This window comes from Neomonachus schauinslandi, chromosome 2, assembly GCF_002201575.2.
Source record: "Neomonachus schauinslandi chromosome 2, ASM220157v2, whole genome shotgun sequence".
Taxonomy (NCBI): Eukaryota; Metazoa; Chordata; class Mammalia; order Carnivora; family Phocidae; genus Neomonachus; species Neomonachus schauinslandi.
This window is the reverse complement of record NC_058404.1, coordinates 119,016,203-119,160,381: the sequence shown is the minus strand read 5'-3', so window position 1 is coordinate 119,160,381 and position 144,179 is coordinate 119,016,203. Positions and strand designations below refer to the sequence as shown.

At 38.0% G+C, this 144,179-nt stretch overlaps 2 protein-coding genes across 4 annotated transcripts; both read right to left on the bottom strand.

Moving 5' to 3' along the window:
* Positions 1-3,960: 3,960 nt before the first annotated feature.
* BDH2 (3-hydroxybutyrate dehydrogenase 2) lies at positions 3,961-25,311 on the bottom strand. 2 transcript variants are annotated; one of them, XM_044912657.1, is made up of 10 exons: positions 25,211-25,311; positions 22,333-22,424; positions 21,349-21,427; positions 19,065-19,161; positions 17,357-17,465; positions 12,237-12,297; positions 11,149-11,262; positions 7,774-7,832; positions 7,122-7,214; positions 3,961-4,862 (listed from the first exon to the last, which is right to left on the bottom strand). In XM_044912657.1, exons 2-10 carry the CDS (start codon positions 22,402-22,404, stop codon positions 4,809-4,811), a joined length of 738 nt encoding a protein of 245 aa, XP_044768592.1. In that variant the 5' UTR covers positions 22,405-22,424; positions 25,211-25,311; the 3' UTR covers positions 3,961-4,808. The 2 variants fall into 2 exon arrangements, with proteins under 2 accessions (XP_044768592.1, XP_021536045.1); XM_021680370.2 differs by having other exon boundaries at positions 22,333-22,461; positions 25,211-25,252.
* Positions 25,312-29,725: 4,414 nt separating this feature from the next.
* CENPE (centromere protein E) lies at positions 29,726-114,616 on the bottom strand. Of its 2 annotated transcripts, XM_044912655.1 has the most exons (49): positions 114,552-114,607; positions 113,010-113,101; positions 110,205-110,294; positions 109,971-110,089; positions 108,936-109,055; positions 108,436-108,517; positions 108,212-108,279; positions 107,861-107,926; positions 104,553-104,604; positions 102,306-102,393; positions 101,833-101,962; positions 100,683-100,802; positions 99,323-99,481; positions 96,249-96,393; positions 95,483-95,571; positions 94,010-94,177; positions 87,339-87,413; positions 86,990-87,109; positions 85,187-85,309; positions 84,938-85,103; positions 84,388-84,542; positions 82,518-82,832; positions 82,137-82,406; positions 81,821-81,979; positions 70,565-70,768; positions 68,770-68,928; positions 66,032-66,322; positions 65,748-65,906; positions 64,438-64,728; positions 62,943-63,173; positions 62,634-62,792; positions 61,754-62,041; positions 61,041-61,328; positions 60,337-60,495; positions 58,996-59,154; positions 57,868-58,137; positions 57,097-57,255; positions 56,626-56,916; positions 55,274-55,378; positions 52,792-53,010; positions 50,652-50,849; positions 49,737-49,940; positions 45,900-46,118; positions 43,500-43,685; positions 37,728-37,840; positions 35,888-35,985; positions 34,056-34,239; positions 32,967-33,253; positions 29,726-29,880 (listed from the first exon to the last, which is right to left on the bottom strand). In XM_044912655.1, exons 1-49 carry the CDS (start codon positions 114,605-114,607, stop codon positions 29,786-29,788), a joined length of 8,043 nt encoding a protein of 2,680 aa, XP_044768590.1. In that variant the 3' UTR covers positions 29,726-29,785. The 2 variants fall into 2 exon arrangements, with proteins under 2 accessions (XP_044768590.1, XP_044768591.1); XM_044912656.1 differs by lacking the exons at positions 56,626-56,916; positions 87,339-87,413 and having other exon boundaries at positions 114,552-114,616.
* Positions 114,617-144,179: the final 29,563 nt, after the last annotated feature.

Below are 144,179 nucleotides of genomic sequence, written 5' to 3'. Positions count from 1 at the left end.
TATTTTTGCTACAGGCTGAAAGCCCTCCAAGGACTATGGAGTTCAAGAACACCACTGTAGCTGTGACCCCGAGGAAGCTGGGATCTGGACGCTGCCTGGACAAGGAACAGAATATGTTCACCACTTCCCTCAACTGCTTCTTGACAGCCACAGAGCTGGTGATATGACATGACAATGCTGAGTCTGGCTGTCACCACGGCTGTTAAGTCCCTCCCCACACCCACAGTCTGAAGACTAGGCCTGGCATCTCCTGGACCTTCCCTGCCAACAGCAAACAGCCAAAAATAGCAGGGAGATGGCCTGTGCCTCACATCTGCTTTTGAAATTTCAGACAAGTTCATCTACTTGCCAGACTCTAATTTTACATCTAATTTACATCTAGAACTCTAGTTGGAATGGAGTCTAGGAAGTTTTTAGCTTCCCAGTTTGTTCTGTACATGAAGGCATACTAGAAGCGGGTAGGAATAGATGTGAATGCCAACCTTCTATATCCAGCACAGCAACTTTTGGAGTAGGCTCCAAGACAGACCTATATCACTGACTTTTTCCCACTTCTATAGAAATCCTTAAAAAAAAAAAAAAAGGAAAAATCTAGTCATTAGGGTTATAATTCTAAAGATCTTAATATTCTAGAAAATATGTGAATCAGCCACTTTGCTCACATCAATAGTATAGCATGAATCACACTACCTAATTACTTAAGAATATTCTGATTGGTGCTGAATGGCAGAAACTGTATTTAATTCATATTTGTATTTCTTGTCCCCGTGCCTGCTTGGCCCAGAGAAGACACACAGGTATTTGCTAAAGTGAAATGTTTCCGGGGCGCCTGGGTGGTCGGTTAAGCGTCTGCCTTAGGCTCAGGTCATGATCCCATAATCCTAGGATCAAGTCCCATATGGGGCTCCCTGCTCAGCAGGGAGTCTGCTTCTCCCTCTCCCTGCTTGTGCGCTCTTTCTATCAAATAAATAAATAAAATCTTAAAAAAATAAAGTGAAATGTTTCATTCTTAGTTTAGAGAGAAACAGTAAACCAGAATTTTAGGACAGCAGTTTGTAGCAGCAATGATGTCAAGTGGAGGCCCCCTTATAGAGTGGAGGAATGGGGTGTCAGTCTTTCAGTGAAAACAGAGGTTGACCAGGCTCAGTCAGGTATCTGCCTTCTCTCTGTCCGCTGGTGTCCGTTCCTTGACAGGAAGCTAAAGGAAATGGTGGCTTTCTGATATTAATCTTTTAGAGCAACAAACCACCAGAGTCTAGGATGAGATAACAAGCCGATGGCTGATAAGTAAAAAAAGCCACAGTGTGCCCTTTGAGCAGGCGCTTATATTCTCCAGTCAGGATCTGATGGTTTTCAGTACCTTCGCGTTGCTAGCGTAGCCCACAGTAGCAACACCCTCTGGTTGATTTGAGAACTAAAACACAAACAAGAAAAACACGCTCTGGGCCCTTCGTGTCCTCTGAGGGCTACTCACCTCGCCGTCTCCAGGGCAGGAAGGGTGGGGAACAGAGTAAAATGTCTGCGGGGGAGCCTGGTCCAGCCAGGCCCGCGGGCTCTCCAGGCAGCGCATCTCCGCAAGCGGAGCCGGAGGCTGTGAAATATGCAGATATCCGGGCGCTGGGCGTGCCGCGGGCTTCCGAGGCTCCGCCTTCCCCGCACGCGCCGGGAGGCCCCGCCGAGGGAGGTCTGGCCAGGCGGCGCCGGAGTGATTCCCCGCGCAAGCCCGGGCGGGTTCCGGCCCACCGCGGCCGCCCCGCGCGCCCTCCGCTGGGTCCCCGCTCTGGCGGCGCGCGGCCTTGCCGGGAGGGGGAGCCCGGCGGACCACGGGCCCACTTCCCGAGACCTCGGCGCGGCCACGTGGTGTGGCAGTGGTGTCGGGCGGCCGGCCCCGGGTGCCAGGACCAGCGCGTCCCCCAGGGAAACTCGCGGGGAGCGCGGACCCCGGCGACGACGAGACCCGGGTTAGGACGCGCAGCGCCGGCTCTTCTGGAGCCAGGAGTGCAGGCCAGACAGCCAGTTACAGGGTTTAACGTTCCCTAAACCAATTTCTACATTTTGGGTTTTAACTCCACCTTTCAGATGTGCTTTTTACAAGTGTCTTCTCAGATGCGGTGGGAAGACAGGATTCTTTGTCTGGGTGACCAATTCGGTGGGATAAAACACTCGTCCTCCCCCCACCCCACCTCTTTTATTGCTTCTTTAACACTGAGCCCTTCTTACCGCATCATTTTAGATTTTAACCTTCCCATCAGCAGTTTCTTTTTTCCTTTAAAACTCTCTTTCTTTCCTGTATATTTCCGCCCTCCAAGCGAGTGTGTGTATATGCGCGTGCCCCTTTCGGGGTAATTTTCATTTCCTTCAGGAATAAAAATTGTCTTACCTGTTTTTCACTCCTTGGGCCAGTTTTAATCATTTCAAGCAGAGGGACAACGTCAAGGAAGTGTCTCCACCAGATAGAAACCACTCATTCTTGTCTCTCAGGCCCTCCTTTGTGAGTAGTATGGATGAACCCCCATCCACCCAATAATCTTCAGAGCATCTAAAGTGATTACTGTATTTTCCTAAACTGCTCTTCCTCTCCTAAAGCTTGCAGAAATTTCTAGTGGTATCCAGCTTCCTCTTACCCCAGGAATGGAATATATTTTTCCTTTTCTTTTAGTCATATGATCTTCATTGACTCATCACCCCATCTGATTAACATGACTTTGGAGAACATTGAACTGTTTGGTGAGATTTTACCTCTGCTTTTATTGTTTATAATGTTTTATCGTTTATAGTTAGCTAAAAGAACTAACTCTGGGGAAGCCTTTGTTAATGTTAGAATTCATTTTGTAGAATTCATCCTGTGTTTATTTAGAATTCATTTGTCATAGCTATACATACACATGTATACTCGCTCACAGCATAAAGTACTTCATAACATACTTGTAAGCTTCAGTGTTCCATCACTTTACTTGATGAGAAGTTACAGCATTTTGATTATGAAACACCAAAAAAACCAAAAACAAAAAACCCCAAGTCATTTGGTCCAACTCCCTAATTTCACAAACCAGAAAACTAAAATCCAAGGTCAATTGGGTGACTTGGTCTAGGTCACAAAACAAGCTATCTGTGATGCAGTTGTGGACTACCTGGTCCAGAACCCCAAAGCTAATCTTATAATCAGGGACTCTTCAGGAATGCTAGTCAGTATATTCTTTGCTGTCAATTTTAACTCTTTTTCATCAACCACATAATATTCTTCCTCACATATGTTATCCTTTTATTGTCCATTTCAAAATTTTCCTTGTTAATATGAATTAATATTAATTATAAATTAAGGTTCTAAAAGGAAAGACTAAGATTAAGTGCTCATTTATTATCTATATGTACATCATACCATTTGATCTTTTGAAGTAGCAACAAATAAAAAACAAACATAAAACCCTAAAACTAAAAGAATAAGAAAAACTTCTTCCTAATCTCTTATAGAATTATCATCCACAATTTGCTTAAGCTTTTTTTTTTTTTTAAAGATTTTATTTATTTATTTGACAGAGAGAGAGAGAGAGAGCATAAGCAGGGGGAGCAGCAGAGGGGGAGGGAGAAGCAGACTCCTGGCTGAGCAGGCAGCCCAATGAGGGGCTTGATCACAGGACCCCAGGATCATGACCAGAGCTGAAGGCAGATGCCTAACTGACTGAGCCACCCAGGTGCCCCACTTAAGCTTTTTCATGAAAAAAAAAAAAACAAAACAAAACCCAACAACGTTGTAACCATTTTTTAATTGAATTATAATTAACATACAATGCTGTATTAAGTTCAGGTGTACAACATTGATTCAATAATTCTATACATTATTCAATGCTCACCATGATAAGTGTAGTCACCATACAGTGTTATTACAATACTATTAACTATATTCTCTATGCTGTACTTTTCATCTCTGTGACTTATTTATTTTATAACTGGAAGTTTGTATTCCTTAATTCTTTTTCTATTTCATCATTCCTTGAAAATTTTAGTTTCTTTAATTTTGTTTCCTATTATATGATTCACTTATATTTATTTACCCAGAGACTGTTTCTAAATTTCATGTCCTCTTACTATTAACCTGGAATTTGGTGAAAAAAAAAATCTACATTTAACCTAAAAAATATCACTCAAATTGCCAATACTGCTAGTTCATTATAAGTTTCTTAGGCCCATGCCAAATATCATTGCTTATTTTAAGAAAGATTTTTTACTTAAACTAAGAAGACAGTACTTAATTTTGAGTGATAACATCCGTTAAGTATAAACACTTGATTATTTTTCTTTTATATAATTGATCAACAGTATAGTTCCGAATCTAAAGTCCTTTTAATGTAAGTTACTGAAGCCAAATTTCCTTCCTACCTTGTTTTCATTTATAATGGTGTAAAATTTTAAAATTAGTATCCATGTACAGACCAATGCAGAATTGTACAAAATAGTTGAATAATTTGAAATAGAAGTAAAATACAAATTAATACCTTTTTCTTAAAAACCTTCCATTTTTCATATTCCCATTTTAATTTTATATGCTTGCAAATTGTGGTTTATTTTAAAACTATTCATTTGCAGTGAGTTCATTGTCTTTTATGTCATCTCCCTACAATGATTTCAGAAGAGGTTAGAAAGAGATTAATATATTTAAAGAATCTGATTCTTGTGAACAATGACATAATTAAAAAGGGCTTGTTTTCATTAATATGCCATTAATAGGAAAGACATGAGGGGTGAATTTTCTTCATAACCAGGTTCACTGTGGACAGGAGGGGCCTGCCTTCCCAGCAAAGAGATCAAAATCACAAGCTCCAGCCTCCATCAATGATGACAGGATTACCTGTTACATAGGCAGACTGCAATGATAAACACAAGGAGACAGAACAATTAACCAGGTTTAACACAGGTTGTGTTTCAATTTTCCCCTGACTGAGATAGCTAAACAATGTATTCATGGTAATAGGAATACTCACCTAACAAACATTTTAGGAAAATCTGAATTAAATTTTGGATGATTTGAAACAGCAGCATGTTCTTGTGATCTGGAGTTAACTGGCCTCTGGCTAGTGTTTTAGCACAAAAGTCACATTCTAAGCAGGTGTTTGGTGTCAGAATCAGAAAATTAAGTTTAGTGATATGCAGCCACTCCCTAAATTAGGATAAAGTATAGGCTAAAATACTACATTTTCATTTTGAAATTCAGAACTATTCTAAAGTAGCTGAGTTTTATGCCATTAATAAATTTTTGAACATCAAGTGTCTGTCATAAAGTGGTCATGTCAATTACCAAACAGAATTTTTTATATAAGATATTGTATATTTAGTTGATTGAAATACATAGGTATTTCCAGGAGATGAAGCACCCTAAATGTGTCTTTAAAATTTATATGAATGATAATTACTACATCTGTTAAGCTATGAAAAAATATTCTACACTAGTTTCAGATATCCAAATCTGTACAAAACTAAGGGAATTTAAAAAATTACTTTTTTTTTCCATGGAATTTTTCGTTTTCCAAAGAAATAAAGCTGAGATAATCCTTGTGGTAGGGGTTTAAAAATCTTTTAACTTAAGCGTGGATAGTAAATTTGTGTTCTTACTTTTACATTTATCTAAAGCCTGAGACAATGGAAGAGGCAGGAAGGAAAAACATAGTATGAGAACAGAAATTTTTTTTTTTTTTTTTTTTTTAAAAATTTTTTTTTTTTTTTTTTGAGACAGAGAGAATGAGAGAGACAGAGAGCACATGAGAGGGGGGAGGGCCAGAGGGAGAAGCAGGCTCCCTGCCGAGCAGGGAGCCCGATGCGGGACTCGATCCCGGGACTCCAGGATCATGACCTGAGCCGAAGGCAGTCGCTTAACCAACTGAGCCACCCAGGCGCCCGAGAACAGAAATTTTTAAACTTCAATCTATGAAAACTGATCAAATACAGTAGATAAACTAGGGGGTTATCAGACACTTTACCAAGAAATGACCCCAATTCCTCAAAGTTTTTTTTTTTTTTTTTTTTTTAAAGCAAGCTTTCTGTTACACATATAGGACTCCTCTGGGTTCCTCTAAAAGTCCAAAGGTCTTTTGATTGCACATTTCAAGGCAGAACATTTCCAAATATTTGGTAACCTAAGCTCTGGCTAAACAAGGGCAGTTTAGCTCCTCAGCAGCACCTCCAAATCAAATGAGCTCTTCTGTAGATACAGAGTCAGAGAGACCACAAATGCCAATAAACTTGTTCTATTAGTAATTTGTTTAGCAATTACTGCAGCGACTAACAACTGTCGTTAACAGTCCCGAGAAGTGGTAACTTCTATCACTAAAACATTTCAACCACTGTATTTGTCACATTCACCAACTGCCTGGTGTGTACCAAGTTACTGTAAAGAAGAGCTAATGCATCAGCAACACACCTCCTCACTTCTACCTGGGTCCCTTTCTTCCTCTCTCCTCATACACTGCAGTTCCCTGATCATGTAACATGCAAATACATAAAACAGAGAGGGATGTTCTTGTGCTCTATACCTTATAAATGTAGCTTCTGCTTTTGTAGTTGTGTGCCATTTAAGAATATATACAATAGCCATTAAGGAAGAAACTGGTTACTAAATAGTTGCAAAGTGGAAAGAGACAGAAATAGGAATTTCCATACGTGATGACAAACAAGAATTCATAGAAAAAAAGAGCCAGTAGGATTCTCTTAAACTAAAAATACCAGATGCCAATTCTGTGTCTTCTAGAGACAATTACATCTGTTTAACTCTCTCCCCATTTCACCTGAAGCTCTCATAATTTTGGAGGTTCATTTCTTGACTTACGTTTAGTCAGGCTTTCCCCAATTATAATATTTGAAAGCAACTGTCTCATAAAATTGAGCAATTTAATTTTTTCAATGCTCCATGTCATTTGCTACAAGATTTAGTGACATGTAGTGTTGAATGAGGAATAGTTGGCGGCTCGGATCACGTGGTCTGTCTTTGAGCAAATTAAATCACAACTTACCCCTATCTTGTAAATGCAACCTCTTAGCGTATATATGTTGCAACTCTCTAACATGACATTTTGATAAGCAAATCGTGGCCAAATGAGGATAATGAACTCCCTGGGAAGAATAGTGCTTACTTCATCAGAAGCTAAGTACACACACAGCAGGGCTATTTCTTCTGGGGTTGCAAATCTTCCAGTCTTCTGTCTCTTCAGGAAATAGTTCCGTGCCTGAGACAAGAAACCATACCAGGTATCAGTAATGTGAGGTGAAGTGTGAACTCCTCAGGAGGTCAAAGACGAGGAATCTATAGAGGTTCCAGTGGCGTGCTGCCTTGATTAATCATGTATGATACATGAGAATATCATTAATATCATTAATTGTGGACCAAGTAGGACTATGGTGACTTTCAAGATACTCAAACTATGTGTTATGTTAAACCTACACACACTGTATCAGATCAGTTAAAGAGGAGGGCTTTTTTTTTTTTTTAAATTTTTGAAACTGATAAAATACACATAATGTGTTATTTATCATCTTAATCATTTTTAAGTGTAGAGTTCAGTAGTGTTAAGTACATTCACATTATTGTGCAACAGATCCCTAGAACTCTTTTCATCTTGCAAAACGGATACTCTATACCCATTAACCAATAACTCCCTGTTCTCTCCTCCCCCAGCTCCTGGCAGCCACCCTTCTCTCTGTCTCTATGAATTTGTCTACTCTAGGAAAGGAAGAGGACACTTTTCAATCAGAAGATTTCAACACAATTTAAAATAGTAGATATACCTCTTCGGGATTTGGTCTGGCTTGTATTCTTTCTTGCAGAGATGGGCTATCAACCGTTCCTAAATCAAAGGGGGACATTCAGCTTGGTTAATTACTCAAACTGAAAAAGACATTGACAAACTTTAAACTTCTTTCAATATGACACAACCATCAGTGAAATCCTTCTCCATGACTTTGAATGATAATTTCACCTCCATTTTCTATGATTTTTAAAAATACAGATCTTAATTCCTTGTGACATGAGGCAAGGACTCTGGGTGAATTGCCCAGCATTCCTGAGACATATTTTAGTCACAGTACATTGACATGACACTTTATGGATTTTAAGCACTTTTACATGTATTATCCCAGTTACTCCTCAGAACAACCCTGAGATGTCCATACATTCATATAAGTACTTCACCAGTACAAGAACCCAGGATGCCTTAATGATCTCAAACCATTCTTTGCTGTCAGGTTCACTCTGGGGATCCTCAGAGATGGTGCCATGCTTGTCATGGTCCTCAGTATATTAGATGGTTCTACATTTTCCTCATTATCTTGCCTATTTTCATTGGTTTTGAATTCCTATTTTTAACCACAGCTTCATGTTTCTCATAAAAAATATAATTTGAAATTATTTCACTTTAAAAAAAAGAATGATGCTAAAATTTTTTAAAATCCCGCTTGGTTCAAGCTCCCACAGAGCAAGTTGCCCAGATTTTTTTATTAATTTATGTCATCTGTGAATTGTCTTTAGAAGGCCTTTTCTGTGGGGGGCTGACAGTTCTCTGGGCAACCACATGATACCTGTAAGGTCATAACAAATGATTTTACAGTCATACCCTCTGGTCCTGAGAGTGCCATCGGGTCGATGTTTACCAGGAAACCATTTCTCAATTTTAGCATCATTTGTCATTTCTCTGGAGAAGGTGGGAATCTTCAAAGTCAGAAAGTTCTGGCTCCTTTGTGTTTAACACCATTTCTTTAGGTCACCTGTCTCCTTTCACATTTCACCATAAGTGGGCAGCCCTTTCGACACTCAGGGTAGAAAACTGCCTTTACTAGATCACCCAGTTCATTAGGAACATTTTCTACCTTCCACATCACTGTGGGCAATAGTGTTGATAAACTTTCTGGAGCCACGTAACAAAGATTCCCTTGTACCCAGCTTCCAATAATATTTTCTTCACTTCTCTCACCCATAGCCTCCTAACAGCCCAGGATCCTACCAACAGTATGCTTAAGACACCTAAGCTTTCACTTAACAATATCCTCAAAATCCAGTTTTAAAATACAACTTTGATACCTTCCTACCACTCAGACAAGTGAGCATCATCTCTTTCATATGGCTGCTGTAAATGGCTATTATCTGAAACCACAGAGCAAGCCTATGCTTTCTACTTAGTTCCACTGTCCTGGCTCCACTGTGTCCGTGGCCCAGACCGACACGGCGTGCCCCCGTCTACACAAGCCTGGTGTGGAAGAGTTGTGACTACACCACCATCAGCACCATCCCAGACACACTCATCCCTTGTCAGGTTTTCTCTGTGACTGGCTCTTGAGTCATAGCTAGTTCCTTGTTCCAGACAGTTTGATAATATATTTTCCAATCTTCTGAAAAGTCCAGCTGCTAAAAACAACTACATTTTCCAAATCATTTTGCCATTTATTCCACTGGGTAAATGGTACCCCAAATAGCTAGAGTCAGGTGTCACCAGTGGGTATGTTAAAACCCAGTGAAACCATCTTGCCTGTATCCTCTTTTTTCTTGGTGTTACCTAGGTTTACCCTTCTAGTCCAAGAAAACTTAGAACACCTCCGTCATGGATATTCTGCAGCTTGAAGGGTATTCTGTATTCCTCTTTTAAACTGATAAGTCAGCAAGGGGAGACCATGGTGGAATATATAAAAATCTTGTGTGGAACTTTCCAAATGACACATGGTTTTCCCCATCAACTCTTTCCCCAGATTCTAGCATGCACTTTAGGTTTCGAAAAGTTCCATGGGTAACTGCGAAATGCTTCTTCTCTCCAACCCCCCAATACCAGTTGTGAACCCCTGAGGGCCGCCTTGATCCTGGAAATGTGATATTTAAATCCTTTTCAGAGAAGCAGCTAGTAATTCTTCTTAGGCTCCCTTTTGGGTCAGTGGAACCCAGTGGAAGGGCATATCTACTTCCTAGACATACCCACAGTTATTAAGAAAATAAGTTATTCCTATGAAATAAGTTACAGAATGCTTTTGTTTGGACAGATCGAATGTCCTGTCTACTAAGTTCTGCTTTTCTTCTTTCCTTTCTATGGGAGGTCAGCATACATTTTGGTAAAAAGCCAGATAGAGAAGGATAGCCTGGGTGGCTCAGTCGTTAAGCGTCTGCCTTCAGCTCAGGTCACGATCCCAGGACCCTGGGATCGAGCCCAGCATCGGGCTCCCTGCTCAGTGGGAAGCCTGCTTCTCCCTCTCCCGCTCCCCCTGCTTGTGTTCCCTCTCTCGCTGTCTCTCCCTCTGTCAAATAAATAAATAAACTCTTAAAAAAAGCCAGATAGAGACTATTTTTCACTTTGAGAACCATTTATTTGGTCAATTACAACTGCTTAACTCTGCTTTGTAGCAGGAGTGAGGTCATAGCCAATATGTATGCAAACTGGGTGTGGATGTGTTAGAATACGACTGTCTTTACTACACAGGTGGTGGGCCAGATTTCTCCTGCAGGCCACAGTCTGCTGGCCCTCTTTTGATAGCATCAAGGAGGGTGTTAACCCCTCCTTTTTATTTATGGGTCACCCCAGGTGATTGACAAGACTCAGTAGCTCCCTATGTTCTGGGAAGCTGCTCTTACTTTCTTCCTGTGGTCCTATGAGCATGGTCTACTTTCCATCTTTCCCCTGACAAGGGCATCTCTGGTCTGCTTCCTAAACACCAAGCTCTGGCCAGTTGTGTGTCTTGGCCATGAGATTTGGAATTGTTCCACACACATGAATACCATTTAAACCCTTTGCATCTGTGGTTCCTTCCTAATGACTAAGAATCTCGTTCCCAACCTACTGTTGGGCTGTTATCTTTTTTTTTTTAAGATTTTTATTTGAGAGAGAGTGAGAGAGAGAGAGAGAGAGAACAAGCATGAGAGGGGGAGGGGCAGAGGGAGAAGCGGGCTCCCTGCAGAGCAGGGAGCCCGACCTGGGGTTCGATCCCAGAACTCCAGGATCATGACCTGAGCCGAAGGCAGACACTTAACCAACTGAGCCACCCAGGCGCCCCTGTTGGACTGTTATCTTAGTAAGCCTAGACCCTTGTTCATTTAAGCTTTTCCCCAATGACAGGATCCAATATAACGTGGTAAACAAGCTTCCGTGGATGGGTTGCGCAGTGGCAGCCCTGTGGTGCCCGCCTCACCTGGACACACGCAGTTGCACCTGATCCCCTGCTGGATGAAGTCTGTGGCCACGGACTTCGTGAGGCCAATCACAGCCGCCTTGGTGGCGCTGTACACACATCTGTTCATAACTCCTGAGGTGAAAGGAAGACTCAACAATCGAAGGAACAAAACAACAGTCTCCTTGAGGAAGGGAACACAACTGACTGTCCCCAGGAACCACTGTCCTGTTTCCTGCCATCCCACCCTTTTTAAAATTTGGTGTCAGGTTTTCTCCCTGAAGAGGGCCGGTTTCTGACTGTGGGAAAATAATATCGTTCCTGGCACAACTCAGTCGAGACTGAGGCGGTGAGAACCTGCACTTAGGTGATGGCAGCGGTCTTAGGTTTTCATCATCGGTGGGCAGAACCCTTGGGCGGATTCCAAAAGAGAATCAGGGGAAAGAACAACAGAACAAACACCAGACCAAAAAATGAAGAGGCCTGTGGCCTCTCTTTGCCTTCCTGTTTTGGACAGGCTCACGGGTGTTCTTGAGTTGAGAAGGGACGCCACCTCTGCGGTAACTCTTTCATTTGAAGTGTGCAAGTCCGTCTGCCGGACTGTGATGTCATTTCCATTTGGCACTGCAGTCCCGGCTCTTGGACTTGACTTGTGTTTGGGGCCCAGATCAGCCGACCTGGGGAAGCACTCCCCCATATCAGTGGTGCCAGCGCTTTGCACAAACCCAGCTGGTAATACTGTCACACTGCAGAAGATGTGCACTTGCCTGACCCTCCCCCTTGTGGACCATGAGGGGCACATAGTGTTCGATACATCTTTCTTGGCTAATTAAATGGATAAATATTTCCTTCTTCCGGCTTGATTTTCATGTTCACATCCATTAGAAGGAATACAAGGAAGGGCAAATGACACAAATTTATTTTTTACGACTGGTTTACAACGAAGGCAAAAAAGACTGATAATAAGGAACTTAATACCAATTTTTTAAAAAGTGGTTTTGAAATTATGTGTGGGCTTTATAATCTCTGCTATGCTCATTGCAAAAACCCACAGCTCGTGAAGGTACGGGGGTCTGTGCATCGTGATTCCCAAAGGAAAACAGACCTACCTTTGACGCTGGATGCCACAGACGACATGTTGATAATGTTGCCAGATTTCTGTGCAAGCATCTGCCAAAACAAAACAAATACAAAAAAAAAAAAAAAAGCCACTCTGTAAGATAAGAATGCGACCTCTTTAGAAGATTTGCATTTACTTATGGTTTGCAGAAGCATCTTACTAGCTATTAACATGAAGCGCTGTTAGGCAGTCTTAACAGTCTCACCCAGTCATTACGCACTCACTGGCAGGAACATTTCCCAGGGGGATTACCGCCTTCCTTTGGCACAAAAGCATCAGCAAGACCAAGAAGGAACTCTGAGCTAAATGAAAAGTTAATGAACATTAATCGTTACTTTGTATTCCTGCTGTTGGAGAACTCTTACTTTGTTTGACACATGTTTGTTGAAGACGTACTATGATCAGATACAGTGGTAGGTCCAGGAGTTTGGAAGAGAAATGACACACTCCCTGCCTATAGAGAGCTGCCAGCTGACTGGAGGGTTGACATAACCAGCATCTGGCAACAGACAGCAGAGACCTCCAGAGAGGGGAATCGGGGTGGCGGGAAGGGACCAGTCCAGGTTGCGGGACACGCAGAGGAGGGTTCCTAAGGAGGAAAGAGGTGGGCTGATTTTTGAAAACCGAAGTATTAGCCAGAAAAATAGAAAGGTGTTTTAAGAAGCAAGAACCACGCGTATCGAGGCTGTATCGTGGAACTGGAAGGAAGGGATGGGTCTGGTTGGAATGCTAGGCGTGGGAGGAATGAGGCTGCAGAGGCCAACGGGAGCTAAGTTTAGGAATTTGGGCATCACCCCGAGGGCACTGTGGTGGTGACAGTGAGGGGTTTAATGCAGAGCAGCGGCATGTTTACATCTGGGGAATACTAAGGTTACTTCGGCACCATGTTGAGGAGACCCACTGGAAGCTGATAGAGTGATTTCGGAAAGGACTGATGAAAGCAGAGATGCAGAAATGTCTGTGGGCAACAGGGGTGGAGATGGCTTAGGTAGTAAGTGCAGGACGTGGTAAATGGTTATACGCAGTGAGGCCTGCCTCCCTCATCGAAGAAGTGTTTCCTAAGAACACTTCCCTCAGAATTCCCCCAAAGTGTGAAGGTCTGAAGACGAGGGTCTGTGGCTGTTTTGTCCTCCTACATGGTACACAGTAGGTGGACCATACACTGTGATGAATCAAAATCTCTTGAGGTGCTAGTTCTTTTTTAATTAATTAATTACTTTATTTAGAGAGAGCTTGAGTGGGGGTAGGGGCAGAGGGAGAAGGAGAGAGAGAATCTTAAGCGGACTCCCTGCTGAGCGCAGAGCCCTACAAGGGGCTTGATCTCACAACCCTGAGATCATGACCCGAGCTGAAATCAAGAGTCAGACGCTTAACCGACTGCGGCATGCAGGCACCCCGAGATGCTAGTTTAAAGTGCAGGTTGCTGGGCCCTGCCCCAGACCTAAACGAATAATATGATGAATAAAAAAGCTACTAGGAATTAAAAATGTTTTCAGATGAACGTATACTTAAGTATAACATGTATGTGTGTTTTCCAGGGCATGTAGGTAGGTCCGGAGGCATGGAGACCCATGAATGCTTTGGGGGCAGGAGCAACACCTGAAGAGCACTCCTGCCCGATGGGCACTACCTTCTCATTGAAATCAGGCTCGGAGGAGGACCATAAACAAGGCGGGGCTGGTGGACACGGAGAGTGGTCAAGACTTACAACAAACGCTAGGAGGAAATGGAAGACCACCACCAGAGAACAGAGGAAGGAAAAGCAGGACATGCTGTGCCATGACAGTCAAGTAAAAAGTTTCTAAGAAGGATGCGTCTCAATAGTCAGTGTAGAGGGAGAAGTCGCTTCTGCTTCGGTGAGTTGCTCTAGCCGCTTTCAGACCAAGAGGTGCAGGAATGGAGGTGAGTGACTGGTCCAGGGAAGAGGCTGCCAAGATGATAGGTCTCCCTATAGTATTCCCTTCCTTTCTGTTTTGATACTTAGTTACTATTTGCACCCAAGAGCAGAGAGTAAAACAACCTAAGGCATTGTGTTGGATGGATTAAAGAGTGCAAGGGGAGGCTGAGGCAACCCAACCAAGTCAAGGACAGCAGCAGGGGTGAAAGTATTGAACCCAACTTGTTTGTGCGATAAACAGGATCATATGAAATGGGGTCCTCAGAAAAAAAGACCAGGAAAATTAGTCATGGCTTGAAAACAAAGCCTTAACATTATTCTTTCTTACCCAACTTTGCAAATAACCCATTTTTACTTATTTTTAATTTTTTTCCAGTTTTATTGAGCTATCATTGTCATATGTAACCTGTTTTTAATACCTATAGAATACATATACCCCAACTGAATATATAAAGATGAGCTATGAAGTAAGTTCAGTCTCTCATCTTCAGAAATGCAGCAATTCCTCAGGCAAAACTTTAGAATATAGTCACTAGGAGACGCTAGTGCTGCCCCTGACACTTGTTCCACCCATTCGACAAGGTCTGTCTGCTGGTTCTAGAGCCCTGTCCTTGCCTCCTTCCATGAGGTCTTCTCCACACCAGCTCAGTGCCTGCTGGTAGAGTGTGTGTGCTCCTCCTGACTCCCCATGCGACAGCCCTCTCTGGCAAATACGACTTGGCAACTATAAAGTGAAGTGCCTAGTACGTGGTGATCCTCCATACGACTGACCTCCCAGAAGCTCAGGGAGGGGCTAAGAAAGAACTCTGAAAAACTCCCTCTAGCTGTAGATTTAGTCCTACCCTAACCCAGCTCTTCTGTCCCCACTGAGCTCAGCTCCTAAACCTGGCAGACCTTGGTTTCTTGGGTCTTTGGTGATTCCATGTTTGACCTCTACCTGGACTGACAACCTAGATTCATTTATGCATTCAACAAATACTTGCCAAAGCACCTCTATGTGCTAGAGAATCTTTTAAGATACAGCAAAGGGGAGAAACCTCCACATAGCCGAGACCTTCCTGACTTCGGATTTTGCACTGACCTCTTCTTACAATATTTTCAACTTGTTCTTTGCCTTTTGACTTAAATTCCAGTCTTGGAATGGTTTTCAGTATGTCTACCCATGAACAAAAATTTCCAAAAGTGTTTCTATGTTCTGACCACCTGACTTTTCAGGTCTGCCTGGACTCTAAATCCTGGCTTCCCCTGGAAAGTTCTAACCTGGAAATGTGCATCACAGCTAATGAACCCAGAGGATCCGACAGGGATCGTGTAATTTTTTCACCCTCGTTTTAAATAGAATAGAACACAAGTGCCATCTCCCACGGTGCACGGTGAAGGAGGGCCAGAGTTCAGGCTGTGAAGCCAGAGTCCGAAATCTGGGGTCAGGCTGGTTACTGTCACTTTCAGAAGTGGCATCGACTCCTTCTGATTGCCCATCCCAATCATTACTATCTCTTGGGATGTTTTACAAATGGGTGTTACTGGCTCATATGGATTATTGTTAAGATGTTTTAAATCATAGGTAAACTCACTAATTTGCAAGTTAGTGTTTGATATTTCAAAAGTTAACGCTTATTGAGAAGTTTAAATTTCAGCTCCACTGGACTATATCCCACCCTTGCTGCCTTCACTCACATTTGTAAAGCATTTCAGACATGAAGTAGGCTGGTTATGCACACGTGACAGCTTACCCCCTGTGACCTAAGCTTTCTCCTTTTACCAGAGCCTCTGCTTCTCTCCCATATTCTAGGATCAGTCTTCAAAAAAAAAATAATCCAAGTTCCAAATAACATAGATTCTCATGAACTCCAAATAAGCAGAAAAAATGAGATTTATATTAAAAAAATTTGCTAGTGCAACATCCCATGGACCCACTGAGAGATCCTTTCTAGGTGCTAAACAAGCAGATTAAAACAAATTCCTTTGTTTCCAAGTCAGGTTTTCCTAATTTTCCTTTTGATGTTCATCTTGACATTAGGTTGAATGTTTAGAGCAAAGCATCGGCCCTGCGTTGCCATTAGAAAGCTCTTTTCTGTGCTGGGTTGGCAGCATTCAGTATGTCCGTCATCTAATCTGGCTGGGATGGAAGAGAAGAATGCTCCCCTGCATTTCACTAGGGTTCAGTTGACAACCTTGGACTGAGCTAGTTCTGTGGTACTCAGTCAACCCCTTTCATTGTCTGAGCTTGTGCTGTCTGCTTACTCTTGGCTTGTCAGTTCATTTGAACTCAATGTTTTTCATATTTATACTCCCCTCTCCCCAGAACACCTAGTGCGCGCTTTATGTCAAAAGGCATTTAATGCTTGTTTGTAAAATAAAATGAAAAACATTGATGAGCTGTGTGAAGGCTGTGGAATTCAAGGGTAGCCGACTCAGGAGGCATGCTCTCTCTTTAGCATACACTGGCTCTCACCTCTCTGGTACCTCTGTGGCTCAGCTAAAAACAAGAAGAGTATCAGGGAACAGAAAAGCAATGGGGGTACGTCTATCCTGAGAGCATGTGCCTAGATACTGAAATTCAAGAAGGGGCCCAACTTCCAGGGTTCAGATCCTACTCTACCCACTTGATAGTTATGTGACCTTGGGCAAGTTATCTCACCTCCCAGTTTTATCCTCTGTACAGTGGATGTGATAAAGTAGTACCTACCTCATCACATTCTTCTGGTTCTGCATGCCTCCTTGCTGTCCCTCTCCCTGGGACCCTCTTCCGAATATACCTGAATGGCTAGCTCCCTCATTTCACTTAGACCTCTATGAAAATTCCAGCTTCTCAGTGAGGCCCTCCTGGACTTTACTGATATCCTAGCTTCTTTTTCTTCGTAGTACTTCTAATCACTCCCCAAGTTATATGTCTCATTACCCATTATCCTGTCTCCTCAAAAATGGGATCTCCCTTATAGAAGGGACTTTGTTTAGTTTTCTGATGTGTCTTCTGCATCTAGAATGAGGGAGACCTGCAAATAGAAAGTGCTTAATATTTCTTGACTATTTCTTAACTGGAAGGTTAAATGAGTTAATTTATATTAAATGCCTTGATATAAATGTTCAGTACAGGTTTGTCATTATATTAGCTACTGTCACTCTTTGGCACATGTGAGGACCCTTTCTCGGTGCCCAGTGCGGAGACCTACTTATCCAGTGGTGCTTATTCTAGTGGTGGCGGTCCTTACTTTAGGAAGAAATGCCTTGATCATCAAGTACATGCTGCGGACATTGAGATTCATCGAGAAGTCCCAGTCTTTCTCCTCGCAGTCCAGGATGGTTCCGTGATGGACAAAACTGGAAGAGGGATTGATCAGTGGGGAAAAATGATCATTTAAGAAGATTTGTATTCCATTTCCTTACCATTTTTTTATTGTCGTACAATGAGACCATTGACCCTTCCCTTATGAAGATTTTAACAATTCGGAGTATCACTTAGTACATTAGGTTAATGAGTGTCTAACAACTTAAGCTAAATACATTTATTTGAAAACAACATCCTTCTTCTAAAAGAGAAAGGCAAAAGTCTGAGGCCACCCAACATAAGAATCTGGGCAGCAGCTGCACAGGAAATATCAAAAACAAACGTGAGCCTAGGACGCCCGCCCTGACTCCTATTTCAAGAGCTATAGTGCCCTCTGGTGGCACAGATTTAGTGTTTTCAAAGAGAAAATCAAATTGCAAGGAAAACCACTGTCTGCACATTTCAGGGTAGCAAAGAAATATTGCTATCATACGGTTCGAACATACTGAGTAAACAGAGCAGAACAAAACAAAACTCTTTAAGCAGGCTTCACTCCTTGTCAAGTCACACTCGTAAATAACCTGCTCATTCTTCCTATGACAGCAAGAACCACATGCTCTACTTCTATATCCCTTATGTTGCTGAAAATTTAATGTGAAGATGTTCAAAAACTAATTTCCTAACTGATTTTTTTTTGGTCATGGCTCTCAGTATATTCTCATATAAGGGATGAGCAGTTTATAAAATAGATTGCCATATATTGTTGCTTTAATTTAATTTCCACGCAATGTCACATATGACAAACTATAGACGGACTTTTTTTTTTTTTTTTTTTTGCTCTGAAGCATGATTAGGAAGAACAAAAATATATTAGGAGGCTCTGGAATTTTTCTATCAATGCGGCAGTACAAATATAACACTCCATAAGAAAAGGGGAATGTCACTTAGTTCCTGTGTAAACGTCCATTGTGCTCACCTCTACTGAGCTGCTCCTGAGTAGGAAAACTGCTAGCGCTACCTGTCGTCTGTGTGGTGGGTCCAGTTCCAGTCTCCCCACATTCGCACCTGATTCAGCACATTGGGTACCACCCCAGTAAGTTCAATTAAGCCACTCTCTTTGTGCTCTCTACAGAAGTGTAACACATAGACTTCTTTTGCTGGGTGGGGCTCATTGTCCCGATAAGAAACCCTGGGCTTGGGAGGTGTGTGGAGGACTGGCTAGAATGTTGTGCCAAAAAAATGGGGAACACCTGCATTTCAATAGGCTGAGTACTTGGTTTCTGGTAAATATGCTTTGTTTTAAAGACATCTACTGGAAAACAGTTTTTCATTTTATTTTATGTCTTAGTGGAGCATCCACAACCAGTCCATTGGTGTGAGCTGTTACCAGCCTTAAGAAGAGCAACAGTTCTGGATTACTACCAGTGCTCTTGAGTTGACCATAATTTCCCTTAGGACTCAAGCCCGTGTCCACTTCTATGGCTTTCTCACCTGCTGAATCTCAGAATAAAAATTCTGTCTAAACTCTAGCTGTATTTCCTAAGAAATATATAATGGTTCGTGATGAATAATTTTGCCATATTGTCAAAAGTGATTAAATAAGTCATAGAAAACTTTCTGTAAGGACAGTGAAATTAAAAAGTATGAATTACCCAGCAACATTAAAGAGAACATCAAGTCTCTCAATTTCATTGGCAAACTGGTCAATTTGTTTCTTCTTTGTGACGTCAAGGGTCCGAATTTGAATACCTGAAAAATAAAACAAGGACACGATTTACCTTTACTCATAAAAATGTTTAGCCTTGAAGATTTAGCTGTTCTGAAATGTGAAGACTGTAATATTTGTCCAGTTAGGCTTCACAGGATTGTTGGCCATTAGTAGGGTCTTAGAAATCTCAAGAATCTTATTAGTAAAAATCTTCAAGTCCTCCCCATCTTGAGCTCTGTATCAGATGCCTCTCAGTAAGCCAGCAGTAAGACCTGCAAGTGGGTCCTCTCCAGCGTTTCCTTTCCCCAGAGGTTGAATCACTGCTACAGTGATGTTGAATTCTGTCTGAGGTGCGGCGAGCTAAGAGATTGTTTCTATTTGTGCCCTTTACCTTTATGTCAATTCTTTTATTTACTAGAAATGACTTTGTTGGTCATGGGTATCATCACTTACGTCTGGACTAAACTGCAAGAAGAAACGAGAGGCCAGAAGAAGAGATGAAAACACTGACCGTGAGAGATCTGGTGCGGGATCTGAGAGAGACACGCTGTACTAGCTACTAAAAAAAAAACAAAACAAAAAACCAAACCAAAACAAAACAAAAACCCTAAACCAACAAATAGGCTTTTTGGTCATTTTTATGATTTTAAAAATAATATGGTTTATTTTATTCTTCCCTTTTGGATATAGAAAAGAAAGATTATAAATGAAGAAGGGAAAGACTAAAATTGAGTTTCAGAAGAACTTCCTTTGCTTTGTGCTTTTCTAGGACAGCAGCTTCCCTTAGACTTGTTGAAATGGTAACTCCACACGGTCTAATTCAGTTAACTAATTCAGTGAACTCAGTTGTGTTTGATCACGTAGTCAGTTCTATTTTGCCAAAACAGTTAACTTTCAAATGAATTCTATGTCCTGATTTCTTTCTGAGTAATGCCAATTGAAGCCCTCTGATGTTGGAATTAAGGTTCGGTGTGGTGCAGTGAGGGACAATATGCACCCAAACAAGTTAATCTCTTACAGTTTCTGATCATGATGTGATTTTAAGGCTGAGCTGTCTCCAGTATGAGCATTTGAAATGCAGCTAGTCTGAACTGAAATGTGCTGGAAGTGTAAAGTACACGTGCATTTCAAAGATTTGGTATAAGAAATGTAAAATATTGCATTTTTTATACCGTGTATGTTAAATTTTTTTTACTGTGTAAATTTTTTTAATACTGTGTATGTTAAAATTATAATATTTTAGATGTATTGAATTAAGTATATTATTAAAATTAATGTCACCTGTGTCTTTTTACTTGTTAAATGTAGCCACTAGAAAATTTACAATTGCATATGTGGCTCACATCATGTTTCTGTTGGACAGTGTTTCCCTCACAGAGAGGCACTCAAGTGGAAAGTCATCATTAAAAGTTAACGATAAGGGGGGGGCGCCTGGGTGCCTCGGTCGTTAAGCGTCTGCCTTCGGCTCAGGTCATGATCCCAGGGTCCTGGGATCAAGCCCCACATCGGGCTCCCTGCTTGTCAGGAAGCCTGCTTCTCCCTCTCCCACTCCCCCTGCTTGTGTTCCCTCTCTTGCTGTGTCTCTCTCTGTCAAATAAATAAAATCTTTAAAAAAAAAAGAAGTTAACGATAAGGGATGCTGGGTGGCTCAGTTGGTTAAGCATATGCCTTTGGCTCAGGTCATGATCCCAGGGTCCTAGATATAGCCCCAAATCGGGCTCCCTGCTCAGTGGGGAGCCTGCTTCTCCCTCTGCCTCTCCCCCTGCTTGTGTGCTCTCTCTGAGAAATAATGAAATAAAAGCTTAAAAAAAAAAAAGTTAACAATAACAGGGGCACTTGCTTGACTGGCTCAGTCGGTAGAGCGTGCAACTCTTGACCTCTGGATCATGAGTTCAAGTTCCACCTTGGGCTAGAGCATACCTAAAAACAAAAAGTTAGCAACTCTTAAATTTAAACATGTAATTTTGTAACTGAGGACTGAATCCTTCAACATGTTGCATAAATAAAATATTTTAGGTATACATCTTAGAATGTTGTTTATACATTTAAATATATAGATTTTTGTCTGTAGGTTTGCACAATATAGATTTGATATCAGAGAATCAGGCTCTAAAGAGAAGGCCAGTGGAACTGAGTGGGTAAGGAATTTTCTTTCAGCATCTGAGCACTATTGCTTTATAATACTTTGCAGAGTCTGAATCCCAAGTTCACACTGCCAACTTGCTTACCGGGGTACTCTTCTAGTTCCTGAAGTTTGGACTCATTGATATCCGTAGCGATGACTTTGGCACCTTCTCTTGCAAAAGCCTGGGAGACACAATATACAAGTAAATCCTTTGTTTATTTGATTTGATTCCATTCTCATGAATGGAAAGTCAGTTAGGCTTTCCCCCCTTATCTTATTTTCATTGTTTTCCCTATAAAATAGATGGAATTTCAAGCTCTCTACTCTCACTTCACCCTTCCCGTTGTTATTATTTTTATCATTAATTAGGACAACATGACATACATTGTGCTTGTCATCTAACTTTGTCCCTTTAAGCATTATGAAATAAAATCGTGTTTTTAAAAACTAGTTAATCTCTTACTGTTACTGACACCTCTCAAAATACTATTCTGTGATGTAATAGCCTGTATTTCATTTCTGAGCAAGTTTTTATTATTTTCCACTTCTTCTTATATTCCAAATAATAAGAGAAAATGGGTTATTTCAACACTTTTTCTCCTCAGACTATACTACTGTTTTCATAAATGTCAAATACTTTCATTAAAGTCAATACTTCAAATGCATTAATTAGCTCAGGTGGGGGTTATAATGTGCAAGAAGTTGGTATAAATTGGAAGGTAAAGGTAACCTGATAGTCTTGTAACTCTAGAGTCCTCTACCTGAATCGATGTAATTTCAGAAACCTATGCATTCCCGTAGGGCCCCTGCAGTAAATATATCATAGTGCAGAGAAACTGAGGCAGAGGAAGACATCTCTCAGAGTCAGAGGTTATCAGTGATGTCACATAATAAACATGGGAGGTGTTCATGCCTTCATCTTTTCCCCGGGGGTCAGGGATAGCGACTTTTCTTTTTGTAACTTAAGACAACAGAAGCACAAGATAAACAAGAAAAAAAAAAGTAGAGCAGAATTAAATGACTATGGGATCTGTCCACATAGTTCAATACCTCAAAGTTAGTAGGCAAACCACAGATGACAACTTACTATGGCAGCTGCCCGGCCAATCCCCTGAGCGGCAGCTGTCAGCACGATGACCTTCCCATCAAGTCGACCCATAATGGAACCTGCGGCTTAAGCTACAATGGCTGAGCACCTGGTCCTGTGCAGCGATGTCTAGAATGAACAGTTCAGTGAACTCTTTAAGAACTTAATGACAGCATTTCTGTACAAATCGTCCCATCATCTGAATTCTCCAAGAATGCTGACTCCAGATACCTAGCTGGGTATTATCAAAAACATTTAGCACAACCCACTGAAGTGATACATTGGACTTTAATCCACCAATTGGTTTCTTGAGTACTTAGAGAAGACAGCATCTGATACTGATAGAGCAGGGGCGGGAGTCCTTCCCCTCACTACCACCACCATTGTCCCCACTGTCCCTATATACAAACTGTTACAGCATTGTATGTGTCCTTACTAGTGGGGGCTGCTTCTTGATTTCTCTGCTGTAAACTTTTGTTGGGGTTTGCACTACCAATTGTCTATGGCTTTTCCTTGTCACTGGAAAGATTTCATGGTTGGCCTCAGAGTCATTGAACAAAAGAGCTGGAAAATCAAATCACGTCCGGTACTCCTATTTTATAGATGAGAAAAGTGATCTGACTTGCTCAAGGTCACAGACCCAGTTAATGATAGAGCCAGAACTAAGCTCAGGCCTCCTGACTCCTTTGCTATGTGAAATTTCACCCCACAATGCTGCTGATCCTCTCTTGAAGTTTCAGAGTGCTACCAGCAGTAATTTTCAGAATGGAGGACTGAGGAATTCTGACCTAGGGAAAATAAGATATGCATAAGATATTTGGTTCTTGGACGGTAGATCGCAGGATGAGAGGGAATGGCTAATGATGAGGTTGGGGGTAGTTAAGAGTCAAATGATGATCAACTGAGGCCGTCTTCAAGGAACTGAGTACATTTTCTCACCTCACTCTCCTTAATGGGTGCCTCTGATCTCACAAGTCAGACAATGGTTGCTTTGTCCCAAGGCATCACATCCCCATTCCAGGCAAAAAAAAAAAAAAAAAAAAGAAAGAAAAAGAAAAAAAGAAAAAGGTGGTTGGGAGGTGGTGGTGGGAAATAAAAAGCCAAAAGGCTTCCAGAGTGTCCCCACTTTCTTCAAGAAGCAAGGCTTCCTCAGAAATTCCAGTCTTCATTTCACAGGCCAGCTCTAGTAGCAGGCGCTAGGAATTTGAGAGTTTTGTTTTCTAGCCTCTATAAAGAGAAAAGCTGGGGCAGGGAGGGTAGCGAGCCCACTTAAATGGTACATGTACAGTTAACCTACACAATCACCCTGCTCAATTACCTGCCTGATAAAGTACAGGTAGCTAGCTAGTCTTGCCTAGAGGACTCACATGATCTAGTCCATTCTGTTGGAACCTATCTCTGTTCTCCCCAGCCAACCTTGGCTTTTTGCTGTAACCAAGCCTCCGGGCTTTATCTAAGCTCGGAATGCTGAGGGGCCAGTTAATCCTGTGGGCAATGGGCACCAAAGGACTGATGGAAAGAGTGTGACACAAGCAGACACGTATTTCAGAAAGACCACTGTGGAGCAGTCCCGGCGGGGGTCGGGGGCTGGTTTCCTGGGGAGGGTGTGTTGTGGCCTGAGGGGCCACCGGTGAAATTGCAGGGAGGGAGGGGATGGAGACGGGAGCAGGACGAGCGCAGCGTTTCAGACAGGAGGCTGGGCCTGGACACCAGTGCACTACCTTCAAAGGGATCATGTGGTCTGCGCCGTGTCCCGAGGTGTGAACTCAAACCTAGGCCTCGGATTGCAGGTCCAAGAGAAGACCTCGTGGGTCGCGCTGTTCCTGCGGTCTCGGGCGGGCGCCCTCTAGGTCCGCACGCGGCCGCGCGGGCTGTGCGCTGAGGCCGTGCGCGAGTTCGCACCCACGCGAAGGCGGTCCCACTTTGCGGGACACAGAGACCTTGCGGACCCTCCCGCCACCGCACGGCCCTGCCGGCGGCCCTCGCTCCCAGCCCCGCGGTGGCTGGGGCCTCCCTCGGGGGGTCGGACGGCCGGTTCTCTCATTTCCTCTGGCACCAGCATTTTCTCTAGTACACGCTTGCACGGTTAACTCTGTGTTGGAGTTTTGCTTCTCAGAGGGCCCTACTAACAAGCGGCTCCAGGGACCTGCTTACAGCTTCACCAATGATGTTCTCGGAGCAAGTCTGCATTTGTTATGCGCCCCGGAGGCTGGGCTTTTACAGTGCCCGACCTCCACTGATGCCAGGGAGTTGCACGGTTTTGTTTTGCTTTTTTTTTTCTTTATTCTTACACGAGTGATACATTTTCACTTTAAACACGTAAAGAGTTGAGAGATATATATGCTTTAGAAAGTAAGAGACTCCAATAACCCCCCCCCCCATCTTGGGCATGGTGTATTAAAAAGCTATTATTTTGCCCCCCGTCGTTGAATGGCACGGAAGGCACGTACCAAAGGTTTCCCCAGGAATCGCTGACACCGGAGAGGCGCTTACTGAACAACTGCTCAAGCACAGAGCAGCCGCTTCGCTCACTCTGAAATCTCCTCCTCGCTGGCCTTGTCTTTCTGGGGCCAAATTTTGGGGCCAAAGCCTCACTGCTGCAATAAACTACACTATCAAACTCAAATGAATTTATTTGGGAAAATGAGGGCAAGCGTGACCTGAAATGGGAAAATGAGGCAACTCTCAATTAATGCAACGTGAAAACCACACTGAGAAACTTACATATATCAAACTTCAAACTTGTTAAAAACACACCCTTATCTTGATCTAACTGCTAAGATTAATCTTGAAATAGGTACCTTGCAGAACAAAGCAAATCTAAACCTCCCCCTTTCCCAGTCTGAAGTGTCATTTAAAAAATATTAGGAAAACTTACTTTAGAGCAGCAAGTGGATGTCGTCCTCCAGATCCCTGGGCGAGCAACAAACTTGAAACCTTTGTACAGAAGCAAGTCAGGCGCTTAATAATGCATGTCGGGATTTGTAGTTTCCTTCAGTTTTAAGAAAAGGAGGCGCACATTTATATACGATATGTGTGTATGTGCTGCCATCTAGTGGAGCTCAGGTAGAACGGCTAACTCCAAGGAGAAGGTGAAAAAGGGAAAAGCACCTTACAGCTTACTTAGGATAGGGAAATCATTTCCTTCACTTTAATCCAGGTCTTTCTTTGTTGTTTGTTCGTGCCTGCTATGTGCTGTTCTAAGATACTAAAAATTTAATGAGTCAGAAACATCACATAGAACAGAGCAGGGCAATAAAATAGAAGGATCTAGGTCATTTAAGGTAGTGGAAGCTTCCTTCCTGCCCCTTCACCAAGATTGTTTTGAGGGACAGAAATAAAAATTCCCTTGTGTTTAAGGTATAGTTATGGTTGTTTTGTCACACTCTGTCTCTTCTAACACTTGTCCATATTTAGTGGCAGAGTGCAGGCATCTCGGGGACACTGAGGGGCAGGGTCCGGGTAGCACTCTGAGCTTCATAGTGTGGAGGCTTGAAAGGGAACATGTTGGGTAAGAGCAACAAAACAAGTCTGGCCGAAGAGAACAGAGATAATAGACTAGGTCTAGGACTAGGTCATGTGTGCCAGGCTTAGTAAGTCATACTGTAGCAGGTGTATAATTGAACAGAGTGATTGTGTAGGTTATTTTGTGCATGTACTATTTATGTTGGTTCATTCAACATCCACCTACCTCACTTTCTCCTGCCTTTTATTTTATAAAGGCCAGAAAACAAAACTCTCATATTCCTAGCCTCCTTTGCTGCTAGAGCTGGCCAATGAAATGCAAGTTGAGGAGGATTTCCTTTTGGATAGAAAGGCAAGGCCACTCTGAAAAGCTTTCCCTTCTTTTTGCCTGGAATGTGGATCTGCCTTGGGACGTGGCAGTCACTGTGTGACTTGGCAGGAGGTCAGAGGCACCCGTCACGGACAGAGCAGGTAAGGGAAGGAACCTGAATTCCCTGAAGACAGACTTTATGCCACAGCACTAAACTAACTCCTCTGGGGTTCTTTTTTTTTTTTTTTTAAGACTTTATTTATTTGAGAGAGAGTGAGAGAGCACGAGCAGCGGGAGGGGGTGCAAAGGGGCAGAGGGAGAGGGAGAAGCAGACTCCCCACTGAGCAGGGAGGTGATGTGGGGCTTGATCCCAGAACTCCTGGATCATGACCTGAGCTGAAGGCAGATGGGTAATCCACTGAGCCACCCAGGCACCACGCCCACCCCCGCCCTGAGATTCTTAGCGGAGAAAAAGTAACTTCTTTGGATCACATTTTCCCCCAGGTTTTTGTCTTTGGAGCGAAGTATATTCACAATGGTCATGGTGGTTCAGAACAAAGACTGTGCAGTCAGAAAGATGAAGATAAGTCCCATGTCCTTCGCTAGCTGAGTAAATCATTTAACTCTCCAAGCCCCAGTTTTCTTATCTGTAAAGAAGGTAACCATAGCACCTGCCTCATGCATGTGAGGAGAAAGGACTAGGCATTCACAACTACCAGCACATTGATTACATTTAATAAATGTGAATGATTATTAAAATTCAATTACAGTAGATGGCAAAAATGGATGAAAAAAATCTGATCTAATTTCTGCATATATAAACACACACACATAAAGTCTTTGGTAAGACTGTCCCTCATTGCCCAGGGTAGCTTCTAAGGGAGTCTAATGATCTCTAATGACACCCAGCTGTGCTCCTTGCTTTAGTAACAATGTCTTTAACTTTTGAGGATTTTAGAATACATTTTTTATGGATATGAGGATTCTCTAATCAAGGCCAAGTCTAACACTACTTTCTTGGTGCAGCTTTCTTCAGCCTTCCTTTGTCCCGATTTCCAACAGTAATGCCGACTCTGACAGCCTAAGTAATGTGGTTTTGCAAAAATTTGCTTACCCATCTATATTTTCCATGGAGTAAATTTCTTCAAGGCTAGGGACTATATCTTTTTCACCCTTATATTGCAGTCAGCACATATTATATTTGTTTTTCAACCAAACATAAATTTCACAAAGGCAGTAACTTTTGGTGCCTAGATCAGTGATTGGCACACAGAAAACAGCCATTAAATATTTGCTGAGTATGAATGGTAGGCTCTCAATAGGTTCCCTGGATATAATTTTGCCAGGTTCTCCAGAAAATATTTCCTATGAACAATAATCTATTTGTCTACTTTGACTTTACTTTTCAGACCATTTCAGTGTTGTCTGACCATATTACTGCTTTTTACCATTTTTGCATGTTTCATTGTTGACTTTCATCATTGTCTCTTCACAGCCATTTATCATGATATTGAAACCCCAGATCATTAAGAGTGAAGCAACATTTCTGAGGGAGATGTCGACAACATGGGGGAGTAGAAAGTCCCACCTCTTTTCCTCCCAGAGACACCAATTTAAAACAATATACAGACTAAAATACCTTTATGAGAACTTAAGTCAGTTAAGAAGTCGCGGGACCCTAGGTAAGGGGAGAGCTGAGAACAGCTGCACTGAAGTGGGCAAGAAGAGTCATTTCCCTTTACCCGTGGCTCCACCCACTGCACCCCTTGCCCAAGTCAGCACAGCTCAGCCTCTGGCTCCTCGTTTCCCCAGGGGAGTAGGGAGGAAGAGAAGAGTGGAAAACTAACCCAAAGTTCTGACTTTTTCTATGGAAGCCCAAAGGACTGGGTTCTGTCTTGCCTGACTTGGAGTGCTGATGGAACCGGCATTAATTGACACTGGAGGGCCTGCAGTGCCCCAGACGGAGGCCGGAGTGGTTCAGCATAGTTGGGAGAGAGGGAGAAGAGTGGAGCATGTTCTTGGTATTCCAACTTTTTGGAGGGCTGTCCAAGACTGATATTTGTCTTGCCTATCTGGGGCGCTAATGGAGAGCTGATATACTTTGGATGCCTGGGGGCCAATGAGAACAAAGGACAGCGGGGTGGCTTCTTACTGCAAGAACATGCTGTAGTGAAGACAGACACCAGAGGGAGCAAGAGATCCAGCTCCTAGAAAAGAAATTGGTAAACTTCTCTAATTGGCAAATTATACCCACAGCCCAGAGGTCACATCCCCCTAAAAAAGATTTCAGAGATCCCCAGGATCTCTAACCAGGCTGACAGGTAAAAATCTTTCCCTGTATGAAGCAGTCTGTAGACCAGAAGAGGTGGCTGCTTTTTCAAATGGATAAAACTCAGCAAAAAATCAGAAGGTGCACACACACACAAAAGAAACATCACCCAGGGATGCCGGGGTGGCTCAGTCTGTTAAGCATCTGCCTTCGGCTCAGGTCATGATCCTAGGTTCCTGGGATCAAGTCCCGCACTGGGCTCCTTTTTTAGTGGGGAGCCAGCTTCTCCCTATGCCTGCTTCCCCCCGCCCCTGCTTGTGCTCTCTTGCTCTCTGACAAATAAATAAATAAAATCTTAAAAAAAAAAAAAGAAACATCACCCAAAGATCACTTTAAGAATATGATAAAAGTATGGATCCAAGTATCCTAGAAAAATGACAAAATTAACAAATTAACATAAAATTTCAGAGGTTTTACAGACTGCATGAAGCCCATCCATAGATGTCTTATGTATCTGTGGGGACTCTGGGTTTAGAAGACTTCTACTTTGATAGAAACTCTGGTGCTGTTTCCTCATGTCTGAAATAAAAGGATAGAATAAATGGTCCATGAAGTTCTTCCAGCTGGTAGTAAAATGTAGTTGAGTACAAAGTCTGATAACAAACCAACCAATTTAGAGTGCTTGTATGGGGGTTGGTGGGTAACAGAAAAGCGAGAGAGAATTTTTGTATTTATTATAGCAAAAGAAAGATTAGCCTAGAAAATGAAGAGGTCATAGCACTTTGCTAAACTTAGCAACTTAAATCCAGAAAGCATGTATACATTCTCATAGCAAAATTCTGTAAGTCAACAAACAAGTAGAGCCAAATATACGCTGAGTACCACCCACCAAGAAACCACTAATTACTGTCACATAGAATTGTGATTCAGAGCCACTAATTAAACATTTATCGAATGTTCAAGGTACTTAAAAAGGAGTTTATAATTTTGTTAATTAAATGATGCTTTAATGTATGCATAATGCCTTGGGAGTATCTAAGCCATAGGTGGATAACATTACATTAATAAAAATGAATACATTTTATGTATACATGGAAAGACTGGAAAATTCCTTCAATAATTTTATTCTTTACAAAATATATAAATAAATAAAACAATTCAACTTGTAAAGTATTACCACATTCAAGAAGACATTGCTATCACCATTCTAAATTACTGGAATGCATTAATCTATTCCTTCCTCTTCCAATTCTAGTGGCAAAATGAAAACTGAATTGAAATTAAGTTGGACTGTGACAACACTGCCAGGGATAGGCACATGAAGTAATAAACGCAGCACATGAAGTAATAAACGCAGTCATTTCCAAACAGGGAATGCTGGGCCCCCGGAAAAGTGACAGGAGCGGAGTCTACTGTGTCCTGCACTCGGGCGCATCTTTTCCTGAGGAGGCGTGCCAAGGAGCTGGCTGAGGCTTCACGCTCTCTGCTCCAGCAGTTTGTTCTTCTGAGGAAAAACAACAAGCAAAAAACCCCAAAAGTAATCTTATTAAAACACACACACACACACACACACACACACAATTTGAATACAGCTGGAAATGGAAACGATGTTAAGACAGTAGAGATATGAAGAATGAAAAATGACAATACGGTCATTAACCTCCCATGTTTGGTCATTAAAAAGGTGTATTTCATTTCATCAGAGGTGGAGAAGTTTATTCCCCATTTTCTCAAAAAATCAACTGTTAGAGAAGCCATTTTGTATATAAAACCAAGAAATAATAAAGTGTCACTTGAAATTCATCAGTTTGAGATTCAAAGTGAATCAAACACAGATTGAGTCTAATTTTCCTTTGCCCTAATTTTAGGGAAAAAAATGATGTGCTAAATAAATAGTATATATTTTGGAGACTATTTTGTCATTCTTAGAAAGCACTTCAACTGCATTTATGTTTATAAACAATATTCATTTTCAAATGATTATATTCATTAAAGTAAATCTCACATACCCGGTCTTTGCAATTATCTCAAGTTGTTGAGAAAATTTAAGTTATCGTTTATAATTCAAATTAAAAACTAACATTAAAATTCTTTTTGACTAGTACTTTATTAATTTTGGCTGGGTCTATTTCCTTTAATTCTGAATTGGTCAGTTTTTTTTTTTTTTTAAGATTTTATTTGACAGAGAGAGAAAGAGAGCGAGGAAGCGCACAAGAAGGGGAAGCAGGGTAAGCAGCAGAGGGAAAGGGAGAAGCAGGCTCCCCACTCAGCAGAGCCCGATAAGGGAGGGGGCTCGATGCCAGGACCCCGGGGTCATGACCTGAGCTGAAGGTGGATGCTCAACTGACTGAGCCACCCAGGCACCCCTGAATTTGTCAGTTTTTGATTCATATATTCTTCCAGCCTATTCTTTTATTTAAAAATAGTACCAGAGTGATCCATATATTGATAAAAACACTTAAGCATTTCTGTTTGTGGTTGAATTAATTTATATCATCCATGTGTCTCTGGCAGGATCAGATAAAATTGAAAGGTGATTAAAAGTTTCTCAGTTTTTTGGGGCACCTGGGTGGCTCAGTCAGTTAAGCATCTGTCTTTGGCTCAGGTCATGATCTCAGGGTCCTGGGATTGAGCCCTGCATTGGGCTCCCTGCTCTGCGGGAAGCCGGCTTCTCCGTCTCCCACTCCCCCTGCTTGTGTTCCCTCTCTCGCTGTGTCTCTCTGTCAATTAAGTAAATAAAATCTTTGGGGCCCCTGGGTGGCTAAGTCATAAAGCCTCTGCCTTCGGCTCAGGTCATGATCCCAGGGTCCTGGGATCGAGTCCCGCATCGGGCTCCCTGCTCAGCAGGGAGTTGCTTCTCCCTCTCCCTCTGCCCCTCCACCTGCTTGTGCGCATGCTCTCTCTCTCAAATAAACAAATAAAATCTTAAAAGAAGTTTCTCAGTTTTTCAAAAGACTCTTTTAAAATAGTGTGTATGTATATACAGCAAAAATTCCATGTAAGTGCTAGCTAATGAAAGGTCCTTAAATGTTTATTAAATACTATTCCATAAAGTGAACAGTTCAGAAATTTTTTCGAATTGTTTGGTGCCTTCCTGTATCCCTAAGAGCACTTCCAGACTGCTGGCTTGATCTAATTTTGATGTGCGGTTGATGAGAATGGACTGATTTCTTCTAATGTCACACATCTCGCTGGTCTGGTCCGTCCACTTCCACAAACCCTGGCTACCTTCGCTTGGGGCCAAAAATGATTTGGCAGCTGCCTCTCTTAGTATACAATTTTGTTGCTTTAGACTTCTACGACTAAGGGCATTTCTGACAGGCAAATGCGCTGTTACATGGACACGTGATCCGCGCTGTGTGGTGAGACCTACAAGAAGCGCCGTATTCCAGAGCCTCTCCGCCAATGCTCCACACCTCTGTGTCCGGCACCCGGGCCGAGCTGGGGGTGACCCTTGACACTGCCTCCCTCCGACCAGACAGGAGCCTTGCACTGCTGATTTTATTCCCACATCTCGCTGGTCTGGTCTGTCCACTTCTCTCCATCTCTTTACCTGCTCACATCCCCGCTACTATCACCCCTTGCTTGGACAATTGCCATCAACTCTTGCTCCTATTATTTGTTGGTTACCATATAGCTAAGGTGGTGTGTTCAAAATTTATAACTCATTATGATCTCACCCATCATGTGGTTTAAAATCTTTCAAAGCCTTCCTCTGTATGCTTTCAGGATAAAGTAAAAGTTCCTGTATACAATGTACAAATTCCCACACACCTGGCTCTTCTCTTTGGCCTCACTGCCTCCATCCGTAGCAGCTCGTGCTCACTGTGCTCTGACCAGCTTCCTTCCAGCCCTTCCCCTGCTGACGGTCCGTCCTCACTGTTCTATCTGCCTGAGATACTTCTCCTGCCCCTCTTTGTTAAGCTGACTCACATCAACCTCTTAGATCTCAGCTTCCTTCTTCAAGGAAGACTTCCTTAATATTCCTGAAACAAAAAACCTGTTATATGGCTCACAGCCTCTTACACTCTAGAATTTTACCTTTTTTGACTACTTGATTACTGTGTGTATCTCCTCATAGACTGTAAGCTTCTGTAGGGTAGGGACCATGTCTGGTTTTGGTTATCAATGTACCATCAGGGTCTCATCTCTGACACATAGTTAGAGACCAAAATTTTTTGCTGATTGAATGAATTAATAAGTAAATGAAACAAGTCTATGATCTGGCTTGTGTAAAATGAATATAATGCTATTGGAAATACTGGCCCAGTGCAATGATAAGAAAGGCTTCTCAGTGAAAGTTTTGTTTATAGGGTAGCGTCTTCATGTTTTTAAGAGGGTTGCTTATCGATCTTAAGGAAAAGTTGAAGGTTTAAGAGGCAGAATAAAGACTTAACTTGGGGTAAAAAATGATGGACTTTAGTGCTGTGCTTTGGAGAAAATTTCTCACAACAGAAATGCCAAATGAAGTCTGTGCACTGTAGCCTGCTCAACTATATCTTGTCTAACCTTGTCCTTTGGGGCCACAAATTAAAGATAAGTTCTGACAGTTATTCCCCCGACTTCCAAAGAACCAGTATATTTACGTACCGGGGCAAAGGCCTAAACCGGAGTTATCAAAATAGCGAACTGGATGAGGTGTTGGTAAAGACTTTGATCGGCTGTCAAAAAACCAAGACTTCGGTGATTCCCTTGGCACAGGATCTGGTAAATTCCGTTCCTTGCATTGAGAAGGCGTATGCGGCCTCTTTTTGGAAGCTGTTCTAGTCACTTTAGGAGACTGAGGAGAATTCTCACAACTAACTTCTCTGTGAGTCTCTCTTTTAAGGATTCTCTCCTTCCATGTTTTGACCTCGTTGGAAAGATGATGATTATTGCTTGAATATAGGAGGAAAAAAAAAAAGAGAGAGAGACTGTAAGTCTGCACAACTCCTGAATTTATTCACACGGTAGATTCATCCTCTATGCTCTGGCCACACTGTACGTCTTTCAGTTCCACCAACTGGTTATTCTTCCTGACCGAAAGCCTGTGTACACGTCACCCTCTGCCTAAAAGGCTTACCAGTCTCTCTTTTCATCTGGCCTAACCCTTGCCCTTTTCCACAGCTACTCTTATTTCAGTTTCTTCATCATCACTCCTCCCCACACCTAGATAAGGTCCTATTCGTGGTTTTTTTGTTATTGCTGTTTAATAGCACTTGTTGCAAAAAATTAGTTGTTTGTATAGTTATTTGTTTAATGCCTATTTTTCTTCTATTGTATCATTAAAGTGCTTGGCACAAGATTCTAATCTTTGATAGAAGCCAAATATTAAATTTGTTAGAACTGTTTATAAAGTAAAAGCAAATAGACTACAATAATGGACTTAAGGAATTCTCCTTTGACTTGGGTATGCAGACTTGTGGTCTGTTTAAACTACCCCTCAAAGATTTTTGTTCACTTCCTATTTCTTGGCTTCGTTAAAAATAGGTCAGTTGATAGATAGCAAACATCTGGAATGGCGGTACTACAGTCTTATCCTTTAAAAAAAAACATTTATTACATATATTCTAAAAATCACTTTCCCCGTATGCGTGAAGGGTTGCCAACTGCAAAAAACAGATATGGAGGTGTATACACCAAGCTCCCCACATGTAATAGCCAGAAGCATGATTTCGATATCACGTAAGCAGATCTTACCTTAAGAGTTCACTCTTTTGCCTTGTTAGCTGTTCATTTTGTTGCTTTAACTTGGAGATTTCTTTCTCTAGCCGTATATATTCACTTTTTAAAATAAGAGCTTTTGTGCTTTGTACGATGCCACTACCACCCCCACAAGTTAAGGGTTTATTTGAAGGCTGCGAGTCCGTACACTCTGATACAACTGGGAGGGAGGCAAAGACACAAACAGCTGATGATTTTCATTATCTCCAAAGTTCAAAATAAAGAAACATGACGAAGAGCCATAAGTCACTGCAAAAACCAGAACATCTCAATCACCATGTCCCTAGAAGCCATCCTTCCTTCCTCCTTCTACCTCCCCTCCCAAGCCTACTTGATCAACACTTCTAATCATCTCTAGGGTCCTCCCGCTTCTCTCCAGCCACCAATTCCACTAGCTCGGTGCTGCTGGCTGGACTCTCCCACTACGACGGCAGCCAGCCGCAACCCCCCCCGGTTAGTGTTGTCCTTCACTGCTCTCTCCTCTGCATCAGGGGACGCACGGGAGGGCTTCTTCCAGCACAGAATGTGTGTGTGGGGTCCACCATCAGTCATTCAGTGCGCTTTAAGTCCTCAACATGTACCTGGTAACTAAATAAAACTCAGAATGATACTAAAGCATATTTTATTAAGTATTCTACACTGTATGTGTGAAGCTAAGGTAAGGAACTGTTTTGTAAAATTGCATAAAGATGTGAGGCGTTTATAAAGTAGAATAATCCACTGAGTAACTGATACTTTACAAAAGGTATGCTGTGTGGGGGGAAGATACTCAGTGTCCATTTTCTTTTGAATTACTCTGAGTTCAGATACAGTATGTACCTGAAAGTCACACATTGAGAGTAATTGTCCTGACCTTTCTGTGACAACAAAGCATGCTCATTTCCAGTTTTATCCCTGGAAGTGTTTCAGGTAAGGATGCACTTCTGCAACAGACACTAGAGAAGTTCAGGCTAAACATGTATGAGACAACAACTTTAACACTATCTCATTTTTGTTTTTTAAATGAGTGGATAATAATACACACAAGTCTTATCTTATGTTGGTTTGACATTTAGAATTTTCAGTGTGCTTTCACACACAACTTTCAGTTTGATGCTTACAATACATATATATATAAGCTAGGAGGTCGGGTATTATTCCCATGATTTCATATAGCCATGAAGTGAGGGGGACCTGCCCTTAGTTCACTGCTTGTTTACTACACAAAGCTGTCCCAAGTACTGTTCAGCATCCTCTCTTTTCAAATGAAACAGAAGAGACAGTAATATGGAAAAAGGAACAGGTTGAGAAATGCATAAGCAGAAATTTGATCATTAGATTTGAAAACTGTAAGATAAATTTGAAAGAGTTTGCAAGTAAGCATCAACTCTATTTTCAGTACTAAGAACATGTAGGATATTATTTCCTTATTTCTACTGCGTGCTGATTGTATTTTTACTGCGCATATGGTTAAAATCTACTACAATGTGTTTGTATTTTTATTGGGAAGGGTACTTCTACCTTGATAGTTACAGCATTCTTTTATAGTACTGAAGATATCTTCTCTCATATGTAAAGATCTGATAATGCAAAGGTAAAATTCTTATTTTTTAAGAATCTATAATGGATAAATAGTTGAGATTACAGGAAACTAAGGAGATGTCACAGGATAAATATGATCTCAATAAATTCATTTCAAGAAGTTTTTTCTAAATTAGTGGTTAACAGGTTTATTCTTGACTACCACATATATCATAGTCTTCAAAATGTCTACATGTATTGAGAAATAAAATGGAAAGGATCTGGAAATATCAGCATTTTCTACTTACTTGAGGTATCTTGGGCTTGTTGATTTCTTCTAAGATTTTCTCTCAGTACCCTTATAACTTCTTTTTGATATTCTACAGTGGCTTTTGTAGAAGTAATTCTAATAAGAACAGCAATAGAAACATGTAAAAGCTTTGCAACTAATTATAATGGAAGAATAAACAGAACTGTTATCAAGAATTTTCTAGCAAGATAGATCACATTGACATAAAACCTGTAAGTGGCAGTAGATACCCCCCGGAATCAAATATTTTATAGCTATAACACCATCAAATTGGAAGTATTCTGTTTGGTTGCAGGAGTAATTTTTTAAATTCTTTTTAAATTTCTGGAAGCCCAGTAGCTATTAATCAGATACAATTACCAGAGCATAAAAGTAAAAAGAACTTCTATCCATTTCTACCTTGTTAGGGAAGCAAACCCTGGATGCAGCTCTAGTCTAATGTGATACAAAGGTCAAATTCTGCTCACTGTTCCCCAGCAGAAAGTGACATTTTAGGAATTGTTGGCTTAAGTGTTAATCAGCAGTGATAAATCATGAGACTTTCTGTCTTTAGAGACTCTGAAAGTATCTGCTGATTCTATTTGGTATGTAAAATTGCCTTTTTAAAAAAAGATTGATTTATTTATTTGAGAGAGAGACACACACAGACAGTGCAGGAGGCAGGGCCAGAGAGAGAGAGGGAGAGAGAAACTCAAACAGACTCTGTGCTGAGCCAAACACGGAACTTGGTCTCAGGACCCTGAGATCATGACCTGAGCCAAAACCAAGAGTTGGGACGCTTAACTGACTGTGTCACCCAGGTGCCCCTAAAACTGCTTTTTTATAATGAAGAACTTGATAGGTATAAGTTTCACTAAAACCAACAGTCTTATCAATGGAAGCCTGGTTAGAATGCATGAAGCTTCAGAGTGCTACTTTTTGGGCAAATTAGGCATCGTTAAATATTTATAGGAAGACCAAAAAGCATTAGGAGTCAGAAGGAATCTTAAGAAATCATCTAATACAAACTTATCCTTAGTGATTATGAATACAAAGACCACAGAGATTAAACAGCCTATATGTGAGGTGATATAAGTGTCAATATTATATTCCTAATTCGCTCTCTGTTTAATATTCTTTCATTATGCTATATCATAAAGAACTTTAGACATAGCATTATGTACAGTATATATAAATAAAAAGAAGTCATGCTTTTGGGTATTAGGTACTGTAATTTAAGAGGAAATACAATTTTACACAAAAACACAATAGGAAGAACAAATTAAATTAAGAGAACCAACAAAAATCTTAGTTGAAGTGCTAAACACAGACAGATGCACATATATACAGGTTCTTAACATTCATTTTCAAGCATAAAAAGGCCACTTTTAAGCTGTTTCTGTAAGACAGCAAGAAGCATCAAGACACAGTGTGTTAATAATTGACCATAACTATGCTGATTTTTAAAAACTTTGCAGATGTAATGATAATTTAGCAAGTTTAAAATCTGTGGATGTATTTATTTTAAAAAACAGTAACAATATTTCCATATATTTTAAAAAGTTAACCAATGCAAAAAATTTAGAAGGGAAAATTAAGCTATTTTTTTTTTTTTAAAGATTTTATTTATTTATTTGTCAGAGAGAAAGAATGAGAGAGAGAGCACAAGCAGGGGAAGCGGCAGGCAGAGGGAGAGGGAGAAGCAGGCTCCCCACTGAGCAAGGAGCCTGATGCGGGGCTCGATCCCAGGACGCCGAGATCATGACCTGAGCCGAAGGCAGCTGCTTAAATGACTGAGCCACCCAGGCACCCCGAAACGTAAACTGTTAAAGTCATGTTCAGTTAAGGCAAAGACATACTCTTTTTCAAACTCTTTGGCATTTTTCATCTTCTCTAGGTCTATTTTCACCAGCTTTGTTTTGAGATCTTCAATTTCTTCTTTATAGGGCTTAGCTCCTAAAGCAACTTTGTCCTAAATTTTTTAGAGAAAAGAAAAATAAAATAATATCAGAGCAGTTTTAAAGAGCTGTTAACTACCTTGATTTGGTAGGAACATTTTAAAACAGCAGACTGCAAATATATGAAAAGCAGAAAAGGAACGAAATTTAACCCTAAAATAAACAAGTAGATATTTGCTGTGAAGTATACATGAAACTACTGGAAGCTAATATGTAATTGAGAATACATGACCTTCATTTTTTTTTTTTCTTAATTTTATTTGAGAGAGAGAGCGAGAGAGAATGAGCAGGGTGAGAGGCAGAGGGAGAGAGAGAAGCACACTCCTCACTGAGCAGGGAGCCTGACGTGGGGCTCGATCCCGGGACCCCTGGGATCATGACCTGAGTTGAAGGCAGACGCTTAACCTATTGTGCCACCCAGGCGCCCCTTCATTTCCTAAAACAAATTTTTTCCCAATTAACAATGATATAAACAAAATGAAATAGAAAGGTTGAAAATAATGGGTAGACAAAGGTAAATCAGGAAAATGAAACAAAAAGATGTCAGAATGGGAATATAAATATCAAACTAGAACTGAATTCAAAGTATTATAAAGTGTTTCTGGGATATTTGTACTCAAAGATGGTCAATCCGGTGCTGAAAATATAACTACTTTCTACTCAGAGAAAAAAAAAAATCATATGTAAATACACACTTACATATATTTAAACCCTTTTTTATAAATAGACTTACTTTTTAGAGCAACTTTAGGTTTATAGAAAAACTGAGCAGAGAGTACAGAGTTCCTATATACCCTTGTCGTGCTCCATCTCCCTCCCCACCCTATTTCCACTATTGTTAACATCACATTTTAGTGTGGTATATTTGTTACAAATGATGGGCCAATATTGCTACATTTCAGACTTCATTAGGGTCTATTGTTTGTATTGTACATTCTAGGGGTTTTGACAAACGTACAATGACACAGTTCATAATTACAATATCATACAGAATAGATTCACTGTCTTAAAAATCCCGTTCCACCTATTCATCCTTCCCTCCCTTACCCCTTCTGGACCATTGACCATCATTGATCTTTTTACTGTCTCTCTGGTTTTGCCTTTTCCAGAATGCCATATAGTTGGAATCATTTTTCAGATGGGCTTCTTTTAATTAACAGTGTGCATTTAAGGTTCATCCATGTCTTTGCCGCTCGATAGCTCATTTCTTATTATTGTTGAATAAATCACTTGTTTCTTTGTATTGCTGTACCACAACCATACAATGGAGAATTAGATACTGAACAAAAAATAAAACCCGTCTGAATAGGAACCTAGAGAGCTCTCTTTAGTCCTCCAGGCTTTCCCAACCCAACTCCCACAGAAACGTTTACACGCACACCATGGCTAGCGAAGACTAAAAAGATGCAAAACCTCCCAAAATGATAGATGCTCAGCTTGAGGAGATGGATGACTGGGTAAGATAAGCCCATTCTTAGAGGAGCCCACTGTTTGCTTAGTCACAGCACCAGTTCAGTACCCTACCTTCTGAGTCAGATGCTGATGTTGGGGACTCCCTGAGCACGTGACTGGCTGGAGTGTTGGCAGTTTTGTAAGAAACTGCCAAACTCTCTTTCAAACTGGCTGTCCCATTTGCAGTCCTACCAGCAATGAACTCCTATTGCTCTACCTCTTCATCAGCATTTAGTGTGGTGATTGGGATTTTGGCCATTGTGGCGTTTTGAGATATCATAGGTGTGTAGTGGTATTTTGTACTTCTCTAATGACATATGATGCTGAGAATCTTTTCATATGCTTATTTGTCACACGTATATCTTCTTAGGTGGGGTGTCTGCTCTGAACCGTTGCCTATTTTTTAATTGGCTTTTTTTTTTTTTTTAAATCATTGAGCTTTAAGAGTTCTTTGTATATTTGGGACAACAGTTCTTTATCAGATATGTGTTTTGCAAAATTTTTTCCTCCAGTCTGTGACTTGTCTTTTTATTTTCTTAACTGTCTTTCACAGAGCAGATATTTTTAATTTAAACGGAGTCCAACTTACCAATTTTTTCTTTCATGGATCGTGCTTTTGGTATTGTATCTAGAAAGTCACCACCAAACCCATGGTCACCTAGATTTTCTATATCTTATCTTCTGAGGGTTTTCTAGTTTTATGTTTTACATTTAGATTTTTGATCAACTGAGTTAATTTTTGTGGAAGAGAGAAGGTCTGTGTCAAGATTTGTTTTCTGTTTGTGGAAGTCCACTTGTCTCAGCATCATTAGTTGATAAGACTATCCTTCTCCACTGAACTGCCTTTGCTCTTCTGTCAAGGATCAGTTGACTGCATTTGTGTGGGTCTATTTCTAAGTTCTCTATTCTCTTCCATTGATCTATTTGTCTATATATTATTTTAAAAGTTCAAAGAACTCTAAAAAAAAAAGGTATCCATTTATGACACTAAAAAGAAAATTTCAATATATTCTAGAAATGCAGAGATTATTTTTTGCCACAATATAATGAAATAAATTAGTCATATATAACATTGTTTAAAACATTCTTATGTAAAAGAAATCAAAATTGAAAATACTGAATTAGAAATGAAAGATAACAGAATTCCCTATTTCAAATATATGGTATGTGACCAAAGCTGCACTCAAGAAATGCTGACGGTCTTAGTTTTACTAATAAACTGAAAAGACTGCAAACATAAATTTCTTGGTTAACATCACCTACTTATCATCTGCATTCTTAGACAGATTCAGTTAAGAAACTTTAGTGGCTCTCTCTGAAAAAGAATTCCTTTGAAATTCTGATTTGAATTACATGACATTTAGGAATTAATTTGGGAAAAACTTAGGATTATATTTAGGTTCCAACCTAGGAAATGGTGTATTTCTTATAAACCACATGTTATCCTATATTTCTTTTTAAAGTTTTATTTTTCTTTTCATATATGTTGCCCTCATTTTTTGCTAAGGTTAGTCATTCAATCATCTTATTTTAGATTTTGTGGCCATTATAAATAAGATCCTTTTTTTTTCTCCTCATGCAGGATGTCCATAAAGTTCTACTGCAGTTTAAATTTTTGATCTATTCACTGCTACTTTATAGAAACAATTTGTAATGATATAACAGAGGAAATATATCAAGATTTAAACAAAATTGTTAATGATTCATTTGTTCAAATTACTTTCTTCTCTATTCAATTAACAAACCTGACGTTATTATATTGGACAGCTATATCCAAGATGTTTTCAAATAGTGGTGAATAGGTTAAAAGTTTTTTCTTATGCCAAGTCTTGAGTTAAATACATTGTTGCATTTTATAGAATGTTTATATAATACCGAAAAGCAAATGAAAAAAAAACTCAAGCGGTAAAAAGATTTTATGAATCTGTATTTTGCTTTCTTTCCCTATAGGTGTTATATAATGCCATAACCCAGAAAGTTATTTCTGGTATGCAGGAAAGATATTTATCTTTCCATAGATGCCTGGATCAATTTACACAGAATGTGGAGAAATTTGTTGCTTACTTCCTATCTTGAAACACTTTCTTCACTTTTGTGAAGAAATTGTAACCGCTGTCTGCACTCTATGTTGTACCTCCTTCCCGCCAACTTACTGGCTGCTCCATCTTGGTATCTTTTGGTTACTCCTTATCTCTTCCCCATTATGCTCATGTCTTGATCCAGTCTCATGACTTTTATATGCCGACAATTCCCCAAATTTATACCTTAAGTCTAGATCTCTCTTAGACTTACGTATACATACATACAACTGCTTCAGTCATATCTCAAGATGGGGGTCCCCAATAGCCATTTCAAATTCAACATGTCCAAAACTTAGTTTTGATTCAGCTCCCATAGTTTCAAAAATTTGCTCTTCTGAGAGTCTTTCCCATCTCCATAAATGGCAAGTCCATCCTTCTAGTTGTTCAAGCCCAAAACTCCGGAATCATCTCTGACTCCAAGAAATACGAGAGGAAGGGATGTGCGCCACTTCTGGGCCAGAGTCTTTAAGAGTAGAGATTTTAAGATGATTTTCGCTTTTCCATCTGTCCCTTTCCTGTGAACCTGGGCATGGACAGTTTATAACTTGGCTTTAACCATGCAGATGAAAACAGCACCCGAGGGGGTGGTGGAGAAACAGGATGGGAGGGAAGTGAGCCTCTGAACGCTCATGCAGAATAGAGCCACCTGCCAACCTGGAACTCACACTTTTATATGAGATACTCCCTCTTGTTTGAGTTGCTGCAGTTTGGGTCCCTTTGTTGTAGCAGTTGGTATGTCACATTAACAAACACACCCTCCTGGATTCTATTTTCAAAGAGTAGCCTTTAAAAAAATTAAATTGGACCATTTTATCCTTTTGCCAAAATCCTCTGATGACTTCACATCTCACTCAAAATAAAAACCACAGTTCTTATAATGGACTGTCAGACCCTTTATGAGTTGACTCTCTGCTACTTTTCACCTTATTTCCCAACTCTATCTCCTTGCTCACTCTGCTCAGGAGACAGTGGCTTTCTTGTTTCTTAAACATACCTACACTATTTGTGCTTTCCTTTGCCTGGAAGGCCCTTCCCCTACCACAAAGCTCACCCATTCCCCCAAGTCATCTTAGTGGTGTGGCTCTCCTCAGCTCCCCTTTATAAGATCATATCTGATTCCCTCATGCTCCCATTTTCACCAGGTACCCACACAACCCTTGTCTAGCTTAAATTTTTCCCACCATACTTTTTACCATCTGACACACATATATACTTGCTTATTTTCTCTCTTCCTGAACCAGAATGTAAGCTCCTTGGAGGAAAGGAGGGGCATTTATTTCTTTCCATGGCTGTACACATGACATCTAGAGCAATGACCATCACATACCAGATACTCAACAAATCTATCTCGATCAAATAAAAATGTGATTCGATATATAAAATAATTACTCTCAAAAATTCTAAAGCTTTACAATTGATTTTCTTGGTTTTTAGCTTTACATTTAACAAAATTGAGATTGTTTTTTATTGCCTCTCTGTTTCATGTCTTATTGAATGAACCAGAACTTTTAGAACAATGTTAAAATGATGAAAGGAGCAGACATTCTTGTTCCAAATTCTAACTGAGATGAAGAGATAGAAAACTTAAGTGACTATTAGGGTCAGACTCAAGCAAAAGAAGTGTGAGAAGGGCTGGAGCTAAGACAAAAAGGAGTGGTAAGGATGTGATGAATGAAGGTGTGATGTGTGTAATGGCATTCAGGTCAAAGACAAATTACTGTTCTTCCTAAAGTAAACAGGTCAGATTCAGCCCAGAGGCTACCAGGTGGGGCTCAACAATGGGATTAAATAAAAAAAAAGAATTTTAAAATGTACTTATCTAATACAGAGCAAATACTTACATAAGCTTTTTTCCTGAAAAATACACATTTTAAACTATACAGAATATTTATATATCTTTTAAAAAATAATTTTTCTAGGAATATAGAAAATAATCATTATTTTACATGAAAATACACTTGCATTTCATTTCTAAATTTCCACTTGCTTTATTAAGCTTGAGGACTGAACTTCAGACATTACATAAGTAACAGGAAGTTCAAGTAAAAGATCGGAGTTCCAACCAAATTATCTGCCAAATTCAACAGTAAAAGAAAAAAAAAAAAAACCCTTTTATTATAAAATGAGTTCTTTAAATTACCTGAAGTACTTGGATCATTTCTTTTGTTTTTTCAAGGTATTTATTTGATTCATTAACTTGTGCTTGAAGTTTTGCTATTATGTCATTAGTCATCTCAAGTTCTTTCTGCATCTTTATAATCTTGCTTTCCTTGTGCTTAGCGCTTTCTTGGGCTTCACGCAGTGAAGTTTCCAGCTCCTGAATTTTCTGTTAGAAAAAGCACACATATATGAGGTGTGCCATGCAGGCAGAATCACGGTATATACATGTAAGACAAAGATGATCATATATAGGTATTAATGTTTCAGATTGCATTAACAAAGGATAGAAGAGAAACCAAATGTACTTAATTTACATATGTTCTATTTTCTTTATTTAGAAGCTGATGATTTTTGGATTAAAAAAGACCCAAATTTTATATTATAAGGTTTAGTGTTATCTTATTTCCTGGTTAGTATGGTGCCAAGCATATTAAATGGCACTCACATTTTAAATTAACACCACTTAAAGGAAATACACTTGTTAACAGACTCTTTAAGTAATGCATATAACCTATCTTTCCCTTTACTTTTATTACCTAGTTTTTAAATATAGGTATGTGGAAAAATTCGAAGGCATATAATAAAGGGTAAGTTTCCCTGTCTCAGAACCCCAGCTGACCCTGTAGCAACTACTGAACTCTTTCAAGTGTATCCCTCCAGAAATTTTCTATGCCTATCTGAGCATTTGTGAATACAGTTATAAAAACAGTCAGTCATACATACAGTAGGAACATACTGAATATACAGTTTTTTTTTTTTTTTAACCTGGCAATATATTTTCCAGATCTTTCCATTATCAACACATACAGATCTCTCCACCTTTTTGTTTTCATGGATACATACATCCTGTTTCTTTTTTTTTTTTTTTTTTTAAAGATTTTATTTATTTATTTGAGAGAGCGAGAATGAGAGAGAGTACATGAGAGGGGGGAGGGTCAGAGGGAGAAGCAGGCTCCTCGCTGAGCAGGGAGCCCGATGCGGGACTCAATCCCGGGACTCCAGGATCATGACCTGAGCCGAAGGCAGTCGCTTAACCAACTGAGCCACCCAGGCGCCCCCATACATCCTGTTTCTTAGAGGTACTATAAATTAGTTAACCCATCAACCACTAATGAACATCTAGGTTATTTCTAGTTTTTTGCAAGTAAAAAAATACCTGAATTTAAATACCTGAATTTGTCCATATTTATAAGATTATTCACCCACACACACATATACAGGTTTTCCTAGAAAATGTCTGTTTCTTCTTGGCCCCATCCAGAATTTATTTTTGTTTAAGTGAGTGAGGTATAAACCCAGATTTATTTTTTCTCAGTGGCTAGCTGGTTGTCTGGAATCAAACATTAAGTAAATCATCTTTTCCCCACCAAGTAGGCAGTTACCATTACCAAATACTGATTTCTCCTCCTTGGGTGTACTGCTGAACTCTACTCTGGTCCACTGCTCTATTTGTCTATTTCTGTATCATTACCAAACTGTTCTATGCTACTCTAAATTGTCATAATTACCAGAGTAAGAGCATACAATAATTATCTGATAGGGTATTTCCTGGGATTACTAAAGATGGAATTTCCTTCTGCTTCTTTATTGCTTCGGTAGATGGGTTTAGTATTTCTGCTATTTTTGTCTCCACCAGCTATTGAGGTCTGTAGGGATTAGCAAATCAATAAACTGTACTAGTGATCTTCTAGTTTCCATTGGTAATTGATTATTAAACTAGTGGTTGATGTTTTAAGTATTTATTTTGGTAAAAATGATAAATTGTAATTTACTCTTGGGTTCTTCACTAAGTCATTTTGTGAGCTAACAAAATAAAATAGCATATTTGCTTCACAATTCCCAAGTAAGGCTAGTTAATAAAATAACTGAATCATTCAAATAACATATTGATTCTTGGATACAGGTTAATATGCATAAAGATATTTGTTATATTTTTAGCCTCTTCCATTTTAATTTTGATATAACATTAACCAATATTAAAGACTTTGATGATAATTAGAGAAAATCTGAATTGCCCTTTCCCTCTAAGCTAGTTCTATAAATAGACACAGATTATCGTTCAATAAAAAGTTACGATTGAAGAAATTTATAATGTACAGTAATAGCACTTTATACAGTATATGTATCTTAATCAAATTAAGCTATGAGTTACTTCTCTTTTATAATTTAAAGGGAAGATCTCATATAATATATATAGTTCTGTAGTTATTTGAGTGATAGCCACAGTAGAACTAAATTCAAAAAAGCCCATCACACACACAAACATGGTCCATGTTCTCTAATACATTTGATACTATAATTTTGCTCTAAATGTTATATAAAATGCATCTTTAACTGATCAATTTGCAAATTAAAAAACATCTTCTAAGAAATCACATACCTCTGTCGTTAGTTTTGTGGCTCTTGATGTAACATGAAGGTTCTTATTGTTTTCTGTAGCAGAATCAACAAGGATACCAGATGTCAGGGAGATCTTCAAAGTTTGGTAGTTTTTAAATAGTTGTTCATTTTTCTCTTTCACTGATTTCAGGTCATGTTCCCATTCTCTGGCTATGGTAGCATTTCTTTCCTCAAACTCTGTAGATTCATTCATTATAGCCTATTGAATAGTAAAACACCATTATAACTCTAAAATGAATTACATATGAAAACTACTATGAAAACTACTAGAATTCTAGGACAAGGCATATGCTGAAATTCATTATTTAGAACATCCTAGAACAGTAATTTAAAAGAATGTGAACATTCTTTGTGGTTGGCATCAGTTCCTGAAATTTCAGAAGATGCTGGATGTTGATGATGAGACTAAAAGAAGAATAAGGACTGGAGAGGATTTGTATTGATTTGCAAGATGATAAATCTCACTTTATTGGATCAGTGCTAACATACGAAGCGGAAATCTGCAGAACTGGGCAGGTTAAAGTCACTATGTATGTTATGACATTTATAATGTCATATACAAACATTAACTGACACGTAATGGCAGAGCAAATCCAGTAAACTTAACAGCAATCTATTTTCCTGTTTCATTTCAAACCTCAGTGTTTATAGGGAAAAGAATTCACTGATTTTTGGTAATTAATCTGAAAATCTTGTATTTCTGTGCAGGGAATAACACTCAATCACTACCCTCCTTTACACTGAAGGCTAACTCTGAAATTATTCATATTATCTTTTTACTTCCTAATTCTTAAGGATGTACTTTTTGCTTTCATCATTAATGCCTTATTGGTTTTACCTATATCTTTAAGGCACTTCTATCAGACTTGGACGCTAAATTAGTTGTGTTATTGCTGGCATTCTGGGCTCTCCTTGGTTCTGCACTACTGACCTCATACCGTATAAAGTTATCAATTCCTATTTTCAAGGTGCTGGAAGAAGCCATATATCTCTGCTCATCCACACAGTAGAAATCCCTACTTTCTACTCACAAGTAGGTCCTCAAAATTACAAGAAAAACACTGAATTTTATGGGGATTATCTTATTCAAATGTTGGTTTTATGATTTTCCTCTGTTGATTGTGGACTTTTTTTTTTTTTTGAAGCAAGCTCATTTACTATTTTGCTAGCTTGAGGTATTCAACAAATGGGAATATCCACAGGAAAATATATTTTAAAAAATATTATCTACATTTCAGTGTGATTTAAGTATAGTTTTCAGATGAAATTAAAGTGTCAAAAAGGATCTACCCAAACATATGAAATATGAAACCAATTTTAGAAGCTCTTTTTTTTTAATTAACATATAATGTATTATTTGTTTCAGGGGTACAGATCTGAGATTCAACAGTCTTACACAATTCACAGTGCTCCCCATAGTACATATCCTCCCCAATGTCCATCACCCAGCCACCCCATCCCTCCCACCCCACTCCACTCCAGCAACCCTCAGTTTGTTTCCTGAGATTAAGAGTCTCTCATGGTTTTTCTCCCTCTCTGGTTTCATCTTGTTTCATTTTTCCCTCCCTTCCCCTATGATCCTCTGTCTTGTTTCTCAAAATCCTCATATCAGTGAGATCATATGATACTTGTTTTTCTCTGATTGACTTATTTCACTTAGCATAATACCCTCTAGTTCCATCCATGTCGTTGCAAATGGCAAGATTTCATTTTTGATGGCTGCATAATATTCCTGTGTGTGTGTGTGTGTGTGTGTGTGTGTGTACCACATCTTCTTTATCCATTCATTTGTTGATGGACATCTAGGCTCTTTCCATAGTTTGGCTATTGTGGACATTGCTGCTATAAACATTGGGGTGCATGTGCCCCTTCGGATCACTACATTTGTATCTTTGGGGTAAATACCCAGTAGTGCAATTGCTGGGTCGTAGGGTAGCTCTATTTTCAACTTTTTGAGGAACCTCCATACTGTTTTCCAGAGTGGCTGCACCAGCTCGCATTTTCCAGAGTGGCTGCACCAGCTTGCATCACCAGTGTAGAAGCGTTCCCCTTTCTCTGCATCCCCACCAACATCTGTTGTTTCCTGACTTGTTAATTTTAGCCATTCTGACTGGTGTGAGGTGGTATCTCATTGAGGTTTTGATTTGGATTTCCCTGATTGGATACTGGCCCTTTATCTGATATGTCATTTGCAAATATCTTCTCCCATTCTGTCGGTTGTCTTTTGGTTTTGTTGACTGTTTCCTTTGCTTTGCAAAAGCTTTTCATCTTGATGAAGTCCCAATAGTTCATTTTTGCCCTTGCTTCCCTTGCCTTTGGCGATGTTTCTAGGAAGAAGTTGCTGTGGCTGAAGTCGAAGAGCTTGCTGCCTGTGTTCTCCTCAAGGATATTGATGGGTTCCTGTCTCACATTTAGGTCTTTCATCCATTTTGAGTCTACTTTGTGTGTGGTATAAGGAAATGGTTCAGTTTCATTCTGCATGTGGCTGTCCAAATTTCCCAACACCATTTGTTGAACAGACTGTCTTTTTTTCCACTGGATATTCTTTCCTGCTTTGTCGAAGATTAGTTGACCATAGAGTTGAGGGTCCATTTCTGGGCTCTCTATTCTGTTCCATTGATCTATGTGTCTGTTTTTGTGCCAGGACCATACTGTCTTGATGTTTACTAGAAGCTCTAATATTAAGCTAGCTCCCTTTGCTCCAGCTGCATATACAACAAGCAACTTTCTGACTACTGTATATTTTACTAGGTATATGAGACAGGGATTACTTCAGAGAGCAGAATGAATATTCTGATCAGTGGAAAGTAAAACAAATTAACAAGCTTGTCTTAAGCCATGTTGGTTCTTGTGAATCTGTACACTGGAGCCAGTCACTTTGGGAACAATGCTATACATCACATCTCTGAACCTCAGAGTTGAAGGATGGGTGCATAAGCAGTGATACCACCAAGAAGAAAAGCACATCTCAGTGAAGTCGCTGGACAGGCTTGTGTATGGCATGGCCACAGCTGCTGCCTGTAGCCCTGACAGGCTCGTCTCACTCTGTCTGAGGCTACTTGGGGGAAAGGCTCAAATCCTCCAGAAGCAGGGAGAAGTGAGAAAGGAAAGAGCATTCAAGATTCCCTAAGGGGAAATTGATTATTACACCCCAAGATTTTATCTTCTTTACAAGTGTAAGTGAATATTTTTAATTATCTTTTTTTATTTTTATTTTTTTTTTTTTTAAAGATTTTATTTATTTATTTGAGACAGAGAGAATGAGAGACAGAGAGCATGAGAGGGAGGAGCAGACTCCCTGCCGAGCAGGGAGCCCGATGCGGGACTCGATCCCGGGACTCCAGGATCATGACCTGAACTGAAGGCAGTTGCTTAACCAACTGAGCCACCCAGGCGCCCTAATTATCTTTTTTTAAAGATTTTATTCATTTATTTGAGAGAATGAGATAGAGAGAGCATGAGAGAGGGGAGGGTCAGAGGGAGAAGCAGACTCCCTGCTGAGCAGGGAGCCCGACGCGGGACTTGATCCCGGGACTCCAGGATCATGACCTGAGCCGAAGGCAGTCGCTTAACCAACTGAGCCACCCAGGTGCCCTATTTTTAATTATCTTAAGGAAGCACACATAACACGTTAGAGGAAGAACATGTTTTACCCAAATTTTTCCCCCAATTTTTTTCAAACAAAAAGATAAAGTATATACAAAGACGCATATCTAAGATTAAGTTGCTCTAAGTCTTTTTTTTAAGAAAAAGGTAGAAAAATTAGAGCAAACAACAAGAAGAATGAGGTAGCACACACACAAAAATCACTACTTACAATTATTTTGTTATTATAGAAGTTATTCACTTGACAAATCTTATCATTTTCTTTCTGGATGCCATTTTTAAGATTTTCTATATCAAAATGAGTATTCAACCATTCTTCCAAAAACTGGGTCATTTCTTTCCTATTACTTAGCACTTGCTGAAATTCAGTCTTTATGCAGTGGAAGTCATTTTCTGAAAGATCTTTGAGAATTTCCTGTTTGAAAAATAAGTATTCAATCGCCTGAACATTGAGTTTTTATCTAAATATCATACATAAGGGGGAAACACCTTACTAAACTCTCATTCTTAATATTTTGAGTATTTTGAAATAAACACAATTCTAATTTATTTTAGTTGTATTAGAAATATAATTCTAATTCAAAACTTTGTTCTAGTTATTTGAATAATAAAAACCTGGCAGTATAAGCTATGTAAGGAATGTCTACAAATTCTGCCTGTTAGAATTAAAAACCACCAAAACTATCTGTGACTACTAATCACACATACGCAGTGCTGCTGCATGTAGCTTTTCTGTGCACCCAGGCTTTACATGCACGTTGGGAACTGGATGCCAGCCTCACACTGCTGGGTGAGAGCAAGACACTCCATGAGGAGTTGTTGTAATAACATTGTTCCTGACTCCCAGCTGCAGATCTAGGACGTTTTAGAAAGCATTCGGAAACTTATTCTGGGGTTCTATGAATTCCCACTTATTGGGACTAAATCTATTTTTCTGTATCTGTGGAGTCCTGAAAAGCTGCTGGCTAGTCCATTACGTGGCACTCTTCACATCTGGCCAGCGGTCACCCTGCAACCTATTTTTAATTTCTGGAAAATGAAAATGGCTCTCAGCACATGTAAAAGTACCTACTCTATATAAGAAAAAGGCTTAAAATCTAATTAAACCATTTAAAATAAACTATACCTCAATATGTAGATCCATATTCTTGCTCAATTTGAGGTCTGTGAATTCTCTGGATGGTACATCATAATCTTGTTGAAGCTGCTGTATTTTAATTAGCAGTTCATTTTGCTTTTCCACTTCATCAATAAAAACTACTTCAAATTTATTGATGGATTCATGTTGTTCTTCCTTTATCTTTGTAACATGGCTTAACACATACTTGTAGAAAAACATTAAACAAATTGGGAAATGAACCTTTTATCACATTTAGAGGAAATTTTAAACCCTCAAGACAAAGAGGTGGGATGGCATATCTTGTTTATCTATATCCTCTGGTAAGTGAGGAAGAAGGAAAGAGCCTCTCTCTATCCCCAATTTTTTCCTCTCAGTATCTTGGGAGAATAACTTCCAGACTTCAAGTTCCTTATTTCGGATTCCCTACTGGCTACACCTCATGGATGTCCTACAATTACTTCTGATTCACTGTTAAAATGGAACATAATCTCTTTCCCTATAAACTCACCTTTCTCTTCTGCTCACTTTTTGGTTAACTGTGTCACCAATCATGCAGGTATCCCAGCTAGACGCCTGAGGTTCATTTTCAACATCCCTCTCCTGCCTACCTTTGTTGGGTAACCAGTGTGGGTATACCAGCCTCAAGATTTACTTCTCACATGTAGTTAGATGTTTGGCATCAAGGTGACAATAATTTGAATGCCATATGTTCCATGGACCTCCTGGATAAATTCTGGATATCTGATTGCCAGTCAGAATATCAGGGCCTGAGATGCAATCTACCTAGAAAAGACAGACACCAACTCCCTACTTCCTCAATCTCCCACCACTCCTTAACCTCTTATAATCTGGCTCTTCCCTAACCACTCAATTAAAACTGCTCTGACAAAGGTCAACAATAAGCTCTATTATCAACGAATTGAGGGCATCTCTTCAATTCATATTCTGGCTGTCTGAAGTATCTGCCACTCTTGACCATTTCGTCTTTGACATGCTGTCCTCCACTGACTTGAGCAATAGCACTTTTGCTTGATTTTCTCCTGTCTCTTTGCCATTTCCAAGCTCAAACCCATTTGTTGCTCTCTTTTCTGCTACGGCCTCTTGAAAATTTATCTTTTCCAGAGTTCTTATCTTATCCTAAGGCTCTTATTTTTCTATTATGCTTTCTGGGTGACCTTACTCACACATGTATTATCTAGCATGTATATGCTGATGAATTCCAAACCTTTATCTTTAGTCCTGACTTGTCTCCAGACAAACGCCAGACTCATATAAGTGCCTACTTGTTTTTCTTCTTGAATGCTCCATCATGGGTATTTCTACCTCAAAACATCTCAAACTAAACACCTGATCGCTTCTCCTGCCTTGCCTGCCTTGCTCCTCTTTCTTTTTTGTCAGTTAATGGTACCACTCTCCACAAACCTGGCTACGCCCAAATTCTGGCACTCAATCTAAGCATCTCCCTCCTTACCTCACTATCAATCATGTGAATCTACTATTTTAAGCTGCTGAATATTTAATTTCTTTTATCCTCCCTGTCCCTATGAATCCTTTTCTAGTAGTACGGTCACCTGTAATATCTAACCTGGACCACTATAACTGCCTCTTGTCTCCTCTCTCTGCCATAAACTCATCGCTTTTCTACGGTGAAGTAGCTAAAATGGTAATCTGATCATGCTACTGCTACCACTTAAAAATAACGGCCCCGTGGCTCCCCATCATCTGCAAAATGAACTCTGAGCATTATTGCTTCAGTCCAGCTTCTACTGTGATCCCATTTTCTGTAATTCTTTATCTGGTTTGTCATACAACCTGCACGTGCTTCTGTCACTACACTTACTAGCTGCTTATATGTTTGCCTCATGTGCTAGACTAGGAGATTTCTGAGATATTATTCCTATCTGTCTCTAAAGCACCATGATGGTATCTAGGCTCACAGGCAGAGCTCAAGTTTTGTTGAATGAACAGGTCCTAGAGGCACAGTGGATCCTGCACATACTATTCTGAGATGCACATAGTCTTTAATTCAGCAGTAAATATACTAAATAGCAAATATGCTAACTCCCAAAGTAGGACTTAAATGTACTGATGTTAAAACTAAAATTTATACCAATATTTACAAAGATATTACTAAAAAAGGTAGTACCTGAAGTTTCTTCATGACTCTGTGGAATTCCATTGAACATCTTTGGTTTGCAGTGAGAAGTTTTTGAATTTGTTTGATTTGTGGATATGGAAGTGAGAGGTTTGCTTTTACTCTAACTGAAAGGTCTTTTTGGGTTTCAACTTCTTTCTCCAAGTCAAGGGATAGTCTATTTAAGCACTCATAATGATTATACATCTCTGAGTATCTCTTCAGAAGCTCCTAAGGAAAATTAGAAATCATTCAGTTTAACAATTCATCCTGATTTAACAACAAATAGTCCTTGACCTAGAATTGTTTTTTTCTTTTAATTTTTAAATTTATTTTACTTTTAAATGTAAATTCAATTAATTAACATATAATGTATTATTTGTTTCAGGGGTACAGGTGATTCATCAGTCTTATATAATACCCAGTGCTCATTACAACACATACCTTCTCCATTGTCCATCATCCAGTTACCCCATCCTTCCACCCCCTCCCCTCCAGCAACCCTCAGTTTGTTCCCTATCATTAGGAGTCTCTTATGGTTTGTCTCCCTCTCTGGTTTCATCTTCTTTCATTTTTTCCTCTCTTCCCCTATGATCCTTGCCCTAAAATTGTAACCAAATTTATGCTTTAACATTTTCTGTATTACAGAAACAAATTAAGACCTTTATGTTTTTTAAAAAAGGAAACTCTTATTGTTGATTTTGGATTATAGAAATAATATTTAATTACTGTGAAAATTTTAAAAATTTAAACAAATGTAACAAAGAAAACCAGAAACAACCACGGTTATCATTTTGATACATTTTCTTTTACTTTTCTGAGCATTCATGAATTAAATGACCATCTACAAAGAGTGAGGATAAATATGAGGGAATTCAATCTAGTACGTGTTATAGTTCAAGACTGAATGCTGGCTCATGTTTACAGTAGGCAATGTGAGTTTGCAGGTCAAACAAGTGACGAAGAATCAAGCTAGCTATTTGCCAGCTTGGTGAAGCCTCTTTACACATTTCTATTTATCTGCCTAGAATCTGAGTTTTCTAACTTTTTATCAGAGTTAGAGTTCAGGTTCTATCTCTGCTACTTCCTGACTAGGAAATCATTGAGCCATTTTCCCAACTACACAATGATGATTGACACAAAGTTTTCTAGGGGAAAGTAAATATTATAGTGTATCTCTATCTATGTAATCTGTAAAATATATACAGACATTATGGCTTAAGGGAAATAAAATTATATTTGCAAAAAATGTTTCCATATACAAGTTTTAAACTTATACCCGATTTCAAATCCTGATTCTACCAGCCATGTGACCTTGGGCACCTATTAAACTTCCTCTTCAAGCCTCGTTTGTAAATGGGGCAATAAGCAAAGCATCCGGTATATTAGTGCATTTGGCAGACACTCAATAAGCCTGGCCTCTGAGCTCAAATGACTAGAGGCCACACAGGGGACACACCGGTCAAAGTACAGGTGGAGGAACACAGTAGTTCAAATTGCTAATCATATAAGAAATAACATGTTTAATTCAGGGTGCTAAATAATAGAACAAGGGGCTGCTGACAATAATGAGCTTCCTTTTTAATAACTTAAGGAAAAGCTAGCTATTCATTCATCTGGGATGTTGGAAAGGGGATTCTTGCCTTTGGTCTTAGTATGAATCACATTATGATATGGAACAGCACTGTGTAGTCACTCATTTGTACTTTTAAAACATATTCTGATAGGAATGTGCTAAGTGACATAAAAACACACACAAAAAGTCTTTAGGGATCTTGCATTTGGAGAGCAGTGACAATTAATCGTGCTGGCCTTTTCCCTCAGCATATATTCAGAATCCAAATATTTCCCACTGCTTCCACTGACACTTCTTTAGGCTGAGCCACCATCATCCTGGCCTGGATTATTGAACTTAGTCTCTCAAATGTTCTTCCTGCTTCCACTCTGTCCATTTTCAACACAACAATCAGAGTCATCCCTTTAAAATGTAAGTCAGATCACGTCTCTCTCATGGTCAAAACCCTCCAATAGATCTCCATTTCACTCAGACTAAAACCCAAAGATCTTTTAAGGCCCCACAGCTTGTGTCTTCCCTATGAGCTCTCTGACCTGATTTCTTATTAGCTTTCCCCCTTCTTGATGCTCCTGGAACCCACCAGGCAGTCTTCTGCCTCAGGAGCTTTGTACTCGCTATTTTTTCTTCTCATCCTGTTCTTCCCTCAGCCAGCTATATGGCTTAATCCTTTACCTCTTTCAGGTATTTACTCAAATCCCACCTTTCCAGTGGGGCCTTAAAATCACAACCCCCCCCCACTGTTTTGTGTGTTTATGTATGTACATATGGACACACAGGCACACCTATACTAGATTAATAAAATTTTAAAAAAACATTGAGCATTATCTATTTATTCATTCCACAGACGTTCCTTGGATTCCATTTAGGCCTTTGGAGGAGTACCAATATTCATTTGTAATTTTAACATAGGGCACTTACTTTTATCCTAGAGCACTTTTCTCTCAGGCTTTCTGTGAGGTGGTGTCTTTCATTACATTGTGACTGTTTTTCGTATTTTACTACCCCTTTATGGTTCTGTTGGTCCTATGTTGGTACAAAGAAATAAACAAGGCTTCAACTATAACTACGTTCACATATAATGTCCTTACGCTTTTCCAATTACATTTTTTCACATCATTTCAATAATGGAATTATAAGCTTGTAACTCAAAAACGAAGTTAAAAATGGCCAGAAAATGATTAACAGTACCATTAAGTATTGTAGTGAATGGCCTCAACTCATTGAGAAAAAATGTGGAAGAACCACATATTTTTTGAGATGGGATTTATTCCTGTAACTGTCAGAGTTGAAAACTAGATATTAGTTTACATCTGATTCTTACGATTCTAAGTTTCTGAGTCAGAATTAGTCTCTGAATTGCTGCCAAATAGTACACTAGCAAAACCACCTGAAATATCTCTATTCATACTCTTCCCAGCACCTTGGAACACAAAATGTGTATCCTGTTACATTTTGTACTTTTTGATTAGAAGTATAAAACAAAACGTTTTCTCCCATTTATTCACTACAGTACTTAGAAGAATGACTAATAAATATTTGTTGAATGAGTTAAATTTCTTTATGAATTTCATTAGGGTCCACATAAGGATGGTTCCCAAGTGTACATGTTTCTATTGATACTGCAAATGATTCAGTCTTCTACTCTTGTTGAATTATGAGAATAAAAAAAAGATTTTTCTAGATTTTATACAATTTCTTATTTGTCTGAATTTTATGTTATTTTCTAGAGGGTTCAACTGAGTTTTTTAAGACGTGATTCTGAACATGTAAAGACAGTCACACTGCCTGAAGTTCCTTCCCCTGTGTGTATGGCCGCTGAGAAGAGAGCAGGCCTAAAACTCCGTCATGGGGACGCAGAGAAATCTAGTCCTTCAAATGTTTTTCTATGAGGATAATGCCATTTCCTGGTTTAAAAAAGCCTTTTAAAAATTACATGAAAGAAAATGGTCTGCTTTATGTAACAAATCTTTTCTTAAAAATAAGTAATTAAAATGTTATTTTCTGAAAAATATTTTGGCTTCTTTTAAAACTGTATCTTCTATTTGTGTGAAAAATTATAGTAATACTTTTCCCATCATCCTTTACTGTTCGTAGAAATTTCCAAAAAGAGAAAAAAAAAAAAAAAACCCCACAAATCCCCTCCCTGCAAAACAAAAGAAACCAAGCAAACCCAAAAACCCCACAACAACAACAAAACCAAATTATTCCCCTTTCCAAAAAAGCTTGATTCTTATAGACAGTTACTAAATAAGGGAAGATTCTGAACTCACTCTAGCTATCATTTCTCTTAAGGTTTCCCTGAATTGGTCTCTTTCCATTTTGAGAGACTCTTTTATCTTTCTTAGCTCATCTCTTTCTTTAGCTAAAATTCTTATTTCTTCAAGGCTTTTATGAAGTTTCTTAGTCAAGTGTAAGTTATCCATTTCCACAGTTTGCATAGATAAATTTTGGGCCTCAAATTGCTGCTTCAATTGTTCCATTTTGTTTATATTTTTATGAGTTTTATTGACATCTTCTTTCATTTTAAGAAGTCGAAGCTCTTTTTTCTGAAGTTCTTGTATCTTGAGATAATTATAAAACAAGTTAGAATGCAAACAGAATTCCTTCAAGGAAGGAAAACAGTGTCTACTGGCTATATACATACATCTATATCTCTATCTTTATATATCTGTATCCATATTTTTTCTCATTCCACAAATGATTTTGGACAGTTACTCCCCAAAGAACAAAACAACACATACCTTTTTCTGTAATTCATCTTTAGATTTATTTAAATCCTTTTGAATATTTGAAATCTGAGCTGTCTTTTCTGAAACTCTCTCTCTGAATTTATCAATAGTTTCTTGGTGTTCTTTCAAATGCATGTGAGCAATTTTTAGTTCCTGTTGTGTCTCCAAATCCTTTATTAGAAGAAATTGAGAAATATCATGATATCAAGGCACATTACCTTTCCTTAATGATGAATCAGTTTAACAAAATCTTAAAAAACGCATGTTCATAGTTCAAAACAACCAGCACACTGCCCCCAGATTAGAACCGTACAGAAGGATATTAACTAAAGTCCCTGTCCCTAGCCTCCCCCATCCTTGTTGGGCTGCTTGGTGATCTCTGCCACTGCTTTCCTCCCTCTCATACCACTTGGGGATTATTCTAAATCAGTAACACATAAAAAGGGCCCATTCTCAAGTTTAGTAATCCATTATACAGATGTACCCTACTTAGCCAGTGCCTTATTGGTAGACACTTGGATTACTTCTAGATTTTTGTCAGCAGTAACAATGTTGCAGTGAATGCAGCTGTATTTCTGTCCAAATGTGTGAATGTATTGGTAGGATAAATTACTACAGGTGGAATCGCTGTAGCAGATATATATGCTGACAAATCTTTAATAAAGCAGTGTCAAACTGTCTCCCTAAAAGGTTGTGACATTTACATTTTCACCAACAGTATTATAAGAAGGAAGCTTCTGGTATTAACACATTTACTGGATAGGTAGAAAGAGCACAACTCACTCTAGCTTTGGTTTCCTGTAGGTTTGCCTGGAGCTGGTCTCTCTCCAATTTCAGATTATCTCTTTCTTTCATTACAGATTTCATTTCTTCAAGGTTTTCATGAAGCTTCTGAGCCAAATTTAAATTCTCCATTTCTATTTTATCCAGAGTTAAACTTTGGGCCTTGAATTGTTTCTTCAATCGCTCTATTTCAGACATTTTTTTCTGTGACTCACTGACATCTTCTTTTAACTTAAAAAGCTGATGTTCATTTGCCTTAAGTTGTTGAATCTTAAGATAATCATAAAATAACGTGTTAGGAATAAGACAGTTTTTTTTTTTTTTTAAAGATTTTATTTATTTATTTGAGAGAGAGAGAATGAGAGACAGAGAGCATGAGAGGGAGGAGGGTCAGAGGGAGAAGCAGACTCCCCGCCGAGCAGGGAGCCTGATGCGGGACTCGATCCCGGGACTCCAGGATCATGACCTGAGCCGAAGGCAGTCGCTTAACCAACTGAGCCACCCAGGCGCCCAGGAATAAGACAGTTTTTAAGGGAAGGATAGTTTCTAAATTGATTAAGACAACAGTCTTCCTATGTTGCTCATTAATATTCTGCAAAATTTCACACAAAATTTATTTTCTTTTGGGGTATAACATATATAAGTACATTAATCTTAAGTGTATAGCTTAATTATTCTTGATGTAGGTATACATCTATATAATTATAACCCAGACTAAAATTTAAAACATGTCTAGCACCCCCAATGTTCCTGTATGCCCCCCCTCCTAGAGCTAAACACTATTCTGAACTTTTTCATCCTAGATGAGTCTTGCCTGTTTTTGAACTTATAAATCACAATGTATTTATCCATTCTCCTATAGATAGACATTTTACTTGTTTTCCATTTTTTGCTGTTATGATTATAGAACTGTTATGAGCATTCTTGTACATAACTTTATGTGGAAGTATGCATTTTTTCCTCTTAGGTACATACTCAAGGAACAGAAATGCTGAGCCACAGGCAGGTGTATGTTCAGCACTAGTAAAACTGCCAAGATGTTTTCCAATGTGGCTAAACCATTTTACATCCCCAAAGGAGCTTACACACAAATAAATCAAATATCCAAACCAAGCATATTCTCCATACCTTTTCTTGTAATTCAGCGTTTGAATTTTCTAAATCCATCTGCATATTTGATATTTCATCTGTCTTCTCAGAAACAAGGCCTCTGAGTTTATCAATAGTTTCCTGGTGCTCTTTCACATGCATGTAAGCAATTCTTAGTTCCTCTTGTTTTTCCAGCTCCTTTATCATTAGAGAAATTTTAAGAATGGTGACACAGCTTAATATTAACTAGTATTTTTTTTTCTGAAAGTGATTTATTTCCTTAGGATAAATAATAAAACTATAACTTCTTATTCTACATCTTTGTTGTTAGGAAGTTATAAGCTTTCCCTGCCTCCCTTTCCCTGTCCTCACCTCTCCACAACCTACTCCTACCTTTGAGAGGCAAACACATGATCCATATACTATTCTACAGCTTGCTTTTTCTTCTAAGAGTGATTTGGGCTTCCAAATTAGGACATTCAAATCTATTTCTTCTTTTCTTTCTCTTTCTCTCTCTTTCTTTCTTTCTTTTTCTTTCTTTCCTTCCTTCCTCCCTCCCTCCCTCACTTCTTTCTTTCTTTCTTCTTTCTTTCTATGTGTTGTATAGTATTCTGATATATCGCTCATATTTACCCAGTTTCCTTCTCATGGACATTTAGATTGTTTCCCACTTTTTATTACAAATTGTTACAATGAACAACCTTGTGGTGTATGTGTGTTTGTGTACGTATATAAATATACATGTTGGATGAAGTCTACAAAAAAAATACTGGTTACAGAATTTGACATTTTTAGAACAATATCAAATTACCTGCCTGAAAGTCTGTATCAGTTCACTCACACCAACACTGCCACTTATGTCAAAGAATGGCTCACTGCTGTCAGGAAAACATCACGTTTACTCACTAGTATAGGAAGAGTGACTTACTTTAGCTTCTTTTTCTCTGAGGCTTTCCCTGAGCTGGTCTCTCTCCATTTTAAGGGTTCCCTCTGCACTTCTGAGGCCATCTCTTTCCTCAGTAACACATTTTATTTCTTCAAGGTTTTCATGAAGTTTCTGACTCAACTTTAACTTCTCAGTTTCTACACTTTCCAGGGTTGAATTCTGGGCCTCTAATTGCTTCTTCAATTGCTCTGTTTGATACATACTTTCTCTGAGATCATTTTTTACCTTCAGAAGTTGATGTTCTTTCTCCTGATGTTCTTGGATCTTGAGATAATCATACAACAAATTAAGATATAGATAAATATTGAAAAAAAATGCTAAATAATACTTTCAAAATTAAGTAGGCAAATCTTTGTCTTCAATTTCAGGCTAATTCATATCCTGTTTCATTACACAAAAGACCTAATTCAAACTCGCAAAAAAAAAAAAAATACCTGTGCTTTTAAGGTAGCATTTGAGTTTTCTAAATCCATTTGCATATTTGATATTTCATCTGTCTTCTCAGAAACAAGGCCCTTGAGTTTATCAATAGTTTCCTGGTGCTCTTTCACATGCACATAAGCAATTCTTAGTTCCTCTTGTTTTTCCAGCTCCTATTTATAATTAGAAAAAGGAAAATGATATATTCAGAGTGACAAAATTCAAACTGCGTGTAGAAAGGCAGAGGGTAAGAGGTAATTATGCCCCCGCCCCCGTTAGACCTCATCCTCTAAGTTTGTCTTAAATGTCAATACATGCTAGATATGTTACTCCACAACTTACCCCCTTTCCTAATAGGATACTTCCAAATCAGCACCATGGCACTACATCCTTCTTTACTGGTGGCCTAGTATTCTATGGTCTGAATGTGTAGCACTTAATTAACCAGTCCCCTGCTAATGGACATTTAGCATTTTCCCTATTTTTTTGTTTGCTTTGCACAATTGTGTTAATGTGTACAGGATGTATAGCTAAGACTGGACTTTTGGGCTCAATGAATAAACTTATTGAAATATTTGAAAGATAGTACCAAATATTCCCCCTCCAAACTTCCTCAAGGTTGGAGCAATTTTACACTCCCACCAATCCTATTGATAGCCCATGGTTCTTTTAGGACACAATGTCATGTTTACTGGATGGGGGAAAGAGGGTAATTCACTCTAATTACAGTTTCTTTCAGGTTTTCCTCGAGCTGGTCTCTCTGTACTTTGAGAGTCTCCTCTACACTCCTAAGATCATCTCTTTCTTTTGTAACAGATCTCATTTCTTCAGGGTTTTTGTGAAGTCTCTGAGTTAACCTCACATTCTCCATTTCTTTATTTTTCAAAGTTGACTTTTGGGCCTCAAACTGGTTCCTGAAGTATTCCATGTCACATATTTTCTCCTGAGTCTCACTGACAGCTTTCATCTTAAGAAGCTGATATTCTTCTTCCTGAAGTTCTTGAATCTGAGAAAAAATAAAACAAGTTAGGACAAAGGCAGAAATTTGTAGGAAAAAGAGGAATTGTTTCTAAATTAAGTCAGTCATCTTTACATTTTATCTAATGTATATACTATTTTCTTCCACAGGGAAATGAGCAACATAATAATCAGATGTCATTTTCCAACTTAACAAAATAAGACCTACCTTTTCTTGTGATTCAGCATCTGAGTTTTCTACATCTCTCTCAATATTTGCTTCTTGGTCTGTCTTCTTTGAAATATTCCTTGTACTAATGGTTTGTTGGTGCTCCTTCAAAAGAACATAAGTAGTTTTTAGTTCCTGTTTGATTTTCAGTCCCTTTCTGATTGGATAAAAATTAATAAAACAACAGTGAATTTAACTACCTTAACATTATTTTTGTAGCTAAAAAAAATTAGAAGGAAACTTACTTCAGCTACAGTTTCTTTAATGTTTTCTTTGAGTTGGTCTCTCTCCATTTGAAGAACTTTCTGCACCCTTTTCAGCTCATCTCTTTCCTTCATTATAATTTTTATTTTGTCTTGACTTTCCTGAAGTTTCTCGGTCAACTTGAGCCTCTCATTTTCTATATTTTGTAATGATGAATCTTTGACTTTGAGTTGCTCCTTTAATTGCTCCAGTTCACTCATTTTTTCCTGAGTCTCAATGATTTCTTTGGTGCTAATAAATTGTTCGTGTTTCTCATGACGCTCTTGGATCTTAAAATAATAATAAGTTAACAGCCAAAATATACATACATGTAAAATGTGTGTGTTTATATATAGATCTGTTTTTTTTTTTTTTTTTAGAGATTTTATTTGACAGAGAGAAAGAGATAGCAAGAGGATGGGGGGGGGAAAGGGTAGAGGGAGAGGGAGAAGCAGGCTTCCTGCTGAGTGCAGAACTTGATCCCAGGACACTGAGATCATGACCTGAGTTGAAAGCAGATGCTTAACCAACTGATCTGTTTTTGTTTTTAAAGGAAAAACACCCAGGATGTTCTGCATAACAATCTAGTATGCAAAATTAGTTTCTATAGTTCAGTTAGCTAGCTCCCTTAGGTTTTTTTTTTTTTTAAAGATTTTATTTATTTTTTTGACACAGAGAGAGACAGGGAGAGAGACAACACAAGCAGGGGGTAGTGGGAGAGGGAGAAGCAGGCTTCCCACCAAGCAGGGAGCCCAATGCGGGGCTTGATCCCAGGACCCTGGGATCATGACCTGAGCCGAAGGCAGACGCTTAACCGACTGAGCCACCCAGGCACCCCGCTCCCTCAGGTTTTCTCCTACATGTCCTTCACCCCCAATTTACCTTTTTCTGTAATTCATCATTGGTTGTTTCTAATTCCTTTCGAAGGCTGGAGAGTTCAGTTTCCCTCTCTGAAAGATTCACTCTCAGCTTATCAATAGTTTCCTCCTGTTCTTTCAGGTGACAACGAGCAACTTTCAGTTCCTCTTCGGTTTCCAGGTGCTTTAATTATTAGAGGAAATTGTTGAGAAATTTATAGAAACATTATAACCATTATACTCTAACTCCTTTTCCCAAAGATTTAATTTTTACAAAAATATCTGCTTATAAAATAATAATAAAAAAAGCACACGGGGAAAGGATGAAACCTACCTTAGCTGTCATTTCTCTCAAGTTCTCTTTGAGTTGGTGAGTTTCAGACTGAGGAACTTCTCGCAGCCTCTCAGCCATCTTGAGCCTTTCCATGCCCACTCGTGGCAGTGCTGCCTCTCCGGCTTCGAGCGGCTCCTGCGGTTGCTCCAGCTTGCTCAGGATTTCCTCAGCCTCATCGTCCTTTTCTTTCACATTGAAGGTCTGATCTTGTTGATCTTGAGGCTCCTGGATCTTAAGAGAATCCTAAAACAATAGAGTTGACAGCCAAAGATCCTTTATATTATTCTAGGGGAAAAGAAATCAGGACATTTTCTAAAACGATTAAGTCAGGATTCAGTGGCTCATTACAGAGCACTCTTTCCAATCTCCCACTCGTCATTACTCAGGTATTGAACATTTATTTCCTGAGGGTTCATTGTGTTGTTACTATCCTATTAGAGGCTGGAGATACAATAGTAAATGAGACTTACATGATCTTTGCCCTCCTGAGACTTGCACTTTAGAGGGAAAGATAGACATTATGCCAAATCTTACCAAACAGAGGTTCTGGGTTCCTGCAGGGTATGTGGCAAACCTAACTTACCCTGAGTGGTTAGGAAAGGCTTCCTGGGGGATGGAAAGCTTCAGTTGAGAACTGAAGGATGAGAGCACTAGTTAGGCAAGGGCATATGGAAATGATGCAGGCAGGGAGACCAGAACATCTGAAAGCCATGAGATGAAGCACAATGCTGGAGCATCATGAGCAGGGCTAAGAGTGAGCAGAAATAAGGCTGGAGACCAGCAAGGAATGGGACGCAGGGCCTCAGAGGCCCTGTGAGGGATTCCAGTCTTTAGTTCAAGAGTAGCAATAAACTATTAAAGGGTTTTAAGAAGAAAAGATTACTTGGGTTCAGAATGGGGAATGAATTACAAAAGTAGAGGAATGACTATGGGGAGACCAATAAGGAGGCTACCACAGAAAGCCAGGAACAGAAATAACAGTGGCTTGGATTAAGGTGTTGGCAATGTGGGGAGAAAAGATGGAAGATTTCACACACACATACGCGCGCGTGCACGCACACACATACACCCCTCTTAAAATCAACAAGGTTTGGTGCTTGGATTATAGAGTGAGTGGGAGGAAAGGATACTGGGAAAGGTGATTCTCAGATTTCAGTCTCAGGTACTGAGGAAGTGCCTTATGAGATGCTATAGGAATAGATTTAAAGAAGGAAAGAAAATGGTTTTTCTGGCTTTATCCTTTCCTGTACTTTAGCATTGCTTTTTCTAAATCATTTTTAAATATTTAAGAAGACCACTGTCTTCTCTGAAGCATTTCTCTCAATTTCAACAGTTTTTAGTATTTATATTTTTTAGTTCTGTTTCCAATCACTTCATAATTAAGAGACATTTAAAGAAAACATAATAGTAACATTATAACTACAACACAAGTGCTTCCTTTTCCAAAGACTTCTTATAAAACACTTATTAAATGGAAGGAAAGGATGAAACTTACTTCAGCCAACGTTTCTCTAATGTCTTCTTGCAGCTGGTCTTGTCCAACCTGAACTGCTTCTTGTATTGTCTGAAGCTTGTCTCTTTCCTCAGTTAGAGATTTTGTTTCTTTATGACTTTCTGGAAGTTTTTCAGTCAACTCGAGCCTTTCTATTTCTATGCGTGCCAGTGTCACTGAATCCTTGGTTTTGGATTGCTTTTCCAATAGCTCCACTTCATCCATTGTTCCCTGAGTATCACTGACTTCTTTCACATTAGGCACTAGCTCCTGTTCCTCATGAAGCACTGGGATCTTGTGATATGCATAAAATACCAAGGTTACTATCTGGAGATTATTACCATAAATTTTTTTTGTGTGCCAAAAGGTGATTTTATTAAAGCGTGGGGACAGGACCCATGGGCAGAAAGAGTTGCTGCTGTATTATCATAATTTTTTAAAGGGAAAAGATGAGGATATTATCCACAGAAATAAAAGTGATCCTGAACCCACAGCCTACTGTGGATCATGAACTCCAATTTATTCATTTTCTCTTGATTCCTACCAAAGCTATTCATGACTTTTCTGCTGGTCATATTCTGCTGGTCATATTCTGCTGGTCATATTCTGCCATAATTTTCTTTTGCTCCAGCTTACATCCAAAGTGAATCAATTCTTATACTTGACTAACACACTGTTAATCTAGTCAGTTGCACACTTCTTCATTTCTATACTAGTTCCCAAATGCCACAGGAGAAAAATCATCATTGAGCAGATTATATCTCAATAAACGAATGGTCCCTAATTCTCAGATGAGCGCCAATGTTACGTCTCAATTTTTTTATGTTTACAGATTGATTCCCCTTTCCTATGGTCATTAGTTGTTCCATGTAACTTTGCATATCATATTTCTGCATTTTTCCTACTGGAATTGAGGGATTATTTTATATGCCCATACTCGGGGGGGAGAGAACAATGTCTTAATCATATCTAGTTTCAATGGCTTGCACAGTGGCCTTTAACACAGGTTGGTTCAGTTATCCCAATGTTTCATTTTCTCTATAGCACTTGCCATTATCTCAAATTATCTTATTCATTTGTTTGCTTATTTACCAGTTACCTCTTTCCACTAGAGTAAGCTCTATGATCATATAAATTTTGTTCACCTTGTTCCCATTTTATTTCTATAACCCAGGACTCTGCCTGCCACATTACAGACTCAACAAATAGTATCCAATAAATGAATGAACTATTAACACAGTCACTACTTATTACTCATCTTTCCTTGAAATAAAAAAGAAAAGAAGAAGGGACAAAGGAGAGAAGAGACAAACCTTTTCTTGTAATTCAATATTGGATTTTTCTAAGTCCTTCTGAATATTTATTATTTGAGCTGTCTTCTCAGAAATGTTTTTTCTTAGTTCATCAATAGTTTCTTCTTGTTCTTTAAGATGAACGCGAGTAATTTTTAGTTCTTCTTTTGTTTCTAGACCCTTTATTAGCAAGTGGAATTTAAAGAATATTATAACCACATCATCCTAACATTGCCTCCCCCTTTTCCAATTGGCTCTGTTTTAAAGAAACATTTAATAGATGAAAGAAAAGGGTAATAACTTACTCTAACTTCGATTTCTTTTATGTATCCTTTAAGCTTCTCTCTCTCTATTTCAAATGATTCCTGTAATTCCTTTAGATCATTTCTTTCTTTGGTTATGGATTTCATTTCCTCATAATTTTCATGGAGCTTCTGAGCCAACTCTAGCCTCTCCATTTCTATACGTTCTAATGTTAATTCTTGGTTCCTTAATTCATTCTTCAAATTCTCTATTTCATTCATCTTTTCCTGCATCTCATTCATTTCTTCTTGTACACTAAGAAGTTGTAGCTGTTTTTCCTGTAGTTGTTGGTTCTTAAGAAATAAAATTTTTAATTACCATTTTGCCTATATACTCTTAAAATCTCATGTAAAATGTACTTTGCTGAACGGAAATAATCATTATCACAGCCCTGCCTACACTCCCAATGTAAACAGACAAGAGCTTTAAAAGTAAAGTATCCTTCTAAGCATAGTGACTGTAGTAGGTTGAATAGTGTCCTACCCAAAATTCAAGTCGATTCAGAACTTCAGAATATGACCTTACTTGGAAGTATGGTTTTTGCACATGTAATTAATTAAGGATTGAGAAGAAATCCTATTGGATTAGGATGGGCCCTAAATGCAATGAGAGTGTCCTTATAAGAGGCAAAAAAGGACACACAGCGACACAGAGAAAGTCCTGTGAAGATGGAGGCAGAGATAAGAGTGATAGAGCTATAAGCCCAGGACACCAAGCAGAGCTGGGAGCCAAGGATAGTTATTAGACACAAGATTCTTCCCTAGAGCCTTCAGAGGAGTATGGTATTGCCAGCAACTTGATTTTGGACCTCTACAATCCAGAAATCTGACAATAAATTTCTGTTGTTCTTTAGCCACCAAGTTTATGGTAATTTGATACAGAGGGTCTAGGAAACTAATACAGTGTCAGTAGGTTAATCAAGGAGGAAAAGTGAAAATGAGAAAAACTTGAAAAGAGACTAATTAAATTTAAAGGTATAGTTGCCAAATAACTATAATTCCTCATCTCTTAAAAACTTTTGGATACTCTATTTTTACTTCTAATAAGGTCCTTATGGGGTGGCCCAAAAAACACTGAGGCATTAACTTTTTTTTAAATTAAACTTATTTAAATTCAATTTAATTAACATATAGTGTATTATTAGTTTCAGAGGTAGAATTTAGTGATTTATCCGTTGCATATAACACCCAGGGCTCATTACTTCAAGTGCCCTCCCCAATGCCCATCACCCAGTTACCCCATCCCTCTACCCACCTCCCCTCCAGCAACCTCAGTTTGTTTCCTATAGTTAAGAATTTCTTATGTTTTGCCTCCCTCCCTGTTTTCGTCTTATTTTTCCTTTCCTTTCCTTATGTTCATCTGTTTTGTTTCTTAAATTCCACCTGTGAGTGCAATCATATGGTATTTGTCTTTCTCTGACTTGTTTCGCTTAGCATAATAACTTCTAGCTCCATCCACATCATTGCAAATGGTAAGATTTCATTTTTTTTGATGGCCGAGTCATATTTCATTGTAAATATATATATACCACATCTTCTCTATCCATTCATCTGTCGGTAGACATCTGGGCTCTTCCCATATTGTGGCTATTGTGCACATTGCTGCTATACACACTGGAGTGAATGTGCCCCTTCGAATCACTGTTGGTATCCTTTGGATAAATACCCAGTAGTTTTATTGCCAGGTTGTAGGGTAGCTCTATTTTTAACTTTTTCAGGAACCTCCATACTGTTTTCCAGAGTGGCTGCACCAATTTGCATTTCCACCAACAGTGTAAGAGGGTTCCCCTTTCTCTGCATCCTTGCCAACATGTGTTGTTTCCTGAGTTGTTATTTTTAGTGAGATATTAACTTTTTTTAAAGTTAATAAATATGTATAAGTCTATCTCTTTATTTTTTTTCAATTCAGTTTATTAACAAATAATGTATTATTAGTTTCAGAGGTAGAGGTCAGTGATTCATCAATCTTATATAATACCCAGTGCTCAATACTAAGGCGTTAACTTTTACTTAAGCCTATTAATTTCACTTCTTTAGGATGAGTATGAAACAGACATCAGGTTTTAGTAAATTTAATTAGGTTATAGTGAAAGAGAGGAGAATTAAGAGAATATATATTCAGAGAAAAACATTTCACAGAAGCGCAATGGAAATCACAATATATTATTTATAATGCATGTGGCACTGTCCTTAGAGTAAATAGAAAGACCTCAGTGGGTACATTTTAGAATTACTTGGGTAATACAATTATTACAAGAATCTTGGCTCTTATACAAATATTACAACAACACCTTACTTCCATAAAAGAAATGAGTCAGGAAACTGTAAATGTCTAAGAGATGGTAACAGTCATAAACCTTACATTTTAAAGAATCACTACTATATCTTTATAAAGGCAGGATCTTTGTGTTATTGACTAATGGATCTCAAGACCCAGAAGAGCATCTGGGCTATGGGGAGTTCCCAATAAGTATCTGATGAATGAATATATTACATGATAATTTAGATGAATCAAAGCCTTCTCTCTCATCTAAAGATTAGGGTAATATAATCCTCACAAAGAGTGTTGGTTAAGATATAGGTATGAGTTGAAACTGTCCACATAAATAATTAGCATTAAAATGTGTTCATTTGGGAGATACATGCTATTTCTAGAACTTAGCTCTATAGCAATCAAAATGTATTAAAAAAGCTTAGTCAGGAAATATAATATGGCTAGGAAGGTAACTTTAAAAATTCACCTTTTCCTTTAGCTTTTCTTCAACTTCTGCTAATTTCTCATAGGTCCTAGAAAGCTCTTCCTCTTTCTTTATGGTGTGGTTCTTTTCTTGTACAATGATCTCTTGTTGCTTTTTGAGTTCATCTCCAAGAATTCTTAATTCTTCTTGGTTTTCAATAGTCTAGAATTAAAAAAAAGTTGAGATTAAAATCAGTATTACCTTACATTTATAAAATCAGGTAAAAATCAGCATTTACTTCAGCCTAAAAATGAAGAAATCATGGCAAATTCTATTGGAAAAGACTACCTTAAAAAAAAAAAGTCTTTAATTTAATCATATAGATGCCAAGCATCTGCATTTTATGCTGTTTTTTTATTGCTCCACTTATATTCCTATCATGAAAATTAGAACTGGATTTGGTATTCTGTCTTGAGAGGTTTGCCCATTTTCTACCCTTAAGCCAAAGGAGACTGTTTCTAAGCTTTCATGGACTGATGACAAGACTACAGTTATGGGCTTTTCATATGCTAGAATGGTTATGATTTAGGGCACCAGTCAACAACAAGCTCAAAATGGCAGCTATCCTTTGCTAGCATGACTCGGGCTAACCCTAGTTATAAGCTTAAACAGTGACATTCTCAAGTATCATGACCATAAAAACATTGCAAATATGAGACCAAGAACAGACTATGACTTTTATCTGTATTCTTATTTAAACTTAGCTCTTTTGACTAAACAGACAATCCCAAGAAATATGGAAAATTACACAAAAGGTCAGGTTCTCCTGAAATCCACAGCAAACTTCTAAAAATGTGAATTTCAATCTATACATATTATATTGTTCCAAATACAGTAACAAAGACTAAAGTAGATTTGACAATATGGCAAACATTAACAACAAATAATTAAAAATGAAGTTTAAAAATTATAACAGAATAAATAAAAGAGAATTTAGGAACAAATTTAACAAAATATGGACAAAACCTGTACACTAAAATCTGCAACACATCACTGAGAGAACAGATGATTTATAGAAAGATATGCAATGGCCAATAAGCATATGAAAAGATGATCAATATCCTTAATCATTAAGGAAAGGCAAATGAAAACAATGAGGTACATACCCAATAGGATGGCTAAAATTGAAAACACCAATAATAGGAAGCATTGGTGAGGATGTGGAGCCATCAGAATTCTCTTAATTTGCTTATGGGAATGTAAAATGGTACAACTACTTTGGAAATCAGTCTAGTAATTTGCTATGACCCTGCTATTACATTTAGATACCCCAGAGAAATTAAAAAAAAAATGTTCATAAAAAGTTTTGTGTAAGAATGTTTACAGCAGCTTCACTCAAAATCGCCAAACACTGGAGAGAACTCAAGTTTCCATCAACAGGAGAAAGGCAAAACAACTTGTGGCCTATTCATACATGGAACACTACCCAGCAATAAAGAGGAATGTAAAAAAGTAAGGTACAAAAGAGTACATGCTGTATGATTCTATTTGTATGGAGTTCTAGAAGAGACAAAGTGACCTATGCTTAAAAACCATTAGGACAGTGATTATATGGAGTAGAGAGTGAGATTAGAACTGACTGGGCCAAGGCACAAGAGAACTCTGTAGGGTGAGGCAAATGTTCTATATCTTGACTGGGGTGGAGGGTACACAAGTAGAGATGTTTGTCAAAAGTCATCAGACTATACACTTGCAACAGATACATTTCTCACATGTAAATTATGCCTCAGTATAGTTGTAAAAATCCAGAACATACAAGACAAAAACATCCTGCTAAGTATACAGTGCTAAATCCTACCATTTCAATATTTTCCCTTAGGTCAGTCTGTAATTGTTCCTTTTCTGCTGTAATACTCTCCAACATTTGTTGCAGTTCATTTTTCTCCTGTATTAAAGAAAATATCTTTCTCTGTTGCTCAGTTAGCTCATTATCTTCAACATTCGCAATCAGTGTTTGAATATTTTTGGCTTTCAAATTCTGTTTTTTATCTGTGTCAACCATCTAAAATATAAATAGATTAAAGAAGAATTTCTCAGTTAATAACAATTTTAATAATAATAAAAATTGCCAAAACTTACATTACTTATTATTTACCAGGCACTATTTTCATATATTGACACATTTAATCTTCACTCTAACCTTATGAGATAGGTACTAGTATTATTTCCATTTGACAGATGAGGAAATTGAATCCGAGAGAGGATGATAGGTCACTTGCCCAAGGTCACTCAGGTTTTGAAGCCAAGAGGTCTGGCTCCAGAGTTTGTGCCCTTCAGCATACTCTTGTTCATGGATAAGAACTACCTGGACAGCTGTAGCTAATTAACAATTATCTTCATGTATGATGATGGGTCAACCTAATTTTATGAAAGAATAAGCCACCTTGAACTCCATCACTTTCTTTCCATCAAAAGCTGGAAATGATTCTCTATCCCCCACTCCCAACAAATCATTACTTTCAGAAGCAGTCATATTCACAAAAGGTTGGAGTTTTATCATACGAGAGGGCAAAATAACTTTGATAAAAATAGATTTCATATTATAGTAGTATAATCCACCTTTTAAAAATATATACTTTTTATACACTGCTTAAGAAAAGCATGTTATATAAATTCATTTATCCATAAACAAGTCTTAAGCAAAGGTACCCTAACATGTGTACTCCTTAAGAAAGTGAGACAAAGACTAACATTACAATCATTGGTATGAAATTAGGGTATCACTATGTAACCATACACATCCAGGAAATACAGCTCCATAGCGGCTATATATGTTTTAAAAAGTTTTAATAATAGGGATAATAATAGTGAGTTAAGCATCTGACTCTTGATTTTGGCTTGGGTTATGATCTCAGGGTTGTGAGATCTAGCTCTGTGTCAGGCACTGTGTTCAGTGGGGAGTCAGCTTGAGATTCTCTTTTCCTCTCCCTCTGCCCCTCCCCCTGCTCTCTCTCTCAAATAAATAAAGCTTTAAAAAAAGTTTTAATAATAAACTACAATTACATTAGAAAAAAATTGAAAAATAGAGAAAAAAAAACCATCCAATGTCACCAGCTTCACACAACCCACTACTAGAATTCTAGACTATTTCCTTTCAGAGTCTGTTCTTGAAAAAATTTTTCTTGAACACAGTAATTAAGATTAATATATACAGAATTCAGTTTTGCTCTTTTCCATTTGGATCACATGCATTTTCCCATGCTGTTACATAATCTTCAACTTATAATTTTTAGTAGTTGCTCAATTCTCTAGAGTGGGTTTGGACAAACCATACTTTAACTATTCTCTTACTGTTGGCAGTATGCATGAGTTTCTGACAATGGCAAACACACGGCTAACTACATGAGAACTTAAGGTAAGGAACAGATAGTCATTGGGACTAGTTTGTCAGATACTATACTTCAGAATCTCGTATCTGTGCTCCTAAACATAGCAATGTACACAAAGACAAAGCAGGCTGAGACAAGGTATGTGAGAATACGCAAGGGACATTTCAGAAATGAACCCAGCCTAGAAAGTATTTCAGCTACCATGAATAATATCTAACATATCTTATTATTAAATAAAGAAAAAGAATTGTGTCCTTTATATGAGATAGGTTTACTAATCATTGTTTAAAATTTGTGTTGAGACACACTAGAGAAACTGCATTTCTAGAGAGAGAAACATCAAGCAGGATTTAAAGTGGGCACTCTGAGGGGGAGGAGCAAGATGGCGGAGGAGTAGGAGACCTGGATTTCGTCTGGTCGCAGGAATTCAGCTGGATAGGGATCAAACCATTCTGAACACCTACGAACTCAACAGGAGATCGAAGAAAGGAATAGCAACAACTCTCTCATCAGAAAAGCGACCACTTTCTGGAAGTTAGGTCGTGTGGAGAACTGAATCTGAGGCGATATTTGGGAGGATAGATGGAGGGGGAGGGGGCCTCCGTCAGCTGCTTCTGGCAAGTGATAGAGCAGCAGGGCACAAAACCAGAACTTCTAGAAGTTGGCTCTGCTGAGGGACGTTGCTCCAGTGGCTAAGCAAGGGGTGGAACCCTCGCTGGGACAGTGTGATCTCAGGACCCTCGGAGTCACAGGAAGACCGGGGGTACCAGAGTGTGGCAGAGCTCCCAGGTATCAGAGCGGGGAAGCCGGCTGCAGAGACAGAGCCGAGGCGCGGGCTTTCAGCTCAGGGTTGCCATAAACCATGATCTGCAGCACAGTCGGGCCACTGCTCCTCCAGCAGGGACCCAACAAGCGGCAGATCCGGGGAGACTCCCCTGCCTCCCCCAGGAGGAGTGGCGTGGGAGCGCAACACAGGGATCTGCTGGGTTTGGAGACTCCAGATGGGGTTGGGTGCCAGAGACAGAAACACTTGGTCACAGGCTGGGTGAGCACAGAGTGTGGCCAGAGACCGGGGAGACGGGAGTGATTGACTGCTTTTCTCTGGGGGCGCACTGAGGAGTGGGGCCCCGAATTCTCGGCTCCTCTGGGGCGGAGATTGGGAGGCCTCATTTTCACTCTCATCCTCCAAAGCTGTATGGAAAGCTCGCAAGGAACAAAAGCTCCCGAGAGCAAACCCCAGCAGATTACTTAGCCCGGACCGGGCAGGGGCGGGACAGTCTGCCTCTGGCAAAGACATTTGGGAACCACGGCAACAGGCCCCTCCCCCAGAAGATCAGCAAGAACAGCCAGCCAAGACCAAGTTTACCGATCAATGAGAATGGCAGAACTCCAGCGCTAGGCGAATACTGCACATAGAATTCATGGCTTTTTTCCCATGATTCTTTAGTCTTTCAAAGCTGATTTTTTTCTTTAACTGTTTTTTTTTTTTTTTGAATTTTTCTTTTTCCCTTTTTAAACCAACATCTTATCAATCCCTTTTTTAAAAAAATCTTTTTTATTTTTCATTTTTAGAGTCATATTCTATCCCTTCATAGTAGTTACCCTTATTTTTGGTACAGATATATAAGTTGTTCTCTCTTTAAAATTTTGGGATACAGTTTCTTCTAACAGATCAAAATTCACTCAAAATCTAGTGTGTGGCACTGATCTATGCACCAGCCTGATCATATTTGATCATATTCTATTTTCTTTGTTTTTGTTTGTTTTTATCTTTTTCTTTTTCTTCTTTCTTTCCCTTTCTTTTCCCCAGGTTTCAGGTCTTTTCTGATTTGTTTAGTATATATTTTCTGGGGACGTTGTTACCCTGTTAGCATTTTGTTCCCTCATTCATCTGTTCTCCTCTGGACAAAATGACAAGACGGAAAAAATCACCTCAACAAAAAGAACAAGAGGCAGTACCGACTGCCAGGGACCTAATCAATACAGACATTAGTAAGATGTCAGAACTAGAGTTCAGAATGATGATTTAAAAGATACTAGCTGGGCTTGAAAAAAAACATGGAAGTTATTAGAGAAACCCTTTCTGGAGAAATAAAAGAACTAAAATCTAACCAAGTTGAAATCAAAAAGGCTATTAATGAGATGCAATCAAAAATGGAGGCTCTAACTGCTAGGATAAATGAGGCAGATGAGAGAATTAGTGATATAGAAGAACAAATGATCGAAAATAAAGAAGCTGAGAAAAAGAGAGATAAACAACTACTGGGTCACAAGGGCAGAATTCGAGAGATAAGTGATACCATAAGACAAAACAACATTAGACTAATTGGGATCCCAGAAGAAGAAAGAGAAAGGGGGCAGAAGGTTTATTGGAGCAAATTATAGCAGAGAACTTCCCTAATTTAGGGAAGGAAACAGGCATCAAAATCCAGGAGGCACAGAGAACCCCCCTCAAAATCAATAAAAATAGGTCAACACCCCGACATCTAATAGTAAAACTTACAAGTCTCAGAGACAAAGAGAAAATCCTGAAAGCAGCTCAGGAGAAGAGATCTGTAACCTACAATGGTAGAAACATTAGATTGGCAACAGACCTATCCACAGAGACCTGGTAGGCCAGAAAGGACTGGCAGGATATATTCAGAGCACTAAATGAGAAAAATATGCAGCTAAGAATACTGTACCCAGCTAGGCTGTCATTGAAAACAGAAGGAGAGATAAAAAGCTTCCAGGACAAACAAAAACTAAAGGAATTTGCAAACAGGAAACCAGCCCTACAAGAAATATTGAAAGAGGTCCTCTAAGCAAAGAGAGTCTAAAAGTAACATAGACCAGAAAGGAACACAGACAATATACAGTAACAGTCACCTTACAGGCCTTACAATGGCACTAAATTCGTATCTTTCTTTTTTTTTTTTAAAGATTTTATTTATTTATTTGAGAGAGAGAATGAGATAGAGAGCATGAGAGGGGGGAGGGTCAGAGAGAGAAGCAGACTCCCTGCTGATCAGGGAGGCTGACGTGGGACTCGATCCCGGGACTCCAGGATCATGACCTGAGCCGAAGGCAGTCGCTTAACCAACTGAGCCACCCAGGCGCCCTTTTTTTTCAAAGATTTTAAATTCGTATCTTTCAATAGTTACCCTGAATGTAAATGGGCTCAATGCCTCAATCAAAAGACACAGGGTATCAGACTGGATAAAAAAACAAGACCCATTGATATGCTGTCTGCAAGAGACTCATTTTAGACCCAAGACACCACCAGATTGAAAGTGAGGGGGTGAAAAACCATTTACCATGCTAATGGACACCAAAAGAAAGCTGGGGTGGCAATCCTTATATCAGACAAATTAGATTTTAAACCAAAGACTGTAATAAGAGATGAGCAAGGACACTATATCCTACTTAGAGGGTCTATGCAACAAGAAGATATAACAATTGTAAATATCTATGCCCCTAACATGGGAGCAGCCAGTTATATAAGCCAATTAATAACAAAAGCAAAGAAACACATCGACAACAATACAATAATAGTGGGGGACTTTAACATCCCCCTCACTGAAATGGACAGATCATCTAAGCAAAAGATCAACAAGGAAATAAACACTTTAAATGACACACTGGACCAAATGGACTTCACAGATATATTCAGAACATTCCGTCCCAAAGCAACCGGAATACACATTCTTCTCTAGTGCCCATGGAACATTCTCCAGAATAGATCACATCCTAGGTCACAAATCAGGTCTCAACCCGTACCAAAAGACTGGGATCATTCCCTGCCTATTTTCAGACTACAATGCTTTGAAACTAGAAGTCAATACAAGAGGAAAGTCGGAAAGAACTCAAATACATGGAAGCTAGAGAGCATCCTACTAAAGAATGAATGGGTCAACCAGGAAATTAAAGAAGAATTTAAAAAATTCATGAAAACACAACTGTTCAAAATCTTTGGGATGCAGCAAAGGCGGTCCTAAGAGGAGAGTATATAGCAATACAAGTCTTTCTCAAGAAACAAGAAAGGTCTCAAATACACAACCTAACCCTACACCTAAAGGAGCAGGAGAAAGAACAGCAAATAAAGCCTAAACCCAGAAGAAGAGAAATAATAAAGATCAGAGCAGAAATCAATGAAATAGAAACCAAAAGAACAGTAGAACAGATCAATGAAACTAGGAGCTGGTTCTTTGAAAGAATTAACAAGATTGATAAACCCCTGGCCAGACTTATCAAAAAGAAAAGAGAAGTGACCCAGATAAATAAAATCATGAATGAAAGAGGAGAGATCACAACCAACACCAAAGAAATACAAACAATTATAAGAACATATTATGAGCACCTATATGCCAGCAAATTAGATAATCTGGAAGAAATGGATGCATTCCTAGAGATGTATAAACTACCAAAACTGAACCGGGAAGAAATAGAAAACCTGAAGAGACCCATAACCACTAAGGAAATTGACGCAGTCATCAAAAATCTCCCAACAAACAAAAGCCCAGAGCCAGATGGCTTCCCAGGGGAATTCTACCAAACATTTCAAGAAGAATTAATACCTATTCTTCTGAAACTGGTCCAAAAAATGAATGGAAGGAAAACTTCCAAACTCGTTTTATGAGGCCACCATTGCCTCGATCCCCAAACCAGGCAAAGACCCCATCAAAAAGGAGAATTACAGACCAATATCCTTGATGAACATGGAGGCAAAAATTCTCACCAAAATACTAGCCAATAGGATCCAACAGTACATTAAAAGGATTATTCACCACGATCAAGTGGGATTCATCCCTGGGCTGCAAGGTTGGTTCAACATCCGCAAATCAATCAATGTGATACAATACATTAATAAAAGAAAGAACAAGAACCATATGATCCTCTCAATAGATGCAGAAAAAGCATTTGACAAAGTACAACATTCTTTCCTGATCAAAATTCTTCAGACTATAGGGATAGAGGGTACATACCTCAATCTCTTAAAAGCCATCTATGAAAAACCTACAGTGAATATCATTCTCAATGGGGAAAAACTGAGAGCTTTCCCCCTAACGTCAGGTACACGGCGGGGATGTCCACTATCAATACCACTGCTATTCAACATAGTATTAGAAGTCCTAGCCACAGCAATCAGACAACAAAAAGAAATAAAAGGCATCCAAATCGGCAAAGAAGAAGTCAAACTCTCACTCTTTGCAGATGATATGATACTTTATGTGGAAAACCCAAAAAAGTCCACCCCAAAACTGCTAGAACTCATACAGGAATTCAGTAAAGTGGCAGGATATAAAATCAATGCACAGAAATCAGTGGCATTCCTATACATCAACAAGACAGAAGAAAGAGAAATTAAGGAGTCACTCCCATTTACAATTGCACCCAAAAGCATAAGATACCTAGGAATAAATCTAAGCAAAGAGGCAAAGAATCTGTACTCAGAAAACTATAAAATACTCATGAAAGAAATTGAGGAAGACACAAAGAAATGGAAAAACGTTGCATGCTCATGGATTGGAAGAACAAATATTGTGAAGATGTCAATGCTACCTAGAGCAATCTACACATTCAATGCAATCCCTATCAAAATGCCATCCACTTTTTTCAAAGAAATGGAACAAATAATCCTAAAATTTGTATGGAACCAGAAAAGACCCCGAATTGCCAGAGGAATGCTGAAAAAGAAAAGCAAAGCTGGTGGCATCACAATCCCGGACTTCAAGCTCTATTACAAAGCTGTCATCATCAAGACAAAGTGGTCCTGGCACAAAAACAGACACAAAGATCAAAGGAACAGAATAGAGAGCCCAGAAATGGACCCTCAACTCTATGGTCAACTCATCTTCGACAAAGCAGGAAAGAATGTCCAGTGGAACAAAGACAGTCTCTTCAACAAATGGTGTTGGGAAAATTGGATAGCCACATGCAGAAGAATGAAACTGGACCATTTCCTTACACCACACACAAAAATAGACTTAAAGTGGTTGAAAGAACTCAATGTGAGACAGGACTCCATCCAAATCCTAAAGGAGAACACAGGCAGCAACCTCTTTGACCTCAGCTGCAGCAACTGCTTCCTAGAAACATCGCCAAAGGCAAGGGAAGCAAGCGCGAAAACGAACTATTGGGACTTCATCAAGATAAAAAGCTTTTGCACAGCAAAGGAAACAGTCAACAAAACCAAAGGACAACCGACAGAATGGGAGAAGGTATTTGCAAATGACATATCAGATAAAGGGCTAGTATCCAAAATCTATAAAGAACTTATCAAATTCAACATCCAAAGAACAACTAATCCAATCAAGAAATGGGCAGAAGACATGAACAGACATTTTTCCAAAGAAGACATCCAAATGGCCAACAGACACATGAAAAAGTGCTCAACATCGCTCGGCATCAGGGAAATCCAAATCAAAACCTCAATGAGATACCACCTCACACCAAGTCAGAATGGCTAAAATTAACAAGTCAGGAAACGACAGATGTTGGTGGGGATGCAGAGAAAGGGGAACCCTCCTACACTGTTAGTGGAAATGCAAGCTGGTGCAGCCACTGGAAAACAGTATGGAGGTTCCTCAAAAAGTTGAAAATAGAGCTACCATATGATCCAGCAATTATACTACTGGGTGTTTACCCCAAAGATACAAAAGTAGGGATCCGAAAGGGTATGTGCACCCTGATGTTTATAGCAGCAATGTCCACAATAACCAAACTGTGGAAAGAGCCAAGATGTCCATTGACAGATGAATGGATAAAGAAGAAGTGGTATATATATACAATGGAATATTATGCAACCATCAAAAGGAATGAAATCTTGCCATTTGCAACGACGTGGATGGAACTGGAGATTATTATGCTGAGTGAAATAAATCAGAGAAAGACGTGTATCATATGACCTCACTGATACGAGGAATTCTTAATCTCAGGAAACAAACTGAGGGTTGCTGGAGTGGTGGGGAGTGGGAGGGATGGGGTGGCTGGGTGATAGACACTGGGGAGGGTATGTGCTATGGTGAGTGCTGTGAATTGTGTAAGACTGTTGAATTACAGATCTGTACCTCTGAAACAAATAATACATTATATGTAAAAAAAAAAAAAAGAAGATAGCAGGAGGGGAAGAATGAAGGGGGGGAAATCGGAGGGGGAGACGAACCATGAGAGACTATGGACTCTGAAAAACAAACGGAGGGTTCTAGAGGGGAGGGGGGTGGGGGGATGGGTTAGCCTGGTGTGGGTATTAAAGAGGGTACGTTCTGCATGGAGCACTGCGTGTTATACACAAACAATGAATCATGGAACAGTACATCAAAAACTAATGATGTAATGTATGGTGATTAACATAATAAAAAAATAAAGTGGGCACTCTAAGGGGATTCATGAGAGACCTACTAATGCAGCCCCTTGGGGTCCAGATGAACAGAGGGGTGCATGTGGGATTCCATTATGAACACGGTAACAGAAGACTAAGCTGATCCTAGCCTTCCATCCCAGATTTGAGACACCCCAGGAAACAGAAAAGCCCTAGTTGGACCTTTTCTATCAACATAGATGATTCTAGCATAAACTTAATACCACACACCAGCTGGTCCCAATGAATAGAACTCTCTTTTTCCCTCACTCCTCTGCTATTGCCCCTTCTCGTGGGCCCTATAATTGCATTTTTGCATCTGTTTAAAAGCAGCTAAATATTGTTGTATCTTATTTTCAAAAATCTTTTCAAAAAACCTTCCCCTAATGAAAGTGAAAGTTATAAATTTCAAATCAAGGTCAAATGCCTTTGGCTCATTTGATCGATCCAAACTACATATAAGCTGAGAACACAAGATATAAAACAAGTGAAAATGCTTTTCTAGGAGAGAAGTACTGAAGCATAGGGAGAGAGAGGGAAAGCTTTTCCAAGGCAAGAATACTGTACCCCAGGGTAAATGGGGAAAAAAAGCTCATTATATAGAGTAATAGCATATAAATCTATATAGATATTTATTTATATAAGTTAGAGCTTACTGAATTATTCTGAAGCAGTATTTGTTTTTATTTAATAATATGTCCATCTGATTTTTCTGTTTGCATATAATATGCAATTTTAAAAAATTTTATGACCACATAAAACCCAGTTGCATTATCTATATACATACATACATATTATATATACATATACTATGTCAAGCTATGGATGTGTGAAAGATTATTTCACCAGTCTCCCACTGATGAATGTTTTAAATTCCTAGTAGCAAATATTCTGGAATAAATAGTATTAAGTGCATAAAATTGAAAGGCAGTATAAAAAATCCTGTTGATAATATATACCAAAGGCATTTTTGAAAAGTAGAAATGTATATAGTAAATGATTCCATTGTATAAAATTATAGGCAATCACCTGTTACAGACTGAATTTTGTCTTCCCAATATTCATTTTGAAGCCCTAACCCCCATGTGACTGTATGTGAAGATAAAGCCTTTAAGGAGGGTAATTAAAGTTAAATGAGGTCATGAAACTGGGGCCCAAATCCCATAGGATTGGTATCCATTCATTCATTCATTAGGCTCCATGCCCAGCGCAGAGCCAGATGTGAGGCTCAAAATCACAACCCTGAGATCAAGACCTCACCTGAAATCAAGAATTGGTCACCCAATCGACTGAGCCACCCAGGTGCCCCAGGATTGGTGTCCTTTTAAGTAGAGGAAGAAACGCCAGTGCTCTTTCTCAGCTTGAGCACAGGAGAAAGGCCCTGTGAGGACACAGAAGGAAGGTTCCATCGGCATGCAGGGAAAAGAAGACTTAACAGAAACTAAATTTTCTAGCACCTTAATCTTGGACTTCTAGCCTCCACAACCAGGAGAAAGTAAATTTCTGTTGTTTTAGCCAGCAGTCTGTGATATTTTGTGATGGAAGCCCTAGTGGACTAACACATTTCTCTTAAAACAAAACAAAACAAAACAAACATCATTAGCATCTCCTAGTGTTTGTTGTATATAATTAAATAACCAGTTAAGACCTTATTCTCCCAAGGTCTCAGGACAAAATGAACCATATTACTTAGAATAAATTAAGGTGAGATTTAAGCACCTAATAGTAAAAATTATAGCACAAGCCCTAGAAACAGGCATAAATAAATATACACATTGATTTCATAGGGATCTCTAAGCAAGTTTAATATATAAAATCTGACATAAAACAAATATTTTAGACATAGTTAATAATAAGCAAACTTTCTTAGAATTCAGAGGGGTTTTATTTTTATTTTTTTAAAATTGTTTTTAAAAGATTTTATTTGTTTATTTAATTGACAGAGAGAGAGAGAGAGACAGTGAGAGAGGGAACACAAGCAGGAGGAGTGGGAGAGGGAGAAGCAGGCTTCCGGCCAAGCAGGGATCTTGATGCGGGGCTTGATTCCAGGACCCTGGGATCATGACCTGAGCCGAAGGCAGTCACTTAACCAACTGAGCCACCCAGGCGCCCCTTCAGAAGGGTTTTTAAAGACACTTAAAATACATTAGGCCTCAAAATATCAGCTTAAAGTTTGAACTAATTTTTGCCTTTTTTTCCCAAATTGATTGTAAGCAGTTATATCTCAAGTTATTTCAAAGACATCAGGTTTATGTTTGTAAATTATTGTTATTAGCACTGTGAATAATAAACAAGATTGAGACTATCATTATGTACTTAAGTGTTTGAGGTAAAAGAGAAAGCTCATCTACACATATATAAAAACTTTGATGGAAACACCATTTACCTTTTCCTGGAATTCATCCTTAGTTTCTCCTAGGTTTTCCTCTGTATGCAAATTCCTGGAAGTTTCCTCAGAAATTTTCATTTTTAGTGTGTTAATTGTTTCTTGGTGTTGTTTCAAAGACTCAAGAGCATGTCTTAATTGTTCTTGGGTGTCTATATTCTTTGTCAGAGAAACAGAAAACAATGTCCATTAGAATAATGTGAAACAGTGGAAGTAATTTTGTAGTGGCTACCGGATCATGAATTATAAGTGATGGCTCCTGTCCTGTTTGTAAAGAGGCTCTGAATTTTCAGAGTTTACTCAGTAAAAGCCTTACCATGTTTACAGTATCCTGAATGTCACTTTTGAGTTGGTCCCTCTCAATTTGCAGGCTCTCCTGGAGTTGTTTTAGGTCCTCCTTTTCTTGGGTTAAGGTTCTTACTTCTACTAAAGTTTGTTGAAGTTGCTCAGCGATCAGTGTTTTTTCCTTTTCCATAGTTAGCAGCCTTGAATCTCTACTTTCTAATTGTTCCTTCAGCTCTTCCACTTCATTTAACCTTTTTTGACTCTCAGTTGTTTTCTGAACTTCTTCAGATTTGGGAGAAAGCTTTAAAATAAGAAAAAGTAAATGTGAAAAGCAGAGCATTCTATGGTATATAAATGGAAGCCAAACCCCAGAAAGTTAAAGATCGCTCCCTAGAGGGTGTCTTGTACCAACCTCTGTGTTCACAGCATCCAAACTTAAACCAAGTTTTTGAGCTTGTTTAGAGAGATTCCCTATTTCCTGATTCATTCTTGCATTCTCCTCAAGGACCATCTTATACTTTTGCTCAAATTCAATATGATGATTTTTAAAATCCTGGAATTCTTGATCAGTGCTTTTGTAATTCAACTGGGTAATTGCTAGGTCATTTTTAGTTTTCCCAAGTTCTTCAAGTAAATCTTGAATTCTACTTTCTTTTTGAACTACTTCAGAAAACAAATTGTCTCTTTCTGATGTTATTACACAGAGCTCTTCAGATTTATCATGCATCTATGGAAACAAAATAAAATTTAGCTATGTTAGCAATTTATGATCTACTGAAGCAGTTTTCAGGAAAAAAAAGTTTCCTCGGGGTGGGGGGTAAGGTGGGGGGGGGGGGAAGACATTGAAATTATGCAAAAATTTGACCAAGGAAAGGCAACATTTTTATTGTCACCATCCTTTAACAATGTATTATCCTCTTTAAATTTACCTTCAGTTTTATTTTCTATTCTCTTTGGGTTCTAGCAAGGATTGCATGGAGGAGGATACTCAGTAGAAACACTTTATTTCAGGATGTGCCTTTATTTCCTTATCTATCATTCTAAAGTATTTTCTAACCTCTTGGTGTGTCATTTTATGTTTCGTCTTAGAATTTGACACATTTTTTCCCTAAAGCCTTTGAATGTAGCTCCAGATTCTAAAAATGTGATCCCTGAATAATTTAAATAGTTAAGCTTTATTTGAATTATTATTTAAATAAACCCTATCCAGCTTATAAACAGTAAAATCACTGTGAAAGGTAAGGTAGCAATGGTGGGAAGAAGAGAGGCAAACTTAAAGCAGAGGCTAAGGACAGGGGTAAAACAGCAGGGTTGTTTCAATCATGGACTTAGGACAGGAGGCATATCTGTGTAGCTCAGCTACTGGCTTCATAACTATTTGTTGAGCTAAAAAACAGCACCTACTTTAAAGAGTTTTTAGGATGACTAAATAATGTTGCTAGAGTTCTTTAGCATGATGTCTGCCACTTGGGTCTTCAAACACTTGTCAGTTTTATTTCTTTTAGAAAGGTAGAGAGGAAGGAAAAGCTGGCTGATGGTTCACAGGTTTGTTCACTGGCCTGCAAGATTTACACTGACCCCTAAACTTTATCAGTCCCCTCCCTTACATCTCATTACGTTTTTTTATTCAACATAGTGATAGAACTAGTACCAAAAAAAAAAGGTTAAAAAAAGGATGGGCCATAGAACTCTATTTAAAGATTTTATTTTTAAGTAATCTCTCCATCCAATGTGGGGCTTGAACTTACAACCCTGAGATCAAGAGTCCACACTCTCTACTGACTGAGCAGCCAGATGCCCCCATTGAACTCTGTTTAAATCGTTTTTTAAAAAATTTATTTCAGAGAGATAGAGAGCATGGGGGTAAGAAGCAGAGGGAGAGGGGCAAGCAGACTGCACTGAGCCCAGAGCCACTGCGGGGCTGGATCCCATGATCCCGAGATCATGACCCGAGCCGAAACCAAGAGTCAGATGCTCAACCAACTGAGCCACCCAGGCGCCCCTAGAACTCTGTTTAAGTGAAACATTTGAGGACTACAGAAATGGTTGTTACATGGATCAAGTTACTAAGTATACTGTTAAATAGGCTTTGAAAGTGTGTTTTCTGGTAATACAAGAAAATTAGAGGAGGAACTACATTCATTTCTATTCCTAACAAGTTGAGTCATATGTTTACACTCTCATGACTGCTACTTTAAGATAAACTACAGCAAGACATTTAAAGCGCTATTACAAAGGTTTTTATTTCAAAAGAAGAATTATTTGCTTAAAAATGTGTTTACCTCTTTCCTCAGCACTTCTACTTCTGAGGGTAAAGATTTCAATGCTGAGAGCAAATTAACTTCTTTACGCAAAGCTTCATTTTCTTCAACTTCTTTATTCAGTTCTTTCTGGAGGTCAGTAACCTTACTTTCCAGTTCCAAATTACAGAGCAAATCTAGGACATTTTGGGTAAATTAAAACAGTGTGCAGTTATTGGGACAGTCTAAATTATATGCAAAGTTAGATTATTTAATCAGACTATATAAAAATTTATTAAAGAGTCAATGTTGATTAACAGGTAATCTAACTGTTAATAGTTCTTCAACCGATTTTTGAAAATCAGGTCCAATTTATTTGAAAAATAATTCCTAAACCCTTATTAATTGGAATTCTATGGAAGCAGTTATAAATACTGATCTCAAATAATATCAAAACTCATTATTAGGCTATTAAAACAATCATATCAGAGGATAATAGATTTCTACCCATTGGAATATAGTCGCAAAATCCTTCAGGTAGGTTTCTAGACAAAGTCAGATCTGCAAAGAATTAAGTGAAATTATGAAATACCTTTTGGAACTTTGCCATCTATAAGGGAGGTGAGTTTTGTTATTTCATTAAAAGAAGATTGTAATTCTTTCTCCAGATCCACTTGCATTTTCTTTTTTGCCTCCAGTTGGCATTGATATAACTGAATATCATTTTCCATTTGCTTGTATGTATTTGTAAGTTCTTTCTGTTGAGAGAAAGATTGCAAATTCACAGAAATGTACTGATTGTAACAACTATTTTATTATAAATATTACAGGAAACAGTTACCATTTTCTCTTTCAGCTCCAGATTTTCACTTCTAAGAAAGGCTGATTCTTTCTTGGCATCAAGGGCTACAGTTTCAGTATCAAGCAGAGTCTGTTTCATTTGTTTTATGTCTTCAGTGCTTTCCTATACACAGGACAAAAAGAATTTAGTGAAATATGCTAATTTCAAATGTCTATTTAGGAAAAGATGAAAAGAAATAATATTTTCCATGATAAAAATATTTTAAATATTTATTTATTTATGAAAAATTGGCTATATTTTTTCCAAATTATAGAAGCATTGTAGAGACTGAAGAAATTTGTTATTGTTTAAAAAAGGTTAACACAATTGTTGTTCAGCTAGCTTGTTAAAATTTCCTATGTATTTTTAAGTCATTCTAAAATGACTTAAAATGACCTGCCATCTAAAAATGGCAGGTGAGTAGTTCATAATTAAAATTAAGGATATGAAATCACAAATTACAAAGAAAAAGACAAAAAAACCAATAGAAAAACAGAGAAAAGATGAATAGGCAACTCACAGAAGAGAAAATGCAAATGACTGATAAATACATGAAAAGATCTCAGTCTTATTTTTAGAGAGAAGTGGCATTTTAACTTTAGCTTACATAAATTCAACCACATATATCCTTGGCAGAATATTAATGCACAAATGAATGAATGAATTGGATGAATAAAGAGAAAGAAATAGCAATTTTTAAAAAGTGGGCAATTCTGCTTGCCACTCTATCAACAGACACTCCTGGATTATATGAAAGTGCCTTTCTTCCCCCTTTCTTTAGAACAGTAAGATTACTTTTACAAAGGATCATTTGTCAGTTAACAGAAGAGTCCTGATAGAAGGTAATAAAAACTACTCTGAAAAACTCAAATGAAAACAAAAGAAGAAAAACCAAAATTTCAGCTTGAAACTGCTGCCTTCTTAAAAAGAGTTAAAAACTAGAATCAAACTGATACTTTCTTGAAGTAATCAGGAGGCCTGAAGGCAAACAGAATAGAAAGCAAGCAGCAAAAATTAACAATTTCATCATGAAATTCAATGTTATTTAATGCCATATCTTTTTTTTTTTAAGATTTTATTTATTTATTTGAGAGAGAGAGCATGCAAGAGAGAGCTCGAGCAGGGGGGAGGGGTAGAGGGAGAGGGAGAAGCAGACTCCCTGCTGAGCAGGGAGCCTGATCCCGGGATTGATCCTGGGACTCCAGGATCATGACCTGAGCTGAAGGCAGATGTTTAACTGACTGAGCCACCCAGGAGTCCCTTAATATCATATCTTATACCAACTAAAATCATCTAGAGCTACAGTTTCTGAAAAATACCAAACTGTTAAAATAGTTATTTAAATTATAATGAGAATGCATTAATATTAATGAAATTTATAAAATCATGCTCAATCACATGTGATATGTACAGTTTCAGTTACTTATCAATACCAACATAAGTGCTCACCTGGAGATACTGACTACATACTTCTGCATGCATTTGCATAAAATAATTGAAAAAAATAATAAATTTTGAATTACTAATTTTTAATGGAAGTTCATCCTTAACTTACTTATATTCACTCAAAGAACGATATCCTAAACTCTCTATGAATGATTCTTTATCCATAAAATGGCAATGATACTAACAGTCCCTCTTTTACAGAGTCACAGACAAGATTAAATAAAATACTATATGTAAAACAATTACAACAATGCCTGGCACACAGTAGGCTCAATGTAAGCTCAATATTGATAATAATGATGATGGTATACTATAAATGCCTACATGATTAAACAAAAAAATAAACCTGATTTTTACCGATGAGTATGACAAGTCCATTTTTATATCTTCTGACTTCTGAGAGTCTATATATTTCTGTAGCTTCTTAATCTGGTCTTCCCTTTCTCTAAGCAGCTCTACTTTTGAGCTTAGTTCATTCTATAAGAAGTATGAAACAGAAAAATGTGAAATGTATTTTCTTGGATTTAAATTTTAGGGGATAAAAAAGAACTTACATTTAATAGTTTAAACCATTAGTAAAATTTAAAAAGTTGATATTTAAGAAACAAAACGTTTCTTCTATTTTCTGAAATCATGTTCAATTACGTATGATGTACATTTTATAGTTCTAGTTCCTTATAATAGAAATACCAACATAAATGCTCACCTCAAGATCTTGATTATACACTTCTGCATGCTTAACTAAATTCTTTAAGTTGGAAATTTCATGAATTAGTTGCATCTGTAAGAGCATGTGAACAGGCAACAGAGCAAACCAATAGTTAATAAAGCAAAAAAAAAAAAAAAAAAACCCACCAAAAGATAGCATTTATTCACTGCTTCAGAATCACCAAAACAGTAAGAAAGGATTAAGAGATCAGTTGTTCAAGCTACTGTTACAGAGCATCTCATTATTTGAAGATACAAAACAAACAGAAACCCAGTAAGTCAAACAAAAAATCCCTCAAACCCTACAAAACAAGCAAACAAGAAAAAAACCTTAGCATGACCCAAGTAACAGTTATATCACCTGTTAATAATACTATAATAATGTCAAAAGCAAATTAGTATGCATCCCTTGGAAGATATAAACTGGTAATCAAACTTTAAAAAACATACTTTTAATAGATTTTTGTTTTGGGGAGGTTCAATGCAGAAATGTTATTTATTCTACAAGATATTTTGGTTTCTTCCCATAAATTAGCCATTTAGCTTTACACTGGCATACTTTCTAAGGATTTGTGTTTTAGAATTTAGGTCTGGATTAGGGTAGTTTCATGTGGTGCCTTTACAGTAATATTACTGTTCACTAAAGCTACAGAGATATGTATAGGATTATCAATTATTACCTTGTTGATTCATTCTATGGAAAATGTTATTGCTTTATATTTTTTAACTGTCTAAAAGTATAAAGAATACTTAAAAATACATGTGTTTCTATTAAAGTTTCCTTTCCATCAAATACCTGGAGCATTAAATATTTGAGTACTACATACATTTGTGTCAAAACACGTAAATGACAACTTACCAGAGATAAACATACTTTCTCTTAGAATTATGAAATCTTCATAATTCGGTGAGTCCTTAAAAAGTAAAGGCAAGTCCTTTCTTGATCAAAACTCTTCAGAGTATGGGCATAGAGGGTACATACCTCAATATCATAAAAGCCATCTATGAAAAACCTACAGCGAATATCATTCTCAATGGGGAAAAACTGAGAGCTTTCCCCCTAAGGTCAGGAACGCGGCAGGGATGTCCACTATCACCACTGCTATTCAACATAGTATTAGAAGTCCTAGCCACAGCAATCAGACAACAAAAAGAAATAAAAGGCATTCAAATCGACAAAGAAGAAGTCAAACTCTCACTCTTTGCAGATGATATGATACTTTATGTGGAAAACCCCAAAGACTCCACCCCAAAACTGCTAGAACTCATACAGGAATTCAGTCAAGTGGCAGGATATAAAATCAATGCACAGAAGTCAGTGGCATTCCTATACACCAACAACAAGACAGAAGAAAGAGAAATTAAGGAGTCGATCCCATTTACAATTGCACCCAAAACCATAAGATACCTAGGAATAAATCTAACCAAAGAGGCAAAGGATCTGTACTCAGAAAACTATAAAATACTCATGAAAGAAATTAAGACACAAAGAAGTGGAAAAACGTTGCATGCTCATGGATTGGAAGAACAAATATTGTGAAGATGTCAATGCTACCTAGAGCAATCTACACATTCAATGCAATCCCTATCAAAATGCCATCCACTTTTTTCAAAGAAATGGAACAAATAATCCTAAAATTTGTATGGAACCAGAAAAGACCCCGAATTGCCAGAGGAATGCTGAAAAAGAAAAGCAAAGCTGGTGGCATCACAATCCCGGACTTCAAGCTCTATTACAAAGCTGTCATCATCAAGACAAAGTGGTCCTGGCACAAAAGCAGATACATAGATCAATGGAACAGAATAGAGAGCCCAGAAATGGACCCTCAACTCTATGGTCAACTCATCTTTGACAAAGCAGGAAAGAATGTCCAATGGAAAAAAGACAGTCTCTTCAACAAATGGTGTTGGGAAAATTGGATAGCCACATGCAGAAGAATGAAACTGGACCATTTCCTTACACCACACACAAAAATAGACTCAAAATGGTTGAAAGAACTCAATGTGAGACAGGAGTCCATCAAAATCCTAGAGGAGAACACAGGCAGCAACCTCTTCAACTTCAGCCACAGCAACTTCTTCCTAGAAACATCGCCAAAGGCAAGGGAAGCAATGGCAAAAATGAACTATTGGGACTTCATCAAGATAAAAAGCTTTTGCATAGCAAAGGAAACAGTCAACAAAACCAAAAGACAACCGACAGAATGGGAGAAGATATTTGCAAATGACATATCAGATAAAGGGCTAGTATCCAAAATCTATAAAGAACTCATCAAACTCAACACCCAAAGAACAACTAATCCAATCAAGAAATGGGCAGAAGACATGAACAGACATTTTTCCAAAGAAGACATCCAAATGGCCAACAGACACATGAAAAAGTGCTCAACATCGCTCGGCATCAGGGAAATCCAAATCAAACCTCAATGAGATACCACCTCACACCAGTCAGAAAGGCTAAAATTAACAAGTCAGGAAACGACAGATGTTGGTGGGGATGCAGAGAAAGGGGAACCCTCCTACACTGTTAGTGGGAATGCAAGCTGGTGCAGCCACTCTGGAAAACAGTATGGAGGTTCCTCAAAAAGTTGGAAATAGAGCTACCAAATGATCCAGCAATTGCACTACTGGGTTATTTACCACAAAGATACAAAAGTAGGGATCCGAAAGGGTACGTGCACCCCGATGTTTATAGCAGCAATGTCCACAATAGCCAAACTGTGGAAAGAGCCAAGATGTCCATCGACAGATGAATGGATAAAGAAGATGTGGTATATATATACAATGGAATATTATGCAGCCATCAAATGGATTGAAATCTTGCCATTTGCAACGACCTGGATGGAACTGGAGGGTATTATGCTGAGCGAAATAAGTCGAACAGGGAAAGACATGTATCATATGACCTCATATGAATTCTTAATCTCAGGAAAGAAACTGAGGGTTGCTGGAGTGGGGGGTGGGGTGGGAGGGATGGGGTGACTGGGTGATAGACAGTGGGGAGGGTATGTGCTCTGGTAAGCGCTGTGAATTGTGCAAGACTGTTGAATCTCAGATCTGTACCTCTGAAACAAATAATGCAATATATATTAAGAAAAAAAAAAAAAGAAGAATGTAGCAGGAGGGGAAGAATGAAGGGGGTGAAATCGGAGGGGTAGACGAACCATGAGAGATGATGGACTCTGAAAAACAAACTGAGGGTTCTAGAGGGGAGGGGAGTGGGAGGATGGGTTAGCCTGGTGATGGGTATTGAGTAGGGCACGTTCTGCATGGAGCACTGGGTGTTATACACAAACAATGAATCATGGAAAACTACATCTAAAACTAATGATGTAATGTATGGGGATTAACATAACAATAAAAAAATTTAAAAAAAAAGTAAAGGCAAGGTGGGTGGGGGGATGGGGTAACAGGGTGATGGGCATTAAGGAGGGCATGTGATGTAATGAGTACTGGGTGTTATGGGCAACTGATGAATAACTGAACTCTACCTCTGAAACTAATGATACACTATATGTTAATTAATTGAATTTAAATAAAATAAGATTAAAAAAGAATAAAAAAGTAAAGGCAAATTCTAGTAGAAATGTAAGGGATTTACGAAAATAGCATCTTGTTTAAGTAATATTTTCTGAATGTTTAATTCAGTCCTAACTAGTTTACATTCAAACTACTGTTGACATTCCTATTTTAGGTCAGCATCATCCAGAAATATTATGTGAGCCAAATTAGTAATTGAAAATTTCCTACTGGCTGCATTAAAAAAACAGAACTAACTTAAAAATATATTTGAACCCAATATATCCAAAATATTATCACTTGTTCATGTAATCAATATAAAAAACTAAATAGTTTACATTTTTTTTTTTCATACTTAAGTCAGTTCAAATTGGCCACACTTCAAGTACTCAATCATCACATGTGGCTAGTGGCTATCAACTGTTCAGCAAAATTTTAGACATTTGTGTTGGCTATAATTTAAATTGGCTCCATCTTTTATCTTTTCTTTCCTGTTTCTAAACTTTGTGCAACAAAATCACATTTACCAATAAAAAATGAAGGGGGGGAAATTGGAGGGGGAGATGAACCATGAGAGACTATGGACTCTGAAAAACAAACTGAAGGTTCTAGAGGGGAGGGGGGTGGGGGGATGGGTTAGCCTGGTGTGGGTATTAAAGAGGGCACGTACTGAATGGAGCACTGGGTGTTATGCACAAACAATGAATCATGGAACACTACATCAAAAACTAATGATGTAATGTATGGTGATTAACATAACACAATAAAAAAAATAAGGAAGAACTAAAAAATTAATCTTTATTTTAGAAAATAAACATTTAGAAAGAAAACTTATCTCACTTCTCATTTGAAATAGCACTTTAAGTATTAGTTCTAATTAATGGAGAAAGAGGAACTTTTGTAAAGCTTGGACTGTGACTTCCTAATGAGGTATTATTTAAGATGCCTAGTATAAAGAGAAAGTATATGATATAATCAAAAGTTAATTGGCTGCTACATAAAAAAAATTACATTTCAATTTATATAATTTTCAGCAGGTAAAATAAAATATTTAATTCCTTAAGACAAAAACGTCCAAGTTGTTAAAATTCTAAAATTAATCAAGTTAAATCAGGTGGAGGGCTGGAATTTCCTTTGTTCCCTGAGCTTGATGAGACTTGACTTTGTTCACCCCTCCTTCTAAAAATTACTATTTAAACATCCTGTATTTCTATTCCCATTTGAAAATGATACACAGCTCTGGTGATTTATAAGACCATTAGGCAAACCAGGGCAATGACCACATGTCCTAAGGCCATAATTTGAATTTTACCTCCTTTTTGGCTAAGCTTTTCCCAAAATGAAGGTTTGGGAACATATTTTACTGCATACACAGACTTAGTTTAAAATAGAATGGAACTGCCTTTGAGCAGAATAAGTTTTTATTACTTAATATTTTAGGTTACCTTATAGAACCTAGAATTTTAGTTGTGTCCAAGTAAAGATGAAAAGAATAGGATTATTTTCCCCCTTGACTGTGGTTAAAAGGAAAAAAAAGAATCAGGATGTGAGAGTCATTTACACTGTGAGCTTCAGTTTTTATTATTGAATATATAAATCATGTAAAAAACTTTGAGAAATTATTGCTATACTTATGCCCAAAGTTAATTTTATGTCATATTATTTATAATGAGTAAGATAGAATTAGATGACACTGGGAGTTAGAAGGGGCCTTGGCAAGCACCTGGTTCAACCTCCAGGGTGGAGAGAAACAGGAAGCCCCGAGAGATTCCGAGACTCACTCAAGGCCTGTATCCTACTTGGAAGCAAGTTTGGCTCCAGAGACCATGCTCTTAACCATGACACTAGACCACCCCCTTCCTTATAAAACTCAGTGTTTATTGATTGACGTCTACAGGTCAATATTCGACATTTTGTATTTTGTTAACATGCAAATTTTAAAACAAGTTAAATGAAACCCTGTGGAGAACATACAGACTTTGCATCTTAGGATATATACCCATGAAATGTAGGATTAACTTTAATTTATAGGTAGAATGGAAATAATACTTTTGGCACTGAATTGTTCTTTTCCTTATTTAAAAAAAAAATAAAAAAAAAAAGAGGGCAAGAAATGAAACAACAATACTGAGGAAAAAGCATTGTGTCCCTTTGGGCCATCCTCACAGAAATCTCGGAAGTAGCTGCAAATTAACTCATATTTTAACTACACCAGAACACTGGCTCTTATTTTGAGGGTAGGGGGAGTTATAGATTACTTCATAGTCTTATAATGGCTATGGATTCTTGTTCCAGAACAATGAATACGCATTCAAAAATTCTGCAAAATAATTTTATAATGTCTGTGACCTCTAGGTTAAGGAAGGTCTGCTCTAAGAAATCTCTTGAATTTCTTGGGACAATTTCTAAGTATCTGAAGTCTGAGTGTTTCTGGATTGGGTTCTCTTAACATGTAGCTTAATATTATATATTTAGAAAATTTAAGTGATCTGTTTCATTTCTAATAATTTCATTACTAGTATTTAGTATTAGTTACAATAATTTTCCAATAACTCTCTGATACGGAAAAAGACATGAGCAAAATCAGCTTCCCCAGCCATTCTAATAATCTAAATATTTAGGAATATACTTTGTAAAGAAAATGAAATCCATTAACACATAGTATCCATGCATAAAACATTCAGCCAGATAGTAAAATTCATATTGGTCTCAGCAGGAAATGGTTATACTCTAGACAGTACTTCTGGTGTGCTCAACAAATTAATGTTTGAGAAAAATAGTATGTGAATTACTTCTTAAATTCTCTAAATTGTGTGTACACATAGAAAATGGTTGGATTCTCTATATGTCAACCTTAGAAATAAACATCTTTAAGAGAATGATACTTCTTTTATTTATTTTTTTAAAGATTTTATTTATTTATTTGAGAGAGAGAGAATGAGAGAGAGCGAGCACATGAGAGGGGGGAGGGTCAGAGGGAGAAGCAGACTCCCTGCCGAGCAGGGAGCCCGATGCGGGACTCGATCCCGGGACTCCAGGATCATGACCTGAGCTGAAGGCAGCCGCTTAACCAACTGAGCCACCCAGGTGCCCAAAAATGATACTTCTTTTAAAAGTGTGGTTTTATTTTCATGTTTCCATATCTCTTACCTCCTGATCTTTTTCTGCTTTTCTTTCTAGAGCCTCAAATTCATCCAAATCACTTTTTTCTTTTAATTTCAATTCCATTTCTTCATTTTCTCGTCTTAGTTGTTCATAGTCCAATACCAGATTATCATAGTTGGCACGAAGTGAATTCAGTTCACTTTCTAAGTTTTCCTATTGGAAACAAAACCAGATTTTCAAGTTGGAGAGAATTCTAATCCTATATTGTTTCCTTACTAAAATTTGGATTAGTCAAATAGTTTAACCTGAAATCATGTAGTTAACTTAGGTCATTCTCTTCTTCAATATCTTTCTAATGGTTTAGCTTGATCCAGGGTAAAATAAAGGATGTGCATTTTGGTAAACTAGCTTAGAAGACTATTTCGAAAGGATTAAAAAAAAAAAAATCATATAAACAAGTGCTCTGCCTATATCTAACTGGGAAAGTTGTCAGGAGTAGGAGGCTGGGGAGGTAGGGTGCATCCCGGGAAGTCCACTTGACCATAGATCCTTATGCTCCTTTGTTATGAAGCCGATAATTTAATTCTCCACCTGTCTGATGCCTGTTTTATTTCTTAAATAGGTCTGAATTTTGGAAGGGAAACAGAGGTATTATTTATTGACCTCTAAAACTCTAAAGGCTATGTTTTACCATACTCAAAAGAGGCCTCTTTCTGTTTTGTATACTATTATGAGAAAGAGATAAACTGCAGGTTAAAAAAACAAAAATTAACACCAGGGATTTTCCAAAAACAACACACTTCTAGAGGATGTTTTAGGGACATAAAAGCATTTTAACTATAACACCTAATTTTAACTAATTCAATGGTTAAGTAGTGATAATAATATCCAAGAATCACTGCAATTTTATTCTAAAACTAAAATGAAATTTTCTTAACAAATACATTTATAAAACTATACTGTACTTTTTTGGACATTAGTAGCCTAGAAAGTCAATATGGACTCTATACCTAGTGAAGTATTCACCATAGTATTCCCTAAAGGTTTGATAAAACCACACATAATACATTTTCTTTTATTTTTCAGTATGATTTGGCAATATTACCCCCTCCCTGCTGTGTCATTCTTCTACTATATGCCTGAGACTTTTGACACTTTAAAAATCAGCCTTTTTTAAAACCCTTACGGGATTATGTAAGGAAAAACAGAAACTAAAAAAAAAAAAAAAAACAACCAAAAACCAAAAAAAAAAAACAACAAAAAACCCATAGATACCAAGATCTATTGGGAAAGAACTAGACGCAAATGTTTACCTATTACCATACACCAGCATTACAAAATTTTTAGCTTCCTTCTACGTGTCAGTTATCAATTAGGAGTGTAACGAGTAATTAGAACCAAAACTGTTACTAAAATTAAGTCAGAGCGAGTAATGTGCTGCTACAACAATGTAAACATCAACAAAAAGTGAATTTTAAAGAGTGAGAGATAATGTTTTATAAAATACATTTAAGTTACCTGACTTAGTAGCTTTGTTGCTGGATTCCACTCTGTCTCATTTAATGTATCAAAAGTATTACTGAAAATATCAGACTCTGAGCAGAAAGCTAGAATTAGGGGAAAAAGAAATTTATCCATAAATATGTTTAATAAAGTTTCTTAAAAGTCAAAGACTAAAAAAAAATCTGATCGGAGGTAATAATAAGCTCCAGTTAGCTAACGTGCTCAAAATATGAATGCCAAGAATACATTAACAAAAGATATGATCATTTATAATATTGTATGAATTAAGATCCCTGGTTAGAATTAGTAATAAAATACTCGATCCTTGATACAATATAGGTAAAAGGACAAATTCTGAATTTGAGATTTGATCAATGTAAGTAGATTTTAAAATGCTTTAAAAATACCGCTAATGTTGGAGACATTATTTTGAAACATGCCTGTGTAATGCTACCCTTTCAAAATTAAAGTTTAAGGCAGATGTTATATGGATACTAATTTATGTTATATGGATACTAATTTAACTGGATAATGATTAGAACAAAACCAACAATAAAAATGTCTCATGTTTCAACTAAAGTGTATCATTCTTAAGAGATGTGAAAATAATAGAGAATGTTCACTTTCTTAAAATCACTAATTTTTATCATTATCTCCATTGTAATTGCATCTAAAATGCATACATTTTATTAAATGTGTTTATCACATTAACTGAGTTATAAATAAAGTAGTTCTTTACTGGGATGCTTTTGTAATTAAAAGCAGCTAAAAAAGCACTCACATTCATCAATTTCCCCCACTACGGTTGCAGCCGCCTTACGTGTTTTTGTTACATTTGTTGGCATATTAAATTCATTTATATAATTTGAGTCCTTCATTTTGTTAATTTTGCCAAGGCACCAAGTGACTCTTCGTTTTCTTTTAGCCTAAGAGGAAAAAAATCAAAATTACCTTAAACAGATCTGGGCTCAAACATCGTAAAACAAGAGAATTAATTTATATTTCTTGGAAAGCATGGACTTGGTAGAATTTTTTTTAAGCCTATTTTAATATCCTATCAGTCTAAGGATGTCATGAGAAAACAAACTTTTTTTTTTTTTTTTTTAAAGATTTTATTTATTTGACAGAGAGAGACACAGCGAGAGAGGGAACACAAGCAGGGGGAGTGGGAGAGGGAGAAGCAGGCTCTCCGCGGAGCAGGGAGCCCGATGCAGGGCTCGATCCCAGGACCCTGGGATCATGACCTGAGCTGAAGGCAGACGCTTAACGACTGAGCCACCCAGGCGCCCCGAGAAAACAAACTTTTAAAATCAGTGTTTAACCCTATAAAAAACTTGATGAAACTATCATTTAAAATTCATGTTTTATTTGAAAGTTTCCCTACAAACTTTTCTGGGACTTAATTGAAAGGAATCGGCTGACTCCCACCCCCCAAGTGATCCAGTGTTCTCTAGCAGGGAAGCTGCGGCTGCCCACCACAGCTACCAAAAGCACTTTGGGCTGTCCAGCTCTGACCGGGAAGGGAAGACAGATGGTCTATTTGAACTTCCTTCAGCGAGTAGATCTCCACACAGCCTTCACAATGCCAGTCTCTTCCAATGCAGTAAAGCTAATGCCTTTCCCAGGGCTCCTAACCTCATTGCTCCTCTCTCCCCTGGGACCTTGCTCCCTGGGTTACCTATTCATCTGTTAGCCTCACCAGCCCCCTCTAACAGCTCGATGAATGAATGCTCCAGCCTCTCCATTTGCTTTTGATTTTTTTTTAAAACAAACCCTTCACTCCTTACTTCTCTCTAGCTACAATTTTCTTTTCATCTCTCTTTCGTGCTCTTCCTCATCATCCGTCTACTCCTTCGTCATCCTTTCAGGAACACCTCTGTCTCCTGGTGCTTATCCCACCACTCACTCTGCTTTGCTGGTTTCTCTTCCTCTGCTTGTGTTTTTCCATATTTCATGGCTACCATTCTTCTCCTGTCCCTCTAGGAGGTACAAGTACTATCTCATCTTACTTGATCCTCCCAGCTATCCTATTACTACATCCTTTTTATAGATGAGCTGATCTATAAATGATCCTTTTTTCTATCTGAGGCCAGTCCCCTCTAATGTGCTCATGATCTCATCCCTTGGGGTCATCTCAACCCTCTGTAAGATGGCTTTCACTCCTAGCACATAGCTCAAATTGCTTTGTAAATGAGCTTGTTTCCAAATCCAAAAAATCGTCTATATTTATCTTAATTAACTTCTCAGCAGAATGTGACACTGCTGAGTGCTACCTCTCTGAAATATTCTCTTCCCTTAGTGACCACAACTCATCTGGTTTCCTTCTTAACTCTAGAGTGAATCCTGGCTCCCTTTGGGATTCTTCTACCTTTATCTAAAAGTCGTTCTTGGGGTCTGGTCTTTGGTCTTTTCATTCCCAACATGCTCTCAGAACAAGCCCATCCATTCCCACAACTTGACTTTGGATCTGCAGTAGCTAATGCCCAAATTGATATATCTACCTCACATCTTTCACCTGATTTTCATTTTCATTTTCAATTGCCTGAAATCTTAAACTGGAGATGTCCCAAATAAAACACTGAGCAGCTGCACTGCTCTTCATTCAATGTTCCTTAACAGTAAATACTACCAGCTACCCAGCAATGTTTGCCAGTCATTCTGGATACCTCTCTCTCCCTCTCCATGACCCCCACAGCTAAGCTATCATAAAGTCCTGTTGAGTCGCTCTCCCACATAGCTCTCCAACTGATCTGTTTTTTTTCCATCTCCAGAGTCACAGTCCTTGTAGAACCCCAACCAATCTGATGCACATAAGCAGCCATACCTTTCTGAAACACAATCATGATCATGTTACCTACAAGACTTTAGCTTGCCCTTAGCATAATGCAATGTTCAAATCCTTCATTGTGATTTAAAATTCCCCTACCACCAAAACATTTTAAGTCCAAGGGATACATTATGTTGTTTTCACTACTCCAAGCTTTTGTACATGTGGATCTCTTCCTGAAATAGTCTTCCTTATACCTTCCACTGGGCTGTTTCCTATTCATCAGTCAGTCAACAAATAGCACTTGGGATGTCTTCTTTATACCTAGTATGGTGACTTGAACATAATTTCTATTAATAATATTATCTTAAGAGCATATATTTATTGAGGATTTGCCCTGTGGAAAATGTAGTGTTGAGCACATTCTATGCATTATTTCATCTAAATCTCACAACAATCTTACGAGGTGGGAATCAAGCTATCTCACAGATAAGGAAACTGCAGCAAAGTGGATTTAAGAAATTGCCTAAGGTAAAGAGTTAGGAATTGACAGCACCAGGATTCAAATCCGGGGAGTCAAGCTCCAGAGGCCATCCTTTTAATCATGATACCATCATAGACAAAAAATACCTACTGGGCTAAAAAAAAAAACCCCTAACTTTGGTAAAAACAAAAAGTACACACACTGGAAGTCAGAATTTTGATCACTATTTTGATCTATATTCTAGATCAATTTTCCCACGATTAATATTTGTTTCTTTAAATAGAAAATATTACCACATACCCTAGACACTTATGGTTCTCAATCACCTGATCAACTTCACTAGAATTTCTTAAGAAACATATTGTACATAGATTCCTTGTCAGTATTTTAAATTTCTTGAATTAGGATCTGTGGGATCAGAGATCCTTATTTTTAATGAACCTCTTTGGTTTTACTAATGTATAGGCAAGCACACAAAATGTTCTGGGTTTTCTGAATATACTGTATCAAAGGATAAGAAATGCATAACTATATAATAAACATATAGGAATACCAATCCTAGTCTCTGTATACCAAGTCTGAGTTGTCATCTTTTAAATTTTACCTTTAATTCCTGTTGTGATGTGAGGGAAGAAGAGGTCACCAGCATCCGTGTTAAGTTCTGAATTTTCTCAATCTGTACTTTTTGAAGCAAATCTTTTTCTTCCAAAAGTTGGGCCAACTGGTCTTTTTCCATTGCCTGGGCCCGAGTCTCCAAAGAAACCTATAGAATGTAATATTAAGTTATGTTAATAATAAATGTAGCTAGATTTTAAAACCTTGAAAGTAGCTTAAAAGAACAGAATATTAAATTTGTATGTGGGGGCTCTTGGGTGGTCAGTCAGTTAAGCGTCCGACTATTGATTTCAGTTCAGGTCATGATCTCAGGGTTGTGATAATCAAGCCCCGCATCAGGCTTTACTGAAATGAAATATACCCTACCTACAAAATACTAACACTATGGCAGTTGCCATCATCAGTAATTTCTCAAACCTATAATAAAGTAAAATACACATTTCTTCCTGTGTATTCTAGATGCTATATATAAGATTATAGCAAGGCTGTTAAAGCAATTCTAGTAATTGCCTAAAAATATATAAATGATAGGCAGAGAAGTTATAAAAGCAGAGGCTTGAATACCTATGGCAAAAGAACAGATGTTCTCATAAGACTTTCATTTGATATTTTAGGTCATTTTATTTTTTTAAATTTTAGCTCATTTTAAAAAAGATAACCAAAATATAAGATTTTTATAAAATATGAAACTGTAATGGTTAAAAGAAACAAATTACAATGACAAGTGATTATGCTACCTTATTAGACTTTATCTTAGGGTCAGAAGAATTCAAGATAATGTGGAAATACAAAAATTAAAGTTTTAAGTAACTACACATGGTCTTTCTTGTTAACCTAATTCCCTATCTTTTTGTGACAACTTAGAAAAAATGTCTCTACTTGGCTCATTTGAAAATATCAAATTTTGCCCTTTGGAAATAAAAAACAAAATCTAGAATAATTTCAAGAAACCAAAGTTTTCAGTTTATAGTAAATTAAACTAAAAAAAAAATTTTTTTTTTTTAAGATTTTATTTATTTGAGGGAGAGAGAATGAGAGACAGAGAGCATGAGAGGGAGGAGGGTCAGAGGGAGAAGCAGACTCCTCGCCGAGCAGGGAGCCCGATGCGGGACTCGATCCCAGGACTCCAGGATCATGACCTGAGCCGAAGGCAGTCGCTTAACCAACTGAGCCATCCAGGCACCCCTAAACTAAAATTTTTATGAGGTGATTTCTCTTTACTTGAAAGCTGTTTTAAATTTAGGTTACAGACCTCAGGTTTTGATGAATTAAGAATCTCTGGGCATTTGGGCAGATCTTAGTTCTCCATCTGACCCTATTCTTTACTGAAATACATGGTTCATACATACCTCCTCTAACTGTTTCTTAAGATCCATTATTTCTTTTCTATATCTTTTCAGGAGAGCTTCATCACTTGATACCTCATTAACATAAGGAGTATTCTTCATATATTTGGCAGTGCTGGCAAACTGGGGAGAAATACAAGAGTGTTAAGTGTTCAATATAAAAAATTAATTTAATTGATAATATTTAGGTTTCTTATAATTAAATTTTATAAAGAAAGATCCATACTCTTCCCCGGTGGCTTAGTACTTTTGAACATGGAGAGTATTCTATGTCCTTGTAACTTACCCTGGCTTCTAGTCTTCAGAAGAGCGAAGGAAATATCTTGAAGACGGATGGATGCCAACAGAGAACCTACAAACACTGGCTTACTGGAATCCCATCCACCCTTCAAAGTCCAGTGCAGCTGCCCCCTCTACTCTGAAGCTTTGCTTCCACTTGAAAGTATCTCTCCTTCCTCTGAACTCTATTCTACTTATTAATAGTTAATTAATCCAGGCAATCACATTGGAAGACCGGTCTTACCTTCCCTCTAAGACTATAAACTGTGAGGTCAGGGACTGAACCTTTTATCTTTGTTTCTCTGACACTACATTGATCCAGTGCTCAGTAACTATTGAGAACAACATTTCTTAGAGTGTAAGTAGCAGAAGTAACTGTAAGTAGGTCCATGAAGGTGACCATTAAATAATACTGAATCCTTGAGACAGCTGTTCTATTGACATTTCTCATTTTTCCTTTTTTTAACAGAAAATGTAAGCCTTAGGCTCAGAGCAAAGGCAAGCAACAATCAGCTAGCAGGAGTTCAAGAGTTATTTTGTTATAAACACACACACACACATATTTGTTGAAAATGATACTAGTTTTTCATTCATGGGACTGAGACAAAGTTTCCTTCTACAATAAGTAGAAAAAGTGAGTTTTTTTTTTTTAAAAGAAAAATAGTATGATAGTGTTGGATGTGGCAAAAATTATGGAGGTGGGATATGAATGATTGAAATTTGGGAAAATAAAGGAATACTATTTAGTAGGCAATACATCAGTTTTATTGCAGCAGGTATGTTATGTCATTTAAAAAAGATACCTAATTTTAGTGGGTAATTTTTTCTGCTTAAAGATGATTTTCCCCCATATTGAAATAAAAATCAAACTCACCTGTAGAGTAGTAAGGGTTTCATCAAAAGACACTGGAGTAATTGTGCAGATAATACGTGTCTTTGCATTTCCTCCCAAGGAATTCTGGAGAATTCGTGTTAATTTACTATCTCGATAATTTATGAAACCACTTAGGGAGAAAGGGGTTTGGGGAAAAAAACAGTAAGAATTTTTATACAACAACAGCGGTTGGTTTTTAATGCAGAACCTTAAATTAGCTACAGTTTAAAAATTCTTTACAGGTTACCTGAGGCAGATCAAAACTACTAACTATATCATATTTAAGATAAAAAGTAAATTTAGTAGGTCACAGTCATATGTCTTAGAAGCTAGGCATGCTCACAGAATCACAAAAGCTTTTTAATACAGGGAAGAAATCAGTACATTATTTGAGTGTTACTAAAGTATTACAATTTTCAACCTCACGCAAAACATAAGCATCAATAAGTAAATGTACAATGGAATAAACTTACCCAACTTGTCCATCACTAAGTTTCTTGATCACTTGTCCCAAAATAAATAAACTTCTATTTATATTACAGCCTTCCTTGAGTCGCACACCTGCATTTATTAGGCAAATATGAAAATGAAAGTTGACCTCTGTACTAAATGATGAACTTATTTATCAGTAAGTTATAAAAGAAATGAGAAATTAAAGGGTCAGATGGTAAAGTCTGTGCTTTGGATTGGATCTGAGCCCACTTTCTTCTTTTTTTTTTTTAATGTTTTATTTATTTATTCATGAGAGTCAGAGAGAGAGAGAGAGAGAGAAGCAGGCTCCCCGCCTAGCAGGGAGCCCGATGTGGGACTCGATTCCAGGACCCTGGGATCATGACCTGAGCTGAAGGCAGACGCTTAACCATCTGAGCCACCCAGGCGCCCAATCTGAGCCCACTTTCAATGCCTCTCTCCCTATTCCTCCAACCTATTAAGTAAACTAGAAATGCTATCACCTGAGAGAAAGAGCAAAAAGAAACAGATGGCTAAGGAAAAATAAAATCAGAGGGAAGAAAAGTTCATTTCCTAAAAGAGTCTGTCTAACTCCTCAGTTCAAATCTGTTTTTTTCCAAACCTCCAAATATAGGCAACTATAGACTTTTTTTTTAATTTTAAAGATTTTATTTATTTATTTGACAGTGAGAAAGATAGTGAGAGAGGGAACACAAGCAGGGGGAGTGGGAGAGGGAGAAGCAGGCTTTCCGCTGAGCAGGGAGCCCGATGCGGGGCTCGATCCCAGGACCCTGGGATCATGACCTGAGCCGAAGGCAGACGCTTAACGACTGAGCCACCCAGGCGCCCCTAGGCAACTATAGACTTAACAACAAAATTAATTCCTATAGACTCACAACCAACAAAGTTCTAATTTTTAAGCTAATATGCTCATATGGCTCATATATCACCAAAAAAAAAAAAAAAAAGTACACTGAAAAGCTCTCTCCTACTCTTATGCTCCATTCAAACAGTTCCTATCCTCCTACCAGGAAACCACTTTTATTAGTTGACTCTTGCAGAGATTTTTACGAATACAAGTTCACATATATTTATTTCTTCCTTTTCCTTTTTACACAAATAGTAGCACATTATATATGCTAATTTGTACTTTGCTTCTTTTTTTACTTCGCAATATATCCTATCATTAAACACTGGTGTTTTTCACTCTTTTTTATAGCATAAAATTCCACTGTATGGATGTATCACAATTTATTCACTCAGCACCCTACTGAGGGACATGTAGGTTTTCAATCTCCCACATATACAAAAGGTACTACAACAAATAGTTTTGGACAGCTGTTATTTCACAGGTGCATGATTCAGCTGCTGCTGTAATATTTCTGCTTAACATGCAGGCTTAAAACACGAGCAAATATTTCTTGTTCACAGGTTGTAGGATCCACTGGTTTGGTGGATATAGGCCATGCTCAGATGAGTGTCTCTGTGTCAGGCTGTAGGAAATTGACATAGAAAGGTCTGACATCTTCATGATTTCGAAACTTCCTAAGTATGCTTTTCCATTTGTTTAAGTATTTAATTATGTCCTTTAGGTCTGTTTTAAAGTTTTCTTTATTTTGGCCTTAGGTAATTTTTGTTGAGTTTCTACCTAGGTATTAGATCTCTTAAGTCATTATTGTAAATGGATGGAGTCTTTTTGTACACTAAATATTCGAACTGGTTGTTGTTTGTTAGTTATTAATGTCTGTATATTAATTTTATACTCCATCACCTTTCTGAATTTCCTTACTAATTATGAAAATCTGGTTTTCATCGCACTCTCACAAGCTTTGCAGCTATGCAATCTTATCAACTGCATAGTTTAGCTTTTAATTGATGCTATAGTAGCCTAGATAATTTGCCAGATATAGGAGCTGCTTTTAAATGAACTTTAAAAAAATTTTGTTTTTGAAATATTTGAGAGAGAGAGAGAACACGAGAGAGGTGAGGGGAGGGAGAGAGAAAATCTCAAGCAGGCTCCATGCCCAGTGGGAGCCTAACACAAGGCTTGATCTCACAACCATGAGATCATGACCTAAACCGAAATCTAAAGTTGGACACCCAACTGACTGAGCCACCCAGGTGCCTCCAGATGCTGCTTTTTATGTTAAGGACTTTCATCACAAAATTACTATCTTCATTAGTTTCTAAAGTGCAAGGTAGCTCTTTTTTTTTATTCTGTAAAAGAACAAGATGACATTGAGACCAATACATTTATGAGTTTCCATTACCTTCAGCGCCTGTTTGAGCAGCTCTTTCACTGCCTGCAAGGTCAACCAAATTCTGTAAGATAGATGAAAATAAACCTTTAGGAAGGGTAACTTGAACTAAAAAAACCCAACTACTGAAAACAATTTTTAACACACAGTCTATTTGCATACTCCATTTGGATGCTTGTCTTTCATTCCACTGTTTAGGCTTTCCCCTTTCTGAGTCAGATTGATCTATATACCTTGTTCCTTCTTTATAATATATCCTCCATAATGCTGTCAGAATAGCTTCTCCATTTCCTACACAAAGTTCAAAACGTTACTGGTGAATATGATACTTTACAATCTGGCACTTGTGTTGCTCCAGCTGTAAATCTACCCATTACTCACTCAGAATTCTAACTGACCTACTCGCTATGCCCTAAATGCCTCATGTATTTCTATGCTTCCAAGAGCTACCTTCTGACATTCCCTTTGTTTAATCAGTCCTAATGTTCTAGTCTGCCCCTATTCCTTATTCAGGACCAAAGACGATTGTTACCTCCCTAGTAAAACTTTGCCACCTTTATCCGTCCTCTCCCACACCTTGAATGAACTGCTCTTTCAATCATGTACCCAGCGGTCTTTAAAGATACGACTTATTCTTTCCTGTGCTGAGCTAGTCATTTGTGTCTATGACTACACTGTAGCATCTTTAAAAGCATGGGCCTCTTCATTTCACAAATATTATTGACAAAAAAGTGACTGCCCGTCGTGCTCCAGGCAGTGTGTTAGGTGCTAGGGATATGACAGTGAACCAGACAAATAAGTTCTCTGCTCTCACAGAGCTTTTATTCCACATGGGGCAGGATGGGGAGAGAAGGACATTCATGAGAAATGAGAAAAAGACACATAAGAAACACATCATTGTAAGTGTAATATAGGTAATTTAAGTAGAGTGTCCGAAGTGGAAAGAGGAAGGTACAGAGCAGGTGCTTCAGACCAGGTGGTAGGAAAGGCCTCCCATTAAGCTAGGATTGAGAATGACAGGGAAGAGGGGCCAGCCATGCAAAGATCAAGGGAACCATACTCTAGGTAGAAAGAATAGCCTGTACACCCAGTCACAAAGCAGAAATGAGCTTGGTATATTCAAAAAATAGAAAGGGCAGCATGGCAGAGTTGGTGAAGTAGAGATGGGACAATATAGGGTAAGAGAAGTAGATAGGGGTCAGACTGTGCAGGGCACTGTAAGGAAGAGTAAGAGCTCTGGATTTTCTAAATGCGACGGGAAAGGGTTTAAACAAGAGAGTGACAGTCATATCTTTTTTTTTTTTTTAAAGATTTTATTTATTTATTTGAGAGAGAGAATGAGATAGAGAGAGCATGAGAAGGGGGAGGGTCAGAGGGAGAAGCAGACTCCCTGCTGAGCAGGGAGCCCAATGTGGGACTCGATCCCGGGACTCCAGGATCATGACCTGAGCCGAAGGCAGTCGCTTAACCAACTGAGCCACCCAGGCGCCCTGACAGTCATATCCTGATTTAACTTTCTGGCCCCTGGACTGGAGAGGGGCAAGAGTGGTAGCAGGGAGTCCAGTCAGGAGGCTCCTGCAGGAATCTGACTGAGAGGTGATGGTGGCCTGGGCTAGGGAGGTAGCCGTGGAGACAGTAAGTGGTGGAGGGATGTCTTTATTCTTTTAATCTCAGAGCCGTACTATGCTCAGAACATGATGAAGGCTCAGCAAATATTCTTAATGCATTAAAACAAATTCAGAGATTTAAATTCTGTCTCTCTGTGGACACTTTCAGGGATGGGCAGTACTTATGTACTCCTGCTTTAATTATGTCCTATCTAGTTTGAAATAACAGTGGGACACACAATTATAGTCATCTTTACAAAGACATGAATTAGAACTCAGAGACTCTAGATAAAATAAATGTCTGACTATCATCAACACAGAAATGATAACAGAATGTCTGGGGGCAAACACAGGAAGTAAGAAAGGCCACAACACTCCTATGTTTTTGATAGGAGGGTAGGAAAAAGAAGCCACAAAGGATATAGAGAAGGAGCAGAACTGAAAGAAGCTAGATATTATGAACCAGAAAGATCAAAAGACACTGAAAAAAAAATAATAAATAAAGGCCACTTCCAAAGAGCCAGAAAATGACTTTTTTGGGGAAGACTTCTTTCCAAGAAGATTCTTAGAGTAAGTCGGAAGGTGAAGGGTTGAGCCAGATGGTATCTATAGTCCCTAGATGATAGAGCATCAAAGAATATGGAAAAAGTCACCAAATGGATCACTGAATATGTCAAGAGTATTAAAACTAAATTATTAAGAGAAACGTTAAAATTGTAGTGAAATATCACAGACTGGGTTTAGAAAACAAAACAGAAGTTACGTTTTGTGTTTTTGTTGTTGCTAAATCAAAGCAAGACCAGTATACTAAAATAAATTTTATGCTAGTACAATAAAGTAACTGAGGTGAACTGAATTAGATATTTAATTAAGACTCTGATTTTTCAAATCTGAAAGTGAAAAAACATATTATAGATTTATTATTTTTTCCCTGAAGTTTTCAAATCAAATAGAGTAATCTTCAGTCATATCCTAGATGAAGCTAAAAAATTTAGACCGTGAAGACAGAGAATATTGGCAAGGAACAGGAAGGAAGCACAGAAAATGAGAGAGAAATGATATAGTACAGCAAGAAGGAAATGGGAGGTTTATTTATGTGGAGAAAGGAAAGTTTGCATAATGTATATATTCACTATTTAACAAACAGGTATTGAACATAAACTATGCATAATGTGTTGAGGCTATAAAGATGAATAAGATATCACTCTTCCCTTCAAGGGATTTATAGTCTAAAACACTATGTTTATAATATAAAACATCTCCTTATTATATTTAAGAATATACTTGAATAATGTGATTTACTATTTAACAGTCCCAGCTAGTTTTTGTTGATCCCATGGTCTCAATTCTATTGGCTGAGACAAAACAAAAACAACAACAACAAAACTGAACGGCCCCCACCCCCATTCCAAGAACACTCTAACTCTTAAATGCATATGGAAAGCCTCCCGCCCAAGAACTCTGGTTAGGAAAAGTCCTTCCATCTAAATTTTAGGAGAGGCAACCATAACATAACAGGAAGAAAGACCCTCTGAATTCTTCCTATGTTTTAGCTAGTAATCTCATGTCTACAAAAGAGACTAAACTACCAATTTATACATGTTTTTGCCTGTTTAGTTCAGTTAACAATTCTTATGAAACCAAACATCCAGCAGCCAAATTAAATCATGCTTTGGCCCATACAGTACAGTACCATGGTCCATCAATACTCACCAAATGGGACACTTTGACAGATCCTTCACAATTGGAAGGTTCCCCTTTCTCTCTACTTTCCAAAATCTAGACAGAAAAGAAAACTTGTAAAAAATTAGTGCATTTTTTTTTTTTTTAAGATTTTATTTATTTATTTGACAGACAGAGACATAGCGAGAGAGGGAACACAAGCAGGGGCAGTGGGGGAGGGAGAAGCAGGCTTCCCGCTGAGCAGGGAGCCCGAGGTGGGGCTCCATCCCAAGACCCTGAGATCATGACCTGAGCTGAAGGCAGGCGCTTAACGACTGAGCCACCCAGGTGCCCCAAATTAGTGCATTTTTAATTGGAAAGGCCAAACAGAGAGTTACCTACCATCCTAAAAATAGTATGAGAGCGACTGCTTCTTTGATTCATTTTTGTAATTCCATAATGTCTATTCTCTGTAAAAAGTAAGTCATATTTCAGCTGTATACATTAAAATCCAAAGAAAAACATTAACTTTTATTTTTAAGAGTGAAAAGTGTGATTTGAAGCCAAATACATTTAACGGAGTAGTTTTTACAAGTGTTTTGGGGAAATACAGTATAAAGTCTTACTTTCTCCTTTTGTGATCCACTTCAAAGCCATTTCTGATGTATAAACAACTTCTTCTGTGAGATCAGCCACATACACATTCCTCTGAAACAAGTTTAATTATGAGAAGAGTAGAGAAGAAGTCACTAAAAAGTGTGAATCTCAAAAAGAAGGTGTCAACTATTACAGAATTCATTTGTGGAAGTTACAAGTGGAAAATGTATGAAAATAACAAGTAAACCTATAATATGTACAATTTATTTCCTATACCAAAGCACAGCAAATTCTAACCTGATACTTCCATCTTGCTCTTTTTTAAGGCACTTATACCAAAATATAATAGCTGTCAATGTTTAAGAACTATACATATTGCTCATATGCTGTCTCTATAAACACTTAAGAAAAAATAAACCATACAAACAGGAGACAGTTTGAAAAATATAGAAATTAAAGGGAAATGTTCAAGAATAATAACCCCAATAAGCAAGTCTATTTTTAGAGCTACTTCAACTCTGTTACTCACATTGAAGTCTTCCCGAATTATTAAAGGCTTCATTTTTTGAGTGTCACAGAGTAAGTCTGTAATGGTTTCATTATATATCTCCATGTAAGACACACGTAAGAGAAATTCCCTGTCAGGAAACTGGAAGAAAAAAAAAAGTGTAAAAACATCAGAGATCATCCATTTGTGAAAACCTAATATTGAATACCTATGTGCTAATATTAAATATTAAAATATTCTGAGAAATTATCTTTGCAAAGCAAACAAGAAACAAAACCTCATATGGTTTTATATTGATGATAAACACAAAATATAAAAGTATGTTTCAGGAATAATGAAAAGTATAGTATCAAATAATGAGGAGAGCACCCAGTCCAACTCTCTAAACTCAAAATAAAACCCTACCAACGAATGGTCAAATAAGGACATTAAAAATCATTAAAACAGTAATGAAAAAATAAACTTAAAACCAACTCTGGGGCGCCTGGGTGGCTCAGTCGTTAAGCGCCTGCCTTCGGCTCAGGTCATGATCCCAGGGTCCTGGGATCGAGCCCCGCATCGGGCTCCCTGCTCGGCGGGAGGCCTGCTTCTCCCTCTCCCACTCTCCCTGCTTGTGTTCCCTCTCTAGCTGTCTCTCTCTCTGTCAAATAGATAAAAAAAAAATAAAAATCTTTAAAAAAACCAAAAAAACAAAAAAAAACAACTCTTAGTTAGGTTGCTTATTCTGGCCTCTTCTCTACCTCTACTTTTCTCTGCTCCTTAATAATCACTTGTAGGTAAATAAAGGCAAGGAGGAGCTAAGCATTCTTGAAAGATTTTCCTGTTCCTTAACACCCACTTTTTGGTGTGATTAGTGCTGTTTCAGGATTCAAGGGAAAGACTGAAAGAACTTTAAGCTCTACAAAGTAAGTCTGTGAGGGAAAAAGTTAATCTATGTTATGCCTTCTTTACCGATGGCTAATGAAGATATAACTATCAACCTACTTCCTTTCATCATTACAAGAGACTATTACTACTTTTACCTGTATGTACCAGAAATTTAGCTAAGGTATTTACCTTTTTAATTTTCTGGAAAATGTCATGAATTGCCCTGGGTATTACTCCCAAATAATCCTCTGAACCCATCATGGTGTATGTTTTTCCTGAAGCAGTCTGACCATAGGCAAATATGGTACCTGTAAAAACAAAACACCCACACATGCAAAGATTAAAAATGAATCTATAGGGTGTAAAACTATCAATAATTGAAAAGAGAACCAATACTAAAATATCTCTACAGTGAATACAAACCATTGTAGCCTTGTATGGCAGAATCTATGATTGGTACTGCTATTTCTTCATACACATTTTTAGTAGTTTCATTACTGTGAAAGACACGATCTAAAAAAAAACCACACACATAAACACAGAGGTTAAATCAAACAAATGAACTTTGTTTTCTTTCTTAGTAGTTGTCCAAAGAAATAAAATTGTCAGGATATGGTAAGATAAAATATTTAGGACACAATATTCTCTTCAACTTATTGGTCCTTTGAAAATATACTTCTCTATAAGGTGAGATGTGTTGGTCCTCACAAAGAAAAAATACAAGTCAGACTTCTCAACTATCCTATGTGCTTTTAAGAGGCAGTAGGGCATAGTGGCTGAATTCAGGCATATAGAATCAGACTATCTGCAAATCTGGTTCTACCACTTATAAGTTGTGTGACTTTGGGCAAGGAGATTGATGTCTCTGTGCCTCAATTACCTAATCTGTAAAATGGATATGTATTCTCTTCCTCATAGAATTACTATGAACATATGGTTAATACTTAGGAAATGTGAACTATTACTATGCTTTGAGAAATTTTAAAGTTTATAACATATTTGACAAGAAGGCCTAACTCAAACTAAGAAATGCACATATATGGAAAAGGAGACCTGAACAAAGCTGAAAGGTTACAGGGAATGACTAGCTGGCCGGCTGCTAAAGGAGGCTGGGTTCACAGTAGCATTTGTGCTGATGAGTTCACTAGTCTAGGATGTGGTTCTCTGCTTTTGTTAGCATAATTAGCACATTAAAAATGGACTACTCTTTCAACGGTGGCCTCATAGTAAAAATCTCATAAGAAATGGATTTGTAAATCAGGAAGGAAATGTATCCACCTGCAACAAGAAATTCAGTGGTCAGACTGCTTGCATTCTGACCATACATCTGCTCTGTTTGCAGAACTAAATGGAAACAAAAGTGCCATCTGAAGGCTGCTTAGGGGTTATGATTTCAGAGCAAGGAGAGATGGTAGAATGATTCAAATCTTCATGCCATTTGCTTTAGATGGGTGGATAAATCTAAATCTTCTATGGGCATACATAGCTACTGAGAACCTACAGATCATGTGTCTGAATGCTTATGTATCCCTCACTCTTGGTTTTATAATCTCTGGGATATATTGCTTTACCTTTTTAAAACTTATGTTAATGCTCTAAAACAGTCCTTTACCAGAAATTGTTTCCTCTTCTATAGATCTTTGCTCCAAAACCTTTTATGATGGCTTTCTAGTTTAATGCTAGTTCAACAACCTAGCCATTCTTACTCCTCAAGTTGTTGAGAGGACCTCACTGTTGTCCTGAGGTGCCTAAGTGGCAGCATGCTAGTGTGGCTGGATTTGAAGTTTGACTCTTCCATTTGCTGGCTGTATGACTCCAGGCCTATTTCAGTTCATCACTGAAATAGAAAGGTACCTACAGTATAAGCTTGTTAGGAGGATTAATGAGTTAATCTGTATGACATGCTTAGAACTGTGTCTGGCACATTGTCAGCAGTACATCCATATTAAATCAACACACAAATCAGCCTAGTCAACCTTTAGGGTCTGCATGTCCCTGTGTCCTAATTAGCTCACTCATCCTGCAGGTCCCAGTGTCACTGGTATCCTTTTAGACACATAGACCAGTTAGATCCGCTATAAACTCTCACAAAGCATATGTCAACACAGATGTGATTACTCCTTTAAAGGCGCTCTCACCATGTAAGTTTCACAAAAGCTGGGGTAGGTCTCTGCTCTATTCCAGCACACAAAGAAGGAATATCTTTACTATTTATTCTTTAGAGAATTTTCTTAAAAGATGAACCATGAGAGACTATGGACTCTGAGAAACAAACTGAGGGTTCTAGAGGGGAGCGGGGTGGGGGGATGCGTTAGCCTGGTGATGGGTATTAAAGAGGGCACGTTCTGCATGGAGCACTGGGTGTCATACGCAAACAATGAATCCTGGAACATTACATCAAAAACTAATGATGTAATGTATGGTGATTAACACACCATAATAAAATAAAAAAAAAATAATGGTGGAAAATATATACTAAACTGAAAGAAAGATCTTAAAGATGACTTGACATTAAGCAACATATTTTAGGCTTATGGGGTTTTAGGCCACAAATAAACTAATGAATAAGAGGAAGAAGTATTAGTTTCAACCATATGGCACTATAACTATAATTTCATTTTATTTATTATTTTTTTTTTTTAAGATTTTATTTATTTATTTGAGAGAGAGACAGACAGCACAAGCAAGGTGAGGGGCACCCTGCTGAGGGACAAGAGGACTCCCTGCTGAGCAGGGAGCCCGATGTAGGGCTTGATCCCAGAACTCCGGGATCATGACCTGAGCCAAAGGCAGATGCTTAACTGACTGAGCCACCCAGGTGCCCCTATAACTTCATTTTATTTTATTTTTTTTTAAAGATTTTATTTATTTATTTGAGAGAGAGAGAAAGCATGAGGGGGGGAGGGTCAGAGGGAGAAGCAGACTCCTCGCTGAGCAAGGAGCCCGATGTGGGACTTGATCCCGGGACTCCAGGATCATGACCTGAGCCGAAGGCAGTTGCTTAACCAACTGAGCCACCCAGGTGCCCTATAACTTCATTTTAAATATCAATTTATTATCTTACTTATCATACATGATGGATGAACAATTTTTTAAAGTTTCCACTGAAGCAGTTTATAGAAGGCTTAGTCTGATCTTTAATGACAAATCCAGTATTATTGATAAGACTTTTATACTCCTAATAGGAAAAGGATAACAGATTAATTTTTGATGCTATTATAAACCTACCAAAACTGAAGGATTTACTGCCATCAACTTGATAAATAGCATTATTGTCAGTTTTCCAGTAAACTTGGGTATCTCCTCCAAGAGCTTCTTCTCTGAAAGAATAAAAACACTGCATTTTAGTATAACTGGTCATGGAAGTCATGTTATATGACAGATAAAAGATTCCATCTTCTGAAGAATATTTTAAAAGACAATATTGACTTATACTATATATTAGAAATTTGGAAAATCTGCCTTTGAGGGGTCAACACTTTTAAGTGGGGGGTCAGTGATCTCCTGCCTTCTCATGGGAATTTCCTTGTAAAGTTCTTCATTTCCACCCCCGCCTATCCAGTACTGGTTGCTGAAAAGATACATTCAAAATGCAACTCTGATTATGTCCCTCTTGCTCAAAACTTTAAAAAACCATCTGAAATTCTTAATATGGCACACTAGACTTGGATCATGTTTATTTCTCTCTTCAACGTTATCTTGCTCTAAATTCCAATATATATCTAACTCCATACGGCTACCTGAATGTCTCTTTCAAAATAAGAAATGCAGCCCCTCTGTGTCTGGAATACCTTGACTTACCTTTCCATTAAGTAATTTAACTATTCTTTCATTCTGACACCAGCCTTGTCCCTGGTGTCATCTCAGAGGGGTTAATGACTCCTCTAGCAAACACTCTCCACCTATCATAACACTTGTTACCATGTATTGTAATGGTTTATATAACTGTCTTCTAATGCATTAGATAATGAACCCTTTAAATATAGGAAATTCATTTTGATATTGTCATTTATTAAACACCTTGTGATATTTAACAATTATTTCTCAAACACAAAATATATTAGTATTCTGGAGTGAGTGCCAGAGCTAGAGAAGCAAAGACTTCATTTCTTCCCCTTTCTGTTTTTTCTCTATAGCATTTATTACTTCCGTAACATTATGTCAACTTAACATTCTATATTTTTTACTTTATTTCCTGTCTGCTCTAGAATGTGGATCTGACAGGGGCAAGGATGGTAGTGTCTGTGTAGTACTGTACACTGTACTAAAAAAAAAAAATCACGATTAATAAATATCAGCCATGCAACGTTCTGGATGTTGAATTCAGTCATTGAATGAAATCTTGAGTGCCTAGGAATACAATGCAGTAAGACAGACTAGTCCTTGCTCTCAAGGAATATACAGTGAAGAGGGAGAGGCAGTTAAGTGCAAAATGACCGACTGTGATGAGTGCCTGTAAGAATTATCCGATACGACTTCCTTTAAGGAATGGGGTGGGGTGGGGAGGCTCAGATGGAGAAAGGCAGTGCAGGGCCGGCGTCAAGGTCTTTAACGTTTGCCAGCCTGAGTTAAACGTTTAAGAGACTCCTACATATGCAAAGTATCTTCTAGATCCTCCGATCCTTCTCCGTCACTTACAGATAGGGACACAAAACCGGTAAGGGGCGGAGATACCAAGCAGCGGAACCGGGAAGGAGCAGCGGGGACTCTCCGGCTCAGGCCCGGACCGGAGCCCCCAGCGGGGTCCTGGTCTCGGTCTGGCCTACCTACCTGTTGTTGAGCGGCCGGACCCGCACGCAGACCGCGACAGCCCCTTCCTCTGCCATCCTGCCAGGCTAGACCCCAGAGAACTGGCGCAGACGCTCTACCTTCTCGGCCTCAGAGAGCACGGGCCGCCCCGCCTTTAAGTTTAAAATTTCCCAAACGCCGCGTCTGATTGAGCCGCGGCCGCATGACGTCACGGATTGTTCCACTGAGCCCAGCGCGGGGGCGCGAGGCCGGCGGCGCGTCCACAGATAAAGGGGGGGAGGTTAAAGGATGTGGAGGAGAGCCGGGTAGGGAGTCACAGAGAGGGGTTGCGGGATGCAGGCGGAGAGCGGCTATTCTGGCTAGAGCAGGGACAGCTATCATCCGCTAAAAGCGCCTGCAATGCAGGCAGCCGTTTACAAACTCCGTCCTCCACCTCACCCTAAAAGAGTTTGCAATCTGTAGGAAAAATAAGGCAGAGAATTGTTTTTTTCACCAGCAAGAGTTGAAACCTTTAAAGAATCCACTAACAGTTTTTTTTTTTTAATTAAAAACATCTCTAACGATAAGAATTTATTTATTTTATTTTATTTTTTTTTAACGATAAGAATTTAGTCACTGCACTGCTCAGAAACTTAAGAATCTTGTTGTGCTCCTTAGAAACTGAGTTTTATGTTTTCCTTTTCCTTTCAACTCCTGTTTCCGTTGGCTGTGAGTTCCTAAGAGGTTGTTTTAGAAAAAGAATTGTTGAGGACTGGAAAAACTCTGAGTAGTGAGGGGAACTTTTATTAGCAAAAGTGGGAAAATAATTCTGTCCCAGAAATAGTGCTGTTTTCTTTTTTAAAAATATGTATCATGGTAAAGTGTTAACATTTTCTTTAGGAGTGATTTCATTCCCTTTCTTAGTTGATTTAAGGAGCTTCAGGAATTATTCCCTTTCCCTCACCAAAAATCTGCAGTTACTAATAACTTTATTATTTAGAGGAGTAGAAAATTCTGGTGATTTAATAAAACTATTTTAGAAGGTAATTTGGCAATATCAGTAAAAAACTGAAGGCCCGTGCCTTTTATGCAGGCAATTCTGCTTTTAAGATTTTATTTATACATATTTGAAGGACTGTGCAAGGATATATGTATATGGGTTGCAGCATTGTTTACAATAGCAAATGGCTGAAAACATGTTAAATGCTGATAAATAATAAATATGAGACTAGTTAAATAGATGGCATTTTATCAATACAATGAAATGATATGTAGCCAGTACAAAGAATAATATAGCTCTTAATGTGAACTTTAGAAAGCCATTCAAAGTGTTTCATTAACTGAAAGAAACCCAAGGTGTGGAATTGTGTGCACAATATGATCCTGTTTGATATTTCAAAGGATATTTATATGTCTGGATATGCATACATAATTTCTGGAAAGATACACAGAATATACCTGATTTCCTTGGAGTGGGAGGACTGAGTTAGATTAATAGATTTACCTTCCATTGTATAGTATTTTATAATTATTAATATTTTAACCATGAAAATATTAAGTAGTTTTGTTCAACTTGAAGAAACTAGTTAATAGAAAAAAACAGTAAATAACAATGAGTTTGATCATTCAAGATTTGCTTAACCAGCTGTGAGCTAGTATAGACTACTCCTTTTTTTGTGGCTACACTGAGATGATACTTGGCTGTGCCTAATTAGATAAGACAGTGTTAAGAAAAGTATATTTTTAACTGATTTCTTAAAAATGGTAGTAAAATATTGCACATATTTAGTGGAGGGGAAGGAGCCTGTAAAGAGGAAGAAGGGACGTACAGTTAACGAGAGAAAGTCTCTGACAACAGAAAGGGGATGGGTTCAAGGGCACAGAGGATTTGCCTTTCATAGTTGTGCTTGTGATTATTGCCATGCTAGTCTTTGTTGTCATCATCGTAGCAGCTAACATTTATTGAGATTTACTACGTGCCAACTGCTCTGTTGTATGCTCTACATGCATTTTTTCATTTAATTTTATAAAATATGATCATCAGGAAATACTCATGAGCACCTACTGTGTGCCAGATGTAGCTATTACTCTCTTATGGGACATGGATAATGCCCAAATATACAGTGGTGATGAGTATTGAGAAGAAAAGTTAACAGCAGGTCGAGGAGAGAGAACGAGAAAGTAGGGGTGGGCTGGGGGTGCTAGTTTCTCATGAAACACATTTGTGGGAAGAAGTGGACAATAACATGTACGTAAAATAACTTTTGATAAGAGGAGGTGCCACTTTAGATGGGATGCTCAAGAAAGGCCTGAGGAGGGGACTCCTGAGGTGAGACCTATATGATAAGAATTAGCCAAACTTGGGAGGGTAGGGTACCTCTTTTACTTGTCCCAGACAGAGGGTCCCAGTCAGAGAACCCAAGGCTTGTCTGAGTTTGTCTTGTACATGTCTGAGGCATGAAAATAAGACCCCTGTGGCTGAAACATTTTAGGCAATGGAGAGAAGTGGGTGAGAGCCAGGTCCTGTGCGGCCTTGTGGGCTGTGATAAAATGTTTGGCTGTTATTGCAATGGTGAGGGAAAGTCGATGGAAGGTTTTAAGCAGGAGAGTAGAAAGGGATTCACTAATTTACTGAAACAAGATTTTCTTTTCTACTTCACTATGAACATAGAAGCAGCTAGCAGAAACTTTACACTGATTCCTGCCAACCTGGTTACCCACCTACTTGTCTGTGCCCATTTACCTCATCTTCCAGATTGTAACAACTGTCTGTCCTCCACTCTGAAAATTTCTCCATGTTTGCATTAGATCCTGCCCCTTCCTGCTTAACTTCTCTCTGTCTGATGTCCTCATGTCCCCTTCTCTAATAGACTGGTCTTTAGCAAACATATGCCTTAATTTCTTCCATCTTGGATATCTAATAGATATTGCAAACTTAAAATGTCTAATACCAAATTCGTGATCTTCTCCTCAAAACCTAGTGGATCTGCAGTTTTCCACCTCTCAGTTGATGGCAAGTCCACCCTTCCAGTTACCCAGACAACTACCTCTTTTCTCTCAAATTTGGTGTGCCTGAAAATTTTGTTGGGGCTACCTTGAGAATATTCTAGAATATGACCATTTATCACAACTTCTGCTACCTATCAGGTCCAAAATACCCTTATCTGTCACCGAACTCATCTCCATGTGTCTACCTTTGCCCACCCCCACTACCAGTTTATTCACAACACAGCAATTTGAGTGAATCTTTAAAGATATGTTAGGTCATATTAATGCTCTCTTAAGACCCCCAGTGCCACCCCCAACCCTGATTTTTCTCAAAATAAGACGCTAGTCTCAGCTATTTCCCTGACATGATATTGTCCCTTGTTATCCATCTGGCCTTACCCTCTACTACTCTCTTTCTTTGCTGTCTCCACTACAGCCACAGTGGTCTCTTGACAGTTTCTTAAATACTGGACAGGCACCATCTAAAGGCCTTTGCACTGGCTGTTCTCTGCCTGGTAGGCTCTTACCATAGATATCCATGTTTTCCTTCTTCCATAGTTAAATGTGGTATCTGCTCAGAGCTCACCTTCTCAGAACTCTCTCTCTCTATATAAAATAGCAACTCTCTTGCCTGCAACTTCTTTCTTTACTCTTCTTTTAAAAGATGACTTACAACTTTCAGAAATGATATGTATGTATGTATCAATTTATGTACATATTATTTGTCTCCTCCCACTAGAGTGTCAGCTCTATGAGGTTAGCAACTTCTTTTTTGTTTATCACTTACCCCCTGCACCTAGAAAGAGATTTAGTGTCTAGGAAACATTCAATTACAAAATTGCTTATTCAGGAGGAGGAGGAGCAAGATGGCGGAGGAGGAGGAGACCTGGATTTCGTCTGGTCTCAGGAATTCAGCTGGATAGGGATCAAACCATTCTGAACACCTACAAACTCAACAGGAGATCGAAGAAAAGAAGAGCAACAACTCTCTCATCAGAAAAGCGACCACTTTCTGGAAGGTAGGAGGTGCGGAGAAGTGAACCCGAGGCGATATTCGGGAGGATAGACGGCGGGGGAGGGGCCTCCGGCGGCCGCTTCTGGCAAGTGACAGAACCGCGGAGCACAGAATTGGAACTTTAGAAGTCAGCTCCGCTGAGGGACGTCACTCTGGTGGCTAAGTGGGGGGTGAAACCCTCGCGGGACAGTGTGGTCTCAGGAACCTCAGGGACACAGAAAGACCGGGGGTGCCTGAGTGCGGCAGAGCTCCCAGGTATCAGAGCGGGGAAGCCGGCTGCAGAGACGGAGCCGAGGCGCGGGCTCCCAGCTCGGGGTTGCCATACACCGTGATCCACAGCACAGTCGGGCCACTGCTCCTCCAGCAGGGACCCAACAAGCAGCAGATCTGGGGAGACTCACCTTTTTCCCCCAGGAGGAGCAGCGTGGGAGCGCACAGCAGGGATCTGCTGGGTTTGGAGACTCCACATGGGGTCGGGTGCCAGAGGTAGAAACGCGCGGTCACAGGCCGGGTGAGCATGGAGTGCGGCCGGAGACTGGGGAGACGGGAGTGACTGACTGCTTTTCTCTGGGGGCTCACTGAGGAGAGGGGACCCCAAGTTCTTGGCTCCTCCGGGGCGGAGATTGGGAGGCTGCCATTCTCACTCTTGTCCTCCAAAGCTGTACGGAAAGCTCGCAGGGAACAAAAGCTCCTGAGAGCAAACCCGAGCAGATTACTTAGCCCGGACCGGCAAGGGCGGGGCAATTCTGCCTCCGGCAAAGACATTTGGGAACCACGGCAACAGGCCCCTCCCCCAGAAGATCAGCGAGAACAGCCAGCCAAGACCAAGTTTACCGATCAATGAGAATGGCGGAACTCCAGCGCTAGGGGAATACTGCACATAGAATTCATGGCTTTTTTAACATGATTCTTTAGTCTTTCAAAGTTAATTTTTTTTTGACTTTTTTTTTTTAAATTTTTCTTTTCCCTTTTTCAACCAACATCTTATCAATCCCTTTTTTTTTTTTTTCATTTTTAGAGTCATATTCTATCCCTTCATAGTAGTTAACCTTATTTTTGGTATATATATATGTATATATACATATATATATATATATAAGTTCTCTCTTTAAAAATTTTGGGATACAGTTTCTTCTAACAGACCAAAATATACCCTAAATCTCTAGTGTATGGCTTTGTTCTAGTTTCCTGCCGGATCACATTCTCTCCCCCCCCCCTTTTTTTAAATTTCTCTTCTTTCTTTTTTCAACCAACTTCTTATCTTATCTTATCAATTCCTTTTATAAAATTTTTAATAATTTTCAACTTTACACTCATATTCCATCCCTTCATTGTATTTACCCTCATTTTTGTACATATATAAGCTTTTCTTTCTTTAAAATTTTGGGAGGCACTTTCTTCTAACAGACCAAAATATGCCCCAAATCTAGTATGTGGCACTGATCTATGCACCAGCCTGATCATATTTGATAATATTCTGTTTTTTGTTGTTGGTTGTTTGTTTGTTTATCTTTCTTTCTTTCCCTTTCTTTTCCCCAGGTTTCAGGTCTCTTCTGATTTGTTTAGTGTATATTTTTCTGGGGTTGTTGTTACCCTGTTAGCATTTTGTTCTCTCATTCATCTGTTCTCTGGACAAAATGACAAGATGGAAAAAATCACCTCAACAAAAAGAACAAGAGGCAGTACTGACTGCCAGGGACCTAATCAATACGGACATTAGTAAGATGTTGGAACTAGAGTTCAGAATGACGATTTTAAAGATACTAGCTGAGCTTGAAAAAAGCATTGAAGATATTAGAGAAACCCTTTCTGGGGAAATAAAAGAACTAAAATCTAACCAAGTCAAAATTAAAAAGGCTACTAATGAGGTGCAATCAGAAATGGAGGCTCTAACTGGTAGGATAAATGAGGCAGAAGAGAAAATTAGTGATACAGAAGACCAAATGATGGAAAATAAAGAAGCTGAGAAAAAGAGAAATAAACAACTACTGGATTATGAGGGCTGAATTCAAGAGATAAGTGATACCATAAGACAAAACAATATTAGAATAATTGGGATCCCAGAAGAAGAAGAAAGAGAGAGGGGCAGAAGGTATATTGGAGCAAGTTATAGCAGAGAACTTCCCTAATTTGGGGAAGGAAACAGGCATCAAAATCCAGGAGGCACAGAGAACCCCCCTCAAAATCAATAAAAATAGGTCAACACCCCAACATCTAAGAGTAAAACTTACAAGTCTCAGAGACAAAAAGAAAATCCTGAAAGCAGCTCAGGAGAAGAGATCTGTAAACTACAGTGGTAGAAACATTAGATTGGCAACAGACCTATCCACAGAAACCTGGCAGGCCAGAAAGGACTGGCATGATATATTCAGAGCATTAAACGAAAAAAATATGCAGCTAAGAATACTATATCCAGCTAGGCTGTCATTGAAAATAGAAGGAGATAAAAAGCTTCCAGGACAAACAAAAACTAGAGGAATTTGCAAACAGGAAACCAGCCCTACAAGAACTACCAAAACTGAACCAGGAAGAAATAGAAAACCTGAACAGACCTATAACCACTAAGGAAGTTGAAGCAGTCATCAAAAATCTCCCAATAAAGAAAAGCCCAGAGCCAGATGGCTTCCCAGGGGAATTCTACCAAACATTTCAAGGAGAATTAATACCTATTTTTCTGAAACTGGTCCAAAAAATAGAAATGGAAGGAAAACTTCCAAACTTGTTTTATGAGGCCAGCATTACCTTGATCCCAAAACCAGACAAAGACCCCATCAAAAAGGAGAATTACAGACCAATATCCTTGATGAACATGGAGGCAAAAATTCTCACCAAAATACTAGCCAATAGGATCCAACAGTACATTAAAAGGATTATTCACCAAGACCAAGTGGGGTTTATCCTTGGGCTCCAAGGTTGGTTCAACAACCACAAATCAATCAATATGATGCAATACATTAATAAAAGAAAGAACAAGAACCATATGATCCTCTCAATAGATGCAGAAAAAGCATTTGACAAAGTACAGCATCCTTTCTTGATCAAAGCTCTTCAGAGTATAGGAATAAAGGGTACATACCTCAATCTCTTAAAAGCCATCTATGAAAAACCCACAGTGACTATCATTCTCAAAGGGGAAAAACTGAGAGCTTTCCCCCTAAGGTCAGGAACATGGCAGGGACGTCCACTATCACCACTGCTATTCAACATAGTTTTGGAAGTCCTAGCCACAGCAATCAGACAACAAAAAGAAATAAAAGTCATCCAAATTGGCAAAGAAGTAGTCAAACTCTCACTCTTTGCAGATGATATGATACTTTATGTGGAAAACCCAAAAGACTCCACCCCAAAACTGCTAGAACTCATACAGGAAATCAGGAAAGTGGCAGGATATAATATCAATGCACAGAAATCAGTGGCATTCCTATACACCAGCAAGACAGAAGAAAGAGAAATTAAGGAGTCGATCCCATTTACAATTGCACCCAAAACCATAAGATACCTAGGAATAAATCTAACCAAAGAGTCAAAGAATCTGTATTCAGAAAACTTCTATATACTCATGAAAGAAAGTGAGGAAGACACAAAGAAATGGAAAAACATTCCATACTCATGGATTGGAAGAACAAATATTGTGAAGATGTCAATGCTACCTAGAGCAATCTACACATTCAATGCAATCCCTATCAAAATGCCATCCACTTTTTTCAAAGAAATGGAACAAATAATCCTAAAATTTGTATGGAACCAGAAAAGACCCCGAATAGCCAGCGGAATGTTGAAAAAGAAAAGCAAAGCTGGTGGCATCACAATTCCGGACTTCCAGCTCTATTACAAAGCTGTCATCATCAAGACAGTATGGTCCTGGCACAAAAACAGACACATAGATCAATGGAACAGAACAGAGAGCCCAGAAATGGACTCTCAATTCTATAGTCAACTTATCTTCGACAAAGCAGGAAGGAATGTCCAATGGAAAAAAGACAGTCTCTTCCACAAATGGTGTTGGGAAAATTGGACAGCCACATGCAGAAGAATGAAACTGGACCATTTCCTTACACCACACACAAAAATAGACTCAAAATGGTTGAAAGTCCTAAATGTGAGACAAGAATCCATCAAAAACCTTGAGGATAACACAGGCAGCAACCTCTTCAACTTCAGCCGCAGCAACTTCTTCCTAGAAACATCACCAAAGGCAAGGGAAGCAAGGGCAAAAATGAACTATTGGGACTTCATCAAGATAAAAAGCTTTTGCACAGCAAAGGAAACAGTCAACAAAACCAAAAGACAACTGACAGAATGGGAGAAGATATTTGCAAATGACATATCAGATAAAAGGCTAGTATCCAAAATCTATGAAGAACTCATCAAACCCACAGCCAAAGAACAAATGATCCAATCAAGAAATGGGCAGAAGACATGAACAGACATTTTTTCAAAGAAGACATCCAAATGGCCAACAGACACATGAAAAAGTGCTCAACATCGCTTGGCATCAGGGAAATCCCAATCAAAAGCTCAATGAGATACCACCTCACACCAGTCAGAATGGCTAAAATTAACAAGTCAGGAAACAACAGATGTTGGTGGGGATATGGAGAAAGAGGAACCCTCCTACACTGTTGATGGGAATGCAAGCTGGGCAGCCACTCTGGAAAACAGTATAGAGGTTCCTCAAAAAGTTGAAAATAGAGCTGCCCTATGACCCAGCAATTGCACTACTGGGTATTTACCCTAAAGATACAAATGTAGGGATCTGAAGGGGTATGTGCACCCTGATGTTTATAGCAGGAATGTCCACATTAGCCAAACTATGGAAAGAGCCAAGATGTCCATCGACAGATGAATGGATAAAGAAGAAGTGGTATATATATACAATGGAATATAATGCAGCCATCAAAAGGAATGAAATCTTGACATTTCCAACGACGTGGATGGAACTGGAGGGTATTATGCTAAGCGAAATAAGTCAATCAGAGAAAGTCATGTATCATATGATCTCACTGATATGAGGAATTCTTAATCTCAAGAAACAAACTGAGGGTTGCTGGAGTGGTGGGAGGTGGGAGGGATGGGGTGGCTGGGTGATAGACATTGGGGAGGGTATGTGCTATGGTGTGCGTTGTGAATTGCGTAAGTCTGTTGAATCACAGACCTGTACCTCTGAAACAAATAATACATTATATATTTAAAAAAGGAAGATAGCAGGAAGGGAAAAATGAAGGGGGGGACATCGGAGGGGGAGACGAACCATGAGAGACTATGGACTCTGAGAAACAAACTGAGGGTTCTAGAGGGCAGGGGGTTGGGGGGATGGGTTAGCCTGGTGTGGGTATTAAAGAGGGCACGTACTGAATGGAGCACTGGGTGTTATACGCAAACAATGAATCATGGATCACTACATCAAAAACTAATGATGTAATGTATGGTGATTAACATAATAAAATAAAATAAAAATTGCTTATTCAATCACTTCATAAGTACTTATTAACATAATTTCTGGAAAGCTGCACAGAGGACAACTAATCTTGGAGGGGAGGAGTGTGTTAGAAAACAGACCTACCTTTCATTGTATACTATTTCATAATCATTAATATGTTAATTAATGAATATTGTTTCTCTCAACTTTAAGAAATTAATTCATAGATACAAACTCTATGTAAAATAGTCTACTCATCCAGGATTGGTTTTGGTTAACTAGTATAGACTACTTTAAATTGTGAAGATGCTAGGCTGTATCTAACAAGATAAAACAGTGAAGGAAGCTATGTTTTAATTTGAGTGTTCAGGGAAGGCAAAGAGATTTGTTAAAAGATAAACTGAGGCATATTAAAAATTTTAAGTTTATTTGAGCAAAAATTGATTCGAATTGGGCAGCATCCAATCTAACAGAAAGGAGCCCCAAGGAGGTGTACAAAATGAGACTTTTATAGGCAGAAAGGAGTGAGAATAAGAAAGTCATACTAGGCAAAAAAAAAAAGCAGGTCAGTTATTGAAAAGTTTCTTTCCTTTAGGGGATAGGAGGGGTTTATCAAGTATATTACCGAACTCGTGCAGATTAGGTGATTCCTGATTGACGGAGTCCATTTCTGGGAGAGCTGAAACAGTAATTAAGTCTCAGTTTGGTGATGTGAGGCTTGGCATAAATAACTTTATTTTGGATCTTTTTGTTTGTTTATTTGTTTTTTAACAGATTGAACAACTTGTCTGAAGTTATAGAACTTCTGGAGAGAGTGGCTTAAGATTTGGTTGCATATCCTTTCTAAAAGGTACTTAGAACATTTATTGATTAATTTTTTTCTTACCTGGAAGTTTAACACATGCACATGATGAAAACATTTAAGTAGTACATGAAGAATCACAGTGAAAAATAAATCTTCTTGGCACATCTGATCCCCAGGGTGCCATTGTCAACCCAAAGGCAATTTTGCCATTTCCTAGAGTGTTATCCTCAAATTAATCTATAGATGTGCACATATATTTCTTTTCGTATATTGCGTATCTTTTTACAAAAATACCTGCTGTACATGCTGTGGTGCCCTTTGCTAAAAATGTGATCTTTACATATATATTTTCATTCAGTTTTGGAAGGTAAGGTGAATTTTTGAGGCATGTTAATTGCACACACTTCCATGTTGATGTTTAAATTACTGTTCCTCCCCCCCACCCAAACTGTGTTTATTTCTGCTGAAGCTGCAGAGGGCACTGTACATCTTCCAAAAGCATGGCATAGCCTTGAGTGTTTTGCAGTTCTTGAGTGTGGCACACATTTTAGGACTCAGAGAAGCTCCTGATACTAGAAATATGCATCACTTCAAATTATTCCCCTGTCCTCATTTATTTTATGCATTTCATATAAAATTAATTACAATATATATTTATACCATACTATTATCTTCAACAAGAATACTTTTTTCTTTACTAGATATAATGTTTAATTTCCAAAGCACAAGTCTTATCTTTAATTTTGCTATAACTATTTGTAATGATCACAAACATAGTATCCTTTTCCTTTTAATCATGGTTACATGGGATTTGTGTGGAAGCAGCACTGACCTGGGTCAGTCCAACTCCACCGTTTATAGGCTATGCCACAACACCAGAAAATTGTTTATCTATGTGATTTACCATTTTCTCATCCACAAAATGAGGAAATTGGCTGAGAGAATTTCTAGGATTCCTGTCAGCTTCAGTAAGTCTATAATGTCTTCATAAAAAGAGGAACTTATTAAAATTGAGTTTGGATGTGTGTCAGATAGAAGAGGAATGAGTGAGGGGGGCGGGCAAAGCCATGGAGCTTGCAGAGGATATCTCAGGTAGTCTCAGTGCTGCCGAGACGGATACGGTAGTCCACCAAAATCCATTCTCTTCTTTCTGGCCAGGAAGCAAGCCTTGCACTTAAAGCTGCTACTTCTAGGCCTCAATAATAAAAATTTCATGGGCTGGCTGACTTTTCCTCCCTTGTCCTTGATGAGCATCCTTCCTCTTTCCCTCAGTGACGGTTCCAAACCTCCCTCACTCTTCTCATGCGTGGGTCCCACCCTCATCCTTACTGAGAAACCAGGCAAGATGTCTCACCTCCCAGCTCTCCTACCCTTACAGACTATGCTCCAATTGACCCATATCCCACGAATTCTATTTTCACACACTTCTAGAGAATGAGGTGTTTGTCACCTCTGACAGACTGAGGCAGATTCTTCTGTTTACACCCTGAATCTGTCCTCTTCAGTCTTCTCCAGGACCCTGCTTCAGGAATTAGTCTCTATTTCAGAAAAAAAGGCTATAAAATGACAAAAAGAAGAATCACTCTAAAAAAGTTATCTGAAGTTGTTGAGTGAATATTCCTTATCACCTATCAAATTTCATCTTCTTTTTTTTTTTTTTAAATGTTTTATTTATTTATTCATGAGAGTCAGAGAGAGAGAGAGAGGCAGAGGCAGTGGGAGAAGCAGGCTCCCCGCCTAGCAGGGAGCCCGATGTGGGACTCGATCCCAGGAACCCGGGATCATGACCTGAGCCGAAGGCAGACGCTTAACCATCTGAGCCACCCAGGCGCCCTAAATTTCATCTTCTTTCTGTACTGAGAGAAGTAGCTGAAAATATACACGAAGTAACTGTCTTCTTGAAAATGTTTAATTGATATACTGTAACTAGAATGGGACCTAATAACATAATTTTTTTCAGGCCTAGAGCTGTCTCTGAAGTGTAATCTCTGGAATATGTATATACCAGTAATATTGAGAACCACATCATTTCATTCCAGGATCCACAAAGGGCATTGCATATGTAATTAGCAGAACAAATGACCATGTGGGGCACATACTTTTACACTTGCATGGTGGGTAAGAATGATTGTTTTGATTACGATTTTCATGTATTTTTTTTTGCTTCTTTGACTTTTACAATCTTTAATGTGTATGTGTTCTTACCAGAGGATACACTGACCTTTTAAAATAAAATATTTATTTAATTTGGTGAAGTGTAAGATTTGCTCACCAGTAAAACACCCTGGTTTAACCTTACTGTTATGTATGTTTCTCTTAAGTATTGTAAGCATGGCTACATTAGTTTTTGAAAGTTATTTTGAAATACATTTGCAAATATATGCATGGGAACAACATTAATTTTCTTGGTACCCAGAATAATCACAGAATGCGTTTATTTGAAAACCTAATAGTAGCACTTGCCACAGTCAAACATTGAGCTTTTTGCCAGAACGTACTCTTAATTGTTTTTCAGTTTTTTCTTAATAGGTTTGTAATTTGATCTCTTTGTGAGATAACCTGTCATCTTATGAGAAACTGTTGGAGAGTTAACTGAAAGTAGAAGCAAATCCCAGGGAACCCCTAAAAAATAGCTAATCGCTTTATCTTACTGCCAACTTTGGCTTCTTCAGACTGAAACAACCAACCAACCCAATGATAACAACCTAATCCTGTAAAAATTTGTGCATCTATTAGCTGGAAACATGCTCAGTGCCCACATTACAAGTTAAGAGATTTGAAAGTGGATGTCTCTGAGGAGTGGGAGTGAGTAGTAGATAAAGGGTAGAGGGCATAAGGGAACTGCCGTTTTTGTTTTAAGCTTTTTAGCACTACTTGATTTGTAAAATATGTGCTCATGCTATTTTAATAAAAATAAAACAACTTTTTTTTAAAAGATTTTATTTATTTATTTGACAGTGAGATAGACAGAAGAGCACAAGCAGAGGGAGTGGCAGAGGGAGAGGGAGAAGCAGGCTCTGCACTGAGCAGGGAACCCGATGCGGGACTCGATCCCAGGACCCTGAGATCATGACCTGAGCCGAAGGCAGATGCTTAACCATCTGAGCCACCCAGGCGCCCCCAAATAAAACAACTTTTAAAAGGAAACTTACAAAATGAAGTTATCAATCCTAAACCTGGCCATTAGTTCTTGTGTTATTTCTTATGGGCTAGATGTACACTAACTGAAAGGAAGCTGGATTGGTCCTCCTTGAGTGGGGCTTCTTCCAAAGACCCTCCTGGAGTGAGGGGACCCCGGAGGAGAGTGAAACACGGGGAATCAGTGGCTGAGGCAGGAGTCAGTTATGACCAAATAACACGGGGGAATCATCACTTATATCAAATGAACCATAGGTAAGAGATTCCTCAAGGACTCCCAAAGAGAAAAGGTTGCTTTCCGATGCAGTCCTCTCCACCCTGCTTCCAAAAACTAGTGTGGTGGACTGATGTTTCCTGTCTAAAAGAGAATGAAACCAGAAAATTAGTAGTTTTGGCATCCTTGGGTATATGGATATGGATCCTTCACTAAATCTGGTCTTGACTTTGTGAGAAGCATGAAAGCAGAATTCACCTGCATCTCTAAATGTGCTTGATCTCCTTTGCTTAGTAATTGAATAAATAGTAAAATAAGATGAAAATATTTCTAGCTTGTCCAAATTGTAATTCTTACCAGTCTTTGTTCTTTTGATCAGATTATGTACTTTGACCTAGCATGATTGATACTGGGGAGAAAGTTACCTAGAATGACTTCGTGGTTTATGGGGAGAGCTAGGAAAGATGGAGACAAAGATGACATTTCCCCTCCTCTGCCTGCTACCTGAGTATAGCTTACTATGAACACATTGCTTTTGGAGGCATTGAGCTCTGGGTTCACATCAGTGAAATCCATTTGGGTTGCCAGACAACCCAGAGGAGGTCTCCAGGTGAAGTAAAAGGGAAAGGGAAAATAGAATTTTGACTGGTTTCCCTGGATTATGTAAGGAGCAGCCTGTTAAAATAGAAGGCAACTCATGTAGCTAATGACCCCCTGTTAGAGAAGGTGCCTCTAGATGGATCATATCAGCTTTTCCACATGGATGACTATAGTTGGCATTCTTCCTGTCTGTCCTGGAATTAGATTGTCTGAAGCTGTTATTTTATTTTCATTTCAATTCATATCACTTCAATTCACTAATAAATGAACATTGAGAAAGATCATGAAATAATGATTAGTTTACCTAATTGTACTTGTTATTCAGTATTATTTCTTTTTTTTAAATTTTATTTTATTATGTTATGTTAATCAGTCTTATTTCTTTAATTGTTCCCTAAGTAACAAGAGCCTTGTTACTTATGTTGATGAAATCAAGATACACTATGTCAACCACATACTATTGATTGATCAACAATTAGTTTTGAGTATCTCTTTGTGCCAGGAACTAGGAATTTATGATGCATCTCTGAACAAAACAGATAAAAATATTTTGCTCTAATTTTGCATTTTTTGTTTTACTCACATTTAATAATGGCTTAGACCAAAAGATTTGAAATTCCAGCTACATTTCCATTCCCTGTAGACCTGTTTCCTCTCCATACAGACATACAGATAGACACACAAACTCACTCACTCACTTATTTAAAATTTGGAGTATTTAATGGTAAATGTTGAAATACAAATGTACCTTTTTTTTTTTTTTTAAAAGATTTTATTTATTTATTTGAGACAGAGAGAATGAGAGACAGAGAGCATGAGAGGGAGGAGGGTCAGAGGGAGAAGCAGACTCCCTGCCGAGCAGGGAGCCCGATGCGGGACTCGATCCCGGGACTCCAGGATCGTGACCTGAGCCGAAGGCAGTCGCTTAACCAACTGAGCCACCCAGGCGCCCACAAATGTACCTTTAATTAGATTTCCTTTCACTCCTACCTTTTTTTCCTGCTACAGACCATCAAGTCTGTCCAAAGATTCTTTCTGAATCTTTGTTATGTTTGGTTATCATTTTTATTTTAACTAAGCTGTTGTGTTTTAGGAGTTGTTTTTAACCACTAGATAACAAGAGTTAAGTGATCATTTACATGTTTTTGATTTTATGTCTCTCAAGCATAATGTTTTTGCTTTTGAAGCATTATGTACATAGTTTTATTTCTTTAAGTATCAATTAAATTAATGAAGTTGGATTTTGTCTCATATAGTAATGAAAATAGTTCCCTTATTCTATAAGAAATATTATTTAATAAATATAAAATAGAAAGAATAGGGATTATAAATTCCCTCTTTTGAGTATTTCATGACCTCACTCTAATCTCTGCAGCCAAGCTATTATTAATGCTGGATACAATATAAGAGAAGAAAATTAAAATTAGAATTTCTGTAATTCAGAAATGATATAGCAGTATAAAGGGGTAAAAGTTGAAGCCAAGGATCTGCTGGGTGTTTGGGTCCCATGAGGTAAAGGGGTAAGGGCAAAAAACAAAACAAAACAAAACAAAAACAATGAAGTCATGTTTGGTTTGAATCCAGGGGCGACAACAGGACTTCTCTATTTAGCTGGGGAGACTGGAGGCTTACTACCAGTGACTGCCTGGGGCTGTGGCTTATGCAAAGCTTGAGTCTATGGAGGTTTCTGGATATAGTGTTTGGACCACTCTTGAGCCATGTTTCCTTCTGGTGCAGCAAATTGATTTGCAGTATGCTCAGTTTTACTGGCAGGGAGGAACTTGGAGCTGCTGATAGGAGATTTGGTTCTGGACTGTCAAAATATTGGGCTAAAGAGAGGGGAGCAGAGGAAAGAGAGAGTTATCAAGTACTTTATTTTTTTTAAATTAATTTATTTACTTGAGAGAGAGAGAGAGCAGAACGAGCAAGAACACGAGTAGGGGGAGAGGGAGAAGCAGGATCCCCACTGAGCAGGGAGCCCAAGCAGGGCTCGATTCCAAGACCCTGGGATCATGACCTGAGCCGAAGGCAGACGCTTAACTGACTGAGCCACCCAGGTGCCCTCAAGTACTTTCAAATAGAAAAAAACCCCCAAAACTCCAAATTCCAAAATGTGGAAAATTCATTTTAGGAAACACATCCAACAAAAGCTGTAGATGGAAGATGACTTCCTCCTAGACAGGTCAAAATCAAAGAGAGAATTAGCAAATGGCAAGATAATACTCAGGAATTTGCTCAGAATGCAGCCCAGATAGACAAAATGACTTTGATTAATTAAAAGAAATGAAGGATAGCCAGAGAGCCTCCAACATTTGCACTTAAATCTAACAGTAATTCCAGAAGAAGTGAATAGAGGAAATAAGAGGCAATATTCAATATTCAAATGACTGAGGGATTTTCAAAATCTGAGGAATTTTCAAAATTCCTGAGATTGAAAGTGTATTGCAAAGAGCAAGTAGAATAATTAAAAGTAACTTCACACCTAGTCACAGATTTGTGAAATTGGGAACATCAAGAATAAAAAGAAAAATTTTAAAAGCTTCCAGAAAGGAAAAAAAAATTACCTAAGAGGATTGACATTAGACAGCAAATTTCCCACCAGTAGAAGCATGTAACAGAAGGTAAATATACTAATTATCCTCAAAATGCTGGGGTGAAATAACTGTCATCTAGAATTTTATGTCTAGCGAACTTGTTACAAGAATGAGGGTAGAATTATACTGACATTTGCAAACATAGAAATAATAAGAGGACTCAGATGTTCATTGAGAAAACTATCAAAGCATGTGTTACGGCTGAGTGGGGTGGGGGGTGGGGAAGAAGTGGAATGGAAGAAACAGTGATAAATTCAGGAAGTGGCAAATATTCTGATAAATTTAACCAATTACTGATTGTAAAAAAGAACTTGGTTTTTAGGGTATATTTTTTAAGAAAAGGCAAAACCCTAGTAAATAATGAGGGATATGAGAGAGGAGTAGTATTCAAAGGGTAGTTGAAACATGTTAAGGTTCTTGTTTTGGGAGGAGACTGAAGATCCTCAAAACTTTATATTTAGATGAAAAAATTAAAGTTAAAAATGTGTCAGTTAGGCCATATGGACAAACTAAGAATATCCTTTATTGTGACATCTAAATATCCTTGTTTTAATTCCACTTTCTGAATTCAGAAATGTGCTTGGACAGGCTTTCTTTGGGGAGGTGAATGAAATAAAATTATGGAGACATGAAATAGATTGGTGGTTGCCAGGGCTTAGGGATGGGAGGTGGGAGCAGAGTGGGAGTTGTTATAAAGAGGTGGGGGGGAAGCCTTGCGGTGATGCAACAGTTCTGTGTCTTGATGGTGGTGGTGGTCACAGAAATCTACACAGGTGATAAAATAGCTTAGAACTGCACACAGCTATGAGTACATAAAAAACCAGTGAAATCTGAATAAGTTCTGTAGATTGTGCCAATGTGGTTTTCCTGGCTTTGGTATTGTGCTATAAATATGAAAGATGTTATCATTGGGGGCAACTAGATGAAGGGTACCTTCATCTACTTCCCTCTACCTTTTGTTTTTACAATTTATTGTGAGTTTACAATTATTTCAAAATGAAAAGTTAAAAAGTGGTCTAATGTTTAGCAGTTTTGTAATGATTATCCTAATCTTTGTGTTAAAATTTCGAACGCCCTGAATTAATATTTAAGATAGGTTTTCTATGAATGTGGAAGAGGGACTCTTCATGCTCTAGGTAACACAGTTATAAATGTTTTGCTTAGAAAAGGAGAGTTTTTTTTTTTTTTTAATATGTGTTTAAAGAAAGCCATATAGGGGAGCCTGAGTGGCTCAGTTGGTTAAGCGTCTTCGGTTCTGGTCAAGATCCCCGGGTCCTGGGGTTGAGTCCCCAGGGCTCTCTGCTCAGCTGGGGGTCTGCTTCTCCCTCTCCCTCTGCCCACTGCTCCTCCTGCTTGTGCTCTCTCTCTCTGTCAAATAAATAAATAAAATCTATTTATTTTATTTAATAAAATAATAAAGGCATATAATTTATAAAAAATAATTTGCTTAATTTTTATAGATTGCCAGTTATGTAGGACTTCAAGGTGGGACGTATCTTATTTATCTTTGTTTGCTTCCATAGTCCATAACAAATAAGACACAGTAATCATTTCAGACACACAACACATTTGCTTATTTCTTAATTTTGCTATGCTATATTCTAGCTATGTTCTTAAATTTGCTGTGCTGTATTACTCTAGATGTGTAGTAACTCCCTCTTTCTTTGCTGTTCATGGAAAAACAATTCGACCAATTTACTCATAAAGGCATTTGCATGAGCGGCAGAGTTTTCAGGTGGGAGTAAATGGAGATGGTTTACACAGTACAGTTCATGCAGCTTAATATTAAATCTTTAAAATTCCTCTTCTTCAAAGTCCTTTGGTGACTTCTCATACACCAGTTATATCTATAGACTGCAGCCTTCTGCCATGTTGTCTTATCCCTTTATTTCCATAAATTATTTCCTCTTCTCTTATATTTTTTCTTACCTATGCATTTCTTCATTAAAAAAAATGGAGAGTGGTTTTTTTGGTCTCATTGTTTCTCTCCAACTTATACTTCCAGAGTCTTATTACCTTTCATTCCTAGCAGACAATTCTTCCTTAAGTGGGGTTTAAGCTCTAGCTACTAATAATACTTCCAACCTGACTATAGCAATTATTAAGGCTGTCTTTAGTACTTTTTGGACCAGTTTGGGGTATAAGTAAATATATCATAGAAACTTGTGTATATACCACACAAAAATCCGTACATATGTGCACAAAAGACATAAAAATGGTCATAGTGGGGGCACCTGGGGAGCTCAGTCAGTTAAGCATCCGACTCTTGATTTCGGCTCATGTCATGATCTCATGGGTCTTGAGACGGAGTCCTGTGTTGGGCGCTGTGCTGAGCGTGGAGCCTGCTTAAGAATCTCTCTCTCTCCCTCTTTCTCTCCTCTCCCCCTCGATGTTCATAGCAGCATTATTTGCAATGGCCAAATCATGGAAACAACCAAGGGCTTATCAACAGTAGAATGAATATAGTATTTTCGTACAATGACTTACAATACAGACATGCAATGAAGGCAGTACTGCTACCTATAGTGATGTGGATAAAACTCACAGATGCAACACTGAGCAGGAGAAGCTGGACACAAAAGGATATACACTGTCTGATCTACTTTAAATAAAGATAAGAAATAGGCAAAACAAATTCATAGTGTTAGAAATCAGCAATAGTGGTTTCTTTTTGGGAAGAGGAGCATTGTACTTTAGAAGGGGGGATTTTGAGGGTCCTGTGATAGTCTATGTCTTGATATTCATAGAGATTGTAAATGTGTGTTTACTTTGTGATTGTTCATTGAGCTGACTCTTGTAGTTTGTATATTATGTGTTTTATACTTCAATTACATAGTTTATTTTTAAAAAGGTGAGTTAAATATTCTCATTTCCATTTCGTGATTGAGCTATCTAAACTTAAAAGATTGAGTTATTGGCCATTGAACGAGAAGTGGAGTGCAGCTCCAATGCTTCTTTTCCACCACCACTGCTTTCAAAAAGTATTTACTGAGCATCCCTTTGCATGATTAAACTTTTTCTGACGCTCTTCATCCTTTACTTTTTCTCTAAAAGGCCATGGCCATACAGTAAATAATTTAGGCTTTGTGGGCCATATGATCTCTGTTGCAATTACTCAACTCTGCCATTGCCGTGTGAAAGCAGGTATATGCAGTTCATAAATTAATGGGGTGGTGATGTTCTAATAAATAATTATCGACAATAAAACTTAAATTTCAATTAACTTTTACATACCATAAAATATCATTCCTCTTTTGTTTTTATTCAGTCATTCAACATTCAAAAATGTAAAAACTATTCTTAATTCCTGGGCCATACAAAAATGGGTGGCAGGCTGGATTTGGCCTGTGGGCCTGTTTACCAACCTCTGTCTTAGGGGTTCTATTTGTGTGTTTACATAAATTGCAGTTTATGTCCATAATTTATTTCTTTCTTTATATACATGGGCAAGGAAGCAGCCCACCCTATATTGTGAGGATCTTTAAATTGTCAAATTTCCAGCTTATTTAGCACATCACTAATTTCATGGCTCATAGGTTAAGCTAGAAAGTTCTCTGAAGAATAGTTTTGTCCACATTCTCTCTCTTGTGTTTTCTTCCATTTCTTCCCTTTGCATTTAATGAGAATACACAAAATTTTCTGGGATAAGAACAAAAGGATTTCTCAAATGTTAACAGCTGTTGAACCATCTGTTATTAAAAAGGAGTTTGATTAGCACCCTAGGGCAAAGAAGCTGTTTTAGCTCTGGGTGGACCAGGATAAAGAGGAAATAGAAGGCCTAGCTAACTGTTGATGGCTATCACTATTGACAGCAGAGCATACCTCATTTGGAAAAGGATGTAAATAACAAAGTGTTAATTTGAAGACTCTTGATAAATTATCATTCTTATGAGCTTTTATATTCATTTTGGTGAAAAATATGAAAGGAAGGCATAGCATATGAAAATAAAGAACTTGGGGAAGTTACTTGCAAATTTGTTAAGTTAAAATTTGATAGTCTGTATATCCTTGATTTTTCTCAACTGGTTTCCTGTGGCATGCATGGTATAAATCCCCCCAACATGTGGTCTGGGGAGTTTGCTCATTGGGTCCTGGCTATTACAGAGAATAGAAACTATTTTAGCAATGTCTGACAGACTGAGCCTATAGCTGTAAGCGTTATAAGATGTGAGGAATGAGGCACAAGGAACATATAAGAGGTAGCATATATCACTAAGTTGGCACCAAGGAAAAGTTCATGTTTACTGGAACAAATTAGCCTTTGGCCTGGTGAGTTTATGGGATGGAAATCAAGGCAGTAAACACATCAACTCAAACATTAAGATAGTGCTGAAGGTCATCCAAGAGAATACTGTAATATGTGGATAAAATTGCAATCCTTTAAATATGCAGCCCCAAATTCTAGTATTCAAAGTATGTCATGAACACAATGGTCTAAACATGTGTTTCTCAACATGGCAACTATTGGGAGTTCGGGCAGTAATTTTTTTTTTATTTGCAAGGATAGCCTCACATGCTTTCCAGGATGTTTATCATTCACGGTCCCACCCCCTAAATAACAATAGCATCCTTAATTATCGTGACAACCAAAACATCTTCATATTCTTCCAAATGTGGTATGGTACCACCACTCCTGGCTCAAAACCACTAGTTTAAATGATACAATTCTTCTATGTCATTAACCTTACTCACATTAGACTTGTTGGACTTTGTGTTGGACAGGGGGTTTCTAAACAACCAGAGTTTGCAAAAATAGACATCTTGGCAATAACACATTAAGATATAAAATGTTTCTTTTGCTTTTCAGATAACAAAGCAAAAAAGACACATTAAATAAAAGATGTGCTATCCCTAAAATTAATATACATTTTTCTTTATTCTCTCTTTATATACAAGCTGATACAGTTAAAATTTGTGTATGGCTATTTCTAATAAGCACAGCTTTTCACTAATTTCAATATATTGATCCTACTCTTTCCTTTTGGATGATACATATTTTATTTGTCCTCTCTTTCACATGCCAGCCCTTTATATGATTAATTATGGCCTCTATAGATAAATCACTCTTAGTTATTTAATTCACATGAACTTACACCCCTTGTAAAGTAGACTTTGTATACCTCATTGTTTTTGTTGTCCTTTCAGTACATTGTTGTCAATGTCCTTCTTAAGGTATGGTGCCCAGAATTAAATCAATTAATGTTGCTGACCATTGTCAGGTTACAGTGGGTATTGAGTATGGTGACCACCTTTGATCTGGATGTTAACTTCCTGTTAATGCAAATGAAGAAGTCTGTTAGCTATTTTAGATTTCATGAGTTATTACTACTTAATGTTGTACTTTTGGGCATGTACTTTTTTGGTCATTTTATTGGAATTGCTGTTAGTCTTTTTCATCTTACACTTAAGTTATTGAGGTTTTATTCTGTTTCAAACTTTATATTTTACTTTTACATTTTTTCTTGTTGGTTTTTAGTTTAATTAAACTTACGAAGAATAGTTTGAATCCTGATTATGTCACTCATTGCATTAGCAATTCCTCTTATACTTGTGTCAAACAATTTTCAGAAGCATGATTGTTATGTCATCGAAATTATCAATAAAAATGTTGAACAGGGCAGAGACAAGAATAGAATTTTACAACAAGTCACTAAAGAACACTCTCTGGATTTATAGTCATTAATCAGAAATCTAGTTACTATTCTCAATAACATACCTAGCTATTTTATCCAATTCACACCTCTGACTCTTTTGACCTGTCCAGTGACTTGAAATAAAGTATCTATCTGTCTAGGGTACAGTTAAGTACTTTGAATTTATAGTTGAGTAAACTGAAAATCATATTGCAGGATGTTTGTAAAATAGGATTATAATTTGTATCTGTGTACACATATGCATATAATTTTATTATGGCAAATATTGTTCTCAGCTTCCTCCCCACCTTTTGGTGGCTTCTGCTTTCTCACATTTTTTCTTCTCTCTAATGCTCCAACAGCGGTTTAAGCTGTCAGTACTTGTTGTGTTAGTGATGTAGAAGTGGGAGAAGGAATGAGGTAAGATAGAAAAAGAGTGTAATCTGGGAATGAGGGAAGAGATATTTCAGAGGATTTTTCCCAGAGGTTGGATGAAGCCCCTTCATTTGTACTGGAAATTGATGGAAGAAGGGGATTTTGGGGGTGCCTGAGTGGCTCAGTTGGTTCCTTGGCAGACTCTTGGTTTTGGCTTAGGTCTTGATCACATGGATGCTGAGATTGAGCCCAGTGTCTGGCTCCATGCTCAGTGGGGAGTCTGCTTGCAGATTCTCTCCCTCTGGTCGTCCCCCCACTCTCCGTCTCTCAGATAAATAAATGTTTTAAAGAAAGGGGGGAATTTTAAGAAATATTCTATGAAGCATATGTCCTGTTCACTATATTTGAGAAATAAAAGAACTTGATATTAGGTTTTTGTTGCTGAAATTTGTTCCTTTAGGAGTCTCTTCCTTGAATTTGGATTGTGTGGGTTCTTGGCTTTAACAAGGAGAGGGAAGGAGAGAGGGAGGGAGGAAGAAGAAAAAGAAGAGGCATGGAGGGGGGAGGAGATAGAAAGCGAGGGGAGGGATGAAATGGAGGGAGAGAAGAAGGGAGGGAAGGAGGGAGGCAGAGAGAATTTATATGTTATAGACAGTCTGGGGGTATTGACATCAAAGTATTAACAGTGATTTCCTGGGAAGAGTAGGCTTGGGGAGGAGGTGGAAAATTTTAACCATCTATAGCTGTTGGTTTGAAGTTTTTCAATGGATATTTATTTAGAATTAAAAAGTAAGAAATAAAAAACCTAGATACTCTTTTTATTTACAGGTTATTGAAATAAAATTTCTATGTAGTGACATGCAGAAATCTTAGGTGTGCAATCCCATGAATCTTGACAAATTCATGTCACTTGCATACACACAAATCTATCAAGATACAAAGCATTTCCATCACTTCAGTAAATTGCCTCCCCTAAGTGTACTTCTACTATTTCCTTTTCTGATGGGGCTTCCATTTTTTTCTCAGTGGTACTTGTTTTACTCCTCTGATTCATGGCAATCTGTTTCCCTTGGCCATATCAACCTAAGCTAAAAATAGGAGCTCTCAAACATAATAAAACAGTATTTCTTTGGACCTCTTACAGCTATTATAAGGGAATGCTAAACTGACTCAAATACATCTGATATTTAGGAAAACAGTATGTTAAAGAATCAATAGACAAAATCAATAGCATTCATATTTACACATAATAATCTATTAGAATACAACAGGAATGGAGGATCCTGTTTGTGATAGAAAATGAGATGAACTGAAATAGAGTATCTAGGCATGAACTTAAGAAATATTCAAGCCTAACCAAGGAAAACTGTGAGACATCGCCAAAATACACAAAATTGGATTGGAACAAGTGGAAAGACACACCATGTTATTAACTAGAAAGATTGAATAACATAAAGATGACAACTCTTCCTAAGTTAATTTATAAATTGATTATTATCCAAATGAAAAGTGGAGATATACTAGTTTATTCAATTTTTACTTGAAAGAACACCAAGCAAGAATAGTTAGGGAAGCCCTAAAAAAGAAGAGAAATGATTGGGATGCTAATTTTAGCAGACATTATTGGTGCATGAATTAGACAGACTAATGTAATAGGCAAAATAATGTAATTAGACAGACTAATAGAATAAAAAGCCCAGAAATCCCAAGTGCATACAGAAATTGTTGTATTATAAAGATAGATACCAAAGCAGTGCTGAAAAGATGGATACTTTAATAAATGATACTGGCATAACTGAATAGCTACATGGAAAATGATAAAATTTGATCCTCCCTTGAACCATATACCAGGATAAAGTCCAACTGTATTAGAGAGGTCATGCAACTACTGGAAAAAATGGGGGAATTCCTTTATAATTTGTAAATGGGAAAATTTTATTAAAAATTCAAAAATCTAGAAGACATGGGGAAATGACAGATAAATTTGACTGTGCTAAGATAAAAAAGAAATTTCACATGGAAAAAAGCTATAAGAAAATTAAAATAAAAAAAAAAAACTAGAGGGCGCCTGGGTGGCTCAGATGGTTAAGCGTCTGCCTTTCTCTCTCGCTCTGTCTCTCATGTAAAAAAAAAAAAAAAAAAACTTTAAAAAATAAACTAGGAAAACTGAATTATATTACAGACAAAGGGTTACTATCTCTAATGCAAAAAGAGCTTCTAAAAATACAGTAAAACAAGACCAGTAACACTAAGCAAAATTGGCAGAAGTCAACTAATAAAAGTAATAATAAATGCTCATGGTCCTAGATGAAATGAAAAGATATTCAACTCATATGTAATGAGAAATGCAAACTAAAATGATGCCAACATACAATTTCTCAATCTTCAGAAAAACAGGAATAAAGAATCCGAAAATATATTTCATTGGCTGATGGGAATGAAGAAAAGTACAACCTGTATGAAGGGGAGTTGGCAGTATTTACCAAAGTTATATTTGCATTTTCTCTTTGACCTAACAACCCCACTTCTAGAAGTTCATCCAAATATGTGGACATTGCAAAAGTACAGGGGACATATGCACAACACTATTCATTGTAGAACTGTTTTCAATAGAAAAAGATTCAAGTCTAATATCCATGAATAAGAAGTAGTTGAATAAACTATTATGCATCCACATAATGAAGTAGTAAGCCCCTGTAAAAAAAAAAGAACGAAGAATATATCTATATACTGCTTTGAAATGAGCTCTGGGGTAGAGCATTACATAAAAAAAATCAAGGAGAAAACTATGTATTATGCGTACTGTTTCTCTAAGGAAGTAATTTTTTTCTTTGGCTTGTATTAGAAAAATGAAAGAGTAACCCAAAACTAAAAGGAACAAGTGTCATTTATAGAGCAGGGTTTCTCAACAGCAACAATGGTAAAAGTTTGGACTGAATAATTCTTTGTTGTATGACTATCTCATGCATTGTAGGATGGTTAACAGCATCCCTGGCCTCTACCTACAGATGTATCTACCTAGTTGTGACAACAAGGCATTGCCAAATGTCCCTAGGGGGCACTATTTTGAGAACCTCGATGATTGTGGAAGGAACAGAGTGGAGGGGTAGAAATGGAAGCTGGAGTTCTCAGAATATATCTTTTTAATTTTAATTTTTAGATTTGACTTTGGAACCATGAGAATGTTTTTAGTGGGGATGGGTTAAATAGGTGATAGAGATTAAGAGAATACTTGTGATGAGCACTGGGTCTTGTATGGAAGTATTGAATCACCATATTGTACACCTGAAACTACTATTACAATGTATGTTCACTAATAGGAATTTAAATAAAAACTTAAGAAAAAAGCCTCATTGTTTACCTTTGAAGAATGTTACAGAACCAACTCATTCTTCCGAATCCTGGTAAGGAAGGGAATGTATCAAACATGTCTTTTCTGTATGAAGAACCTCAGGGCAGCCATATAGGTCATAAGTGGATCTTTATTGAAGTATTCCAGCTAATAAAGAAGAAATAAAGTAATGAGACCATTATCATTTCTAGTTTTTAATAAAAATAGATCTAGGCAAAGGCCAACAATAGCTGCTAAAAACATTTTAATGGAAGAATCAGGCCAGCAACATCTAAACTCACAAAAAGAGGGAAAACCAAATATTACATACTTCCTAATAGAGGTACACCACATCAGTATGACTTATTCTTGACAAAATACTAAACTGAATCTCATCAGACCTCTATATCTAATCATCCATAGGAGATGGAATAATCCGTTGACACCATGGATATATAGTCAGCAAAATCTAGAATATGGAAAAGTATAGGAACAACAATTCTGTTTTTTAAAATAAAAAAAAATTGTGAGGAAAAGACGAGGGAGAGAGAATGTGTGAATTAAAGAGATTTATGAAACATATTAACCAAATGCAACATATGGACCTGGTTTGGTTCTTTGTTTGAGACAAATCAACTCTAAAACATTAATGAAATGATTAGAGATGCTTGAACATTGACTAGGTATTTGATAATATGAAAAAGGTGTTAATTTTAAGAGGTGTGATAATAGTATTTTTTTTTAAAAGAATCTTGTAGACATATATTCTAAAACATTTATGGGTGCAATGAAATGTCTGATACTTGTTCCTCATGGGAAAGGGTTACTTAGTCCTGCCTCATTGGCTCTCCAGAAGCTGTTTAGCATTTGCTGTTGGGTATCTTAACAGCTCAGGCAAGCTTAAGAGGCAACATATTGATAAAGATTGTACTCATTGGAGAAGATGAAAATGAAATTGCTTAATGGATCTTTCTGCCTTTCCTTTATTATCCATTAACATTCCATTCTCTATCTCCAACAGGGAAATAGACATTCCTTGATTATTGTTTCTCTGGAATTAGCTGAAAACATTTCAGTTCTTTTCCTATTTCTCACAATTTCAGCACATCCTGGGCTTAAATCTTTCCAGAGCTATTTTAAGGCTTTATGTCACTTTTGTGATGTTTGTGTTTAAAACTTCGAGATCATCATATTTGTATCTCCTTTTCTCTCTCAGTACATTTTATATCTGCAGTTTGATTATGTTGGACCATTTTCAATATTTCCTCCCTCTGTTATTATTTATTTTAAAATAAAAAGGCCATTCCCTATATAAATTTCTATCATATCTACATTACAAATGAGTCCAAAATAGAATATTAATATTTTTTCAATTTTGTGCATGAGGATATTATCAGAGAGGCAAGAATGCCAGAGAGAGAGAGAGAGAGAGAGAGGAAGAATTTCTGAAGCAGAGTACTTTTTTCTAAAGAAGGATGTGACTTCTAGCAGATATCCTGATTAACTGAGACTACAATCTCTTGCCTTTGTGCTGGATTTGTAACCTCTGTCAGGGAAGTGTCACTTCTTTCTTCTATGTGGGGATCTGTAATGATATCATTCTCTTTCTCCCTCATCTAAATGCTCTCCACTAGCCTGGCACGGTAGGGCTTACGAATGAACAAACCCTATTTTTGTGCAACATCTATGTAGATGCTGTTCAGTTTTCATTTCCAAAATCATGATCTTCATTCAATAGAGGCAGACGAAGCACCACCTGTGCCCCCTTTGTTACCTAAGTGGGGCTTCAAGATTGCTCAAGTTAAATTCCTGTACCTTCCGACTATGTTGTTTCTCACAGTGAATCAGCAGAAATGAGTTCACATCCAATATGGGTTTTATATTTTACCTGACTCACTCTAGAGCTATTTTAATAGTCTTTACTCCATATACTGTTATAGAGAGGCAGCACATTATTACGATTTTAGGTTTTAAATAATATACATGACCAACGAAAATGTTGAAATTGTGATCATTCAAGAAGCTAGCTAATTAGCTCAGAATGATTGATGTCTAAAAGATTAAATGTGGATTAAAGTTGTAGGGGGGTGTGTGAAGAGAGAGAGTGAGACAGATTAAAAGAGGAATCTTGAAAAGGGTGACTATTCCTGTAAAATGCAAAATGGAAGTAAAACTATGCAATAGTCTATTTTGAATTTTATTATCGAGTTACTTTACTTATTTCACTGAAATTGGAAAATATCCTGATCAAATCTAAAATGATATGAATATCTCCAAATACTTTTAATCAGGTTAATTTTTATTGGTTCAAAATCAGTTTAGGTGAGATGAGATGAATGGGAAGAGGAGAGTATGAAAATTGTGGGGAGAAAACTGATGCTAGATTCAGAACCACCATTTAATTAGTTCATTCATCTCTCTACCCCAGCATCTGTCACACTTGCTGGTCCATAATGGGTGCTCAATAAATCTCTGTTGGATTATATTATGGTGATAAACTTCAACGAAAATAAATTATAGGTCAGCCACTCTTTTAATATGATGTCTATACTCAAATACTTACGTGTCTGTAATACATGTGGTTACATTTTAGCTTTTTGGTTCACAGTACTACCATTTAAAGTTTTTAAGGTTTGTCTTGAATGAAGCATATTGTCTTGAGCAGATAGTTGGTATTTTAGTCTCATTCATCTAGTGCTTTAGATAATATACAGGTTAATTTTTATTTTTACTTAAAATATAAAACACTATTGTAAATAACAAAATTAAACAGTAAGGGAAATATTTCTTACAGTGTTTTTAACTGGATAAACACAAACTTCTGTAGCATTTGGTACTCTCCCTAATTCTTGTTACTTGCTTATTTCAACAACACTTTGATCCACAGACTTTAATTTGCGTGTAGTAATACATTTGAGATACTTTACTTGAAGTTGGAAGTCCTTGGATGTCCTCAGCAGTCTGAACCGTCAGAGTAAATGCTTCTGTATCTTTTCCTGACTACTATCTGTGGTAGAAATGAGTCTTCTGATTTTATTTTTATCTTCTGTTGAAGTAATTCCTCACAGGTTTCTACTGTGTCTCAGAATTCTTTCATGTTTGTGCATCATAAAAGCAAAATATCGTCTTAAAGTAATTCTCTACTTTTCAAGAAGAGTGGAAGCTAGTAGTCTGTTTTGTCGGCTGACCTTTGCTTGGGAGCACTAAGACAATATTTACATTTAATATAATTGCTCGCTCATATTGCTTACTCATTTTTATGTGTTTAAAAAAATTTCTCTAAATTTAAAATCACATTATTGAGTACAGAAATTGTGTGTCACATGAAGTTTTTATATTCTCAACAGCACTTAGCAATTGCATTTCTCTTAGTTTATAACTGTTACTTGTTGATTTATAAGTAAAAATGCTTTCAGGGTTCCCTTGCTCCTCTCTCCTTTTGTGAACCTGTCCAGTAGCCTGTAATGAATATTATCATTGGCTTTCGATACTGCTGATTTGACAGATTTAGAGATAGTACATCAGCTCTCATCCACTTTCTCTATGGCTGCAGAAAGG

What these genes read in the sequence shown, in the direction of transcription:
- BDH2 (XM_044912657.1), bottom strand. Translation starts at nt 22,404, where the DNA reads ATGGGTCGACTTGATGGGAAGGTCATCGTGCTGACAGCTGCCGCTCAG. An exon ending in TTGGCCGGGCAGCTGCCATA is followed by an intron (nt 21,428 to 22,332) that starts GTAAGTTGTCAT and finishes TGTGTCTCCCAG; the next exon opens with GCTTTTGCAAGAGAAGGTGC. An exon ending in GGAACTAGAAGAGTACCCCG is followed by an intron (nt 19,162 to 21,348) that starts GTAAGCAAGTTG and finishes TTTATTTTTCAG; the next exon opens with GTATTCAAATTCGGACCCTT.
- CENPE (XM_044912655.1), bottom strand. Translation starts at nt 114,607, where the DNA reads ATGGCAGAGGAAGGGGCTGTCGCGGTCTGCGTGCGGGTCCGGCCGCTC. An exon ending in CTGTCAAAGTGTCCCATTTG is followed by an intron (nt 104,605 to 107,860) that starts GTGAGTATTGAT and finishes TCTATCTTACAG; the next exon opens with AATTTGGTTGACCTTGCAGG. An exon ending in CGGTTTAGGCCTTTGCCCCG is followed by an intron (nt 29,881 to 32,966) that starts GTACGTAAATAT and finishes GTTTTTCCTCAG; the next exon opens with AAGAACAAACTGCTGGAGCA.